This window comes from Ziziphus jujuba, chromosome 12 (genome assembly GCF_031755915.1).
Source record: "Ziziphus jujuba cultivar Dongzao chromosome 12, ASM3175591v1".
Classification (NCBI taxonomy): domain Eukaryota; kingdom Viridiplantae; phylum Streptophyta; class Magnoliopsida; order Rosales; family Rhamnaceae; genus Ziziphus; species Ziziphus jujuba.
Genome location: NC_083390.1, coordinates 6,199,906 through 6,320,984, shown reverse-complemented (window position 1 = coordinate 6,320,984; position 121,079 = coordinate 6,199,906). Strand labels below are relative to the sequence as shown.

Genomic DNA, 121,079 nt, shown 5'->3' with positions numbered 1-121,079 from the left:
TAATTCCATATACAAGAGAAATGCAAAAATTTTAAAAATGTTAGGGACATTGATATCAAAATCCTAATAAAATAAATAAGGTAAATTTCAAATTAACCCCTATATTTGTATTTTTTTAAAAATAAAAATGCATCTTTATTTTAACTAATTGCAATATCAATATTTTGCAAAATTGCACTGTTACCTTTATTTATTTGTTTTTTTTTAATTTTTGTTTCGCTTTAACCTTTATGTTTGTCAATATGTTAGTAAATATATATATATATATATATATATATGTTCTCAAAATGATCTTCAAATTTATTCGTGTATATATATATATATATGTAAACTTTTTAATATTTTATATTTTTATTTTATCTTGTGCATTGTTTTAAACAACAATTTTTCTTTTTATTTAATCCATGTATACCACCAAGCAAGGCAGGAATCTTTTATTTTCTTGGAAACCAGTGTAAATAAATTTGATAATAGAATAATATAGGTTAACTAATATTTTCATTAATGAATTGGCTAAACTGAAACAGAAATAAAATATAAAGGGCTGTATTATAATTTTATAAAATAAAGATGCATTTCTACAAGAAAACGAAAAGAGCTTAAATTGAAAACAGAAATAATTACCAAAAAAAGAAAACAGAAATAGAAAAGGAAAAAAAGGTTATATTTTAATTTGTTAATAAAGGTCTTTTTGTTAAAATAAAAGAGAAATAACATAACAGAATGAGCTAATCTGAATATTATCCATAAAATAAAAATAAATATTATAAGAATAATAAAATAATATATATACACACAAACACATATAGTTTATCAAAAAAAGAAAAAAAGAAAAAACAATTAACGAGAGTTACGACTAACTAAAAATAAAAAAAGCAAATAATAAAAATGAAAAAACAACTCGAGGTAGTTATTACCAAAATTACCTATTTTATTAGTAAAAATAATTTTAAATTAGTATATTGTTCTCTTATTTTATTTATTTTGTGATTGGAGATTCAATAGCTTCTCATGTATCCTCTTTTTTTCTTTCTTTCTTTTTTTTTTTATCAATTTCTTATATATCTTAAATCACAAATTTGTTTCAAAACCAAAATTAAATAAAAGAATTCAAACAAAACATTATATTGTTTGTTTGATTGTTTTTTTTTTTAAGTGAAGTCAATTAATACGAGGACCTTCTAAAGAGAAAAACAAAAATGCCATTTTCCAATTTAGTTATGACGTGTCAATTGACCAGTGGTTGAGTGATGGTAACAGAAGTGATAACATCCACACAATCATATGCAACGTGTTTGGCGGAAAAAAGCACCAAAAAAAAAAAAAAAAAAACAAAATAAAAAGCAAAAAACAAAAGAGAATACAAAAGCCAAAGAAGATAAGCCGTTAAGGGACAGTTGGTCGGAAACAATGTATGCCACTCCCACTCTCACTGTCTACCCCAAGCTCACTGCCTTTCACTCTCTCTCTTCCACACCTTCTCTTGGATTTTCCTTCACTTTCCGGGAAAATACCAGCAAGATTTTCTCACCCACTGGCTTCTCATCGCGCAGAGTTGGGTGGTTTTCTTCGCTTCCTTCTTTAAGAATCTCTGCTACTTCCCAAGCTTCCCCTACTTCCACTGAAGCATCGAAAATCTCATCTTTGCCTTCTGAAATGAAGGCATGGGTTTATGGTGAATATGGGGGTGTTGATGTTTTGAAGTTCGATACCAATGTTTCTGTACCCGAAGTGAAGGAAGACCAGGTTCTGATTAAGGTCGTCGCTGCGGCTCTTAACCCAGTTGATTCCAAGAGGAGGCAGGGCAAGTTCAAGAACACCGATTCTCCACTTCCGGTAAAAATTCTTGATTTGAACTCGGATTTTTTGTCAGAATTATTGCAATTAGAATGTGTGTTTGGATTAGTTTCGAGGGTATAGTTTACAATTGTAGTACTGAAATGGAAAATGATGAAATTTCTTTTGTATGTTATCCGTCTGTTAAAATGACATTTTGGGGGTTTAAGGTTTTTTCTTGTATGAAAGAAATTAAATGAAGGGTTTATTTTTTAAATTTTTAATTTTTTTGCATTCTCTGAAGACTGTTCCAGGATATGATGTTGCTGGTGTGGTAGTAAAGGTTGGGAGCCAAGTAAAGGAGTTTAAAGAAGGGGATGAAGTATATGGGGATATACATGAGAAAGCTCTTGAAGGTCCCAAGCAATCTGGCTCTATTGCAGAGTACACTGCCGTGGAAGAGAAACTATTGGCTCTAAAGCCTAAGAATCTTAGCTTTGCTGAGGCTGCTTCACTTCCTCTTGCTATTGAAACTGCCTATGAGGGTCTTGAAAAAACTGGGTTTTCTGCTGGTAAATCTATTCTTGTTTTGAATGGTGCTGGTGGGGTTGGAAGTCTGGTCATTCAGGTACTTTATGTTGTACCATATCATTTTCTCCGGCATCGCCGCACACTATAGTAGAGACTAACTAAACAGAAAGAAGAAGGAAAAAAAAAATAATAATAATAAGAATAATAAAAAACAATGGCAAATATAAATAAATGCCTTTCTTTTGGTGAATATATGTTTCTTTGTTAGCTTCAGATATCAAACTCAATGGAGAGTGCCATTTACCTGTTTAAAGTACATATAAACAACTAGAGCATTCCAGTATTTCATATCAGTGATCTTTTTGACTGTCACTGGAATCTATTGAGAACTACTCTATAAATTGCCAGTTCTCTATGCATGAGATGAGACACACATTATTCGGTCCTTAATTTTTCATCTAGGGTAAAATTTTAATGTTTATTTTCTTGGTTGATAAAGCTAGCAAAACAAGTATTTGGTGCTTCCAGAGTTGCAGCCACTTCAAGCACAGGAAAATTGGATTTCTTGAAGAGCCTGGGTGCTGATTTGGCCATTGACTACACTAAGGAGAATTTTGAAGATTTGCCAGAAAAATTTGATGTGGTTTATGATGCTATAGGTAAGATTTCTTTTCTAACTGACTATTAGGAGCTTAACAAGGTTTTCTTAACTGTAAACTGATGTCAGGCCGAGACTTATTAGTATGAATATGGAAGATTTGAGATTCTTGCTTGTAGCAGAAATGAGAAAGATTCAGAAAAATTGATATAGAATAAAGAGCATCATTTAACATCAAAACATGATCTACTGTTAATAATTGCTGAATGAGAGTACTGCTTAGTCCTTATTAGCTAAAAATGCTTTTTGCATCTTCAATAAGGAAGCAAATAAGTTAAAAGCAAGCAACTTTCTGTTTTCTCAATCAAGTTGAATTTTCTCGCCTGCAGAATTTACTAATTTTGATTACTAGACTTGTTTGATTATACATTGAATCTTTTTTATTTCATTTGCAGGACAATGTGATAGAGCAGTGAAAGCAGTGAAAGAAGGAGGTAGTGTGGTGGCACTAACAGGTGCTGTTACACCTCCTGGATTCAGATTTGTGGTCACTTCCAATGGAGAAGTTTTAAAGAAGCTAAATCCATATTTAGAAAGTGGGAAGGTGAAGGCAGTGATTGACCCCAAAGGGCCGTTCCCATTTTCTCAGGTTGTTGAGGCTTTCTCCTACCTTGAAACAAACCGAGCCAAGGGAAAGGTTGTTATACATCCAATTCCCTGAAAAAAATAAAAAATAAAAAATACTAAGCAATTTTGGCATGGCTCGTATGATGAAATACTCGCATATATGTGATGTATAAAACAGTGGAAAATATGTGTTTTAGCATATCCTTCTTGTTCTTTTTCCTTTACTTTCCAGGAAAAGAGTTACTGGTTCTGATTGATTATGACTTTGAAAATAGAGAATTCGGTCATGGCTTTTTGCAGTAGAGCGTAGTTTTTACTTTTTTTGGGTCGCTAGGTTGGTTCCTGTAGGAAGAGGTGTCTTGTAGAAATTCGGCTTCAATTCTAAGTAGGGGCCTAAAATCTGAATATTAGGCCCATTAGGCCTCTAAGCCTACTATGATCCCGCCTGCAAATTAACAAACAAACCAGTATGCGTTGCAACTGGGCTCGTCTTCCATGAACAAATGATGATCCGGTATGGGAAAGCTGCATTGCCGTACAGTGCCCAAGCAAAAAAAATATACCTATTATTTTTCTTTTTAAATATTCTTATAGTTTTCATACACAAAAATTAAAAATATTATTGTTAAAAAAAAGAAAAAAATTATCTATATCTATATAATATATAAAAGAAGAATTATATGTGCCATGTGTCGTGTCAACATATCTTTTTTTTAAATTTCCTCCAAAAACATATTTTTAATTTTTATTTTATTTATTTATTATCTTATTTTTTATGTATATATCAAACTATATATATAAAATTAATTTTTTTGTATAATTATCCATAACTATCAAAATATTGATAAAATTATATATGGTAAAAAATTAAAATAATTTAAAATAAATAAAATATTTTATTTTATTTTATTTACCAAATAAGTTAAATATGTAAAATGTATTTGTATATATATAGTTTTTTTAATTAAATATATTTTAATCATTTTTACATATACAAATATGGTTATATAGAAATTAACATAGATATCTTTTTATTTGAATATAAAATATAATAATAATAATAATAATATTATTATTATATTATATAATATAATATTACATGTTACCACATATCTATATCTATATAATTTATAAAAATAAAATAGTGAGTATAAAAAAATTGTCATGTGTCATCACAGTATTCGTTTAAATTCTCTCCAAAATCGTTAAAAAATATATATATATATATATATATATATATATATATATATTTTTCTCTTTATTATTTATAACCTTATCAAAATATCAATCAGTATTAAAAATAATCACTATTTAAGAGGATAAGATTTTTTGTTTTTGATTGATACTATCCAAAAATATGTATTTTTATTATTATAATATTATATACTATATAAGTGCATCTACATATATATGGTTCCGAATTGAAATAATAAATTGAAAGGGTATGAGATTTTTTACTTTTTATTGTTTGTACCCAAAATTATATATTTTTATTATTATAATATTATATATGACTTTTGATTAAGAAAACCTTAATTGGGACAAAAATGTTAAAATGTATAATTATAACAAAAATATAATATTATATTTATAAAATAATAAATTAAAATGTATCTACATATATAACATGTATTATATATGTAACGTGTATTAAAATCTTCATATATAATGTGTATTAAAGTCTCCATGTCCCATATATAACATGGATTAAAGTCTCCATATAATATTAAAGTGTATTAAATACTTTTTAATATATAAATATGATTAGATGGAAAATAATAACAATATTTTCTATTTTGACATTAAAAATTACATAAATAATAAAATTTATTTTATTAGTAGAAAAAAATTGAGATATATTTTCAAAATATAATTGTTAAACATGATAAAATAAGATTTATATTCAAAACAAATTTTTTGATTTTTTATTTACCAAATAAGTCAAATATATTTGGTTATAAATTATTGGTAATTGAAAGTAGAATAGTCAGTATAAAAAAATTGTCATGTGTCATTACAATATTCATTTAAATTTCCTCCAAAATCATTAAAAAAAATCTCTTTTTCTCTTTATTATTTATAACCTTATCAAAATATCAATTAGTATTAAATGTAACTACTATTTAAAAGTATGAGATTTTTTGCTTTTAATTGATTGTATTCAAAAATATATATTTTTATTGTCATAATATTATATATTACATAAGTGCATCTACATATATATGGTTCCGAATTGAAATAATTAATTAAAATAATATGAATTTTTTTATCTTTTATTCGTTATATCTTAAAATATATATTTTTATTATGATAATAGTTTATATGACAATTGATTAAGAAAACCAATTAAAATGTATCTACATATATAACATATATTAAATATATCACGTATATTAAAGTCTTTATATATAACGTGCATTAAAATCTCCATATAATATTACAGTATATTAAATATTTTTTTATATACAAATGTGATTATATAGAAAATAATAAAGATATTTCCTTATTGTACATTAAAAAATTACATAAATATTATAATTTTATTTTATTAGTGGAAAAAATTTGAGATATCATTTTCAAAATATAATTGTTAAATATGGTAAAATAGAATTTATATTCAAAACAAATTTTTTAATTTTATTTTATTTATCAAATATGTCAAATATATTTGGTTATAAATTAGTAAATGAAAGTAAAAAAGTCAGTATAAAAAAAATACAATATAAAAAAATGGCCACGTTTCATCATAGTATTCATCTAAATTCCCTCCGAAATAATTAAAAAAATAATTTTTTTCTCTTTATTGTTTATAACTCTATCAAAATATCAATCAGTACTAAATGTAACTACTATTTAAGAATATGAGATTTTTTGCTTTTCATTGGTTGTATCCAAAAATATATATTTTTATTATTATAATATTATATACTACATAAGTGCATCTACATATATATGATTTCGAATTGAAATAATTAATTGAAAGAGTATGAAATTTTTTACCTTTTATTGGTTATATTCAAAAATATATATTTTTATTATTATAATATTATATATAACATTTGACTAAGAAAGCCTTAATTGGGACAAAAATGTTAAAACGTATAATTATGACAAAAATATAATACTATATTTATAAAATAATAAATTAAAATGTATCTACATATATAACATGTATTAAATATATAACGTGTATTAAAATCTCCATATATAATATGTATTAAAATTTTAATGTCTCCATATATGTCGTGCATTAAAGTCTCTATATAATATTAAAGTGTATTAAATATTTCTTAATATATAAATGTGATTTTATGGAAAATAATAAAGATATTTTCTTATTTGGACATTAACAAATTACATAAATAATATACTTTTATTCTATTAGTGGAAAAATATGGAATATATTTTTCAAAATATAATTGTTAACCATGGTAAAATTGGATTTATATTCGAAACAAATTTTTTAATTGTATTTTATTTACCAAATAAGTCAAATAAAATTGGTTATAAATTAGTAAATTACAGCTTTTGGTCGTTTAAAATTTCAATATTCAATATTTTAGTGTTTTTTATTTTTTATATTTTTGTTTTGGTTATTAGAGTTTTTTATTTTTAATTGTTTAATTTTATTTTATTTTTCAATAGATCGTAATCATGATCATATAAATAATGAGAATCGAGGTGAAAAGGATGGTAATCGTACATGGTTATTTTTCAAATTAATTTAAATAATAAAGGAAGAGCATTTAGTTTGAAACAATGGCTTAATGTTAGGAATTGAAAAAAAATTACATTTCTCATTCCAAAAAATATTGTATCCTTATTAAGTTTTAAAAATAAGTGATTTTTTAACTTTTAATCAATAAAATATATAACTATTAAATAATATTTCTTTATTAATTTCAAATTTTTGTTATATTATTTTTAAATTCTCTAAAAATTTATTATTATTTTTAAAAATTATTGTAATTATATATACTATGCATTGTACGTGATCAATACTAATATAAGAAAGAGAACATAAGTTTTTAATTCTTTTAAATATTATTATTATTAGAAAACCGTATACTTGCACCGAAAAGAAAAAAAAGTTACAAAGAGCTTAATTTATTCAAGGCTCATACGTGGAACACATGAAAATTAGAGTTGGAACAATTCTCTTTTTATCATTTCACCTGTGACTGTAAAACATTGTGATGGTCCCGAATGTACAACATCAAAATGAAAAAATTATTGGCACCTTTTATGATAGGTAAGTGATAAAGTTATCGTTATTTATCCCAAAAAAAAAAAAAAGAAAAAAAAGAAAAGAAAAAGTGATAAAGTTACTGGTTTTTTGGAAGTCAAATTTTCATAGCTCAAAAAATAAAATTAAAATGATAATAAAGCAAAATTTGCCCAAAAGTAAATTTTTACAATTGAAATGTTAAAAACTTTGATGTAATTGGCCTGATGAAAAGGACGAGAAATAGACGTGATTTTTGTTCTAAGATAATTGGAATAAAAGTAAAAGCCATTTTAGCTGAGCTGCCAAGTGACCACTTGAGCTGACAGTCATATTACGTCACTGAGTCAACGTACACATAGCCCCAATTATAGATATTTCATCAAATGGTTCATAAACAAAAACATACAACTGGACCCCACTTATGCTGCTACATCATGCATTGCCCTCTGATTTAGGAACTCTTGCATCTCAAACAAAAAAATGAAGGAAAAAAAAAATTAAATAAATAAATTTGATTATGCATTCAAAGTGCTATACCCAAGAAATTAGAGAAGTCTTCTTTTTTTTTTTTTTTTTTTTTTGGGATGGGAAGAGACATGCCTTGTGGCATTGTAACTCAAGGCACCTGATATGACACCAAATCATCACTTATAGAACTCCTTTTTTTTCTTTGTTCTTTTTTTTTTTTTCACTAAATATGCAACTGTAGCTTTCACTAATTTTGACACCAAAAAATAATAATAATAATAATATATTGAATAAGGAAGTATGTATAAATCCAAATGGTGCTTTTAATCTGAGGACCTGAAGGAAGTACATGGAGATTTATTTTATTTATTTATTTGTTTACTTTAGTTTTTTCATTTGGCCTGGTTAGCATGGGCACGAGTGGGAAATCATTAACTAATTGTTTATTTATTATATTATTGTCGGCAAACTGGAGAAGGACATATAGTCAGAGATGTTAAACTGAGGAACAGGGAAAGACAGGATTTAATTTCCAATAAAACCAGGATTCTTTTATTTTTTTGGGTCAATTTCACAATTGCTACTTTATATATTATTTAGTTTACACTTTTAATATAAGTAGAAATATTTTAAAATATTAAATAAAAAAGAAGATAATTTAAAATGACACTTGTAAATAAAAGATATATATATAATATACACACACTAAACGGAAATATATATAGTCACATAGATAACCCTTTCTTCTTCAATTTTGTTGTAGAAAGTTATATTTATATGTAATTAACTCCTTTTATTAATAAGCTAAAAAATATTCTTAAAAAAAAGCTTAATTTTTTTTTCCCCTTTATGTACTGCAGGGAAAAGTTACGGTTTTTACAGTATATATATATATATATATATATAAATAAGCTCTTTTATATTTGTGATAATTATTTGAGACATATTCCATAAGCTTCTTGAAAGACAAGCTAGCCAGTTTCTGTATGCTTGGAAAACTTTGTAGAGGAAGCAAAACAACGTTTTCAATATTAATTATAGCTTTTCCATACACTTAGTAATTAAAATGAATAAATTAATAAGAAGATAAAGATTTGAAAAAGAAACAAAAGATTAAAACTAGTATTATTTGTTGTGGCTAAAAGAGAAACTACGTGCTAAGAATTGTCAACCAAAACAAATAAATATATAGATGTTAGGAGCATGGAGTTTTTTGTACAAATTAATTACTGTTTTTTATTTTTTTTTATTATTATTATTTTTTTTGTGGGTAAGATTCGATTGGTTGAAAAGTAATTGTCACTATAATAAATATCGACGACGTTGAATATTTTGGATCACCATATACATTGTACAATCTTTTTTTGTCCGGGCATATATACGGGTTACAATCTTCAAATTTGGACCAACACCGTTATTAAATAGCATGCTTTTTAATTAATGATCAACAATATTTCCAAAGAACGTGGTACTTCTCCTCGTACAGCTAATAATGAGATTTTTACGTGAAACCTTTTTTTAAATTTTTTTTTTTTTAATAATTACACATAGAAGAATCTTTCATTTACACAGTTTTTCAAATTTGGATAAATATTAAAAAAAAAGTATTTAGTTTTTAACAATATTATTTATAAGTTTAAATTATCTTTATAATTTTCTTATTAAGGATATCAAATTTTTTAAAATATTTTTAATTAATTTTTATTTAAATTATGTGATAATATTTTCTTTAAAAAGAATATATAATTTTATAATATATTTTTAGTTGAATATATTTAGCAAATTATAATACTATATTTGGCAAATTATCATTTGATTAAAAAAACTTATTTGATTAAAATCAACACAAATTTTCTTTTTTTCAAATCAAAAAAATTTCAGTTAGGTTAAATAACATTAATTAAATATAGAGTAATAGAACTTTGAAGTCTTCAAATTAGTTACTACCCAAAAAAAAAAAAAAAAAAAAAGAAGGAATTTTGATAGTAATTTAACCTTAGAAAAGATATAAAGATAATTAAACTCCTCCAAAAGGTATGGATGATATTATTAGAAACTTAAAGAATGCTTTTGTATTTACCTTACACCTTAGGGGTATAAATGAAGTATTTCCTATATATAATGAGCCGGTTGGAAATTTTTTTATGCAAAATTTACGTTCCACTATATTTTAGAATCATTTTTTTTAATTCTTTGATTTATTTAAGTGTTAGAAATTAAAAATTAACTAATGGTCTAATAATAATATGGATTTACTGACATATTAAAATTATATTTAAAAAAAAAAAAAATTATGACAGTGTGATTATAAATGTATTTTTAAATTTCTATTTTTGAAGCAATTGAATTGCTAATAAAGAAAAATTTGATTAGAAAACATAGGTCCATATAAGTATTGTTGTATATATGATAAGAGAATAAAATACTTCCATTGAATCTAAGGACAAAAAGGATGTGTAATGTATGTTTAAACTATATTTATGGCTTTTTATCAAGTAAATTTGATTTAATTGGTAAATCATTTATACCTATATTTAGGAAGTGATAGGTTTGAGACACCAGATAAGGGAGAAAATTATTGTAAATAATAAACAAAACCCAATAGTTATGGTTTTTCTTTATACATATTTATGGTTAAAAACGTTTGCTACAACTATTAAGGTCAGCAAGGAATTTTTTTTTTCTCAAGAAATGAAAACTTAAAACTTTTGGTATAAACATTAAAAAAAAAAAAATTTAATACCATATGATATTATTGAAATAAATTTACTATATAAAACATCTCCTTTGAGGACAGCCTAGGTATATGACAATAATTTCTAGTGTTTTAACTCACTTAGAGTTCCATAAGGTTCATGGTTAAAAATTGCTATATTTCAATTTAATATATGTAATATCACTAGCACAACATAATATTCATCAAATTTATGTATGAAAGAATATGTGTTAAAATATAATTGATTGATATATTTATATAAAAATAAATAAGTCTGAGAAAAAATAATTGGATTAAAAAATAAAGTAATTAAATATTATAAAATTTGATAAATATTTTAATAACATTAACATTGTTGTAAATTAATTTCTCTTATTACTACTGATTGTTGGACTTATTTAATTAGGTATTATAACTATTTTTTTAAAATTAAATTTAAAAAGTCAATCTTAAAAATTTATATAGTATAATATTATCATATCCATCTAATAAAAGATTTGTTCGTATATAAATACACACACAATGTTATTAACGTATACACACACAATGTTATTAACATTTATTTTTATGTAATTAAGCAAAAAGTAATATATATAGAGAGAGAAAAATAAATTATAAGGAACTTTCGGCGAACAAACGACACGTGATGGTGTTGGAACAATTCAATGCATGGTGCACGCTAGCAGTGAACCGTATTTGTTTGTAGCCATTGTTTATGGGTGCCCACAAACCCATGCCACAACTGTTTGATGGTATTCTTCAACAAAATAAACCAGTATCAAATCTCGTTTTTACCCTTCTATCAATAAAATAAAATCGCTCTTTACCATTTTACCCAGAACCACACTACAATACAAACCACACTTCACTTTCCAACGAAAGAATAATAATAACAATAATAAATAAATATACAATCATACAAACCACACCCACACTCCAATGTATAAAATAAATTAGCCAGCCATATAAGTCACACCCCCCCAGATACCCACCAAGCCCCTGCTATAACAATAAGATTGCAGACCAAGTCTCTCTCTCTCTCTTCCCCTGACTCCTTTGATAAGAGAATGGAGGGTGAAAATCAGTACAAGAAGGGGCTGTGGACGGAGGAGGAGGACAAGGTTTTGCTAGATTACATACGGGTACATGGCAAAGGCCAATGGAACCGGATTCCCAAGGCCACGGGTAAGAGATATTATAGACTACAGCTTCTTCTTCTTCTTCTTTTTTTTTTTTTTTTTTTTTTTTTTTTTTTTCCCTCTCTCTTTTGGGGGGTTATATGGAACAAATTAAGCTGGGGGTTTGGGGTAGTATTTTGGTTAATTTATGTACTTCTCTTGGCAGGTTTAAAGAGGTGTGGGAAAAGCTGCAGGTTGAGGTGGCTTAATTATCTAAGCCCCACTGTCAAACGTGGTGGTTTTTCTGAGGAAGAAGATGACCTCATTATCAGACTCCATAATCTCCTTGGAAACAGGTCTTCTTTTCTTCTTCTTCTTCTTCTTCTTCTGCATCCTATAGTTTCAAAAAAGTTTAAATTCTTGGTAAACCATATAGTTGCTGTTTTCCAATATATGTGGATATGAAGCAAACTCTACTCGGAGACAATTCTCTCTATTTGGGGTCTTTTCTTGGTTCCATGTTCAAACTTGTTTTTTCATTTGGGTTTTGGCACAAAGTTTAAACGATTTTGCTTAATTGGCTTTGTGTACCTTTTTTATTATTTTTTATTTTTTGCCTCCCCTTCAAAGCTAGCTAATCAATTTTCAAATTACATTAGCGAGCAGTACGCATTATTTCAATCAACAAAAACTTACCTCACCATACTATACTTGTCTAAATTCACACACACACACACACACACGCACACACACACACACATATATAGGCTCATCATTTTTTTATTATTATTGCTATTATTATTATTATTATTATTATTTTATTATTATTTTTTAGCAGGCTAACTATTTAACTTTTAGAGTCTTGGAATTATTTAGCATCTCTCACATTATCTATGAGAGAGAGTGTAAATAAGTAATAAATGCCGATAATGATTGAGTTTTTTTTTTTTTTTTTTTAATTGTAGGTGGTCACTGATAGCAGGTAGAGTACCGGGTAGAACTGACAACCAAGTAAAGAACCATTGGAACACCCATCTCTGCAAGAAGCTAGGAATCGTCAAGAAACAACCAACAAGAAAAATTGCTAAAATCCCACAAGTAATAGATGATGATGATGATGAGAACCAACCAGCAAGATTTCCCATTGATAATTCCAATTCCAAGCTTTCTCCGAATATTTCCACTAATTCTTCTTTTAATAAATCCGTGGGAGCTATGGAGAAGAAAGCAAAGCCTTTGGATGATGGAGTAGGTAAAGCATCAAATAATTATGAAGATCATGAGCAAGTTCCATGGATGGTGAACAAGCATTTGTGCGAATCAATATTATTTTCTAATGATGATTTGATGTTAATCAATAACCCTGGCTTTGTTGATTTTCTTGATGCTTATTATCTTGACCTAACGTCACATTGTCTATAAATCATTATTAATTTACTGATTAAGCCCTTCTTTGTCATTTTTCTGATAAATCAATCATATCATCATCCAATTATATATGACCTGTGTGTTTACAGCTATTTTTCTAGTTCTATATATTTAATTATTGTGGATTTAAATTAAATATAGGTTTGGTTGATAAACTGTCATTTCATTTTATGAATATTTGGATTTTTTTCTCCAAAAAAAAAAAAAAAAACAAAGAAAATAGAAATTTGTTTACTAGCTAGATAGCTAGCTACTAGAGTTATAACTCCAAAATGGTAGGTCCGCTTAAATCTTGCATGCTTCTAAATGCATGAAAAAAAAGCTTTAGATCTAATGCATCACCTTTTTTTATTTTTTTCCTTGGCAAGAAAATTAAAAAGCTTCCATGCTTTTAAATGCATGAAAAGTCCTTGTACACATACGGATATAATTGGGATAGATATATTTGCATTAAACTCACATAACACTTTTTTTTTTTTTAACCTTTTTTAAGACTTTTTTTTTCCCCCCTCTTCAAAACTTTCAGTTTCTCTTTTGGAGTAATAAAAATTGGGCTCATCACTGCAAAGTGATTAAAATAGGAAAGATGTTAGTGCAAAATTAGTTTCCAAAACAGGAAAAAAATAATAATAATAAATAATGAAAGGTGTTCTTTTTATGTATAGAAATTAAAAAGTTCTGACCTCTTTTTTTCTGTTTTCTCAAATTAAAAAGTATTGACTTGAATACAGTGGTGGATGGGATATACATATTCTCGTTCTTAAACAGTGACGACAGCATCAGTTTTCACCAAGCCGAAACCGAAGGGCAAACTGCCTTTTTATGAGAGAGTGAAAAAAAAAAAATTTTGATATTTTATGTTACAACAACGACTTTTTTTTTTTTCAGTAAAAAAACATGTCCTCGGTAATATCATAGGGATGGGATATTATGTTCTGCATCAAGCGGCATAGAGGCATGGAACCTTCCAATTCAAAACTATGCTAAGATTCAAACTATAAGTTTCAAATTCGCAACTATAATGATTGAGTGGCTTTATCACTGCCCTTGGTAGCGATTTTTCATTTTCTTCTCCTATTTTGCAACTTCTTCCTCCCATTATGTGTATATGTGAGTTTTTTTTTTTTTTTGTTTTTCGATTTCTCATTTTCACTTTCCCCTCATCCTTAGAGTTAGTTTATTGTTTTTGTTGGTCCTAAACTATGTTTATTGTTAAAACCCTTTTAGAATTTCCTATTGGAATTTTAGGGTAGCTCCGATAATGGAAAATTCCGTAGAAAATTGTACAAAAAACTTGAAAGCATCTTCTCTAAAAATAGACTTTCTTCAAAAATTCCTTACACAGAAAATACATTTCAAAATATACAATCGCATTATTCTTTCTCTTTACTATAAAATTTTCACAAAATTGAAGCACTTCAGAAATTTAAAAAAAAAAAAAACACAGCACATAAATAAATAATTAAATAACTAAAATAGTTTTATATAAAATACTTCCATAATTTAATATCATAGCAGTCTAGAATTTATTTAATGAAACACAAATATTATGGAGACGGAAGAAATAAAAATAACAATATAGAGAGGATGGAAAAAGGAACTCTACTAGAATGCAGCAACAGTGGTGAGGTAGCCAGAAGAACTCGTAGCCTAGTGATCAATCCGTTAGTTACCTGAATCTAGGGGAATAGGTTGAAAAAAAAAATTAGAAAATCTAATAAGATGTAATCATCCTAATGAATGACATCCATCTAATTAATAACAATAATATTAACATTAAAGATAATACTAATAATAAGAAAATTAAATAGATAATTTAGAAGAAAAATTTCTCTCAGAACCTTAACTAATTCATTCAATTTGAAAAGTTTCTCTATTTAAAAATTATTTTCACAAAACCTATAATTTTGTATTCCAAAATATTTAAATATTATAATGGGAAGTGAGAAAATAATATAAAATGAAATGAAATACATTAAATAAAATAAAATAAAATATTATTTAGAAAATATTTCAAAAATATTTTTTTAAAGTAAATTAATTAATTAATTAAGGTGAAAATAATATAATATAATAAATATTATATTTAAAACAATTAAATAAATTAGTAAATAATTAATTAAACATTTTAAAATTGCAAATTAAATAAATATATATGTTGAAAATATTTTTGAAATCGTATATTATGTGTATATGGTGCATCATGTTATATACACAGTGATGTCAGGAGAGTTAGGTATCTCAAATACCCCCTAACAAAAAGAGATAGGGAGAGATATTCGAAATTGGACATCATGGCGTCCCAAAACACTGATGCTCACAACCAGCCATCATATTGTTAAGGAGAAGGTAGCTAATGTTCATAATGCAAAATAGCTAATAATTCTCTATCACTTAGCTCCTATAGAATGGTTAAATAATACTTGCATGCTAATCAATAACAATAATAGTACAAAATAATAATACTACATGATACATCTAAAACAACATAAACATACAGATTTATCAAAATACCATTTTATAAGTTTTTACCGGATTATTACAATCTATCAAATCCATATAAATTATTTAATTAATTTAAATCGTATCTACAAAAATTACGAGCTTTATTAAAAATACATTACCACAAATACATATAGTTTTCCATCAAATTGTACTTCACAATTTCAACCAATATTTTTATGGAAATAATCATAAAACATGTTTACCACATTTACATAAAACAACAATTTTCTTTAATTAATTAGCACGATATTTAGCAAAAAATTTATAATAGCATAAAATAAATTAATTCCCAAAAATATATTTAAGAAAATATATCACTCAACTAAAAAATGCAAATCACTTTAGATCCTCCATATGATCTGTTTCTCGATTCACGCAGGTGTCTAAAATATTAACAAAATATAATATCTATTAAAATATTATTTTTCCTATCACTTATGTACCACAAAATTTTCTAGGGTTTTAAACACATACATCAACCAAAACTAGCAACTTATATACCAAAATGATGTTTAGGGTATGAGGGTCACAAATCAGGTCTTACCTGTTGGAGATTCGACTGGTGATGGTCAGAATCTCACCATAAAGACCTGACCAATTTAATGTTCCCATACATCACAAACTAGCTTGAATTAAGCTAAACAGACCCAAAATTTGGGTTTATAACGGTCAAAAATGGTGAATGGGGTGGCAAATTGGTTGGAAACTCGCCAAAGTTGAAGATCGATGAACCGTTGCCGTCATCGGTTCCGGTGCGTTAGTAGTCCCCCAATCGTGAAATTTTGGGATTTGACCTATTTTTGGGTGGGTAAGATAGTAGTGTGGTAGTGAGGCAAGATGGTGACTGGAAAGCGAAAGCGGGTGAAATTGGCTAGGAATTTGCTACCACTACTGCCAAAGAAATGTTACGATCCATGCTCATTGCCGGTCGGCTTGCCGTGAAATTTGGCAGGTTAGTGAATCATCAAGTGGATAATCCATTGAGGTGGTGCATGTAGTTGAAGGGTGGCCAGATGTGGGTGCTTTGACTAGAAAAAGGGCTGCCCTCTCTTTCGCCTCTTTCTCTCTCTTCCCTTTTGGGCCAAATGGCCCAATTATAGCCACCCTTGGTGCCATTTTGCGCTCACAAGAGTAGCTCTCATGCTAACATGTGGCACATGTCAAATAGTTGGTGCATTTAATCCCACGTGTTATTCGTGTTGTCTAAAAATTATCTAGTAAAATTAATCTAAAAAAAAAATTATATTTTACAGATTCATAAATTTTTAACTATAACTCAAAATTAAACATGTTATTATTCTACAGACTCGTATCGACAAGCATTATACAATGATAAATAAGTAAAAGCCAAAATCATTAAAATATATATATATATATATCAACCTCGGGCTCGTTCGATAAGTCTAATTTTGATGTGCTACTTGTCACACACTTGTGATTTCATATACTTCGTAATGGTGCATTTGTCGCAACAAAACATCCAATTACATTTTGATATAGGGTGTTACATTTATAGTTATATTTTGATCCTTAAAACTTTTGTTTGAAATGTTAATTTTTAAACTTCACTTTTTGATACACTTAATTTGATCCTTAAAACCATTTTTTATGATGAAATTACAACTTTAAAAGACTTCTACATATTGCATTAAGTACACTGCACATTTCAAAATTGTTTAAAAAGTTGAAAAAAAAAATTGTATGAGAATCAAAATGCACAAAAAGCTAAAGTTTTAAGGACTAATGTTTAAAAAGAAAATTCAAGGATCAAATATGGATATAATTTAGGAACCAACAAAGGTGATGAATGTTAAAATCTATATATATATATATATATAGCAGCTTTTTTATCGGCAATATGATCAAATTATGCTGGATGTCAACGAGTTATTGCTTGATAAAATTTTCACTGCATGATATCCAACAATGTCAAGTAGAATAAAATTATATATATATATATATGTGTGTGTGTGTGTGTGTGTGTGTGTGTGAAATTTATCTTATTCTTCATTTTCCACAATGGAAAATTAAATTTTCAATGGCTGAATTCGACATTGAACAAGTTAATACAAGCTGAACTCAATTCAGTTCAAATAACTCTTTAAGTAATTAATGACGAATTTTATGTAGCTAATAGAATCCAACAACAAATTTAAGTCTGTAAGTTTTTAGTTAGCATTTGCAGAAAACAACAAACGGAAAAAAGTACCAAATTTCAGCCCGTGAAGATGTTCTAATCCAGCAACAACATTACGAAACTAGTTGTTAAACTAAAAGGAACATTAATATTGCCATATCTATATATATCTATCCCAATTTGGATACATTGGACAAAAAAGTTTACAAACAAAAACATTATTCAAGCAACTAGAAGCCAGAAAGAGTTACAAAGAAGGATGCTTATTTGTCGTTCCAAGTGACCGAACACATGGACATGTACAGAAAAACGAAACCATTAAGGAAATTTACCATGTAAGAAAATGAAAGAAAAAATAACTAACCTATGCAGACAAAGATGGTGCAATTTTGAAATCAAGATCCCAAAGCTCGAAAGTCCCATTTACAAAATTGTAGTGTGCACCCTTTAAAGCCAGAGTTTTCTTCACCAACCCTTCTCTAACGAATGGGTATGTCAATAAGTTTCCCAAGGACACATTCACAGCCTCCTGCAAAATTTTGGGGTCCCAAAAACCACGAAAACACTTTTTTAGACAACACAATAAATAATCCCTGCAAACCATTCCAAACCCATCTAACTACTTTTGAATATATATATATATATATATATTTAGAAAATACTTAAATATTTGGTACAACTAAAAGGTACAGTTTGCTTTTTGGCTCTGAAATCATGGTCTATTGCTACAACACAGGACGTACATCTACAGCTGACAATTAAAAAAAATAAAAGAAAGAAAAAAAAAAAAAAAAAAACAAAAAAAACAACAACAACTACTAAAACAATAACCATACCTTCTCGCAGTTGGTGCACTGCTCAGAGAAACTCAAGTCACTATATTCTGTTTTCACCTTGTTTTTGGCTGGTGAACATATTTGGACCCACTGCTCTATGAAATCACTGATATTCCAATCATCCATATTAGAAATGTAGAATTACTACGACTAAGTACATAAATCGGTCTACTGTTTCCTGTATTTGTGTGCCATTTGTATATCAGTTGTGGAGTAATGCTACAAGTTTCATTTGTAATACTCTTATGTGTGTACGGATTAAATTTCATTTATTGAATGCATGAAGGAATATGTATCAATATGTTAAGAACACAAATCTATAATATATGTAATAAAATGTTTTACATTCTTCAGATTGATAACAGAAATCTAGAAAATTATTGTTCAAAAAGTTACTAACAATTTCTAATCAAAGAAAAGCATCTATAGCATTTTGATTACGATTACCATAAAGAAAACGACTTCAATTACAATTCACAAGTTTCCTCTTCAAACTTTTATGGATTCCTCCCCAAAAAAAAAAAAAAAAAAAAAGAATGGTACAACTAGAATAAAAGTCTTTCCAATTTTATTCATTATGCGTTTGAACTTCAAAAGCAGCTTTGGCTCGAATCTATGTATATTATATTTAGAAGGAGTTAGGTTAGCAATGCCTTCACGTGGAAGGAAAAATTTAGGTTATACATAAATCAAAACAACTACTTTGAAACTGAAAAATCCAACGTAATACAACCAAATTTTCGATTAAAATATGTTTAAAGATTCTAAATCCTAATGTGTACTTTGGATAATTTAATAACTTTTTTAACCTAAAAAAGAAAGGGAATCAAGGAAAAAAAGAGTTTGAAGCAGCATCATTTTGTTATATTAACATGAAGCCTGCAGAATTTTTTAAGTACTTACCTAGAAGTTGCACCATCATCTGGGATAGACATAAGCCCCTTTATGCCCCCACAGCAGCTGTGTCCAATCACCACAATATGCTCCACCTGAAATTATGCAGTCTTGTTTTAGCTCAAATTCCTCGAGGAAATTCTATTCTTTCTACCAATCCAAGGCAAGAAAGAAAGTGTTAAGGTCGATTACCATAAACTGCTAAGGATACTTTAACGTAGAGAGTAACCAGAAAAAAAATATGGGCTGATCTTCATACATGATATATATGACTTTAAGAATAAAAATATTGTTTTGTACATGGTCCTTATCTGTTGAAAATAAGCTAGACGAATATATTTGGATTTACTGTTTATCAATTTAAGTTTTTGAAATAAATGATGAATGAATATGGTATCACAACCTATAATAACAATAAAATATGTTTTTTTCCTTTTGTTAATAGGCATACACATAAGAAATAATATTGAAAAATAAATTTGATATGCATTGTTACATCTAATTTATTATATCACTTAGAATATATAATAATTTAATAAAATTAAAATTCTTGTTTAAAATGTGTTTCAGACAATAATTACAAGCTTCCAAACCCCAACCCCAATAATAGAAGTGTCTCATATTAGGTGGACCTAGTATACAAGTCCTAAGCATAATTAAACAAAACGGGATTAAGTATAAAAATCAGCTAAAGTACAAGTAATCAATAAAAGAAATATGTGTGTGTAATTATATATTTATCCTTAATGGATAGGATGATTCGAGAAGGCAGGAGCATAGCCAAGAGGGTCTGGTACGCACATGGCATTTTCTATGATAGGGGGGCAATACTGAAAAGACATGATTAGATATGGATAACATCCAATAACAAAACGACACCATGTTGTTTCCCCCCAAATAGTCTTCGTTTCACATCCCACCAAAGACTAAAGCCACCATCCATAGTTGAACAAAGAACCAAATGATGTGTAAAAATAAAAAGTGGTAGAAATAAAAAGTAGATAGGAGGCTATATATATCATATAATATTCACCTTCAGATGCAATACCGCATATTCAATGGCCGCACCCACTCCTGAGTATTTTGTCTGCATTAATCGTACCAAAACCAAGGTCAAACCAATTTAACATATAAAATCAATACCCAATGATAATAAATAAAATTATATTACTATTTAGTAATAAGGTAAATGTGGGTCGTTTTTGGTGGCCATCACGGTAAGAATAGCTATATTGACCAACTGATTTATTTACATAAAACTATACAAGGATAATAATTTCATATTCAAATTTCCACATTTTCAATAAAAAAGAATTAAAATAAATGCCATAAGTTGTTGTAATATTAACCCGATCATATGGTGGGACCATGTTGGCTATGTTTCGAACGGAGAAGGCCTCTCCAGGTTGGAAATCCAGGATATGAGAGGGGCAAACTCGGGAATCAGAGCAAGCAAATACCAAAAACTGCATGTATTCATTCATTTAAGTTAGCTCTCAAATTGTATGTATAGATATATATATATATATATATATATATATATATATATATATATAAAATTGTTCTACAATATGGACTGATTCACATTCGGACTATATTTAAATCAATATTTTTTTTATTTTTTTTTTTGCTGTTGTGTACATTCTATATACATACACAATAAAAATCAACAGTTTTTTAATTATATATGTTCGCATGCAAATCAATCTATACTATAAAATTTCCTATATTTATATATTTTAATATTGTAAATAAAATAACACTTGAGACTTAATAATTATCCAAAGAAAGTTCAGTAGTACACGGGACTTGGAAGTGGACCCAAAACTGTGCGTACTGGTAATGCCGTAAATCCGGACAATTTGCCAAAAAAAGGGCATGGTTAAGCACGAATTTTGCCATACAGACATGTTTCTTCGGCTTTTAACATAAAATTCTTATTAAAGTTTTCTCTTTAATGAATCCGTGGAAAAGCACACCAAGTAAGACGACGCGGTTCCGTTCCCTAATTGTAAACGACAATTTGGCAAAACTATGAAACGAAAGCCACCGACACCGATTGCAACAAAATGATTAAAAGATAACTCGGACTGACCGACCTTGGGGCTTTGGCCTTGGGCAAGTGCTCCGTACAAATCGGGATTCTTCCTGCAAAAGTTATTGCCCACCAAACCAAAACAAAATCCCTTGTTAATAATATATTAATATATAAAAATTTCTGGGACGAAATTGTAAATGCAACTCCACCGTACTGTCTGATGCTAATACCTAAAAAGACATTCAATTTTTTTATAAGCAGCAAAAGCTAATATGTGAAAAAAATTTGCCTTGTTTTCTGCTACCGTAATAACTTTTTATCAATAACTTTATGAGCCTCCAACAATTCGTGAAACTGGTACTTTCTTTTTCATTCTTTTTTTAGTTTTCTATTTCATCATTTTTAAGGTCAATGATTAAGAATTAATTTGATTGCAAGAAATACTGGAAAAAAAAAATTTCAATATATAATTTGGAAGCAACAAAACTATATTATTAATATAAAAATTAATAGAAAAGGTCAACGTATTGGCAACTGATTATTGCTTTTTCTGGTTTGAGTGAGACAGGTCGATTAAAAAAAGTTAATTAAAAGGGTAATTATCAGAATTTGGGATCGGAAAGATAGGAATCAAGCAAACAGCATATTCGATCAAGTATGATAAAAAAACAAATAAATAAATTTTATCTACCGGCATTTTGGGAACCACTTACTCATATTTCTGAGTCTTAAAGTGATTGAACCCGGTTTTAATCCTCTCGACCGGGTCAAAATGTTTGGAACCGGCCGATTCCAACTCGGCCGTTATCTGCTTGATCTTTGCGGCGGCGACTTCCTCGAGGTGTTCTTTCTCGCTGTAACCGAAATAAATGCAAAAACCGTCAGATAACCAGACTCCGTAAACTGTTCAAAAGTGGGACCCAAATATGACGAACGTGATGATCTGGCCGTCATAAATCGGGTCCACACTTGCTAACAACACCAACAACAGCCTGATAAGCGCCTGTGATTATGACCGATTTAAGAATACAAACAAATGGAAAATGGAGATGAAATTACGGATAAGGACAGGACGTTTATCTCTAATTACTACTCTAAGAAAGTAAAAACAGACACGTTTAAGGACAGATTTGGTTATGGTGGTGGAAGAAAAAGACAAAAGACAAATAACAGAAAGGACAGAAAGAAGGAAACCTGAGAAGCTTTGCGAGTCCGGCAATGGCTTCCTCGTACGAATCCCTCGCCATGTCTTCTTCCTTCTGTTGAATTTTTCCAACAATAATTCGGTTATTTAATTTTTCCGAACAATTCGCAATCGAATCGGATTTACAGGGATTCGCCGATTTTCATTTCGCAATCCAGACAACAAAAAATAAGGAATTATATTAACGATCGAAATCTTCAGACAACGTAAAACATCACAAAATTCATCTCAAAAATCCAAGTCAAACAAACATATTCGAAAAAACAAATCGCAACGATCACCAAAAAAAAAAAAATGCTCATAGAATTGCCAAATGAAAGTAGAGAAACCGAATGAAAAATCGAATTGAAATGAGTCTAGCTGATCGGGACTGGAGATCGAACGGTTTAAATTTCTGAGAAAATAAGAATTTTGGTGTACGAACCTTTTCGGAGTGAGATATGGAAAATTTTGCAGGTTGTTCAGAGAGAGAGAGACAGAGACAGAGAGAATTAAGAAGCAAAATCAGGGAGTAATAATAGCTCTTTTTTTCTTCTTTTGCGACCTCGCTCACCACCAGCTTCCCACACCACTCACGTCCAGTGTGACCCGAACGCCAAAAATTTATACTATATATATATATATATATTATTAAATTAATATTACCGAAAATTAAAGCTTGCTTATTAAAGCAATAAAAAAAAATTTAATTAAAAAAATTAAAGGGGTCCACGTCTATCTGTATTTATAACCGGTTATTTTGTTGACCTTTTTTTTTTTTTTTTTTTTTTCTAATCTCCATTGCGTACTAAAATATGAAAATCATAATAAATAATGATGAAGGAAGGCTTTAGACTAGAGACAATCAACACCGTTGACCGCTTTTAATGAGCAAGAAGGATGACGAATAAAAAAACAAAGTAGAAAAAATTGAACGGTGGGGATATGGCTAGCGGGTGGACCTTGTGGGGCAAAGTGAAAAAAAGGAAAACCAAATGTGACTGCCACGTGGTGGGAAGTGGGTGTTGACGACAGCCATAAATGACTACAATAAATACGACAGTCGTTGGACTAACGTCATTATTTTTAAGCAATTCATTTAGGTTAATACAGAAGCATAATAATCACAACACTTAATAATTTTAGTATGTAAAATTATTAATTGACTTTTTTTTTTTTGGGTCCATTTAATTGTTTGTACATTTTAATATTACAATTATTTATTGTATTTAGATTTTAGACCTCTTATTTTTCCTAAAAAAATATAGTTTAATTGAGCGTGATATATCTGATGAGTTGGTCACCAATTAAAAAATTATTCAATAAATACATAAATTAAATTCACCTAAAAGATGCCTTTGCTCTTAATTTGATAAGAAGAAATGAGTATGGTCACGTTTGATTCGTATAGAACTCTCAATATAGTTTAGTTTTTTTAAAACAACAATAAATATGCAAATTTAAATTAAAGACTAAAATAATGGTTCTCAAATTCAAATATGAAAGCAACTCTTCAAATTATTATTCTGAAATTCATAATTGAAAGCTACCAGTCTAATTAAAGAGATGAAGAAGAAGAAAAAGGGAAAGAAGGGAAAAAGGTTCTTTGCAACTTGGTTTTGTTTTATTTTAATATTCCCAATCCATCAATGATGACATGGACTTCTCGTTTTGGTTTTCCCCACCAATTGCAAAAGTGGAATACGTGGTAAAATTAGATTAGTGGCATGTTCTAGAAATTGGCACTTTTAAAGTCTCGATTTTGAGTCATATCCCTTATCCATTGTATTAGAATGTTACTGTATAAAAACAAATAAATAAGTTAGGACATTACAACAGTAATGCCAATAGATTATTGATGTTTACAATCATGGAAGAAAATCAAATACAATGTCAACTCATTGTATATCAAATATTGGATTAGCGTAAAATTACTCACAATGTAATTGTTTACGTAGAGACATTTTAATAACAAAATTAAACAGAGTTAATTTAGCTAACAAATTATTTATTTGAGAGAAATCATAAATTTTAAATGTCAAAAATGAGAAAAAAAATATTATAAATAATTAAAAAATAAAATTTGCTTTCTCATAATCATTCCAAAATTCAAATCCTATATAATATATTTATATATATATACAACAACAATAATAATAATAATAATAATAGTGTACTAGTGGCCCTTAATGTAGTGTGAGCCGCATGAATATGTGTGGTAAGGAAGAGGAGAATTAAGGGACACACACAAAGTTCTTGGTCCAAATCGATGTGCCTTTTGCTTCCGAGGACAAAAAGCCTTCGGATTCGATCACCCCCACAAAAAGAAGAAAAAAAGAAAAAAAAAAAAAAAGACATTTTGAAAAGATTTAAAAAAAAAAACACAAAAAAAAAAGAAGCAATCGATTGAGGATTGAGAAAGAAATATTAAATTGTAAATTGGTTATCGAAGTCCCCAATAATTTCCAATAGTGGTAGCTTTTTGATTCGATGATGGGGATCGTTGTCGATACGGCGTTCGGTTGTTACTGATCAGGATTAGGCCTACGAAGAACACGGTTAGCTAAGTACAGCTAGCTTTAACTTTTATTTATTAGCTTATTGAAAAATTGTCATTATGTGTTCTTTGTTAAATTTGTACAGTGGATTGACTCGTTTTCTCCTGTATTGATTTCTCGGTCCGCGCCATGCGGTATAAGGTTAGTTTTGTAAATGCAATCATGTATATTTTATGGCTCAGCATTATGACTTTTTATTTATTTATTTTCCAAACTTTCTGATATGGGTTCCAACTTTCTATATTAATTCAAAATGGAAAAAATTCATCACTAATATTGCAAAGTTTTGATCTATTTTCATTGTTATACTATTATTGTATACAATGCAAATCATGAATGAACAAGTGAAAATTTGAGATAAAAGGAAAGTAAATTTCTTACATTTTCTCTTTTATCTCTGTTTCACAATGTTAGCAATGTAGCTCATTAAATCAAAATCCATTGTCTGCTTTCTAAATATCTTATATGTTATTCTTTTTATTAATTTGTTTTTCGTTTTTGGATAAATTATTAGTCTGTTTAAGATTTATTTAACTAGTTTTTTTCTTCTGTTTGTTGAAACATTTAACTAGTTATCATGTTATATTAATTTGACAACCAAATATTCAAAATATTGATAAATAAGTCATTGTCAAACTTTGATTTTGATTTTGATTTTTTAGACTTATTTAATTACTTTTCTGGAAATAGTTTTTGTAGAGCTTAATGGTGAAATTGTCATACAATTGACAACAATAGAAACCAAATAATGGGGCACGAGATGTGGAACTGAATTTGACCCCTATGGTTACCCTAAATTATAGGCTATAGGCTTTGATTGTGTAATTAAATAAGAAACTGAAAGTAAAAGGTCTTGTCTATCAAGTTGAGTACTAAACAAGAAAAACAAAAACTCAAAAGGATCAATTTTAAATTTTTATTCTTATCCGAGTAGGATACCATTACCATCATTTTAGTTGCTTTTTTAATTGCAAATAAATAAATAAATAATAATAAAATAAAAAGTGAATAGACTTGTTACTTACCGAAACCTTTGCAGAGCAACATAGGAGCATGCATTTTCTAATTGTCCCTGCCATGTGCTATAATACTCCCTGAGTCCCTCTAGGTGTGTCCCTTTTTCCACCACCCTTTCAATCACAAAATCATCATCTCAGACTCTGTCTATAACAGGAAAACCAATATCTGACTTTTGCTTAAAAAAAAAAAAATTGAACAGATTGATTATTTTTTTCTTAAAAAAATTATTTTTGTTTGGTCAAATAATAAGATAATAATTATTAATCTCTCCTACCATGCACGCCTGAAGATGAATTATTGATTTGTATTATCAGTTTGACATTGCAGAAGCTGACTACTTTTATTTTAAATTATTTATAAGTGTTAAGACGCAATATAGCTCCACGAGGAGAAATGAACTCAATTTAAAGTTCATGGAAAAAAAAAAAAAAGAATTAATGGAGTTCAAACTTGGAAAATCAAATTGAAGAGAAAACCCATGACTGAAATTAGCATTTAAAGTTTGATTTAGGTTTAAAATGAAGTTTAGTTTGGTTGGAGAGTTGGAGAAGGATTAAGAGAAAAATACCAGAGAAAGAGGAGGTTTTTTGTTGTACGGCTATGGAGTCCTTGGAAAGGGCAAGTGTTGCCCTGTTTACTGAGAATGGTGGAAGAAAGAGAGAGAGAGAGAGAGAGAGAGAGAGAGAGAGAGAGAGAGAGAGAGTGGGGAATTGGTTATGTTATGTTAGCCAGAACAAATAAAAAGCAAAGGATGGTCATTGGTGGGTTGTGAATATATTTGAATTTGAGGACAAAATGAAAGAATTTAGGAGGGCAAAAAGGATAAAGAAAGCGATACGTTGGTTAACTAGGAACTTCTATATTTCCTGTGGATCATAATCTCATATTGCATAGTACTTCTTTATCCCAATCCGGCCCACTTCCACACAATCTTCACGCCCAATTCCAACTATCACTCATCACTCACTACTTTCAAATTTTTTTTTTCTTTTATTAATTTGAATAGTAAATGATGGTTTCTTAATTTATTCAAAAAAAAAAAGAGTGATAGTTTCTTTAAAAAAAAAAAGGAAAAAGAAAAACGAAATAAAAAACAATCTTTTTATTTACATAATTTATTCTTGGTACTAATTTTGTGATGAAATATTGATCATCTGTAATCATCGGCTATTGTCAATTGACTCAATCGTTAATACAACGATTTAATTGACATTTGACTGGTGTTATAAGCTCACCTTTTCATTTACATTTTTAGTTTTAAAGAAATCAAATTTTTATTATATTTATAGAAGTTACCAATTCTAATGGTAAATCCATTACTATGTTGAATTTTTTTTTTTTTTGGTCATAACAAAAAGAGATGATTATTATTATTCGAATTGTTAGGGACCATGTATGTTGTTTTATGCCACTTATGTCGAGAGGCTTCATAAGAACTATATATGATAAAGCTTTGAATAATTGTCTTAAAAAGTATATATATATATATATATATAAAAAGGCCGCTATAGGCCGTGTACTATTCATCATAACATTATTTACAAAGGGGAATTTGGCCCAATACCCCCATAAGACCGAGCTTCATGAATTTTGACCCCTCAATTCATTTCTTTTTTTATCTACCCTTTAATATCTTTTATAACCCTCAAACAAAAAATAATTACTTACATATCCTTTTATTTATTTTAAAATATAAAAAAAAACACTTGGTGAGCGCAAAAACCCATGGCGTGAGAACCAGAGGCCGTATCATCGAGACCATTTTGTGGAGATCGCGGCTTTTCAGTCAGCCGCCGGCGCGGTACTGTGTGATCTAGCGCAAAGAAAGTTGAAGATTGAAGAAGATGGCATGGAGGCAAATGCTCTTCAAGGGGAGCCCAATTTCTCAACCCCTTTCACCAACTGGGTTCGCTAGATTCTTCTCCAAGCCATCCCCTTATGCAGGTTAGTGATTTTTTTGTCCTGGGTTTAGTAACCCATAAAAAGATTTTCTTACTTTCTGTTCGGTTCCCAGAGCAAGAAAAGAGAATTGATAAAGAAGAAAATTTTTCTGGGTTCTTGTGAATTTTGTGATTTGAACTTTGTAAAAAAATTGTCGATAGAAAGAGAGATCCAAGTAGCTGTTTTTGGCTGCTGAGTTAGAATCGAAATGGGTAAAATTGAATTTTATGTGTAAATCCAGGATTTACAGAGTGAGAAACTTGGCTGGTATTGAAGTTAATAGATTCACAGATAGGAAACATAGAGGAAAAAATGATGAATAAGGTTGATTATGCTTAGTTTCCCGCATTGTTTGGTTGGTGAGAAAGATGGGGAATAAAGGAAAAGGAAATATTGGTTTATAATTTATTTATCATTATTTGAGAAACTTATCTATACCAAGCTGATTACTGAATGCTGAATAACTCTTTAAGTTGGAAAAAGAAACATGGTTTTTGTTTCAACGTTATTATAGCATTGAAAAACCGTGTTCACTCTTGTCTGGTTGCTAAATGACTGATAAAGATGAAGAAAAGCAGAATTTGATGTTCTCTGTTTTGGTGATTTTACTTTTAGTGACTGGGAATTAATCCTACAAATCATGTTTTATGTTGGCTCAAGTGAGCAAGATTCATGCTTCCTGATGAGTGATGTACTTGAGCATGAAAGTTTATATGAAATAAAATTTGTTAGAATTAGATTAGATTACTGTGAAAGTGTTATAGTCAGTAGGAGATCTAAAGTTGTTGCTTTTGTTGCAGTGAAAGTTGGAATTCCAGAATTTTTAAATGGAATAGGCAAAGGGGTGGAATCCCATGCGGCTAAGCTTGAAACCGAGGTGGGCGACTTCCAGAAACTGCTTGTCACTCGGACGCTCAGGCTGAAGAAACTTGGCATCCCTTGCAAACAGGTATTTCCTAAATCTTTATCTACTATATATGCACATACTTGAAGCCCTCTGCCTTTTGGGTATATTATAATTCTTTCAGTATATCCGTCAATACATCTGATAGTATTGCAGATCAGAAAATTTGGTTATAGATTGCTTGCTTAAATCTAAGTGAAAGATTTCATGAAAAGTAGGGTGATTAATTTATGTTTATGTTTTCTTAAACTCTTCTAACGAAGAAAGTTTAGGGATGCTTAAAGGAAACTCTGACTATCCGGGAATGGTTAATTTATCTTTTAGTTTGGCAATGGTACTGCAACTTGAAATCACCCTAGTTCTGGAGTTTTGTTCTTTGTTCTGTTCCAATGGTTGCAAATATTTTTGTTTTACTGGGCAAAAGTGAAAATGTTTCAGGAAGACAACATGCAGAATTGCTTTGAGAGCTGTCATTTATATCATACTGGTAGAAAGAAAAGATGTTATTTAACGAAAATGTTTACCAAAATTGAAATGCAATGCCGGAGTATGTGTTGCTTTATATTTGGTAATGATATAAACTTTCTAAATACTGACTCAAATGAGTTTAGGCTTCTTCCCTAAGTGATGTAATATTTTCTTGTCTTGTTGTACTGACTTTTGCTTCTGAAATACTATAGGCCTTGTCTTCTTCTTCATTTCTCTATCTAAGAAGAAAGAGTTAAAAGTAGTGCATATATTTTTTGTTCTGCTACTTGTTAAATTTGTTGGTGAAAGGCGTAATGAAAGTTGCGGTTTTCTTTAGGATTAAGTTCTTTAGGACTTAGCTTCATTTGATGGTTTGAAGAGATTAGATTACTTATATCTGAATATGATTTTTGTTTTTCAGAGGAAGCTGATATTGACACACGCCCACAAGTATAGGCTGGGACTATGGAGGCCTCGAGCGGTACCAATGAAATCCTAACTAGTTTAGGACTAGCTTGCTTATTGAGAATGTATCAAATGTCACATTACAGGTGGAACTATGCAGGTTTTACTTTTGTTTCTTAGTAAAGATGTCATTGCGGAGTGATGTAGGAAACATGCAGAATTTGATGTCATCTGGTGTTCAACGTTCACAATGCCTTGATAAGCCCATTATCATTGTGAAGTTTCGAATTATTTTGATATCCTTCTGGTTCAAATTAATTTGTTTAATTATCAGCTTTATCCCGGATAACCAAATAATAGGATAAATGAGTTTTAATTAGTTCAACTTAGTTTAAAAAACAAGTAAGAAGTTGAATTAGTAATGAATATTCATCCAGCAATAATGTTTACAGTAGTAGCAGAGGCATAGACTATGCAATAGAATTCTCCGTTATTGTATTCTGCTGTTTCTGCTACATGAAGAAATAGCTCTTTAAAAACTCGTTACAACCTCAAACTTGGTACTCTGTTCTGTAAGCCAAATTCAGCTCTCTCTGTTTGTGTCTCGAAACATAATACTCATCTAAATGGTAGTCGAACTCGAGACCTTATGTCTAAGATAAATGGAAGAATTCAGAGCTCCTTATCATGCTCAAAGCCAAACAAGTTGCTTTCATCTATAAAATAAAAGCGAAAATCATATAGTAAACTAAGAAGCAACATAGGCATAGTATCTTCAAACTTAATCGGCCTCAAACTCCAACTGAATGGAGTTGGCTGAATACACAATTGGTTTTAAAGACTGCCATAATGCCAGTGACAACTGATGTACATGCTTGGAGTCTTAGGCACTTCAACATTCTCATCATATCTTCTGATGTATACAAATTCTACAATGGACCCAATAGAGGTACCTATAAGATAAAACATAAGGTAACTTCTGGTTAGAACTCACAAAATCCATGTTAGCAATAGCTGCAGATAGTTTATATGAGAACTCGACCGGTATAGAGAAAACATATGTGGGTAGAGAGGAGCAAGGTCCAGATGGGTTGTTATGGGTACAAAACTTGCTTCATGCCATCGAAAACCACTACATTGCTCCCTGGTTTGTAGTTCGTTTACACTGCAATCACATCTGGAGCAAGTTCCCGAATTCATAAAAAGCCTATTACAATGTATCGTGTAGTCACAAAGATTATAACATGAAAACTATTCTCAAGCTTGCGAACAAAAAACATAGGAGAAAGTACTTGAAACAGGTCATACTCATGAACAGATACACAAAAGGATGACAGAACATTTGGTTGCTAATTCATGCCTGCCAGTGCTACGTGTGGTGACAATATGTATGAGATTGGTTCCCCATACAGCCTGATCGAAAGATGAATTCATATTGCCCACTGGAGTAATTATAAAAGAATACAACAAAAATAAAGGAAAAAGATCGATGGGCAAATCGTACATGAATCCATATGGTTTTACAATTTTGAAGATGAACACAGGAAACTGCATCACATCATACACGAGAACCCAAGATACCTGAAAGTTAGAAAACAAATATACCAATACAGTTATCTTCACCTTGTAAAGTTACCCTAAAACAAGAGACATAACCCCAATAAGCAGAGGTATCTTTACCTTGTAAAATTATCACAAAGCAGAAGATAATGGTAACAGCCATCGCAATCAGGTTGATATTGGGTGATGATATACGTCACCTCCAATTGTAGCACCAATAGTTGGCGCTAAAGATGTTAGAGCTAAAGATGCGTCCAAAGCTGGGGAGCATTCTAGTGGCCCTCCAGATTCTAATTTCAGGGTATGCAATTGTTACTTGCACGCAAATTTGTATTTCATATGTTGTACTAATATATGTTGACTTATGTTTTGGATATTGATATTGATTAGCTTGCTTGCTTGAAGGCAAAAGTTGATGAATTAAATAAAGAGATGGCAGCGTTAAGGAAGATGCTTAGTTCTGTTATTGACCAACAAAAGCATCAGGTATCATTTAGACAACTTAGTATACTTTACTTTAGTGCTTCAGCATTATTAAATTACATATTGTAATTCAGCAATTACAATTTTTCCAGAGGGCATTTGTAGTTTCCCGACAGTTTCGTCGGTAATTTCCCGAGGGTGAACAGTCATCAATTTTTTGCAAACTTTGATACAGTTTTATGAAATTTTTTTATTTTCTCTCCTTAGTACAATTATAGAATCCATGTTTAGCATGTTTTTTCATTCAACACACCTTAGGGGCCTTGTGGGGTAAAAAAAATTGGCAAAACAATACGTACTGTACATCCTCGGGAAATTACTGACGAAACTGTCGGTAATTTTTCCAGGGGGCATTTGTAGTTTCCCGACGGTTTCGTCGGTAATTTCCCGAGGGTGAACAGTTAGCTTATTTTTTGCAAACTTTGATACACTTTTATGAAATTTTTTTATTTTCTCTCCTTAGTACAATTATAGAATCCATGTTTAGCATGTTTTTTCATTCAGCACACCTTAGGGGCCTTGTGGGGTAAAAAAAATTGGCAAAACAATACGTTCTGTACATCCTCAGGAAATTACCGATGAAACTGTCGGTAATTTTTCCAGAGGGCATTTGTAGCTTCCCGACGGTTTCGTCGGTAATTTCCCGAGGGTGAACAGTCATCAATTTTTTGCAAACTTTGATACACTTTTACGAAATTTTTTGATTTTCTCTCCTTAGTACAATTATAGAATCCATGTTTTGCATGTTTTTTCATTCAACACACCTGAGGGGCCTTGTGGGGTAAAAAAAATTGGCAAAACAATACGTACTGTACATCCTCGGGAAATTACCGACGAAACTGTCGGTAATTTTTCCAGGGGGCATTTGTAGTTTCCCAACAGTTTCGTCGATAATTTCCCGAGGGTGAATAGTTAGCTTATTTTTTGCAAACTTTGATACACTTTTATGAAATTTTTTTATTTTCTCTCTTTAGTACAATTATAGAATCCATGTTTAGCATGTTTTTTCATTCAGCACACCTTAGGGGCCTTGTGGGGTAAAACAAATTGGCAAAACAATACGTTCTGTACATCCTCGGGAAATTACCGATGAAACTGTCGGTAATTTTTCCAGGGGGCATTTGTAGTTTCCCGACGGTTTCGTCGGTAATTTCCCGATGGTGAACAGTCATCAATTTTTTGCAAACTTTGATATACTTTTACGAAATTTTTTGATTTTCTCTCCTTAGTACAATTATAGAATCCATGTTTTGCATGTTTTTTCATTCAACACACCTGAGGGGCCTTGTGGGGTAAAAAAAATTGGCAAAACAATACGTACTGTACATCCTCGGGAAATTACCGACGAAACTGTCGGTAATTTTTCCAGGGGGCATTTGTAGTTTCCCGACAGTTTCGTCGATAATTTCCCGAGGGTGAACAGTTAGCTTATTTTTTACAAACTTTGATACACTTTTATGAAATTTTTTGATTTTCTCTCCTTAGTACAATTATAGAATCCATGTTTAGCATGTTTTTTCATTCAGCACACCTTAGGGGCCTTGTGGGGTAAAAAAAATTGGCAAAACAATACGTACTGTACATCCTCGGGAAATTACCGACGAAACTGTCGGTAATTTTTCCAGGGGGCATTTGTAATTTCCCGACAGTTTCGTCGATAATTTCCCGAGGGTGAACAGTTAGCTTATTTTTTGCAAACTTTGATACACTTTTATGAAATTTTTTGATTTTCTCTCCTTAGTACAATTATAGAATCCATGTTTTGCATGTTTTTTCATTCAACACACCTTAGGGGCCTTGTGGGGTAAAAAAAATTGGCAAAACAATACGTACTGTACATCCTTGGGAAATTACCGACGAAACTGTCGGTACTTTTTCCAGGGGGCATTTGTAGTTTCCCGACAGTTTCGTCGGTAATTTCCCGAGGGTGAACAGTTAGCTTATTTTTTGCAAACTTTGACACACTTTTATGAAATTTTTTTATTTTCTCTCCTTAGTACAATTATAGAATCCATGTTTTGCATGTTTTTTCATTCAACACACCTTAGGGGCCTTGTGGGGTAAAACAAATTGGCAAAACAATACGTACTGTACGTCCTCGGGAAATTACCGACGAAACTGTTGGTAATTTTTCCAGGGGGCATTTGTAGTTTCCCGACAGTTTCGTCGGTAATTTCCCGAGGGTGAACAGTTAGCTTATTTTTTGCAAACTTTGATACACTTTTATGAAATTTTTTGATTTTCTCTCCTTAGTACAATTATAGAATCCATGTTTTGCATGTTTTTTCATTCAACACACCTTAGGGGCCTTGTGGGGTAAAAAAAATTGGCAAAATAATACGTACTGTACACCCTCGGGAAATTACCGACGAAACTGTCGGTAATTTTTCCAGAGGGCATTTGTAGTTGCCCGACAGTTTCGTCGGTAATTTACCGAGGGTGAACAGTTAGCTTATTTTTTGCAAACTTTGATACACTTTTATCAAATTTTCGGATTTTCTCTCCTTAGTACAATTATAGAATCCATGTTTTGCATGTTTTTTCATTCAACACACATTAGGGGCCTTGTGGGGTCCAAAAAATTGACAAAATATGCCATACTGTACACCATCGGGAATTACCGACGAAACTGTCGGTAATTTTTCCAGAGGGTATTTGTAGTTTATCGAAGATTTCCTCGGGAATTACCCATGGTGAACAGTTATTGACAAGAGAATCATGTACAAAAACTAAAAACAAAATCTGAATATGGAAGAAATTGGATCCTTTCACAAATATGGAAGTTTCCTTTTTTTTTTTTTCTTTTTTGTTTATTACATTTTGGTATCTTTTTTTCTACAAAAATCCAGCTGAACACAACTCTATAATTCCTATGTTCCAAGATTATGTATAAGATTCGAAACATATTGGATACAAAGTCCTACAAGGTAGCAGACATGGCAAGACTTTGCTGGCATACCTCATGCTGAACCAGAATCCTGATATCCCAAACAAAAATATATAAAAGAAAGAAAAAATTTGTGAAAAATTAAGTGAAAATTCAAACTCCAATGCCTGTTATCAACTGGCCCAGCGTGAAGGATTCTTTTCACATATACCAGGTTAGGCCATCTGCCTCTGTGCTAATAAGCCTTTGCAATTCAAATTTTTTTATGATGCTGAAGAATGACGCCTAAAATTCACACAGCAGCATGCATCTCTAGCCGTCTTCGTGCTAAGATTTTCAAATTTGTTCAGAATGCTTTGAAGCAACCTGTGTGTCCACCGTTCTTGTGTCATGCTTTCTCTTGCTTCGTCTCTTTGATCTAGATGTGCGGGTCTTTGTAGGATGCTTTACAGCATGCTCTTGGATGCCCAACACTACATTTTCATTGGTAGGGAGTTCAGGAGGGGCATCAGGCCATGGTGTGCGTTTTGATGGTACATTGACCTCCAGAGGAGGATCAATTATCCATCTGTAAAGAGACCACACTAATGTCAAATGCATGTGCATAGGAAGAGATTCTGCTAAATGAATTTTAATTAAATAGGCAATTGACTGTCATGATTTTTGTGTGTCAATGATATATATTGAAATTTAGATGGCTTGATGAGGGGTGGGGGGAAAAAAAGCATTTCCATATGACAAAATTATTGACTAAAGGTAAAGATTTGCTGAACCAAAGTAAAATAAAAAGAAGCATGCTACATAAAATCATAGTACAATTATATAAGTCAATTGTTTAAAGGATTGTAGTCAAATTGCAAGTAAGAAAGCCCTTGGGAATGAGGTCAGAGGACTGAACAGAAATACATTGAAATGCCACACCAATACCACTTGACCACTTGAAACAATGCAATGACATTCACTTGAAAAAAGAAGTTGAGCATCATTGTCACATTCACAGGTAGGTTACTAATTTTAAGTTCAACCCATGTGTGATATTCAAAATCACAATTTCACAGCCACAATTTTATGCTTTGAAAATAAATTAGAGACGCATAGTACTTAGAAATTGAAGGATATAACAGCAGAAAGTTTAACATGACAAGATTATTACAAAACATTTCTACCAATTGTATATGATCATTGGCACTGTTGACTCCATCTATGCTTCAAATTTTTTAAACAACCATGACAGCTTTCAGAATGCAAAAACCATATGCACTATAAAATGGAAAATGGATTGGAGACACAATAGGAAAGAAGATATGGTACCTGTAGGGCCAAACCATAACCGCCATTCACATCTTGCTCGAAATAAAGTAACTGGAAAATAAAGCAATTAGATTATAAATTTAATGTCACACCAGCAACACAAAAGAAAATGCAGATGCAGAGAGAGAGAGAGAGAGAGTTCATAGTCATCAAACATGGTATATAAACAATTTAAATGCAAAAATATGAAATATACATACCTTAAATTTGCTTTGTGCATTTGAAGTAACTCTTTCTACAATACCACACTCGGCTTGTTGCTCGTTGATCGTAACACCAAAGAAATGAGCATTTTGCTTATCCACCTGCAACAAAACAAAATCAACCAAACGGAAAATTCCAGAAAGAATGAAAGTCCATGATAACAAACATGAAAGCACCTTTCCACTAACTGATGACAGAATGGAATGTATCCCTACTTGGCTGTACTCCATCCAGCATCATATCATCATACATATCTCTCAGCAAGAAATGCCTACCACCACTGTTATTTAAAAAAAAAAAAAAAAAAACCAGAACACAACTTTCACAATTTCTCTTTCACAATTTCTCCCAAAAAAAAAAATTCCCAACACCACTAACAGAAAATCAAAATTAGAGCTGTTGCCTACCTGTTGCTTCTGCTTCTGCTCCTAGGGCTCTCTAAAATCCTGCAGTTTTCTCTCTGAGTCGCCTCTCCACCATCTCCTTCAAAACGCGCAGTCTCCACGCTTACAATCCGGCCGATTCATGAAAGGAAACAGAGGGCTCCTAAGGTCTGGTTATGGATAAAGAGATGGAGGGGAAAAGTCGAAAAAAGGAAAGAAAAAAACATATTAAAAAAAAAAACACATAAGGGTATTTTGGGATTTTAAAAGATTGGAGGGGTAGATCAAAAAAGAAATGAATTGAGGGGGCAAAATTCATGAAGCTTGGTCCTAAGGGGGTATTGGGCCAAATTCCCCTATTTACAAATTGTTTGCCTGAAAAATGGAAAGCCCATAGATTTTCATAGTGCTATGTCCTTTTGACCCAATGGCCTCTAAACCAGCAGACCTCCCCTAGATAATTTCTTAAATTCCACAAAGATCAAACACGGTCAATAAAAATATTGTTAACATGGGACAAATTGTGGCTGCGATTGAAATTTTTTTTTTCCTTTATCCAGTATTGACTGATGATTAATGGAAGGCAAATCTGTTGAGTCATCATAAGAATTTCAACAACCAACCCCTATTAAAGGGTAGATTAGTCCACAATGTATTGTAACCAGAAATTATCTTCCGAGTGTTTGTAGTAATTTTCTTTAGTGTGTTTAGAACTATAGATTCATGCTTCTCTGTTTTTATGTTGGATGGACTTCCCTAAATAGTTGCCAAGGGGGTCTTTGGGCCCCATTCATCTTTCACACTCATACAGCATTATGGGCCTGGCCCTAGATAGTTGTCAAAATGGTATTGGTCCTTTCAAATTTTACAAAAATATGAGATCTGATATGATCAGCATGCAGCCACGAAAAAACGAAAAATAGAAAACAACCATAAACATCAATTTAAAAATTATTTCAAACTCTTTTTTAATTTAGTATTTTTAGTTAATTGAAATGCTTAATCAACTATAACTAATATTAATAAATAATTAAAAATAACCGTATTATACAAAATTAAATAGAAAAAAAAATCAACTTGTTAGCAACACCTAAATAAAACAACTTTCTTTTTATTTACCCAAAAAAATAAAAAAAAAATAAAAAGGAACAATTTTTTATTTTATTTTATGGATAATAATGCAAATAGGGAAGAAAGTCTGTACGGAAGATGACGTGTCGCCATGGTGGCAGCATGCGAGGTGACGTAAAGCACTAAATTGGTAAATAATTTGCCGTGAGAACCATCACAATTGAATGAATGAAAGAAAGAAAGAAAGAAAGAAAACTTTGAGAAAGTGGAAGCAGACCACAATTTCTGAAGGAAAAATGGTTTGCCAATAAAGTTGAGCTTTGTACCAGTAAGGTATGTAATTTAAGCAACAAAAAATGGAAACTTAAATTTCATCGGATGAGAGAGAGCATGAGAAAGGAAAAAGAGCTCACGGTCGATCCTCGCTGCTCTACTATTACCGATATGCCAATTGCCATTCACTTCCTAAGCCAGGTTCTTTCTTTCTTCTACTATTTTATTATTATGAATCCATGATCATCCTCTAATTTAAAATCTAAACACTTTTTTTGTGCTAAACCCATTAATCTTCAATTCACCTACACAAAGAAATGCTTTGCTTTTTATTTAAGGCTGAATTGTATGGTGAGGAAGGTAACATAGTTGAGCTATACAGCCCACCTGACAGAACCTGCAGGTACAAAGTACAACTCTTATTTACTTCTCCTTCTGTGAGTTTATTTTCCTTATTCTGTCATAAATATTTAGTGGGTAAACAATGATTTCTGATTTTGAAAATGAACTTTACAACTAACTCAAACATCTGATTTTTTTTTTCTTTTTTGCCCTTTCTGGGTCTGATTTATTTTGACTGTTATTTGCCAATTATGCCCCTGCGTTGAGTTTGGAATTTCTAAATAAATGTTGTTCTTCAATAAGCTTTCATGTTTCAATAGCTAACAAAAGGTTTACAATTAGATATCATTACAACTATAGTTCCTTATACAGGTTACTAATTGTGCTATAATTGTTCCAACTTGTGTAAGGAAATATGTCCAACTTCATGGATCGCAATTACATATTTTACCTTTTCTAAGAGAGCTTTTCTCATTTAGTGTATGATATCAATTTAATTGGCATTTAGTGTATGATATCAATTTAATTGGTGCATACAGCTTGAGGATCATGGATAGGGAGAAAGCTGCATTGGCTTCTTTTAGTTCAACGGATTTTGCCACTAGTTTCTCTGGATATGAAGATAAATCTAATTATCAGCAATTCTCACTTCATACTGTTACTCAATTCTCTCCTTCTCCTGTAATATCTGGGATAGAAAATGTATCCCAAGATGCTCATATTTCGCTTATTGAAGTAGGCAATCCAGAAGATGGACATTCAAAATCATACAAAGAGGCATCATCATCTAATACCCTGCAAGATGTACATATTGTGAGAACTTTTGAAACTTGTATATCTACAAATTGCGGTTTTCTAGTTGCTCGTCTTTCTTTCAATGACTAGATTGATCTAGGGCAATAGCTTATATGTGTTTGTTTTTGTGACTTTAACGTTCAAAATGGATCAAATTGTTGCAACAATAATGGATCTCAGTCATCACGACTAATGGAGGATTTCCTTGAGCTTGCTAAGGAAAACACAGAGAAGGATCTGGAAACGTGTGGGATTCTTGGTGCTTTTCTTGTAAGATTCATGATTTCCATAAGTCCAGCACTAGAAGTCTAGAATGTGTTACCTTATTTATGCAATATATAATTATAAGAATGCTAAACAAGCGACATGACATGTTATATTAGAACATTGTTGAAGATTTGCGGCTGGCCACCGGACACGGTGGAAAACTCATTGGAAAAATGGCCACTCTTAATCCTTCAGTTTGATTATTCTTAGGGAAAATTTCGTTTCATATGATTATATATTTAATTGCAGATAACACAAATATGTTTCATCTGTGTGTATAGAAAAGGGGAACCTTGTATGTGACCACTCTAATCATACCCAAACAGGAATCAACTTCAAGTACAGTAAGTATCCGCGTGCATTTTTAAATTTTAGATTGTGGCTTTGCCTTTTATGAGGTTGATTTGGTCTCACCACTGCTTGTTGCTGACCGCATAATACTAAATGGCAGTGTCTGGCTATAAACGATGAGGAAATTTTCGCCATACAAAATGAACGGTCCCTTATTCCTGTTGGATGGATTCATGTAGGGTCTAGCTGACCGATGTGGATTTAGCAGTTCTTCTTCAGTATACCACCTAACTTTGTTTATATTTTCAGACACATCCTTCTCAAAGTTGTTTTCTGTCATCAGTTGATTTGCATACTCAATATTCATATCAGGTATCCTTATCATTGCCAAGAAAACTTCTATTTATTTCTTTCTGAAATTACATATGATAGAACTGTGTCAGACTTTTTTAACTCCCTGTAAAAAATTGTACACGGCTTTGGCTTCTTGCTTCTTTGACTTGAAACATTAAAATTTCCTATTTCAAAGTGCAGTAGGCATTTTTATTTTATTTTGTTTTATTCATTTCATCTATTATTGTACCTTAGTACTCATGGATATAATCATAATTTTGCCATTCTGGCTGTGCTATATTTTGGGATAAAATCTGGCACTTTCCTTTTTCATTTTTAATTTTCAGGTAATGGTACCAGAAGCTTTTGCCATTGTCATGGCTCCAACTGATACCTCAAGGTGTGCAAACCATTACACTTGAGTTCACTCATAATGCTAGAAATATTGTGAATTACATGACAATTGGTTCTCCCACAGTATTAGGCTCAGAAACATGTATATTCCATCTCCTTTCGTCTCCATTGTTGGGACACATTTTTCTTCTTCTCTGGACTCTGCAATTAAAATCTTTAATGCATGGCCAAAATGTATTTGCTGATTTTGCTTTCCTCATTGGAAACTTTATAAATTACTTAGTTGGGAATCCACAGGAGCAATGGAATATTTCGGCTATCGGACCCCGGTGGGATGAGTGTTCTAAGAGAGTGCCAAGAGCAGGGATTTCATTCTCACAAAGAAACAGCAAATGGAAGTCCAATTTACGAGCATTGCTCCAATGTTTACAAAAATTCAAATCTCAGGTTTGAAATCTTTGACTTGCGCTGACACTTCACTTTCGGTTGATGGACCAGCAGGACTTTTGATCAGTAGGGTGATGACCTAGTCAAACATTGTCTGATGTTTATAGTTATACAGTAATAATGCAGATGTGTGCAATTTGACCATTTTAGTCCTCTCTAGTCAACCATATCAGTCTCTGGCAAAAGTTCAGAGTTGGAATCCCGCATCCTTAATGTAGAACGACCACCCCCTATCTCCTATTAGTTTATACTTCTATGTTCATCTTTTTTGGTTGTTGTATATTGGTCTTAATGTTAAAAAAAAAAAAATAATTAAAAATTAAAAAAAAAAAAAAAAAAAAAAACATGTGCATTGTTGTATGGAGAAAAGGAATCAATATTTAATCTTTGAAGAACACTTGGGAAGTGATACTTTTTTTTTTTTTTTTTTGGAAGATGAGCAAGCAATATTGTTGTTGTTTGCCTACCTCTTCTTGAATCTGTGATTTGGTGGTGGTAAATCACTTATATAATTTATTTTAAATTCAAACATTGTTGTTGTTTGCCTACCTCTTCTTGAACCTGTGATCTGGTGGTGATAAATCACTGACTTGAACACACAGTATTAGATGGTTGTGGGCGAGCAACATAACATTGACATGTACGCCGATGCTGTACAAGTATTTAAAAATTGCAGTTGCTGCTGCTGCTGGCTAATAATGGTAGTCAACATGGTGGTCGGTCCTCTTTAAGTTAAAGGAGTTTGTCTTCTGCCAAGTTGCAACCTTTTGTATTAATAGTCACAGCAAGGCAATATAAATTGTCTGGTAAAGAGATAGGATTCACATTTCTTCTTTTTCCCATCTCCACAACTCAAAACTTTTCAAATTGTGCGGCGGTTTTCACTCTCTACTGTCCTCTTACCACCTGGCAGCTTTTGATTGGTGTCAGTTCTCACAGCTAAACGGCACAATTTCTTGTGTTTTTCCCAACAATTTACATATAATAATGGTTATGTATTTCGTACAACATAATTCACAATGCGTAAGACTTTGTCATGCATGATGTCAAAATCAACCGGAAAAATCTACAATACTCCGGAATACGTGTTCTACACGCACATATCGAATTCACATGTGGGTTACTGGGAGAATATATTCTATAAATATTGTAGATTTTTTCAAATGAAACGTATAGGTCTTAAAAATCATTTTAGATATATATATATATATATATTTTTTTTTTTTTTGAAATAAGTCATATATGTTTCTCGTTAACTGGGGTGTTTTTAGTTCATGATATATATATATATATATGGTTTTCCATAAAAATAAGTAAATTAACAAATTTCTCATCTGGAAAAATGGAAAAAAAAAAAAAGAAATTCCCCACTTCCCAAACATTTGGAAAGCAATTTGCAAGTTCATGAATGTCTAATTCACCAAATATTAAAGAAAAATAAAAGTAATTGAAGAAAAATAAAAACTATTAATACGGCCCTTAAATAGAATAAGATCTGATCATTCATGCAGATTCTGTAAAAATTCCATATCAAAAAGAAAAAGTTAAAAAAAAAAGGGAATTTTTAAGAAATTAAATGCAGTTATTTAATAACGAGTTTCATTCTCTCAATTTTACGTAAAAATTCCATATAAAAAAGAAAAAAGAAAAAAAAAAAAGGAATTTTTAAGAAATTGGATGCACGATCTGACATGTATATAATGAAAATTTTCATTCTCAATTTTATGAGAATTTTTATGAAAATCTTTCATCAGTATTTCTTCAAATATGCTAATTTTTTATCTTTGCCATATTGCTTTCATGGAGAGAAAAACCTATGATTTACTTTTGGAACTTGTTCAAAGAAGCAAAATGGAACTAATAATATTTGATTTACTAAAATATGTCCATCCTACTATGAAGCAACTCTACATTGGAAGAAAGTCCAATTTACGAGAATCCTAGAATAAAAAACCAAAGATTACTACCCCCAAACCATTTACATAAATTAACGAACCAACCAATATAATTCCCAAAAAAAAAAATAATAATAATGATAATAATAATAATAAAGTGGATTTCTTGAAAAAAAAAAAAAAATTAAAATAGCAACGTCCGTTTAGAATGGATGGACATTTCTACTCATGCCGTTCACGTTGGTGAAGAATCCAACCAGATCTTGCCGGTACGGCAAGTACGACCTCCGTTTATCTCCCTCTTTCTTCGCTCTATTTCTAACGTAATGCTTCTCGTGCACCGACGACGCCGTTTTGCTTTTATTGGCCTTGCTTTTCACCGTCGTCGTTTTGCTGGAGGCGGAGGAGCTGCTCTTCCTCTCCTTCTCCTCCATTTCCATTTTCTTAACCGATTCGTTGCTTTGCCTTGAACGCGTAGCAGAGTTAGTATTCAAGAACACGAACGCGTCCTTGCCGTCGCTGTTGCTTCGGTGTACCAAATCTCGTAACCTCCAGATCTTCGAGAATCCTGTGGAATTGCTCTTCTTGCACGCGGTTTTCCCCGACCACTCGCAGTACGTTCCCTGGGGAATTCCTTCCAGCTCCTCGGACTCGGAAGCTGAAGACGACGGATTATTATTATTATTATTAAACTCTTCTTCGACGAAAAGCTTCTTCAATGGAGACCATAGAGCCGCCGACTCTTTACCTGTGGAACTTTCGCCGTCGTAAGAGTCGGCGAAAAGGAGATCTCTGTTGAAAATCGGAAACACCGGCCGAATCTCTCCGTTTTGAAACAAATCGGCGGCGGAAGTAGGCGATCCTTCCGGATTCGTACAAGCAAAAGAGAATTCTTCTTCTTCTTCTTCTTCTTCTTCTTCTTGTACTACTACTTGTTCAATATCCTCTACCTCATTCTCATCGTCCTCATTCCTTTCATGGCTTTCTTTCTTCTTCTGGGAATCTATTTGTTCCGAATCCACAAATCCGCCGTTAGAATCTCCTTCAATTTTGAGCTTGGAGCTGAAATCTTCACAAAATTTAGCAGAAATTTCTACGTATTCGTTCGGAGATTCGTAGCGACCGAACGATGGAGACAAAGAAACAATCGGAATCGCTTGCATTCTCAGAAAATCCGTTTACTATAATTTATTTATTTTGTTTTGTTTTTTCAGTGTACAAGAAAAATGGGAAAGAGGGTTTGCCTAAATATATAAACGCGTGGAGGGTGTTGTAGAAATAGGCTTTAGTTTTGGGGGAAATTTAATAGAAGTTGGTTGGTTGAGGTTTTTGGGGTGTAGAGGAGGAGAAAAAGTACCGAGTTAAAAAGTTTGAATCACAAATCTATTTATTTGGTAAAATAGAAAGGCGCGTAGATTGATAGTTGGCACGTGGGCCCCCAAGCCCAAATATGAGTGATGATGGGAATACGGCTGGGGACTTTGAAGGCCGTTGGATTTGGGGGTAAGCTTTGGTTCACACGGTCCACGTGTTCATACTTAAAACGCGGGGCCTTTTTCAAGCTGACACGTATTTGGATTGGGATGGTATGGGAACGTGTAGGTTGGACATCTGGTTGATTTTGACTTTGGGATTTGGGGATTTTAGGGAGAGATAAAGTTTTTTCAAAGTCTAAGCGGGTGTATGTTTAAATATCCTTTCTGCCCAATCACCTTTCAGAAAGTTTAGATGGAACACCTCATCACTGATGCAATCTCATGCCATTCCGGTGTTTCTTTTGTACTTGTATTTTTATTTTTTATTGGCTTTTTTGACTTTTTATTTTTCTTCGTCATTGACTTGCCTAGCAAGTTTTATTGTCGTCGTAATTTTCTTTTCTTATTTTTGGTTATGTCAACGTTTTTAATCATACCTCATTTAGTTGGTAAATTATTTATATTTATAATTAAAAATTTAATTAAATATATTATTTATATTTATAATTAAGACATTATTAATTTTAAATATAAATGATTAATATTGAAAATGATAAAAAAAAAATATGATGTTGATTATATTTTATTTAAATTTAAAATATGTATAAGAAAATAAATATATAATATGAGCATGTTAACGTTCATTGATAGTGGATTTATTAATTGTAACAAATAACAATATTATTGTTGTTGTTGATTTATTTTTTTAAATGATTTGTTAAAAAAATATTGAATTTTCTTTTTTCTCAACCCTTCCAAATGACATGATCACTCGTTCTCTTGTTTTTTGTATTTTGTATTTTTTTTTTTGGATAAATATTTTGTATTTTGTATTTAGTTACCATGCAATAAATTGGAACAGTATAATTTATGACGATCAGGCATAAAAGTAATTAGTGAAGTTCTAATATACAATTGACGAATATTGTTATGAAAGTCATCTAAATTCCAATAAGTATATATATATATATATATATATATATTTGTTGACAAAACCCTAATAACCAATTTAATAGTGTTATGTTTGTTATGATAGAGAAAACCATCAAAAAGTTGCAAACCCATTGCACGTGAAGCATATAATTTGGAAAGTTAATTAGAAAAGGAGCATTGGATGGGGAACAAGGCAACTTTGGTCGTTTTCTTGCAATTTATGTCGTATTATAAAGGGACACGGCCACCTTTCATATATATTTAAACCATAAATAAATAAACAAATAAATATAAGAATTATTGGTTGTAATATACAACGCAATCAGAATTTAATAATCCTTCAAAAAGAAAAAAAAAAAAAAACTACTTTTCTTATTTTGCAAGAAAGCGTTTTCCAAACCATGCAAAAATTAATTATAAAAACTAGTTATTGCTTCGTGAATGTCTCTGTGAAGATTACTTATTTTAAAATTTGAATTTCTTGTCATCTAGAAGACTTAGCCACTTGCTAACCATGCTTGTCAAAGTTCCTTATGAATTAAGAATTCTGTCAATGAAATTAACCTCACGTGCAATGCATACTAGCACAAAAACCTTGTCTCCAAGATTTGAAATTTCTAATCTCTGATACAGACCGAGTCAAAATTGTCGATGTGGGAAATAATATTCTTTGACAAATCGAATAAAGCCTAACCCCGCTGACAAATCCAACAATTTGGTGATAGAACCGATTATTGCTTGCTGGGCAATCAGCAATATACAATGACCAAAGAAATTAGGTTCTTCCTGTTTCCTTTTTTAGGTCCAATTTTGGAGCATATGTATTATATAACAAGGTCAAAAATAGTATGTATGGATTTTTGAGGGAAAAAAGAAGCTTCTAAATTAGTGGTATAACCAACTCCTAGCCCTCAAATATTGAAGCATCAATACGATACGTTTTATTCTACAACCTCATACCGTTTCTCTTACTTGGTCTGGTCTTAACACTTTGTTTTCATAGGAAAAAATTGAAAATAATAATAATAAATAACGTTGTTAATTTGTTGGTTTTTCTTCTTACAATTTTTTTATTTGTCTTGTATTCTTTGTTCAACCTTACAGCTGTCTTTCAAAATAAAATACAAATATCCAAATTTAATCTATGTCATTTACTTGCAAGTTAATTTATTTCTCTATCAATGGTTTGTGGTCAAGTTTTAAGGAGAGGCTAACTTACAACCAACTTACAAGTGGTCTGGTTGAAAGGTTTGAGTTTTCCGTACTTGTGCTGATCTGCCATCGGCTCAAAACATATGCCATCATATTAAAAATTAAAAAACCAAAACAAAGCTTATTAATATAATAACAATAAGAGTATTGTTGTATATGATCATTTAATAAACCTTCATCATTTTTTTTTTTTTTGTGGGACTCTTGATATAGAATCCTCTATCAATAATTTCAATTTTATCATCAATAATAACAAATAACATTTCGACTATATACATATATTCATATAATTATGTTTATATCAAAATAATCTGATAGTTTTAATATTAATTTTTTATTAGTTATTAAATCGCATTAAAAATTAAAAAAAATATAATTTAAATTTGGTGATATATTAAAATTTTATTTAGAAATAATAAATCCTATTGAAACTGTTGATTAATAAATATTATTTTAAATCCAACATTTAATATGATTAAATGTAGAAAAAAAAGTTTTAAAATTAATTATGATATTAAGTATTTGATTTAATCATGTATGTGTATATTTTTAATAATATATATTTTATTACTATCAATCACTAGTTTATGAACTTCTCTATTGGGTTTGTCCTCCTTTCAAGTTCGAATTTAACTACTTAATCATTACCGCTAGAACTAATCACCGGTGGGGATTAGAGTCAATGTATTGATAGTCTTTCTTTTCCCCCCCTTTTTTTTTTTTTTGGTGGAAAAATGTAATGATAGTTAATTGGATTTTTGTTTAAAATTATATGTATGAGAAAAATTGAACCCATACTAACAAGTAGCTACCAATTCAATTAGAATTTTACTATTTGTTGATATTGATACTGAGTTGGCAAGTATTAATTGAATGCGTGTGTATTATATTTTTATACTAAAACCCTGATATTGAAAAAATAATTTTTTTAAAAATAATTATTTAAATTGTCACATAATATAATGAGTTTAACTAATACTTTATCACAAAATAGTGTCAAATTCAATAAATTGTCACAGCTATGAAATGGATTTGATAAGTAATGGATCAATGAGAAATATCAATTTTTTGTATTTCCTAATAACAGAATGCACAAGGAGACCACTAATTTCGGCTGATCGCAGCCTAAATGAAGGTGGGAAATGGGTCCATCAATCACAAATGGATAATGAAATGGGGACACAAGAAAACATTACAGAATTTATCAAAAAATACATGTGAAAACATTGTAGCATTTGTCAAAATGGGGAAAAAAATTGGCTTGGATAATGTGCTTCGCTTTTCTTCTGGATTATGCATTAGATGAAGGGTGGGCCTGTGAAAATAATGCTTCAGATTGTACAATTGGTTAGTAGGCCACCGGTAATGCAAATTACCAAAATGCTTTTTGGTGTACTGTGGAAATGTATCTTACAAACTGTCTCTTTCATTTTCAGCTGGTATCAAATTCTTTTCCGTCTTCCACACGCAACAAACTTCAATAACTCCACAAAATCCAAATTCAATACTCAAATCTCAGAGAAAAACATTTGGGTTTTTATTTCTTTTAGCAATTTTAAATTCTTTTGGTGGAAATTTTATCTGATTTGGATAGAATCAAGTTATGGATGAGGTTGATAGAGAATATATACATTGGGCTTGCATTTTTGGGTCTTATTGTGGGCTTAGAACTTAACCCATTTTTTTGGGTCTTACTATGACCTCCCACATCAAGTCACATGGCCCATAAAGAAATTCTATTTGAGCTGAAAAAGCCCTTAAGGAGACATTGCACGTTATTACCATTATTTTCAGAAAAGACATAGCTGCTATGTTATTGGTTTTTTTGGTAAAAGACATAGCATGTTATTATGTTGTGCTTGAAATGGTAGTGCTTTATGGAATAAGATAACCAACCCATTTAAATAACTTTTCAAAAGTTTAATCCATGTTTTGGCTGCTACAAATGTTTTGTTATTGTCTAATAGAATTGAATTCAATAAACCCAAGAAAAAAATTTGGAAAAACACAAGAGACAGGCCTGGAAAGCAGTAGTACCAATTTTAGATGGAAACCCGACCTTAAAGACAATTTTTTTTTTTTTGTTTCCCAATCATTTCATTACTTTAAGTTATCGAAATATATTTGGCAAATAAATTAAAAAAATATGGTTGTGGGTTAATTAGACAAGCTTTACCAAAAGCTTGTGAAACTTCTTCATGAGAAAAGGCTATAATTTGGTTTATGTTTGGCAATGGATGGTTTAATAACAGTACTGCGCTTACCGTTTTTTTTTTTTTTTTTTTTTTTTGGGTTTTTTGATAAAAGTACGGCACTTAGGTTAATTTTTATTTTTGTTTTTTTATTAATATTTATTATTGTTTTTTTTTAGCCGCTTTACATCTTTACTGAGCAAAAAGAATTTGTCATGCATGCCATATAAATATCCTTTTAATATTGAAAAAATTATGCTATAGTATATAATTCAAAATAGAATGTTTTTTAAAATTTACTAGTTTTTTTCAATATTCAACTGATTAATTATTTTTTTATAACATATTTTATTTTTCTTTGACAAATAAAACAGCAGCCGTGGCCATTTTCAAAATTTGACTTAGAACTCTACAAGATAAATAGAAAAATAGCCTTTTCGTGAAAAATAGTTTCTATATCTCATTAATCTCATTAATGAGGCTGCTTGTCTGAAATTTAAAAGATCCTCCTTTTTTTTTTAATTTTTTTTTATATTATATATATATATATAATATTCTAGATTATATGTATTGATCAATATGGTAAAAGAAATATGTAGTGAAATAATTTCGTATACACTTTATATTATACGTAATTAATATAATTTATAAGGATTATAATCATAAAGTTAACAGATCATATATGATAATTTACTTTATTTAATTTGCGTCGCAAAAAAAACCGATTATAATTACTATTAACAAAAATTGACATATCATTAAGAAATTAATAAATGAATAGCTTTTCCAGCTCTGAATAGCTCGAAAGCTCGAAAGACTAGCTTTTCTTTTATTAGCATCAAAAGGGTAAAACTGTTGATTATGTTATGTTTAGGATATGCCAACGTAAACTAAATTAACGTGAAAGGTAAATTCATTCAATTTATTTTTATTTTATTAAATTATCCAAAAAAAAAAAGTAGAAAAATTTGGTAAAAGGGTTCGAATGATTGTTCAAACTCAATGAACGAAGCAGTTAAAACTGTCGGGGGATTAACCGTTCGCCACCTGGAGGGACAGAGATTGCAGAAGAAGGCGGTGCTTATGTTTATGGTGATTCCTTTTTCAATGGCGGACTTGTCGTAATACGTCATCGTTTTGATCACATTCTCTCCTCCTCCTCTTTTCCAAGTTTAGGGCTTTTTCTTCTCCTTCTTCTTCATCCTCAGGATATCAAAAAGCAAAAAAGACCACCCAACCTTGTTCTATCCTCAAAGCCATCTCTCCTCCTCTCTGTTACCCAAATCCTCTTTAGGTACGTATAATATTGCTATAATGATTAGTACCCATTTGTTTTTTTTTTTTTTGGTTTTTTTTTTGAATTAGTTTTTTACTGAAAATAGTGATTTCAATTTGTTTCTTATGGTGGGGTTGTTATGGAGTAAACACTCTGATAGAAATGCATGTGTGTCACAGTAGCTTAATTTTCTTTACAATATGTAAATAACATCCATGAAACATGTTCGATTATTTATAGCAGGTTGATTTCGTCTTGGAAGGTGATCAAACGCAAATAAACTCTATGTTATGTATTTATATATGTATATTGTTTTATGTTATTTATTCTGTAATTTATAGAATCAATGGAGGGTGTTGACCAAGTATTTTAGGGAATCAATCACCATGGCAAATATATCACAAAAGAAATTCCCACTTAATTCGGATGATTACAAGTTGTATGAAGAAGTTGGCCAAGGTGTGAGTGCAACTGTTTACAGAGCTCTCTGCATCCCATTTAATGAGGTTGTTTCCATCAAAATTTTGGACTTGGAGAAGTATGATAATGACTTGGTATGTGATTCCGTACGCGCGTTTCAATTTTCTATTGCAAGTCGTTTTTTGAGATGAGAATTATCATTTGCAGCTTGAGGCTGATGCAAACACTAGCCAATTTCAGAATCTTAGTTACTCTTCTAATTGATGGAACTTCATAATCAGTTTTTTCAAACGAACTTTTCTCATTCATTTAGTTTACAAGCTATGTTTGGAGCCTGGAAACTACTAGGAGAAAACCAAAAAAAGTGCCATGAACTAATTTAGTTTCCATTGTTTGATTAAGATAAAATCATGGAGGACGAAATATGCGTAATGTAGAAAAGAGAATAAGAGGCGTGCATTCTAAAAATTTTGAATTTTCACAAAACATTCAAGTCTTTTTCATATTTTTTCCTTTCCCTAGTAGAAGCCAGGCTTCAAATATAATCTTAGTGATGATGATTTACATTTACTTGTCTTTGGGTGTCATTTATGCAGGATGTTATCCGACGAGAAGTACAAACTATGAGCTTACTTGGTCATCCAAATCTACTTAAGGCACACTGCTCTTTCACATCTGGCAAGCGCCTTTGGATTGTGATGCCTTACATGGCTGGTGGGTCATGTCTTCACATAATGAAATCTGATCATCCAGATGGTTTTGAACAGCCTGTTATTGCTACATTGTTGCATGGTGTTCTTAAAGCTCTTGTTCATCTACATTCCAATGGGTTCATTCATAGAGATGTTAAGGTATTTCATTATGTCAATATCACCCAATGTGCCATGTGAATATTTGTAGCCATCATCTATTCCTATTCTACCTGTTATAATGTTAATAAAGATGAAATAAAAAGCTGTGATGGCTCTTTTCTTTATTACTTTTGCAACAAGTTGGTGCTTGTTGGTGCTTCTAATTTGCTTGCATCAATAATCATGTAATAATTTTTGTATTTTTCAATCTAATATCTATAGGCTGGGAACATATTGCTTGATGCAAATGGTGAAGTTAAGTTAGCAGATTTTGGTGTTTCAGCAAGCTTGTTTGATACTGGTGAAAGAAGACATAAAAGAAATACATTCGTTGGAACTCCATGCTGGTGTGGCAATACTTTTCAATCTCTTTGGTGGCTTTTTAATTAATATTATTCTTTGTAGGAGTCTGTCATGGAGCATGTATATGTGTGTGTGTGTGTGTGTGTGTGCGTTCGTCCTTGCTGTTTCTCATTTTTATGGAAAATCTTTTACTTTTTGTTACAGGATGGCTCCTGAAGTTATGCAGCAACTACATGGATATGACTTCAAGTGAGTGGGGTGCTATTTCTGATCATTCAACAATTAGCAATTATTCGTATGATTATGTGGGATCATCTTACATTAGTTTTTGAAAGTTAGTATAAGTGGTACCTTTTGAAAATTTAAACTCCAATCTGTATTCTAAACACTGGTCTTGAATTGTACTTTTGATTAGGATGCTCTGACTTTTTATATAGCATTAAATTGGCAGCATTTATTCTGCATATGAGATAACTAACTATAATCAAGTTTCATGTGAACAGAGCAGATATTTGGTCATTTGGAATAACGGCTCTTGAACTAGCTCATGGTCATGCTCCATTTTCCAACTATCCGCCAATGAAGGTATATCTCTATATATGAACGACAAAAGATGATGCTATGCTGTAAAACTGCATTTGTATGTGTACATGATTGGATTTTTATCTTCCTTTCCTTTTTTTTTGTTTTGTTTTTTTTTTTTAATAAAAAAAAAGAAAGAAAAAGAAAAAAAATTAAATTGAAAGTTATTCTATTATTGGATTATTTGTAAACTTTCAGTCTAATTGGATTATTCATATGTTTTTTTATTGGTCCTCTCTGCGCCTATACCTTAATAAAAAGCATGTACATGCCATGTTATACATCGATTCACATGGTTATGGCTGGAAGCAGATTTCTGCTGCTTGGTTCAGCAACTCTGCTTTTTCTTTGGTGAAAATTACTATTTACTGACCTATCACGTGCTATTTTAATTTCTCATTCCAGGTTTTACTTATGACCTTACAAAATGCACCACCTGGTCTTGACTATGAGAGAGACAAGAAATTTTCAAAGGTTAGCTTTATCTGATTATAACTTTTGGAGAATACCAAAAGGCGGATATTGCTCTGAAATTAATTATCATTTGCAGTCATTTAAAGAGATAGTAGCTGCTTGCTTAGTAAAGGATCCAAAGAAACGTCCCACCGCAGAAAAACTTTTGAAGCATCGTTTCTTTAAACATGCACGTTCAGCAGACTATGTTGTCCGCACCATTCTTGATGGCCTTCCTCCTCTTGGTGATCGTTTTAGGATACTTAAGGTATCCTGTCCAGTTGTCATAACACTTCTGATAATTTGCTTTACTTATACCATGCTTGTTTTTCACATGCCTCATGGTCCAGGAAAAAGAGGCTAACCTTCTTGGGCAAAATAAGGCTATGATTGGCGACAAAGAGCAATTATCACAGGTCGTACAGTAAAACTAATATTTGTGTTGAAGAAAATTATTCTCTAATTGTTGTAATCATTAGTGCATGAAATCATAAACACGTCTATTCAATTCAAGCTCTTTTTACTTGCAGCAAGAGTATATGAGAGGGATAAGTGCCTGGAACTTTGATCTAGATGATTTGAAAAAACAAGCTGCTCTTGTAAGTAGGTGTAGGTCATTTCCTATATTTCATATTTTCCTATTGATCAATTTCTGAGAGTGGTTTGAATGTTAACATGTTATATGATGACCATACTCAAATGAAAATTATGATTCGTTTTCAGCTCCAAGATGATGATAACATCATCAGTACAGAAAATGTAGATTGGAATGAGAAAAAGAATGGTGGAAGTGGTAAATTAGCTGTTCAAGAAGAGAAGCAGTTAGTGGAAAGGTTTAATAATTCTGAGTCTGCAAAAGCTGCGCCATCTAAGGAGGTAACAATTCTTCTCTGATTCAGAATGCAACTTACCCTTGTAGTTTCATTTCTTGAGCTCTATGAATATGATGGCATTCCCTGTAATGTTTAACCTATCTTCCATTTGTTTTGGAATGCGTGTCATAATCTTCAGAGTCTTGATGATCCACCAGCTTCATTTCCTAGTCAATCCTTTCAGGCCTTTGAGTATGTAAACCTTTTGTCTATACATTTCATTTACATACAAAATCATTCTTGTTAATTTGGTTGGCTATTTACCACATCCCAATGTTTGGAAGGTAGAAATTATATGCATAGTGGTTCTTGAGCAGATGTGGGCTGCATATTCATTGCGTTTTGGCATTCTTTTAGTGGCATGCATATGTAAGTCAGTGTCCCATATTAAATTAATGTGGTATATAGATACTTTCATTTATGCCATCAATTTAATTAGTGCAGAGGTCTAACTAATATTGGTGAAGATGATGTCGTTGGTAGTAGCTCAACTTGGAAAGATTCTGGGCGCTCAAAGTTTGAAGAGCCCCTTGATTCAACACTGTTGGAGGATGACAAAATGATTGGCTATTTCAATGGTGATAATTTGGTGCGAAGTTTCACTTTAACGAAGGATATCATTTCCGAACATCCAATAGTCTTAAAAAGTTCGTGTTCTTTAAAGAATATTGCTTCCCCCTCTAGCAAGGCCATTTCTGAACGTCCAATAGTCTTGAGAAGCTCGCGTTCTTTAAAGAATGTTGCTTCCCTCTCCAGCAAGGCCAATGGCGAGAAGGACAGTCAAGTTCAGAACTCTGGTAGATACCTGTAAGAATACATATATTTTTAATCATTATCCCTACCTTCTTTTATTTTTATTTTTTTATCTTGTATGTATGTCTCTGTTTTACAACGGGAAATTGGAGAATGTAACTCCTAGTGCATAACTAGTGCATTTTTTACATTTTCCCTATTTTTATTCTTTAAAAGGACTTCCTATCAATTGATTTATCTGTGATTATTTGAAGGAGAGTATATACCATAAGTTTACCAAAGTAATTATGTACTGACAATTAAATTTTGGTGGGAATATTCTGTAACAAAAGGCAATATAGTCGAGACCCTCTTTGAGTATGATATAATTGATGCAAGATTAATTTTTGTTGCATTAATGCCGCTGTCAACTATTTTTAAGCTAATTTTCATAAACAATGTGGTTATTTTCATAGGTTCTTTGCTCGTTCTTAGGTGGGTATAACTTGTTTTATTCAATTTTAAGGCTGGGAACTAGGCACATCATCATTATTTTTTCTTTATTTTACAAGGATTATGTGCTATTATTGATGTTATCTGAATATATCCTTAATGTTTATGCTACTTTACCTCCGTTATATTCTCCTGTATGGGACTAACTGATTCGGACTTGAAATCTGAAGAGATCTTAAATGCTGTAAAGGACACACTATAATACTATGATATTTAAAATGTGATAGCATGAAATTCCTGAAATATGTTTCTCTATTTATGCAGTGGTCAGTTGCGACATCATTGGAGGAGAGAACACAGTAGATTTCTATCTGGCGTATTCATCATTAACATTTCTTTTTAGTAATGTTTCGTAATCATGACTTATGAATAATGCATGTAACCCTATGCAGCGCGAAGTGCTTCAGGTGAACTGTCCTACCAACACAAGGATCAGTTCAATGTTAGAATGCAAGACTCCAGCCCTAAGGTATGTCCTTTAGATCCACTACCAGGTCCGTTGCATATTGAATAAATAAATAAAATACTTGGGAGGCTTTGTGACCACTTTCAATTATGTTTTTGATTTAGGATTTTATGAATGACTCTACAAACACATATTTTGGACCTAAAGTAACTTCAATATCTGGAGTCTCAGCAGTTCTTCCCTCCTTATGGTATCTCTTGCAGCAAAATTCCATGCAACGGGTATGCATTGAAGTACTTTCACTGTCCATTAAGAAACAGTTGCTTTAACATTTATAATCGTTCTTTATTCTTCTGACAGGATCAGATAATGAGATTTATTAGACATGTAGAACAATTCACTGGTAATATCTTTTTTAATCTCTTAGTTACCTTTTAGGCTTTATTTGGCTTAGAATCCGTTGAGGAAAAAGAAAAAAAGAAAAAAAAAAAAAAAGAATATAGAAAATTTTAGTGTCCATCGTTTTGGTTAAAAGAAAATGACATAGAAATGTAAACAAAATGTGGACATTCTAGAAACCTTGATTTTCATGAAAAATGTTTCGAGTATTTTTGTTTTTTTTCCTTCTATTTTATATTTTTCTTGTGGATTCCATGTTCCAGACAGTTAAGCATTTACTTACCAAGTTTCATGTCATCAATATGTTTAATGTTGTTAACTCATTTTCCAATTTTGCTTAATAAAACGCAACCCTACAGAGTCTATGCTGCCAGTAGGCAATGACGTACACGAGCAGGTAGATAGCCATTCAGTTTGATTTCTGAAACTCAATAATTTTGTCTCTATCTGAAATTGAAATGCAATGAATTCAAATTTGGGTTTGAAAATTAGGTATTAATAAAACTACAGGATGAGAACCAATCAAATTTTGATGCTTTGCAGGTTCTTAAAGCTCCTCTCAGGGAGAGAATTCTTGAATCCCATGTGATGCGTATGGAACAACAGTATGTAGAAATATATATATATATATATATATTTTTTTTTTTTTCAAAATACAATTTCCATCTGTTTTTTCCATATCCATTTTGACTTTTTCACTTCTGTTTGTGATCAGCGTTGAGAAACTGGTTGAAGATTTGCAGATACAAAAGATGGAAAATGCAAAGGTCTGTAAGCTATTGGTCTTTTTCCCGTTAAACTTCAAGGGGTTTGTCACTATGCTTTCTCATCTAAAGCCCATTAGTGTTAGGCTTAATGAGACCCTGGTTTTTATTTTATTTTTTCTCATTTTTGGAAATATAGGCAGATTTAATTTAAGATGATTTTGTTTCTGTTTTTATTTTTATTTTTTTGGTTAAAATTGTTTCTTGTTTTATGTGGCTTAGCTGGAAAGGCAAATTAATGCTTTGAATGGGAAGGAATAGGAGCTGGCATATGCTATCCATAGATTGACAAGACCAGAGGTATAAAGTTTTGTATTATAGAAAAGTTTCTGTACTATATTTGCAAATGGCAATTCGCTTTTTTTGCACGTAAGTTATATAGTTGGTCATAACATTAACAAGGTGGGCATAGCCTTTGATTTCGCTTTGTAGATGTGATTGTTTATAGATACCTCTTGTAATTAAGTGGCTAAAATCGCACTTTAAGTTTTCTATCAATCCCTCCTGGGGAACAGCCTAGTGCTAACTGCTAAAGCGATTGTGTCCTCATCAATAATATATGTATAATATTTTAAAATTCGAATCTTTATATTCCAATATTAAAATATATATATATATATATCCATCTTTTTGTAAAAGCAACAATGCCCATAATTTTTGTTTTTTCCAAATTAAATGCAAACATATGTACAAGCTAGGAGAGAAAAAGACTTTCTTATATGCTTATTCTATCAAAAGAACCTTTGGGAAAAAGGATAAGAAAAGAAAAACAACTGAAATTTTTTTATTCAATTTGATTTCTTAGAAGTAAATATCTTTTAGTGAAATTGAAACGGAAATAAACCAAAGTTTATATGAGACCAGAGGAATTATCTTAATCATAACGCAAAGAAACGTCACTTTTCAGGCATTTATGCTTCGTTACCTGTTTTCCAAAGAAAGCCCAAACTTGGACAAATTTCATTACGTTGAGACTTTCTAAATAGTCCTGGCATAGAACTGTAATTGTATTGCCTACGTATGATGCACGTAGGACGGTAGGAAAAGTCAAATAGAAGTAGCATTTAGAGGCAAATTGTTCACATTTTTTATTCACGAAAATAGATATAAGAATTTTCGCCAAAAGACTTCCTGAAACTATTACTAACCAAAAAAAAAAAAAAAAAAATCCTTGCCAGAAGTAGAGGACAAAAAATCAAAGCAAATTTCTTGCCAGACAAGTAAATTTTGATAGGCGCGTGACATCATAAAGTCAGGCTTTAAAAAAAGTATCAGGCTATTGAAATTAAAATATTGTGTAGTACCGACTGAAAAAACTAGTACCTTTTGGAAGTATACTGTTGTGCTGAATCAACTAAGAAATTTCAAAGAAGCAACATTTTTTGTAATCAAGCAACTGTGTTTAATTTTTGTATTTCTTTCAATAACCCCCTGTTTTTGTTACAGAGCAGCGAAGATTGTGAAATTCCAATTTGATATGAAGGAAAGCCCCATTGGACTAACCTTTCACATTCTTTGTAATTTTTTTTTTTTTCCCCAGTATCACAAGTCCATCAAGTATAAATCTAAAAACTAAAAGCTAATCTATATGAAAGAATTACCCAAAGGAAAAAAAAAAAAAAAAAAAGAAAAAAAAAAAAAAAGAAAGGAATCTACCTCCTAATGAAAATCCCCACCAACCCAAAACTAGCTGTTGTCAACTTGATCACGCTTTGTTTCTATAGGATTTAATTACAGCAACTAACAACTTGTCTCCAGCTATGGTCCTCACTTTCTGAATTAGCTGTGGCCTCCTAATCTTATTTGCCTGCACACAAATTACACAAAACCAAAATCAGAACAAGGAAAATTGGTGTGTATTACTTTATAAAAAAAAAAAAAAACTTGTAATCAAAAGGAAAAATTGAATTACCCGGAAATCATTGTGGCATTTGACAATCTGGGTCATTTTTGTAGGATGCAAAAACTTTGAGAGTATGGAAATCAAAGTTGGGAAACTCATCCATGGAGATGAGGGTTTTAATATATTTGCCGCCTGCTTTCTTTGAAACTCTGGAAAGATTTAAAAATGTCAAACCCAAAAAAGTTCCCAACATTATTTTTTTTTATTTTTTACTTTTTTGCTTAACCCCAACATTATTACTAAGAAATATGAAAGATAAATTAAAAATATAATAAAAAGCAATTTCATAATTGTCTTAACTTACCCTTTAAGCAAGGCGATTTGAAACTTATGACAAATTCAGGGAAAATATGAGAATTCATGAAAGCATTCCATATGATATATTTCCTAGGGGACAAGAGATTGTCAACACCAGAGTCGAACTCATTGGAACTTGGATGAAATTGCTTTGAACCTGGATGAATAACTTCCGATTTCCCCATTATGACACGGCATAGTAATATATGCCTCACCCCACTTTCATCGGCAACAGAGGACAATGCACTGCTAAAAAAAAAAAGGGAACAAATTCAAAATATCAGAAACTAATGAAACAACTTCAAAGAGTCAGAATTTACACCCCCCCCAAAAAAAAAAAAAAATAATAAAAAATAAAAAAATAAAAATATCAGAAACATAATGGATATTAACATTTTACATATTTGGTTTTACCGCTATGTCAATTGTTTGCTAGAAAAGCTGAGAAAAACGCTAGTGGGGATCTCAAATTGAGAAGCTTTGAACCCTATCCGTTTCCCGGAGTTTCAGCAATTAATCAAACATAACATATGCATAGTTCAAACTTACCCATCGATGGAAAACTTAGCCGGAAACAATTCGACACCGACACCATGCGAATCCTGTTTTCCAGGTCTTCCACACGAACTAAACCCATGTGATACAATCCCAAAAATCTCATCCCTCGAAGCACCATACCAAGCATGCTTGATATTCGCATCCCCTCCACATTTTTCAGCAACCGCCTGCGAGAAAATCCGAAACGATTTGGCCTTGGCTTGCCTAGTTAAACCAGAATTCAGATTGATCTTATTAATATCCACAATATTGGTGTCCTTGGAAGCCAATCCCATACCATAAAGAAAGCTTCTCTTAACTACTTCATGCTCCATACTCCCTTCTTCTACGCTAACCATACCATACCGAGCAAAAACCCCATTCCGATCCGACCCATTGGAGTTAACCTCATCGTTTTCAGACCCAGAATGCAAAATTTCGTCATCATCAACGATAATGGATATTTGGTCTTCTCTGTAATCAATCTGGTCCATCTGTTTCTTTTCCCACCAATTAAATTCCCCAAACCTCAAAACCCAATTTGTTTGTTTACAAATTACCTTTATACAAATTCAGAAAGAGCAAAAAGAAAGGTTAGAAAAAAGATTTGAGGGGTCTAAGAACCTGTTGAAGATGGTGGGTGGGAGGTCTCTCGTCCTAAATCACGATTGGTGAAGAAAAAGAGGAACCGAAGAAGACAAGGAATTAAACAGGTCTAGTATATATATATATATATAAGGTATTCCCTATAATGGATCTACAAGTAGAAGAAGGAAAATTAAAAAGCCTTCAACTACAAGTTTTTTATTTATTTTTTATTTTTTTATTTAAATCTTTGGCGGTTTTGGAGAGGATCAAATTCCGTGCCGTCGTCTCCTAAAAGTTAGAGAAAGGAGTCGCAGGCGGTGCGCTTCCCTTGTCCACATTGAATTTGATTTTTAACTATTCAATGTACAGAAATACCCCTAATAGGATGCTGTGGAATCTAGGAAACGGTCAAATACTGTGAGTATTTTGGGAATTTCAGAAACAATTTAAGAAAATTGTTTATTAAATATTTTGGGCAGTTGGTTATTTGGGAATTAAATTATGGTCAAGAGGACGTGGGTTGCATATGCTTGCTTACATAGCAAGTAATTTGTAGTATGTATCTTTAGACCCTAGCCATACAAATCGGATGCAATTGTGGGACCCACTTTTTATATTTATTACTTTTCATCATTATTCTACTCTATTTTATGATTTTTGTCTTCCATTTTGCGCAAGTCTTTTTTTCTTTTTTTTTTGTCCTTCTTTTTCTTTTTCTTTACACTTTTGTTTCCCTTTTCAATTACTTAGAGGAGGAGTCAATATATGAAATAAATTGTCATACCATATTTCTGAGAGATTTTATCAAATATATTGTATTCATGAAACTTAAACACATGATGTGCATGAATACAAGTAAAAGGAGCCTGAAAGATTTACATGGATAAAATGAATTCATATAGAAACTTTAAAAGAACAACATTTGAATGAACAAATTTCAAAGTTCAATAAGATGGTTCGGAACATATACAAGTTGGCTTGAATCATATTGGTTCATACAAGACAATTTTATTAGGACAAATCCATTAAGATCACACCTAGAATGGAATAAAGTTACATTGTAGTTATCATCCAGCAATATTGTTGAAGGGTAGCTGGTGGTCACATGTACCTATCCATATATATATATATATATATATATATAGAAGCAGTGACACGTACATCTTGTGTTGATTGCATGAAGTAGTGGTTCAACTTAGTTATGTTTAGTTTAGCTTCTATTTCTGCTTTTCTAAAAGAGCTTTTTGAAAATCTATTCTTTTTTTTTTTATATATTTTTTTTTTGTTTTTTATTTTTTATCTTTATTAAAAGCTTTTATGATGAAGGCTCGAAGTATCTACAAAAAATTACCAAATATTTATAAAAATAGTATTAAGCCCTAAAAACTAGAAATAGCTTCTTAGAAGCTATATATGAGAACACTAGTATTTATGGACCCATCCTCATCCTTACTAGGAGAAGTCCTAATGTAATTTATTCTTTGTTGTAAGAATCTGGAACAAAATGCAATCCAAGTTTGAAATATAAATCATAAATTTTGTTTCAATTTCATATACAATAATTTATATAAACAGAGTGTCTCAAAATGCTACCATGATAGTATCCTAAAATCTTCAATGTGATTTGCTATTTTGCAAGATTTTTGAAATTGTTGGTATGGAAAACAGTATTATAGGATATTAATGATAATTGATTTTCAATATCAACAATATTTATATTCGTGTATATTATCTAGAAAGTTGAGAACTATTTATGGTTTTCTTCTTTTTTGAGTAATATCAATTAATAGTATAATTGTATATTTTGAACTAGGGTTTTGTTTTTAATGAATTTTTAGAATGCAATTTTTTCTTTTTGCTTTTTCTGATTTTGTTTTCTAAAAGGTTCTAGAGTTGATGGTAAAATAGAAAATGGAATATGAGGGAAAAGTAAACTTTGATTCTGGTTGAAATGGTGAATATAATTAAATTACTTTTGAATTTATGATAAGGATATTTTTACTTTAATTATTTGATTGGAAAAAGGAATATCAGATTGTAATGTTCTTAACAGTTAATTGTTTTTAAAACAAATTGATTAATTCACCCAAAAAAATATTAATTAAAAATATTTTTTTTTTTAATAAATGATTTATGAAAGGCTTTATTCTTAGTAGTCTTCCATTTCCGTAGCCATATTCCCATTACCATTAAAGAAATAGTTTTCTCCAAAATTGTTTTTCTAAAACGAAAAATATGGGGGGAAAAAAAAAAAAGAGCGTCTGTAATACCAAAATTAGCAGGATCTCTTCCACATGATAATATGCTAATTTTGATTGTTTCTAAGGTCTAAATTATCTTAAAAAAGGATATATTTGGAAAATTAAAACTATGTATTTTATTTTAGAAAGGAAAAGGACAAATTTTTATTAAAAAAGAGAAAAGGAAAAGGATGAATTTTTTTGTTTGGTCAAAAATGAAATTGACAGATTGAGAAATGCAGGAAAATCGAACCGTTGTAATTTTTTGAAATCTTCCGGTTTAATCACCATTGATCTAACAAGGAAATTAATCTTTGAGAGTTTCAAACTTTATAATTCAAATTCTGTCCAATATTTAAGAGCTTTATCACGATCCACGCAAGTCTTTTTTAATTATAGAGCTTTTATTTTTTATTTTTTATTTTTGCTTTTCATTATATCCGCTTGTCTAACTTTCAATTAAGCATGTATTGATATTTTTCTTTGACGAATAATCAAGTCATAACTTATATATTATAAAAAATTCTTCATGATGAATAAAAAATATAAATAAAAAATAAAGAATAACAAGAATATCATCAAATCTTTTTATTCTTTTTATTTTTGTTCTTACTTCATAGTCTATTGCTTTGGTCCCAAGTAGATTAAAAGTTGTATTCTTGAAGACTCTTACGTATATTTGTATTATTGGATGGTACATAACAAATAAAGAATAAATATTACTCTTATTTGTACATATATTTAATAGTTTAGACTTTCTTTGGAAAAAAAAAATGAGACTTTCTTTATATAATCAATTAAATATACTTTGATATTTCATCTGGTCTCACCTATATTTAGAGCATCTTCGTTATTGTAATGAGGCTTTTTTTTCTGGCAATTGTGTTACATGTAGTGATAAAAATATCGGTATTGATGGAAATATCGAAGGTATAATTTTATGAAAATATCGATAGAAATGTTGATAAAATTATAGAAACTATAAATATTTAATTTAAAATATAAATTTTTATATATGAGATAATTAATATAGTAAAATAATATAAAAATACAATAATTAGAATAAAATGATAATAAAATAGTTCATAAATATTAAAAATTATTGCAAGTGAAGAAAATATAATGTTTGTTAGCACCAAAATATAGAAAATTTAATAGATAATACTAAGATTCATGAAATTCTCAAATATAATTCATAATATATTATCAATACTAAAATAAACTTTTTGGTGCTTCAAATTGATGATCATAACTCGATGTTTGCAAGTATAACAATAGATATTCCAACTCATCATATTAAAGAAATTTTCCATGTAATTGTGGATATGCCAAGTATATCTCTATCTATCAATTCCAACCAACTGTCCAAGTCGAGGGTAATGTGGATTTATCTAAGGAGGAGTATAACATTCATTTTGAGATATGGGATGATTAAAGATATCAATATCGTAATCATTGTGAGGATTATGTGATCTCATTTGACCAATTGGATACACAATTGGAATCTCAGAATTTTCATATTGAAAACTAACTAATGTACTTAAACTCATTACATCGAAAAAGTTAGAAAGGTAATCTTCATTAAGCTGATTTATCATGGAAATTTCATAGTGCCTTCTTGAACCAGTGCCTGCTGTTGGAGCCTTATGATCAAAATCCTGTTTTGCATGTGTTTATTGATCTTCACCAGTAAATGGGTTTAATAGTTGTTCGCTTGGTTCTCGATAATATGTCTCACCTCCACCTCCACCTATATTATATCTTCCTCTTCCATCGCCACCATAACTATTACCTCAATAATTATCATTATCATTATCATCAAGATCAACGACATCATCATCATCATCATCTTCATCCTCATACTCATTTGGTTGAGCATAACCATCATTAAATGTTTCTAAATTAGGACTAAATCGCCTAGTTGAAGGCCTTGTCACTACTTCAAATGAATTATTACTTCCACTATCATTGCTCATAACTTCTTCAAAAATAACATTGTCAATATTTATCTTTAATTGTGAAGCATGCATTGCGACTCGAGGATCTGGATTGCCTTCATCATCATTTAAGTGTGAATTCTTAACCCATTGGAGAATAAGATTATCTTCATCTTCATCAGGGTCAACTCCAATTTCAAGAAGATCCAAATAATTTGAACTTAATTACGGTTGATTTATTAATTCCATATCACGAATCGGGATTTCCATCTAAAGAGATGAGAAAGAGCGGGCCGAGATTTCCATCGAGGATTTCAATGACGACCGGCATCTCCATTTTGTTTCCACATTTATCCACCGGAAACCCAAAAATTTCATCGATTTCAGATAATATTGGTGACATTTTTCAACAATGGTGACATTTCTTGGGCACCTTTTATAGAAATCTCTTCTCTCCCCTGTCAGTGTCATCGGTAGCCGAAACACAATACTATCGCCGCCAGGTTGAGGGTTTCGTCGATTTTTTTCTTCCATGGTTACACGTTTTAAAAATTTCAAAAACTAAATATTTTTTAAAAAGTCAATTCTGTAAAATAAATAAATAAATAAACCAATAAATATTTAGTTAATTAATAATCACAAATAATTAATCTTTTTACACATTTTTCCAAAAATTTTATAATTATCTATATATTATACTATTTAGATTTAAAATAGTATCAATTTTTACTCCACATATAAAATAATTTACATTGACCATTGAAGATTGAACATGGTCTGTATATAATTGAATATTAAATTATCAAATATCAACTGAAGTTATGCTCACCAAATATAGCTGCCTCAGTAACAAGTTAACAACCATCTAACCTAACAACCATCTAAACTAACAAAGCAAGGCAGTTTAGGTGAACCTTCTGTAAAACAACAACATAATTTTAATAGAAAAAATAACAAAGCAAACAAATTTAAGTTATGAAATTAGTTTCCAAAATAGATGAGATTTAGTAACGAAAAAAAAAAAAAAAAAAAAAGATTCAGTGAATCTTACTGGATGACGTGGCAAAAACAAAATGGGACAGTGAGCAGTAGTGAATGGTATGGACTGGACTCCAAAATTAGAAGGCCCAATGGGCCAAAACCCAGACCCGCATAGGCTGCGCGGTAACCCGAAATTCAAGAATAGCAAAACCATTGAAAGACAGTTGGGATTCTAACAAACCCAAAAACGAATCGTGCGTCAAAGTTATTACAGAATCAGACCTTGTAGGAGGTGGTCGTGATCTGTAATTTTTTTATTCTTCCTTTTCTTACGCGTTTCATGCAAATCCAGCCAATTTCTGCTCCAATCCTTTTTTTTTTTTTTTGCTATGCAAACGAAGCATTTTGTTTAATTCTTCTTATCATTTTCGGTTAAAAAAAAAAAAAAAAAACTGTGTGAGAGAGAGAGAGAGAGGGAGAGAGAAGGCACTGATTTGAACAAACTATGGGCATGAAGATTTTGAAGAGAAAATAATTTGAAAAAGAAAAAAAGAAGAAAGAAAAAAAGTGACAAAGAAATTGAAAAGGTAGAGCAAGAGAGAGAGAGAGAGAGAGAGAGAGAGGAGGAGAGGGGAAGGGGAAGGAGAGAGAATGTCGGATTCAGATGATGAAAATTTGATTCCTCCATCCCAACAACAAGATTCTTCTGATTCCGAGACCACACCGCCTTCTTCTGAAGATTCTTCTGGTTCTCCTCCTCCGCCTGAGGACACTGCAGATCAATCTTCATTATCTTCTTCTTCTCCTCCACCTGATTCTTCTTCTTCTTCGCCTGCTCCACCCGACAACGAGTCGTCCTCTTCTTCTTCGCCACCTCCACCTGTAGATGAAAATGCCTCCTCCTCTCCGCCACCTCCATCGAAGTCGGGCTCTCCATCGAAGTTAGCCTCTCCACCTCCATCAGCAGGCTCACCACCACCACCACCACCACCTGAAACTACCACTTCTTCACCACCACCACCACCAATTCTATCTCCACCACTTACGTCTCCACCGCCCAAATCATCATCATCATCATCAGCTTCTCCTCCTCCACCTTCTCCTACGCCATCCACCACACCGCCGCCATCATCAACTTCTCCTCCTCCTCCAATATTAACAACAACGTCCGTTAATCCTGAGAATCCTCCGCCGCCATTTCAGCCTCCGCCTCCGCCTCTAGACCCCACAGCCCCACCAACCACCCCTGTTTCTCCTCCGGCAGTTCCTGCGGCAACACCTCCGGCCACCGTCACACCCTCTCCGCCTATCGAGCTCTCCCCTCCAAGCTCGGGTGCCGCTGCTGCTGCTACTCGTTCTCCTCCTCCATCCAATCACACACCAACAAGCTCCTCCAATCCAACCAACTCCCTTTCCAAAACAGATTCATCATCAAAATCATCATCAGGTTCAGGTGGTTCGAGTTCCAACACCGGTGCTATCGTTGGTGGAACTGTAGCTGGAATCGTCGTCATTGCCTTGATAGCCGCCATTTTCTTGACCACCAGAAGGAAGAAAAGAAAAGGAAATAAGGAAGTCTATACGACAGGCCATTATGCTCCACCCGGTAACTTTTCAATGGAATCAGGTATTTAAGAGTAACGACCACAAAAAAAAGAAAAAAAAAGAAAAAAAGAAATTCTTTTATCCAGAGATTTAAATTTCTTTTTTTTAATTATTATCCAGAATTGTCTGGAACAACGTCACAACAGTGTTACTTTTTGTATAAACTGCCACATCAATTTTGTATGAGAATGACAACAAAAATTCTCTTTTATGTAGAAATTTTTTACATCCAGATTTGTCCAGGACAACGTCTCACAATAGTCGTGCATCACTGCAGAACTGATGTAACGTTGTTCCCAATAATTCCAGACAAAAATGTTAATAAGTAAATTAGCCTAATAATATATATATATATATATACACATGTATGCATGTAGACATAATCTTGAAGAAAAAGAGAAAGAAAAGGTTGGTACATTTGATGATTTTGATAAATCATGTTTTTTTATTTTTTTTATTTTTTTTGGTTTGGGGTAGATAATCATGGATATTATAGTGGACAGCATCCGCAGCAGCAGCAGCAGCAACAATTCAGTTACGCTTATTCTGGTCCGGCAGATCAAACCCATTTTGCATCACAAGTGCTTCCACCGCCGGCACATTCTTCAATTGGAATCGGCTATGGAAGTCAGAGAGGGAATGGTTACTACCACGGTGGAGGTGGACATGAGTCAGATGTCATAAGTGGTACTTGTTCCCATTTCACCTATGAAGAGTTGATGGAGATAACACATGGATTCGATAGGAAAAACATCATCGGCGAAGGCGGATTTGGAAGTGTCTATAAAGGTTGGCTACCAGATGGGAAAGTGGTTGCTGTGAAGCAGCTCAAGGCTGGTAGTGGACAGGGTGAGAGGGAATTCAGGGCTGAAGTGGAGATTATAAGCAGAGTACATCATAGACATTTGGTCTCTTTGGTTGGATATTGTATCTCTGACCAACAGAGATTGCTAATCTATGAATTTCTTCCCAATAAAACTTTAGAGCATCATCTGCATAGTAAGCTCAAATAATGTACCGTTTATTTTTTATTATCTGATTATCATGTTTGACAGCTTAATCTGTTCAGTTTTTTGTGCTCTTTTCAGACGATCGATTGCCAGTTTTGGAATGGACAAAAAGGTTAAAGATTGCTTTAGGGTCTGCAAAGGGTTTGGCATATTTACATGAGGACTGTATGTATTTGCTTCCTGCATATTCTCATCACTTTGCACTTCTGCCCTATAATCAAATTAGTGAATTTTTTTTTCTTTCTTTTTTTTTTTTTTTAATTTTTTAACTCCCATCTTGCAATTTTTGTTATCTGTTAAGGAAATTTTCTTTACCTAATGTTGTTTCATGACCATATTTTACTAGGCCATCCAAAAATTATTCACAGAGACATTAAAACGTCAAACATTCTGTTGGATGATGCTTTTGAGGCTCAGGCATGTATATACATACCTGCTTCTTTGTTCAGTTTCTTTCTTCAGATGCTGCTGAAGAATGTTGTTTGGTTTTATTTATTTATTTATTTTTAACTGTGAAGTCCTCGATTTTATTAATTTAAAGAATTTCTTCAAGTGCAGGTCTCAGATTTTGGACTTGCCAAACTATCAAACGACACTAATACTCATGTATCAACACGAGTTATGGGGACATTTGGGTATGTTTATTACTTTCTAGAAATTGTGAAATTGAACATAAGAAGTTAGTATCTTGTGCTAAAAGCATAGAATGGATAATCAATTACATAACACTCCTGCTTGTAATGATGCCATTTAGGAAGCTTGGGTTAAAAGTCAATTGATAATTCAAATTTGGGGTTTGCAGGTACATGGCACCAGAGTATGCAACAAGTGGAAAACTAACAGACAGATCAGATGTATTCTCATTTGGAGTAGTGCTACTAGAGCTTATAACTGGGCGCAAACCAGTCGACCCTACTCAGCCGTTGGGGGATGAAAGTTTGGTTGAATGGGTGTGGAAAACGTTATCCTCTGTTATTTTTTGTAGTTAATTTGTCTATTCCAAATGTCTCCTCAGCAAATCTTAAGCAGCATTGCCATGCACTTGAATTTTGAGCCTCAATCCCACTGTTTTATTCTTTGTTTAAACAGTAATGGGGGGTTTTAGTTGTAGAATTTGTATCTTTGCTTTGAATTTTCTTTTGCCATTGAGCATTTTGTTGCCAAAATTTTGCCAGGCTCGTCCACACCTTCTTCATGCACTTGAAACTGGTGATCTGAGTGAATTAGTGGATCCACGGTTGGGAAAGCAATATGTGCAGAGTGAAATGTTCAGGATGGTTGAGGCTGCTGCTGCATGTGTTCGTCATTCAGCTCCCAAACGGCCTCGAATGGTTCAGGTCATACTAATAACCATCACTTGCTTTAACTTTCCTTTATTCAACCAGACTCAGATTGCTTGGAACTATCTTATTCTTGGACCTTCTTCCCTTGGAAGTCACTTTCATATTTGGAAAATCTTATAGATTTTGTCTCTCTTTTCGTGGTTTCTATGTTTTTCAGGTGGTAAGAGCATTGGATTGTGAAGGAGAAGCTTCTGATCTATCTAATGGGGTGAAATATGGGCAAAGCACAGTGTATGACTCTGGGCAGTACAGTGAAGACATTATGAGATTCAGGAGAATGGCACTGGGCAGCATAGAGAGCTTGGAATATGACATGTACAGTGGAGAATTCAACTCTACAGTAATATCTGGTCCACAAAACGAATGGAAGATTGATTCCAGTGGTGAATCAGAAACTCTATCCTTTACCGGAGGCAATGGTGAACGGAGAATCAGCAATTCCCAAAGCAATGTTGGCAGCCGCCGGCTCTAAAGATATTGTGAACCATTTGACATGTCCATACTATTGTATTTCTTTCTTCAAATTGTTTTTGCCAACATTGCACCAGAGAAAAGAACATATCTGCAAGAACTGCCTTTGCTGTGCTAAACTGAAATATTAAATTGTATAAAGATTTTTTCTTCTCTATTTTTGTGTTTCCTTCTCTCTTTTGAAATATTGATATACTCTTTACTTCCCTCTCAAATTATTAGCAGAGTTGGCGGAAGCTTGTAAAGTGCCACTTTCACTCTTAAGGTATATGTTTTTTAGACAATTATATAAACAAAATACCCTAGCGATATTAGAAGAACACAGTTTCAGTTGTTTTAACAAGTGCTATAATTCTCTTACTGATATTGTGATTGTGCAGCAACAAGAAATGCTTAGACGATATAAAAACTGTACATTGACAATTAAAATTTGACCATCTTTGGAGTTTCAGACATTAGCAGTGAAGTCTGTATAGTAATGACAAAATGAAAAATTACATTAGTAACTATCAATGTTTCGCAGCAGCAATGACTACATTTCTTCAAAACTTAAAAAGAGATATGGTGCGAGTCTTCTATGCAGGCCAATCAAGATATTTGACTGAGCAGGAGGGAGGAAAAAAAAAAAAAAAAAAAAAAAACAACCAAGAGATGCATTAAAACCGGATTGCATGCTGCCACAAATATCTATTGGATATCAAAACTCTTTCTCAGTTAAACCTTTGCTCTCCAACTTCTTCCCTTTACTGACTCTTATCAACTCTCTAATATGGTCTAACCTGTTAGCTTGATCAATGAGTCCTTCAAATTATTTGCCTGAATGTCCTTATTTGCCTACGGAACAGATACAATTAAAAAATAAGAAGATAAAGAAATGAAATTATAACGCCATAATATGGCTCTGTAATTGCAATGTCGAAAGAAACAAATTTCAATAATTTTTTCCTTTTTTAGGTGAAAGTTCCTACAATAAATCCCGACTTAATCCTTGAAATATTACCTCAACCTCAAGAATGTTTTGGACTGCACCGTTGAATGTGGTAACATTGGCATTAACTACTTGAAGCCCTAACGAATCGATAGCCTCAATCAATCGCACAAAGCCCCCTTTCTTCTCCTTGCAGAAGAGTTTAATGTAACAATCCTTTTTGCCAATCTGGTTAACCTCCACCTGCATTTACAAAATGGTTCAATCACACACGAGGGAAAAAGGTCAAACAAACAAAAACAGAACAAGTAGTTGTAATGAGAGAGCCTGCTGAAGCAGAGGTATATAAGCTAGTTGCTGGTACCTCTGTTCGAATATCTGGGCAAAATGTAGAGGAGCCAGGCAAGCAACTGCTGCACCCAATATCACTTTTTGACGGTGAAATCTTAATGTCGGCTTTGCTCTTTTGACAATCCTCTTCTTCCAGTATTCTGAGCTCTTCTAGGAGTTCCTTTTCCTTTTTCTGCAGCTCTTCTATAAACTCAACAGCATCTCCAAGAATTGAAGCTCTATCCATCTACAAAAATTCATTATATGAAAAAACTTAAATTGAATAAGACCAGTAGGAGGAAAGTAAATAACAGTTTTTTCCTCTCCAACCTTAGTTATTTTTGGGACTAAGGAACGCAGGGCGAAGAGCCCATCTTTAATCCTGTTCCTCCTGTTTCTCTCTGTAACAAGATTCTTCGAATGGTAATTTTCTCTTTCTTTCCTCTTTAGAACTTTGCCATTATGGTTCTGTGCTACAATGCCACACTCTGAAACCAAAACATTCTGTTTCTTTACCAAAATTTCATTGTACTCAGGGTTTTTGGAACCAGAAGATTTCTCAGACTGTTTGGAAGGCAAATGACAATTTGAATTAAAATTTAGATGTTCATTTGAAGGATTTGAGCTACTGGAAGATCCCTCAGTGCTAGCATAGGACCCAGGTTGGTTTAATGAAGGAAAAACTTGATTGAAAGTTAGCAAATGCAAGGAACGTGAGCACTTCTGTATATACTCTTCGGACAGTTTATCAAGTAGCTCATTACGACTCACATCAGTACAGCTGTGTGCACTCATCATTTCTCGTTCCAAAGAGAGATTATACTGATACAAAATCAACTCTAAGGTTTTCTGATCTTTTGGTATCTGGAAAAAATGAATACAAGTTTATCCACCCTGAAACAATATATATGTTGTTGATAAGTAGGAAAGAGCTAAAACAGAATCTTACATGCTTTATAGCATAGAGCTCAATAAGACCACCCATAATTGGGATGAACACTCGGGTTCCTACGGAGTCCTATAAAAATAATAGCAACTTCAAAAGTTAAACAGATTGTCCAATTGGATGAAGACACATAGATCTTAAAGCCATCAACCTGTGATAAACTAACAGTGATCATGATCATGTATTATTCTAGTACACTTGACCATCTCCTGGGATATTTCAAGTGAAAAAGTGGGTGCTAGTGTCGATCTTCCTGGTTTCTAGGAAGCTGGCTTTCTCTTTCTCAGTGGTTCTGATTGATCTCAACCAGCGGAAAGATAAAATTGGTCCAATTCAGTGGTTTTATATAAGATATATCAGTCGTTGTTCCTGTAATAAATTGATGACTGCAGCCCACTTCTCAAGTGCGCATAAAAAAATAAAAAAAATAAAAAACTAAATGAAAAAAACCACCTCCTGATCACTCAGAAAATCTTGGAATACAAGAAAAAAGAGCATTACATTTTAAGGCTTTAGTGAATCCATTGTTGAAGATCAATTTTTTTATGCTTTTTTTAATCATCTTTTTTTAGGTTGGGAAATTGAATTTAGTATAAACAATATGGTTTATCAATTTCATTTAAAGTTTAACCATCGTGATATTTCCTATTTCCACGTTAAAAAGAATATATTTTGTTTGTCTCCTGTCTGTAGACCCAAAAAGAATAGAAAAAGTAATAGCACCCCCAAAAAGTAACAGGGACTACCCTATTTTATCTATTCTTTCCTCCACCTCATCAGTTTTCTCAGCAATCCAACAGGGTTTCCATTCAGAAACAGACTGAGAGAGAAAAAGAGGGAGAAAGAGATTGAATACCATATTTGAAGCATTTGAATCCATGGCATCAATTTGGCTAATCCAACTGGGTTCGGTCGATATCACCACCTCCGTATGAATCCTGGATTTCGAGGCCACAAACACCATAAAGTTCTAGCTGTTCCTAGACCCAAAATCAGACACAGAGAATGCAGAATACAGAGAGGTTGAAAGTGAGAAGAAGAGGGAAGGATCATACCCAGAGTATAGGGGCATGAAAAGGGGAAGCTGAGAAAGAGCCTCACAAGCTTTGGTCCTCACACGGTGCTTCAAGCAAGAATCTCTGCAAAGCGGAGTGAGCTCGTCAATCTCCTCTTTGACATTTGAAATCTCATATCCACCACCACAACAGCAATCCAACCATTCAATATACCTACAAAACATGGAAACCCAAAAAGACCAAGTTGGTAAAAAGAAGAAAATTAAAAATCTGGGATGTGGGTATTACTTAAAATGGTCGGAAATTCGAAATTGTACCTGGAAGGATCATCACCCAATTTCCAAACGACACAGTAATCCCATTTTTGAACTCGGACAATGGGTCTAAGCCACTCTACTGCTAGCTCCAAAGCTTTCATTGTCTTTTGTCTCCTCCTTTTGGAACAGTTTTTGTGTGTGTGTGTGTGTGTGTGTGTGTGTTTTCGTTCTTGATTGTTATTTATTACAACGACATTGACACTCTCTATTGGTCTCCTTTCATAAAGACTCATGAACAAAAATTCAAGCACATAGTAGGTACACGACAAGGCTAACCACCTTTCTTTCTTTTAAAAACTGGAAAATTACTACCAAATCTTGACAGTGAGAATCGGATACCAGTATGAGAGAGAAAGAGTGAGTGGCAGCAGGGACAGTTTTTGACTGACTCTTTCTCGCTCTGTCTCAGTCTCAGTCACAGAGCAATATGGTACAAATTAAAGCTCTTCGTGAAAGCTACTCATAACCGTATTAGAATCATCGATGTCCATTTTTTTTTTTTTGGTTAATAAAAAATGTCTTTTTTTTCTTTTTTTTTTTGGTTAAGAAATACAATGCTTGATCACCACATTTTTTTAAAGCGAAATTCTAAAAATTAATTACTCAAATCAAATATAGACATTGTAATAATAATAATACTAAGACTAATAACAACCATTCACATATAATAATAACATATATATATATATATATATATAGCAAAAACATGTTTTTGTTTTTGTGAGAAAATAGTAAAACGCGTGTTAGGTTGCGTTATGTTCACCTTCCATAACTAGTGCGGAAATTGAAATTACTTTTAACCGGAGGAAGAAAATTAAAAAGGTTTTTTTTTTCCTTAAAAAAAGAAATTTTTATCTGAAAATGGAATATGAGAGATTTTGGGTAATATATGATTTATTCACTCTATTAACTGTTTAATGAAAATTGCTGGTCGCTATGTGTCAAAAAAGAATAATTACATGGACTGTTTGGATTGCAGTGGTTGTCCAGAGGAAGATATTTCACACAGCGCTTTGAGATTTTTCTTCACACCCAAAAGCAAATAAAAAGTTTGGCAGTCTCTGGCTTTTTTTATTGGTTTGTCTGTTTTAAATGGGAAAAAGAAAAAAAGCTTAATAGAACTAAATTAGTCCATAATTTGGAAGGAAATGTAATTTTTTGTGAGCCTTAGATACAGAAAAAAAATTTGGGCTTGTACAATGTCTGTTTTTATTCAAACCAAACAAAAATAAGTTCTTTTCTTAACATTTTAGAGATGTTTTACTAGATGCTGCTATGCTGCTTGTACTAGAAGAAAAAAAAGAGGAGTTTTGAGTTTTATAGGAAACCTAATATCACAGTGAGGCCACCATGCAGCCTCCTTTGAAAATTTTCCATTAAGTTTACTTGCATTCAATATATATTGTGATTTTTTTTTTTTATCTGTTTATTCGAATTCACTGCAAGTGGATCCAACTCCTTTTTTTTTTTTTTTTTCCTTGTTATATACAATTCTTCACATGTGTAATTAGAGAATTGATTTTCAGAGTTCAAATTCATATCATTAAAATAGAAAAACCCAAAAAAAAAAAAAACTAAAAAAACATTTGATAATTAATTCCCTTGGGAGGTAATTAATTTGGGCTGCTAATCGTTGATTGATAATACTATCCTATCATGAAGATATGATGAGATATCATATATATATATATATATAAAATACATGCATGAGGCAATAAAACATAATAATTACACAATAGGTCAAATTGAAATGGGTAATTTAGAGAAACCAAAAAACTAAAAATAAAACAGAAGCATCTTTTAATTAAAGCTAAAAAAATGACTAAAAAAATAAAAAATAAAAGATGTTAAAGTAATAATTTCTGCCACTGTGTCTGTTTATCATGCACTGGCTCTAAGTCCTCCTTCATCAACATAGCCATGTTTCATATCCACTTTCATATCACCACCACCTCCATTAATTATTCCATGGTCACCACCATGTCCTCTACTCCCTGATCTGAAACCATTACCAGCATGACCATGTCCTCTGCTATCCGATCTAAATCCATTGGGCTTACTTCTCATATCGAGCCCAAATTCAAGATCTCCTTCTTTCTGCCGAAAGCCGTTAGTCCCACTCCCAAATTCACTTCCTGGTCTTTCTTTTGGTCGAATCTTGTTGTGGTGGTTGTTCTTCCCATTCCCACCTTCACTTCCTCCTTCTTTTGCACGAGAGCTCTGTTTCGGCGGCTTCGGGTTCGAATTGTGAGCTCGACGATTGCAGAGCCTACCAAGAAAGCAAGCAATGGCTGATATTACAACTATGATGGCCAAGACAATGAAAACCGTTCCAAATGATCCATTTGAATGGTGGGAATTTGGTGGCTGTTTGGTAACAGTGTTTGGATAAACCAGAACTGGTTGCTGCTGTTGCTGTGGCTGTGGTTGTGATTGTTGCTCTGGCTGTTGCTGTGGTTGAATTGTAGACATGGTTTTTTTGGAAGGATTAATTTGGATATATGGTAGAAAGAGAATTATTGGAGAGTAAGGGGTTACAGGAGGAGTATGTGGGGGTTTTGTTATAATAGGGGGTATGAAATTCTGGTTCTTTGAGTGTGAACAAAGGGAGAGAGTAGGAGGTTTTCTCAAGAAACAAGCAAGATCATTGTTTGTGAGAATGGGTTATGTATAATTAGGGGCTTCAATTATAAATCATCTTCTTGAGGGTTTTTTGAATTCAAAAAGGAACAACTTTTTCTTTAATAAAGAGACAACCAATTAAAGATATTCCTTCCTATTCTTTACTGCTGAAGAAGGAGCTACTTAGAAGGAGCTATTTGGATTGCTTTGTATGGAGAGAAAGTAAGATTTTGGAGCCTTTGGACAAGCACATTAATTTCTCAAAAGCCCATAAAAGAGCTCTCTCTATAATTTGTTTATTGTTCCAATCACTTTTTCATTTCAAAAATGGGAGATGACCCCATTTCCCATACTTTATTGCAATCTTTATATGATTCTCTTCTGTTTTCTGCACTTTTAATTTTTCTGGGGCTAAGTGCTTGTCTTTAGCCAAGTTTAACCTTGATAAAATCTCACTGATAAGAGAGAGTTGGATCCATTTATTCATTTAATTGCCCTTTTTCTGTTTCGTATGATTTATTGGCATTGGGTTTGGTTGGAACTATTGGAATTAGTAATATCTTAAAGAGGCAGATATTATTGGGGATCAACATAGGGATTTGGGTAACAATATACAATTGTCATTTAGTATTTTCAAGGCAATTTCCTTATTATAGTTTATATAATGGGGTCAGTCTTTTAATTGATCTTTATTCCTTTATCTTTATAAAAAGAAGGACATATTCTGCAAGAGTGGACTGAGCTTGATTTTGATGACTTTTTTATGATTATAGCAATCATACAAGAGAAAAATCATTTGAAGAGAACAGGTTGGCAATGGTACTTCCGGATAAGTACATATCCTTAGGGAACCACACAACATTATAAGGCAGGTCAGGAAAAAAAAAATTATATGTTTTGGGGTTCTCTTGCCAACTTTATGGTTGTGCATAAGATGCTCGCTAGATAACAGTTTCATTTGTTCTAATAAAGGTGGCAAGATATTTTCTCTTATCAGTAAAAATCCAAAGTACACTACCATGTATATTTTGTTTTATACAATCTTTTAATCCACTATTTTCTTTTTATTACAAAATCCGCTGGTTCATTAGTGGTAATAAAGCAAAATTAATATATTGTTGCTGCCAATCTCCACCGAGAATTTGTTCAATATATTGTCTACACTTACGCCAAAAAGATATTGTGTATACATTAGGCTCCACCATAATGAAACATTTTATTGGTGATGCTTTGCAGTTTAATATTGGCAAGTAAATCTGTAACTAGCAACCAGTCCGGCGCAAAATATTTCCTATTAAAAAAATGTTAATCTTTTTTTTTTTTTGGGTAATAAAAGAAAATTATTAATCTTTAGTTATATTAACAAGTAACAATAAATCACATTTAGAAGTAAAGAATCTGCTGCTTTCCTAAAGAAAAACAGAAAGAAAGTGTATTCATGCTTCCCTGGTTAAAATGCACTCCCAAAGTAACTTATCCAAAACAACAAGCCCACCAGACATGAATCTTGTCAGTCAGTGTGGGCTGCAAGAAAGTACCTCTGGTCAAACAACAAGGCCCAAGAGGGCCCACATGATCACCATCCCTTGGTTTCTTCCTTTATTTCGGTTTTAAACCCATCCCAATTCCCAAAGCGTTTTGCTATTTCTCATTTCACATTTGCCCATTGGTTCCCTTTAATTATATTTTGACTTTTTAATCTATAAAGCCTTACAATATGCATTCAGTATATTAGAACATATGAGGCGGTTCCCATTTTGAGCTTTTGAAAAAAAGTGGTGTCTTGTTGTGGTTTAAAGTAAATTTTTGTTTATAGCGAATTAAATTGTGGTATGTGGGCAAATTGGCACCTATCTCCTCGATCAATTTCGTAATATAAAATATAATCCCCCACAAAAAAAAAAAAAAAAAAGAGAAAAAAGAAATTCTTACGTTTAGGATTGATTTTAAACTCTTTAGAATCAATTCTCCCATAATTTAAAAGACTTTCATGTCTGATAAAACTGATTTTGACTTGAGTATTAAATAATTTTGACAATTACAAAGTTAATTTAATAATATGGTTGCTTTTTAAATTCTAATTTTTTTATAATAAGGATAAATAATTTTAAATTTTCAGAACACATTTTAATAGGAAAGCTGAAAATGCATAATAAACACACTCAAACTGCTCCAAACCAAATTCAAACCAAAAACAAAACCATAACGTGAGAAAGCCAAATATATATCCCAATCTCAATTACAACGAAATATCTTCTTAATCTTCTCTGTCTATATTCTAGACTAAATACGATGACGAAGACATTTCAGCTCCTTCTCAACCTGCTATTGCTTGTCCCACTATCAGGTCCCACTCAAGCTTAATTTGCTTTTGGATGTCTCTGATTTTGTTACAATTATCTTCATCATCAAAAATCTTTTTAATTTAATTTATTTTTCAAAAACACATTTTCTTTTTGCAGTTTCTGCACCGGTTGGAATCTGCTACGGCAGAGTAGCAAACAACCTCCCCCCACCCTCCGACGTCGTCAACATCCTCAAATTCAATAACATATCATCCCTCCGTCTCTTCAACACCGAACCCACGACACTCCGTTCATTCTCCGGCACCGGAATCGATCTCCTCGTCGGCGCCCTAACGAAGTCCTTCCCTTGCTTGACTCACCCTCCGCTTCCCTCGACTGGCTCCAATCCAACATCTTCGTCCACGTCCCTGCCGATCAAGTCCGGTACATCGCCGTCGGCAACGAGGTCTTCCTCAAGGACCCTTTCTACACTCCTCACGTGGTTCCTGCCGTTCTCAACCTCCACCAGGCTCTGCAAAACCTCGGCTTCTCCGATTCCATCAAGCTCTCGTCGCCGCAAGCCGCGTCTGTTCTAGCCAATTCTTATCCTCCATCTTCGGCCTCTTTCGATCCTCGTCTTCAGTCCTTCATGATTCCATATCTACAGTTTCTGCGAGAAACTCGGTCGCCGTTCATGGTTAATGTGTATCCCTACTTGAGCTACATAAGCAATATGCAGGATATTTCTTTGGATTACGCTTTGTTTGGTGGAGCTGACGATCACTATAGTTTGACGTATAGTAATCTGTTTGATGCGAGTTTGGATTCATTTGTGTATGCAATGGAGAAGGAAGGGTTTGATGGAATTCCTGTGGTGGTGACGGAGACCGGGTGGCCGACGAGCGGTGGCGAGGCCGCGAGCTCTGCCAATGCTTTGGTGTATAATGGGAACGTGGTTAGACGGGCGGTGAGAGATGTAGGAACGCCATTGAGACAAGGAGTGGGAGTTGAGGTTTACCTGTTTGACCTCTTTGATGAGAATGAAAAAGTTGGAGAAGAGTATGAGAGGCATTTTGGGATTTTTGGACTTGATGGGGTCAAAGCTTATGACCTGAATCTCAACTAAAAAAGAAGTCTCTTGGCATGCCATTTTATATATTTTCTTTCTATTTTATTCTTTATTATTATTATTATTATTATTATTATTTGTTTAAGAGAGTATAATAGGTTATATAGCATTAGAGTAAAAGGAGTGCTTAAGTATAATAATGTTTTAACAAAAAAAATAAAAATTTAAAGTATACTTTTGTTTTTAATTCTTTTTAAAAAATATTTGTTAGACAATATTAAGTCCTAAACACATAGGTTTTAATAAGATAAATATGTAAAAACATATATAGTTTTGATCTCCTTGTAACTATAAGACGATAGTTTTAATGAATTTTATAACCATAATAAGCACATATGTAACGATAAAAAAAAAAGGCATACACGTAAAGAGTATTTTTGGTTTTTTTTTTTTTTTAATGCAAATATAACCTTCCTTTTAATCGAACAATAGAAAAATTGCAGATTACATCGTATTTTGAAGTAAAAGTGGCCAACAAATTAGCTGGTCCTTCCTCAATCTGTACATATTCATTTCCACATAAATGAAAGCAAAACGTGCAACTCACGTGCGGCCATCCTTGTTGTACAATCTTTTATTCTACATCCTTCTAAATTAATGTGCTACTTTATTTATTTATTTTTTAAAAAGTGTTTCGGCCTTGCCCCAATGTGCTTTTGGGCTCAATATATGAATCGACCTTAATTTGGTACGTCTTAGTTGAACTTGTGGCTGCTTGATCTTCATTCGTATCTTTGCTTTTTACTTCATATTTTACTTCATCCATGAGTGCACAAAGATGATGAAGAGCAATTTTGCATTCCTCACAGTAATGCATATCCTTAAAATTTGTGTGGCTTCGTTTGTGGCTTCTCTATGGTAATCCATATCATTCAATCATAAAATTTGTGTTTGTTTCGACGCTAGTAATTGTTCACTACTAGTTGCGTGAACTTTTAAAGTTAGATTTGAGTTAGCTAACATGACAAAGTTCAATTGCTTACAAAATCTTTATCATATATCAAAATCAAGAATTTATGTTACTGTAAAATCATCATTATTCTTCATAGATTAAGGAATCTCTATCATCCCATTCCTATAAGCCAAGAGGGAACAATAGAGTTTGTGCTTGGCATTGCGCTTAATTTCTCAATCTTAGCATGCTATCCGAGCTAGGGATTCCTAAATTAAATTAGAAGAACTAGGATTTTTCAATGTTTGGTTTGCTCATAAGAACTAAGACTGCTCAACGTGTGGTTTGCTTAGTGCTTAAATTAAATTATACATATATATATATATATATATATATGTCAAGATTGGCAATATTCGTACCTTAAATATATGAGATTTTAAGTTTAAATTAGTCAATGATTAAAAAAATAATTTAGATATGGTTGATCCTACATGTTGTGCGTCTGCAACTTTGTGAAAATGGAATGCTTAAAAGATAAAATGAAAATAAATTTAATGTTTAATAAATAAATAAAGAAGGAAGTGAAACATAGTGAAACATATGGAATCCATGAGGAATATCTAATAAAGTAACTTATAAGAAAACACAAGAGCATGAGGTTGGAAAAAAAAAAAATTATTATACTGGGTAAAAAATATTTGAATTTCACCCAAAAAAAAAAATTGTTTAAAAAATATAGATTTTTCCAAAAAAGAAAAAAAAAGAAAAAGGAAAAAAATCTATAAACGACTAAATCAGGTGTTTTTTTTTTTCAATGACAATGAGCCAGAATTTGAACGTGCACTTGGGGCAATGGTGGGTCCCGACTTGGCCGAACTCCAGCATGGACAAAACAAGGAACTGAATAGTTGGTGGTCTTCTTCGTCGTCTTTGCTCGTCGTTTTGCAGCTTTTCCTACACAAGTGCTGTTTTATTTTTATTTTGTTACTTTATTCACATCTTAACAATAAGAAATCTAACAATGAAAAAGCAACAACAAATTGCGAAGTGGTAAGGTTTTTGTTGATCTTGAGAACCTTTGTTTTGCTTCCCTCCCAAAGGACATTTTGGATGTTCTTTAGCGACAGAGAAGCTTGGCCCTTGTCTAGGCTTGTAGCTTCTCTGTGGTGTCGTTTTTTGTTTTTTTTTTTTTTTGGTCTTTTAATAATATTTCCTTTTACCAAAAAACAGCAAATTGCGAACAATTCTACATCCTTCTAAAATAATGTGCCACTTGAATTTTTTTTTTAATTTATTTTTTAAAGTGTTTTTGCCTCGCCCCAATATGTGAATCGACCTTAATTTGGTGCGACTTAGTTGAAGTAGTGGTTGCTTGATCTTCATTCTTATTTTTGCTTTTTACTTCATCTATGAAAGCACAAGGATGGTGAAGAGCAATATTGAATTCCTCACGGTAATGCATTTCCTTAAAATTTGTGTGGCCTCGTATGTGGCTTATCTATGGCAATCCATATCCTTCAATTATAAAAGTTTGTGTTTGCTCCATAAGTAATTTTCTAACCGTTTGAGTGAATTTTTTTTTAAATTTTTTATTTTACCATTATATCAGCTAACATGATAAAGTGCATCTTCATAAATTGCTTATAAAAATTTTATCATATCAAAATAAAAAATTTAAGTTATCGTAAAATCACTATTTTCATAGATTAAAGAATCTCTACCGGTTTAGCCTATAAGCCAAAAGGGACAATAGAGCTTGTGCTTGGCGTTGCACTTAATTTCTTAATGTCAGAGAGCTATCCAAGTTAGGATTCCAAAATTAAATTAGAAGAATTAGGATCTTTCAATATTTGATTTGTTTAGAAAAACTAGGATTTTTTAAAATTTGATTTGCTTAATGCCTAAATTAATTTATACATATGTCTATACGCCAGGATAGTTTAATGGTAATATTCACATCTTCCATATACGAAATATCAAGTTCAAATCAATGATTAAAAATTTAATTTACATATGGTTGATATCACATGTTATACGCATGAAACTTTATGAAAAAAAGTATATTTAAAAGATACAATAAAAGACTAATTTAATGTTTAATAAATAAATAAATAAATAAAGAAGGAAGTGAGACCTTGAATCCAGACGAATATCTAATAAAGTAACTTACTTTCTAAAGTAAATTTTTTTTTTTCCTTGCTTACTCGTTAAGAAAACACAAGAGTACGAGGTTGAAAAAAAAAAAAAAACTCCAATATAAACGACTAAAATTAAGTAGCAAAAATAATTTGCTTGATTTTTTTCTATAAAAAGAAAAAAAAACTATTATATTGGGCAAAAAATATTTGAATTTCACCAAAAGAAAAGTTTAAAAGATATAGATTTTTCCCAAAAAAGAAAAAAAATGGAAAAAAATTTATAAACGACTAAATCAGGTATTTTTTTTGGATGAAAATAAGCCAGAATTTGAACGTGCATTTGGTCTTTTACAACACGGCAATGGTGGGTCCCGAATTAGCCGAACTCTAGCGTGGACAAATCAATGAACTGAATAGTTTGGTGGTCTTCTTCGTCGTCTTTCGTTGTCGTTTTGCAGCTTTTCCACCTACACAAGTACATTTTTATTTTTATTTTGTTATTTTATTCACATCCTATTAATAAGAAATCAAACAATGAAAAAGAACAGAGTGATTTGTGAAACCTCGTTAGCTCAAATCAAAGAAATCAGCAGCAACCAAAAAAAAAAAAAAAAAAAAAAAAGAAAAAAAGAAAAAACAGAGCAAAGCTCAGAGACTAATAAATCAGTGAAATTCCATGGCTAACGGAGTCACTCACGACCTCTTACATCTTCTCTGCACGAAAGAAAGGGACTTTCTCATCCGCAATAATGGGGACCAGGTATGATTATGAATTATAAAACTAAGTAATACCCATTTTCATTTTTATCTTGTTATTTTCTGTTCAAACAAACTGGTAAAAAAATCAATAAATAATGGTAGAAGAACCCTTTTGAGTGATTTACATTTGCGTTTATTCCCCTTTTTATTCAATGTTCAAATGGTCTAATAAAGTTTGATTTTTGACAATTTTTGTTGAGTTGGATTTTGTTGGTGTTTGATAATTTTATAGGTAAAAGTTGCTAGTTTGGTGGGAAAAATTGTGGGTTTGTATTTTTCTGGGTCATGGTTTGAATCATGTCGCTATTTCACTCCAATGCTAGTGGAACTCTACAAAGAAATCGCATCGAAAGGCAATTTCGAAGTGGTTTTTATCTCCTCGGATAAAGATGATGAATCATTCAAAGACTTCTTCTCTGAAATGCAATGGCTTGCCATTCCATATTCTGATTCGGATACCCAGAAACGCCTTGGTGATTTGTTCAATGTCAAGGTGATTCCTAGCCTTGTGATTGTTGATGAAAATGGGCACGCTTCGACTGAGCAAGGTACCAAAATTGTTGCCGAATATGGTGTAGATGGATATCCTTTCACCCCGGAAAGGATGAAATTCTTGAAAGAGGAAGAAGAGGCAGCTAAGCAGAACCAATCTTTGAGTTCTGTCTTGGTTTCTAATTCCACCGATTATTTGATTTCAAATAATGGGGATCGGGTAATTTTTCCTACTGAACATGCTATGCTTGCTAGCTCTATATTTTTGCAATCTTTAATGTGTACTAATTGACAGGTTCTTGTTTCTGAGCTCGAAGGCAAAATGGTTGGCCTCTATTTCTCAATGAATTCTTTCAGTCCAAGCCTTGAATTTACTCCAATGCTTGTGGAGTTTTACAAGAAACTCAAGGAAAAAGGACATGATTTTGAGATTGTCTTAATTTCTTTAGACCATGATGAAGAACAGTTTAAGCAGGGGTTCGAAACAATGCCATGGTTGGCATTGCCGTTCAATGTCATGAACAGTCAAAAAATTGCACGTTACTTTGATCTTGGAACCCTTCCTACTCTGGTTATAATAGGGCAAGATGGGAAGACTTTGAAGCGAAATGTGGCTGAACTCATTGAAGAACATGGTGTTTTAGCCTATCCATTTAGTCCTGAAAAGCTTGTTGAGCTTGCTGAGATTGAGAAAGCGAATATCGAAGCACAGACATTAGAGTCCCTTTTGGTTTCTGGAGATAAAGATTTTGTTATTGAAAAAAGTGGTTCCAAGGTACTATTCTTCATTATTGCAGTTCTAAATCTGTTAATCTTTCAAAACCTCAGCCAATCGATTCTGCAGTTAATCACGTTTGCCATCTGTGTTTGGTTAGGTACCGGTGTCTGAACTTGTTGGAAAGACCATTTTGCTGTATTTCTCAGCTCACTGGTGCCCTCCATGTCATGCATTCATGCCTAAGCTTGTTAAAGTATATCATGACATTAAGGCAAAAGACAAAGCATTCGAAGTGATTTTCATCTCAAGTGATCATGATCAGTCTGCCTTTGATGAATTCTTTTCGAGCATGCCTTGGTTAGCCCTTCCATTTGGCGATAAGAGGAAGAGATCTCTGCAGCGCAGATTCAAAACACGAGGCATTCCTACAGTCATAGCCATTGGTCCCTCTGGCAAGACACTGACCACAAACGCCCGAAACATCATTGGTGCTCATGGGGTGGATGCTTACCCATTTACCAAAGAGCGATTGGAGGAATTGGAGATAAAGGAGGATGAAATGGCTAAAGCTTGGCCTGAGAAAGTGAAGCATAAGTCCCATACTGAACATGAGCTTGTACTTACTCGCCGAAGTGGATATGGTTGCGATGGTTGTGGTGAGCCAGGATATCACTGGTCTTTCTATTGCATAAAGTGTGACTTTGATCTTCATCCAAAGTGTGCTTTGATGAACAATGAAGCAACAAAGGATAAGCCTAAATCAAAGGAGGGATATGTTTGTCATGGTGATTTGTGCTGTAAAGTCTGATAAAGCATATATGTAAATTATGCTCTATGATTCTTGTTAGGTGTTTAGTTGTTGAAAAAGCTCGTAAAGTTTTGCATATCTCGTTGACTTTTTGGGTGAGATTGCATATTTCTGTTATGCTAGTATATCTAACGCGGTGTATGAGTGCAGTGTGACAGATAAAAAATTAAAAAAAAAAAGTGTATGGTTTTCTGTCATGGGGGTGAGGACGAAGTGTGAAATATTCTGCTAGCCTATCTTCTTTCTGTTTCTTATTATTAACAAAGACATAGTTTCTTAGATTTTTCTCCACCCAAGTTTGCAAGTTTGAGGTGGTTCTAGCTTAATGTTAAGAACTGCTTTTGTTTTGGTTTTTTTAAGCCAACAATAGAATTGTACATACAAATTTGATGGTGAAATTTCTTAGCTTTCACTTCCATGGACTCTAGGAATCTACTCAAAGATCTTCAATCCTGTTCAGATGTAAATGAGGAAAAGGAATAAGCAAATTAAGGATGAGGAGACCAAAAGGTAAGATAATATTGGGGAATAAGCAAATTCTTTTTTATTTTTTATTGATTTGTTTATCAATTATTATATTGAAAATGTGGAGCATTTAAACTTAAAATTATTTGAGAAACTAGGGACAAACACATTGGGTTGTCCCGTAGAGATTGTGACATATTTACGCCAATTTATAGCTAATTTATTTTCGAAGTTAAGCTGAATTACACCGGGGGAGTAGCCCGTATAAACTTTATATTGTATTGTATTAATAATGCAATTCTACATTTGGCTGACGAAGCACATACCCCGATGCTTATAAAATATTGTGGATCACATCTTTTTATCCACTCTGTGTTGTACTATATAAATCGAAGGGAAGCATGGGTTTAACTTGCATTGTATTGTATTATACTTATAATTGGAGCAATTTATTTATTTATGTATTTTCTCAAATGCAGCTGCAGTTATTTTACCCAGACTAAGGCAGAAGCTTCCTTATCTAAGAGATCTGATTGAGGATAAAGGAAAAGTGGAAAAAAATAAAAAATAAAAAAATAAAGAAACCAAACATATCAGTGCCATTAGCAATCTATGGGATGAGTGCAAACATAAATTGGTTCTTTTATGTTTCCTTTTTTTTTCCTTTGAAATCAAACAGATAAAATGAAGAAATTGAAATGAAAAAAGAGAAATTGAAAAAATACAATGATTATCATTGATTCTCTGTTTAATCTCCAATTAAATGCAAGAATATAAAAAATAAAATAAAATAAAAAATAAAAATTGAATAGACTTCCACATAATAGAAAGTAAGAATGTTCTTTGCTCTGTTTTCCACCATTATAGACTCAAGCAAAGAAAATGTTTTTAAGTTTCAATATGAAATTACCTAATTTTTTGTGCGATCCTCCTCCAAAGTTTATGGACACGGTTTTCATATCCCTCTGGTCCTCCAGGAACTTGCTTACCTCCATGGATGCGGTTCCTCACATCGTGCCTCTTGGCCCTTACAGATAGGTTTTTTATAAGGTGCTGTAAAAAATTACTTGTAACAAAGGGTGTTGTAAAAAATTATTTTTCTTGTAACGAAAGAAATATCTGAACCTACGAAACAGGCCCAACTTTTCATATGTAAATGCAAGTTCTAGTATTTATGACTTGGTTCATTGCAGAGAATCCATCTTCTTCAATTACCTTCAACAGCGAACCTCAGGCTTAGTCAACCATCTTAGTTTTTCAGCAGCACTGCCTCTGAAATGAAAACCAATGTCCAGCCTAAATATCTAGATATGAAAGTATCTGCTGATACGTTGCATATCACACTTTGACACGTTTCAAACAGTTTCCAACAAACTTCAAGAACATGTTCTGCTGACTTTTTTACCATCTTATTGGAAAAGTAACATCCTTGAACTCTTCCAAATATAATTCAGGCATACATGTGATGTATGAGAGGATCAGGTAATTGCAATATTCGGTTATTTCCATAAACTTGGGTCCATCACCTCCCTCTCCTTGTCCGGCTCTGCTTTACTTTCTTTTCTTCCTAGCCGTAATCAAATATGAAGCCCTGAGAGAAATTGTGTTTCTTTTGTTCTGTACCAGAATATGTATGGCTCATCTACACTACACTCATGTATTAATACTTATTATGGTGTCAATAAATAACTTACAAAGAGCATAAACTACACTAATTAACTTATAAATTAACTACAAGTCTAAATTTCTATTAAAATTTTGATTGAATTTAATGCTCTTCTTTCTTTAAATTTAGATTGAATTTTAAATTATGCCATGGACATCTGTTCTAAGCTACCTGGTCATCTACTAAAAAGAATAAACTTTATTTCCTTTAAAGTTCCGTTGAAACAAATCCATAATGTGATCAAGCTCAAAGACATGGAACCAAATCCATTTGAAAGATTTTCAGTTGGCTCTAGATATATAAAATGGATATTACATGGAAACAACATCCACATTATTAACTATGAAGCTGTGATAATTGACAAGTAGCTAGTGCTCAATGGTCAAGGGGTAGGTTCTTAAACGCTGTCGTTTAGGCAAAAAGACTTCATCAATGGAGCTTATATGTGCATCACCATCCTGTAGCGACCATTGAGAATTTCTATGATAACAATGACAAAACTGCTCTTCTATTTCAAAAGTCTCCAAAGAAGGTGCACACCAAAGAAAAGATTGCCTCAATTCTGAATCTCTCTCTAATTCATGATAAAATTTCAACTTCAAATGCTTTAGAATAGGCAATGGAAGGCAGCTAATATTTCTTACTTCCTCCGGAATGATAAGATTCTACAAAACAAAACCACAAGAAATCTTAAAACTTGGATTAATTTCAGACAAATAACCAAAACAAAAAACAAACTCTGAATGTGTAAATGCCTCTTCCTTTATACAACAGGGAAAACACAGCACCATCTTCTTCAAGAATTTAAAGCATGAAAGAAAATCTATGAGATATTCTTGAAAGAACCACATCTTACTCAAATACATACCATGAACAATCAAATTGGCTCCTAACAGATTGGGAGCGTCAACCAAAACAGTTTTCTTCAATGAACCATGAAATACAAAGGAATCTAGATCTGGTGTTGTAAATTTAGCACCAGCATGAGAAAAACATCCGCCATTATACATTAAAGATTTGAGGCTACGACTTTGGATGCTAATATATATATATATATATATTTTTTTTTTTTCTCGGAAGAGCAGCATAAACTCAATTTATTAAGAAGAGGAAGAGCACTAACCGTGGCTTGTAAATGCTCCTGATTAGTAAACAGGATAAACCATAACTAGAGATTTATTAAATTACCACGGATCCAAAAGTTTAAACGGGGTTTGTTATATATATATTAAGCTTTTTGTGTCTAACAAGATTTCAAGATTTCTAAGTGTTCCAGTAATTGCAAGGTCTTTCTGGAGATGTAAAGACGTAAAACACAAGTCCTCAAGTATAGGCATCCAGAAATTAAATTTTGAAGAGCCTCGATTCATCAAACTCCACTCTGTCCAAGCAGAGTTAGGAAAAGTGTGCTTTTAACTTCACATCCTTCAACTTGAGGATAACTAACGTTCTCGAATCAACAACTGTCCGAGGTAAACTGTAATGCCACGTAGCAATATTTCTAGGTTGGAGTGTAAGAGCAATTGGTTTGATACAGAGAACTAATTCCTTCACATTACCTTCTTCAACAGCATTACTTGGCCACTCATCTAATTTTTTCTTCATCTGGTCCAGCATCATATCGCATGTCTAACTTAAAATTAGTTATGGATGTTGCATCTGCAGAACATTGCAGAGTGTGCCGGTAGTTCAAATAGTTTCTCACGAACTCCAAGAACTCGTTTTCTTTAAGTTTTGCCATCTCTTGGAAAAGTACATCTTCCTTCAACTGTTTGAAATATAGCACAGGAATATAAATCCACATGCGTCTCCAGCGCTTGCAAAGAATGCTCATCCGAACAGCATCAAAGGGGGGAAGGAATGAGAGGATCAGGTGATTCGAAATTCGATCTACATCCATGTTGACGGCTTTCTTTCCTTCCCTTCTTCTGCATTGCTTCTTCACTTCATTCGTTGCCATAACTAAGAGCTGCGAAGAAGGACTATTTTTCAGAAAATAGGCTTAATATGAAAATCTCAACACTCTTCTTTATCAAAATATATAAAAACATATAGTTCCGCAGAGTACACTAACAGATGTTGAGGAGTATATAGATCATAGTTTGTAAAGAGTCCACTACGGCCAGTCCTATAGAATTACTAATAGGAATATTTTCTTTCAAAATTTAGGAGAAAATTAATATGTATCCTCTGTTTTTTTTTTTTTTTTTTTTTTTTATATATATATATATATATATGTATATGGTACCTAGAAGGTATTTTGGACAGGTGCAAGTCAAGAAACAAAGTAATTGTACAGTGAAACATTCAAATAGTTTTTTTAATTTTTTTTAATTTTTAAATTTTTTTTTTTTTGGGGTGGAACATAAACAAAATGGAAACAAAAGCGAAAAACCTTTTTGCAAAACTTACAGTTTGGCTATCATTCAAGTCGTGTAGATTTCAAAACTTGGTTTGGCAATATATTATTTATTTATTCTTTTAATACTCTTTTAAGTATGCTTCTAAACTTTCAAAACTCACTTCAAGTAATAATGGATGAATTACATTAACCAATCTTTAAGTTTGATAAAAACTCTCAGGTATAAGATTTCGGAATTTAAGAGAAAAACCCAACAACAGATAACCTTATTTTATCATTGTTGGTTGGAAACAATTTTACTAGCAAATAATTTTTTTAATTTTTTTTAAACTAAAAATTGATACAGAAAATATTTCTAAACAATAACGCAAAATTTCTGTTTTTTAAAATTTTATTTATTTGTATTTTTTACTTTTTCTTTTTCTTTTCCAACAAACATCTTTTAAGTTAAAAAAAATGATAAAAGAGAATTATGAGGTAAAATGTAAATAAATAAAAGAAACGAGACTATAAATTAGATGAAGAAGGAAAATGCCCAGAAGAAGTAGAGAAGCTCACAGTTTTGGGTTACGACCTTGAAATGAAAATGGGGAAACTGGAAATTTCTAGAGAAGAGAATGAGAAATAAAAACCCACTGAAAAGTCGCTCCAGAGATTGGTTTTGATGACAAGAAGCCCACTGCGATGACCCATGCTTTACACTGTTTTTGGATTGAAGAGAGAAAAAGGAAAGAGATTATTAGTTCAACAAGGAAAGAGAAAGGAACAAAAATATTTATTGATAATAATTATTTGGATTATCAGTAAATGAAAAGAAAAGAAAGAAGAAAATATTTATAATAAATGTTATTTAATAAAAAAAAAAGAAAAAATAATTAATGCCATTTAACATTTTTATAAAAATATTTTATATATAAAATATCTTATTTAATTAGTTTTTAATTGATAAAGATAATTTTAAAATATTAAAAATTTTTATTAACTTTTTTACTTTTCTTTTATTTCCTGTTAAATTTAAGTGGAAAGCAGATTCATTAAAATAGATATAATCTATTTTTTTATTTTTTTTTATCCGTGCTTTTTCACTAATTTTAGTAATCCAAACAAATGAATTGATTTTTTTTTTTTCATATTTTATCAATCCAAATATAATGTAAAAAAGTGCATAATAAACAAATTGAAAATTTGAGAGATTCCGTTATATTTTATTTTATTTTATCTTTGAGTGAATGACACCATTTTTCTTTTAATTTTTGATAAATAGTTAGTGACTCTACTGTATAGAATTCTTTAGTTTATAACAATAATAGTTTCTTTCGCCCTGTTACCTTTGAAATTTTATCATTTTCGCAATTAGGCCTAACCTTTTTATTCACCACCTTTACCCCTTTTTTTTTTTTTTTTTTTTTGTTTTGGATGAAAAATAGTTTATAAACCAAAAGAAACCAACTAGCCAAAACATGAGAGCTTGCCAACGGCTTAGGAGCTGACAAAGAGATCTTTCTTCTAGTCCATAATAGTTACAAAATTATTATACAACAAAACAGGGGTTGGAAAACACTCGCAAGAGATTTTAAGATCCCATTTACATGCCAAATAAGCAAGTCTATTACATGACCTAGGAATCCAAACAAAGGAAACACAAATAAAGAAGTCATAAAGAACAGAGACTTTTTTTCAAGAATGGTAACCTTAGCTCGTTGTGATAGTCACAATGGACCAGAAAGGGGGTCGGATGGATTGTAAATGCCACGTGCAGTGCACGTCACCTATTCTTTGACCGTTAATTTTGGTGCGTTAAAAGCCACGTGCAGTGCACGTTACCTTAGTTCAATGTGAATTTTAATATGCATTTATCGTTTTTGAAAGCAAGTCCATCAACTTATATAGCTCATAGACGAAAAGAAAAAACAAAAAACAAGCACAAACATTTAACCTTGGAATTCACAAAGTAAGGACTAAAGTAGTAATAATCTTAGATTAGTCATGATTAAGTACCAAAACAAAACAGTAACATCAAGAATAATGGTTGGCAACTCTTGATTAAACTCTTAAGTTTAATAAACCACAATTATTCAATTCAAAGTTTTCCAAAATCCATGATACATTTTTTTGGTTAATTGTGAAATATATTGATGTTCTAAAATAAAAAAAAAAATAGATGCATGCCATCATTAACTTAGCAAAAATCATACTTAATTAGATAGATGCATGCCATCATTAACTTAGCAAAAATCATGCTTAATTAGCCACCTACATATGGCAAAAATCATATGTCATCCCTTCATCATTTCCTTATTCTCTTTGTTCAAACGCTTCATTCTCTTAATGCGAATGTAGCCTCGAGATGAACCCTAATTATCAACCTCCTAGCTTCTATGTGGTCGCTGTCTAACCTGAAAATCCAATAGTACTTATCAAAGAACTTTTTGGACATAAAAGTCTTACATATGACAAACTATCAAATATTTGCGAAGCTTTAGTTAATATGGATGTTAAAGTTGGTGATCTAAATTCTTATTGATTCGATTTGAAAAGCTCGCGGTGTGACTTATTTGATGAAATTTAATTTTTGGGGGGTTTATGGTGGTAGTGGAAGTCTTGAGCCAATAAGTCTAAGATCGTAGCCCACCATTGAGCCCAATGAAAGTGTGGGAGCAGCGCCCCTGCGAATACAGACCAGTTCAGTTTTTAGATTTATTCCATACAATATATTTATGCTTTTGGGGGTTTTTCGACTATATTGAGTATTTAGCCTTTTTATTCGCTCAACTTTTGTATCAATTTTTTTAATAAAATTTTTGCCTCTCTTTGTCCATGATTTTTTTCCTGTCAGGGTTTTTCTACGTAAATCTATATATATTTATTTATTTATTTTGTTCTTCTATTTCTATTATTCTTGTTATATTTTCATAACAATGGATATTTAAGTCACAGTACAAGGAACCAATTTCTTACAACTTCCCAACTCACTAAACCTGAGTTGGCTATCAAAGATCCATCTACTAGAATATTTTCTTTAGCCACCATTTGCAAAATGCTTGATATTATTAGTCTCTATCATATTGTCTATCCTACTCCCAGTCCCATAGTACTCTCTCTCTAGATTCTATTATTATATTATCATATTTTCTATGGTATATCTATGGCATTTCTTATAATATCATCATAATAATATCATATTAATCGAAGCTTCTATCAAAAGATTTAATAAACCGATCAAACATATACTTAAGTTGATTAGCATACTTATCCGATTCAGTGAATGTTTTTATAACCAGTACCACTACCATAGCTATCAGAATCAAGCAAAGATACAGAATCCTTAGACGGAATTTGGGGCACTTGATACTGAACTTGAATAATTTGTACAAGACTCTCTTAGAGTGTGCTTATACAAGAGGCGTTGGAAAAGTGCCCCAAGCGTTTAAAAATATGCGCCCTCCACAGTCGACAAAAGTTGATCACCATGTCATCATCTAAATGATAAGAAACTCACATTTGAAAATGCTTGCAGGCCCAGCCCATCTTAATCAAACTAAAGTAGTAAAATAAAGGATTTTTTTGAAAACTAGCCACCGTATAAATTCATTTTTGAAAAATAGCAAAGAAATTTTTTTTTAAAAAAACTAGCCAACTTTTAACGCATTCAGACCAAAATATCTTTTTTTTATTTTTAAATTTTTTTAATCTTTTTTACGTTTTTTCACTATCAAAACGTAGGTTTTTTTTTTTTTTCTTTTTTTTTTGTCTCTTCTTTCCCTTTTGAACGAAACCTATGGCTTTCCCTTCCACTTTCCTTCCAAAAAACACCATCTTATTCATCAAAAAAATCGTCCTGTTCACTGGCATTTTTGATAGATCGCTTTCGAATTTGCCTCTGTCCTGCTGATCTGCTACGGTTAGAAGACCCAAAGTCGTACATACGGCATACAAGGCTTTTTATTCACCCCATTTTACACCCTTCACTGGCTTTGATACCTCTAGGGACATCCAAACATTTTTTGCCACCATCAGTGTTCTTGCCACCATTGGGCTTTAAGGTAAACATACATCTCTCTCTCTCTCTCTCTCTCTCTCTCTGCTTTCCTTTTCAATAGGGTTTCGATTCTATTTGATGAAATTATGTTATTTCAATAGGCTTTCCTTGTTGTTTAGTTTTTCCTCTCTGTTCATGTGTGACTTTTGCTAATCTTGTTAAAAGAAATGTATTTAGAACACGCACTTTTGACTGGCTATTGACTAGGCAGAACTCAGAAAATATGTAGCAGTAGTACTAGTTTGATTAGATTTACGAGATATACTTGAGCTAGCTTGCCGTATACGTCCCCAGAAGGAATAAATAAATTCCTTGTAGCTATCAGCAGACGAAATTAGACAAATTAATATGACAAGCAATGGAATATATATAAAATAAGATATTATATACATAGGAAGAAGTAAGAACTATCATCATCTTAAATTCTTTATCCTAGTTTGGAAAACCAATACGAAAACTTGAAAGAGCTAGCCACAACCCATTATCAAAAAAAAAAAAAAAAAAAAAAAAAACCACGGCAATCCCTATTTGATCGTCTCGTAAATGCCATTTGTAAATAATTCACCTTTATTTTATTCATGTTATTGGGGATGATGATGGTCAGCTTGCAATCCTTAATTTATATTTATTAATATAATAAGGAGGCGGATTGTCAAGTCCAAAGCAGCATAATTAAAATATTGCAAATGATTTTTTTAATGCTATGCTAGTAAGTGAATGTCATTATCGCTGCATAAAAAAAAAAAAAAAAGAAAGAAATAGAGAGAAATGGCACTGCGGATTGGTGTTATGGTTTAATATTCCTACTTCTTGACCCAAGAAACAAAACAGAGCCTTTTATATTGCCCCTTGAAATATATAAAAAGTGAGGAAATTCGGGAATTTTATGCAATGATTTTGTCCTTAATTTTTTTTTTTATTATTTGTATATTTTTGTAGTTATTTAGCTGTTAGTAGTTCTTGTGGTTTATTTCTGTTGGTGCAAAATTTCCAAATTTCTCATATGCTCTGGTTCATTTGAATAGAAATCAAAGAAAAAATATACAAGGAGACATTTACCTATTTGAACCTCCAGGCTCCATCTTATCATTAGCTAGGTAAGCAATATTCTGTGGCCTCTCCTATGCACATCTTATACATATAATATGCTAAGTTTGATTGTTGCATGGTTAAAATAGTCACACTCTTTTTTTTTTTTTTTCAAAATATGAAAAAAGTCATTGTTGTTACTCCTCTTTGGGGGGAAAAAAATTAATAAATACGAATTAGGAATAGCTCTGCGTTGTGGATTTGCTTGGCACTAAAATTTCCTTTCTCAATTAAAGTAGAGTTAAATTCAATTCAAAGGGCAGAGGTCTTATGGTAGGTTATTGTGGTTATGAAACTAGGCAAATGGTGGATGTGATGAATTAATTTAATTTATTCTAGCCGTCTTGCCTTTTTTTATTTTATTTTATTTTTTCTATCATATTCTAGCATATCATTGTTGGGTTTTATGTTACTTTCAAAATTTCCATTCTTAGCTATGAAAAACATTTATTAGGATTTACACCGTAAGAATCTACTCCAGCTGTTTGGGATAGAGTTTGTTTACATCATTAATATGTGTGAATAAAATATTAATATATAACAAGGAATATTTACAATGTATTATACGTTGATAACAAAGGGATTATTAGTATAACATATATATATATATATATATATTTATAACTTTGATCATGTTGTAGAATTCCAACTGGCATAAAGAAAAGCAATGATGTTTGAACACAAAATAAAAACTAAATAATAATAGAAAATGCAGGGCCTGTAGAAACTAGCTAGGAAAATATAAATATTAGTATGAAAATGTGTTTATAGTTTGTGAATACTGTTACTAAATTATATTTTTCAGTTGAATATTTTAAAAAATTCTTCTTTCACATTTTTCGTTTTTCTTCTCCCTTTCATATATATATATATATATATATAAGCTTTAAAATACTCACAAACAAATGTCTTAAATCATAATATGCTTTCCATTACATGGTTAATTTTTTTAAAACCAAAGCCTCTTACCAGATAGCACACTGAAGACAGCAAGCATATACTTTATGAACTTAATTAAGATTATCTTTTAATAGAAAATTTTACTGTGTCTGGGATAGGGGAAACATACAACAGAGAAAATATTGGTCTGTGGCTTAGACACTAATCAGTCTGCATAGTAGATGTTTTTTGTATTATAACGTTTAACTAGTGTCTTTCAATTCTTTTTCTTGTTTATGCATACTTTTCTGTCAAATTTTTGGTTTTTTTTTTTTTTCCCACTAAAAATCATTATGTTTAACAGAAAACAACTAAGGAATCACTAAGTTGAGTTATTTTGATTTTGATGTTTATATGTTATCTATTTTGTTCTTGGTCAATCGTGGTTGCATTATAAGAATCATCTTATTTCGGTAAACTATTAATAATAAAACAACATATATATTATGACAATGCATGGCGGAAACTTTCATCATAATTTTCATATTTAGATATCCGTTAATTAATTTGGTGGTATTTCACTTTCAGTCTTGTAATATTTAATTTTTATTTTTTGAACATACTCATACTTTTTTTCCCCCTAGCATTTGAGGAGCAAGTGAGGGAATGAGTAGAAAAACGAAGCATAAAATTTGAGGTCGTAGAGTTACAAGTGAATACTTAAAAAATTACAACTCCAAACTTTTGAAGCTCTCACAAACACACACACAGATAGATAGAGAAGCGTTGGTGGTGGTTTGCCCCCCATTAATGTAAGTTGTTTGTTCGAACAAAATAGAAAATATTATGCAAGTTGATTTATTGTTGGTGAAAATATAATGTCAAGAATTTATCATTGAACCTTTATTTGTGCTGTATTGTATGGATTTTCAGCATTGTTGATAATTTTAACTATTGAATATGGTTGTAATTATGTATTTGTTTTGTTGCAGTGGTGACTGTGATATTTTTGTGCTCAAGTCGGAGTTTTTATATGCTAGATTACCATTGAGTTTCACACAAAATAACATAGAGTTCTTCAGGAGGAAGTATGCGCATGAGGCTTACAACAAAAAACTAAGCATATGAGCTGCGTGGTGATGCATTTTTCTTTACTTTTGTCATGTTTATAGATGCATATTCTTTATTATGTTAGACTTTTAATTGTAAAGATAAAGGTGACTTATAATGTTTATTTAACGAAGATAACGATGTGTTATTGATGTGAGGATAACTAATTGACCTTATAGAAAATGTGCCATTTTATTTATTAGAATTTCATTATGCACAAACATATTATGAACTCAATTGCAGTTCTGTAAAATTTTCCACTTGTTGGAAAAATTTTCCTCTAGGCGGAAAATTTTTTCTCCTGGAGTAAACATTTTTCTCCAGTCGCAAATCCCATATGGAGACCAATTGAAGCTTCTGGATAATTTTTCGCCAGACGGAAAATTTTTTCTCCAAGCAGAAATCGTTTTCCTCCTGTTGGAAAATTTTTCCTTCAAGTAGAAATCATTTTCCTCTTGTTGCAAAAAAATTTCTCCAAGCGGAAATTGTTGAATAATATTTATTCCACTTGGTAAATCAATTTCTAATAGATTATTTAAGTTAATAGTGGGATAAAAAAATTGAGAGTGGAGACAAATATTATATAAGATGAAGATGGATTTAACAAAAAATGTATTGATATTTAAAATCAATAACCATTTTAAAGAAAAGAAAAAATGACATATATTTGTTTTTTTCAAAATCATTTGGACATTTCATAAAATAAGATGTAAACTAAAGATTTAAAATCAACTCCAGAAAGTTTATTTTCATTTGGGATTAAATTCTAAAAAAAAAAAAAATTGCTAATAAATCTTTCACCGTTGAGTAGAAAATATAATATCCAAGATTATTTTAAAGCCATGCTTATTCCAATCAACATGAATTCGACATTTTCAATATAAATAATTATTAAAATAACAAACATATACATTTTTCAAACTACCACAATAAAATAATAATATTTTATGTAAAAATGGCATCTTTCAGAATATTACACCATAATTCACAAATGAGGTATCTATAGAAAGCTAAGGAGACGAGAAATATGTTACCAACTTTTTTTGGACTCAACTCGACCAGCGGTGACGGGCAAAATGGACGGGAAGTTTTTGGCCAAAGTTCAACTTCTCATATCTCTCAAACGACAGGGAATCAAGCTGAATGGATCTCAAAATTAAGCTCAGGAGGTCCAAAATTAGTGGAAAGGAGTATCAATTTGGTCGGGTAGTGGCCGGATTGCCGGAAAACCCATCTTGCCGTCGTCGCGACGGAGACAAATATTTGTTTTTAATAGATTATTTAAATTAATATTGGGGTAAAAAAATTGGGAGTGGAGACAAATATTATATAAGATGAAGATGGATTTAACAAAAAATGTATTGCTTTTTAAAATTAGTAACCAATTAAAAGAAAAGAAAAAAATGATATATATTTATTTTTCTTTTCAAACTCATTTGGACATTTTATTCTGTAAGTCACATTTGCTGCGAAATATCTGTCCAACTATAATGCTCTCACAGTTAGTGAACTTTGATGGCCATAGAACCACTTTTGTTACTCGATGATAAGTGGTCACTTGTAGCACGATGAACCATAATATCATCAACTCGTTCATTGTTCATTTTTGGATGCATATCATTATTATTGTCGGGCAACTCATGTTCGAAATCTATATCATTACGATCAACATCATCCGACTGAATGCTAACATCATCCCTTGTTGCATTGTAATTCTCATATTGATTAATATTATTCAACTTTTCATACTCCTCTTGGTTAGAAAACCGTTCTGCACAGTCATCTCTAACATCAACTCTTTTATGGATGTTAAATGATGTCCAAGACCTACGGACATTAATTTCATCGTGATCTCTAACCTGAGTTTCATGAACTACAATGTTATGAAATGTAGCCTCAATGGGTTTAGGATCGGGAACTTATGGTAGAAGAACAACAATTGAAGGATGAGCAAAAGAATGCTGATTACTCCCATTATCTGAAACAAAGGCTGTTTGATGAATATTTCTAGATACATGTTCAACTTTCAAAATTACCTCAACATGCAATGAAGATTGCATCATTGTCATCCCTCCATTCCTCATTTCTTGAAGAAAGCATTTCACAACCCTATCCTTGCATATTGCTAGAGAATCCAACTTTTCTGCACATCGTCCATATATCCATTTTAGATTTAGCTAATATTCATTTTGGTCTATCTTAATAAAATTGAAAATCTCATTCTCTAACTCTAATTTTGTGCATTTTTTGCCTACAGAAACCATTATAGTTTTACCATTTTGATATCCCCAATGGCCACCATCACTTTGTACTAATGTTCAATTGTATAAAATGGCAATTACAATATCATCGTTTTCATTTTACTACAAAATTAAATTAATAACATTAAAATAAATTAATAAATATATAAAAATATGAATAATACTTAATAAACATATTATTTGTCCCAAAAAATCGCTTTTGTTTTTATTTCCGCCAAATATAACATTTTCCTACTGGCGGAAAATTAGTGAAAAACTGGAGGAAAATTAGCAGAAAACTGACAAATTGGCGAAAAATGGCTGAAGTTCATCTTTTTCGTCAATTTTCCTCCATTTTACTGGTTTTCATGATTTTTCATTTTTACATCATTTTTCTTCCATTTTCACACAGTTTACATCATTTAGCACCAATATTTCATCTAATAACAAAAAAAAGAAACTTTTTACCTAAGTTTAGTGTATAAAATATCCAGTCCCAATGAATTTTTGGGCAAATCAAAATTTTATGAGAGACCTTAAATCCATAGACTAGTGCAAGCAAGCTGCTGTCATATTGAAGTCTTCTCAACTTTGACCATTTGGACTCTATTGGGTTGTAAGATTCCCGAAAATACAAGAAAAAGGATTAAGAGAAGATGAGATGCAAGAAATTTTTTTTTTAGGGTGCACAAGTGTTTTGACAAAGGAGGAAAAAGAAAAAAGGTAAGAGAAAAGCTATTTTATAATTTTCCGTTTATCTAAGGGTATTTCAGTCCACAATTGGTTAGATTTTATAAAAAAAAATTTTTTTGCTATTTTTCAAATTTGCATTTTTTCGGTGGTTAGTTTTCGAAAAAGCCCTAAAATAAACCCCGCCAAAATAATTTTTTCCAAATCAACTCCATTTCTTATTAAAATATGAGTTTCTTTTTTTATTTTTCCCGGGGCTAAAAAAGTTTCTAGGAAATTTAATGAAAATAAACCAATAATATATATAATAGTATTTTAAAGTACATCATTTTAACCTTTATTTATCTTTTAAAAATAAAAATTTAAAAATTCATAGAAAATCATTTGTTTCAAATGTATTAATTCTAATCATATTGAATATAATTAGTCTTTTATATTTTATTTTTCATACTTAAAAAGCGAGATGAAACCTCTCAGAATGGCATTAAGACAATGCTTGATTGCATGGGTAAATTGGGTGAACCCAAAATATGTTTTTCAAAAGTAATAGGTGCAGAAAAAGTCAGAGCCCCAAAAAAACTAAATTGTCTGTGCAAATTAGCTATAAGATCTGTACGATCTCTTCATTTTCTTTTTTACTGTCACTGATGCAGCAACACGTTCTTCTTCTCAGGTTCCTTCTCATGCAGGAATTTGGTCTTCTCAAGTTCCTTCTCATGCAGTCTATAGCAATGGAACACAATATTATACCCTAATTCCTCAAAATTGCTTTTGATACACCTAGCTATATCGATCTATGTTATTCTATCCAGAAGACCAGCAGCATAAATATACATATATACAAATGAGAGTAGGTTTAAAACAAGCCAAACCCTTTGAATGGTCTTTTGGTTGGCATTGTGTCCTACCGACTTAAAACTGGCATAAATATAATTTAATAAGTGAATTATTTTTATTTATATCTAATGGCCTGGGTACGTAAAATTTTGTTACAAGGAAAGTTGGTGACTTTTATATAATAATGACCAAGTATTATTATGATAGATCCGCTAAAGAAAAACAAATATATATAATTCTACTTTATTTCCTTTTTAAATTTTGGTTAATTAAATAATTTATTTTAAGAGATAAATACTTTAAATTTTTATAGAAAAAAAATTAAAGGGAACAAGTATTTAATTTTTGGGTAAATTTTTTTTCAAAATAATAAAACATGGTTTTGAAAAACAATAAATATTATAAACGAGTATTCATAAATAACATGGGCAGGCTGAGAAGATAGGCTTAATCCGGCTTGGACTCGTGTAAGGTTTGGAGCCAATTGCATTGAATTTTATCGCCTTGCTTACCCTTTTGAAATATAGGATGATCCAATTCTGAGTTTTGCTATTTTTTATTTTAAAAGAATAAATAAAAAAATGGTTCGATTCCCTACATTATGACATTGACTAGTATTAGCAAGTCGTCGTCAGTCGTCGTTTTCTGGTTTTTCTTCTTAACCAAGTTTTCTCTTTTTTTATTTTTTTTATTTTTTATTTCTTTAATAAAAAGAAATACCAAACGCAGAACTCAACAAACAAAAAAAGCACAATCAAAGGTATTGGAACATATTACAGAGCACAGCCCAGAAAGAAAACTAGAATCATGGATAACGGTGTTGGTCACGACCTGTCACAGCTTCTCTCCTCAGAGGAAAGGGACTTCCTCATCCGCAAAAACGGTGATGAGGTACGGTTACTATAATAAAACCTTTAATCTTGCTCCTAGAAGTACTTTTCTTTTTCTTAACCACAAAATTCAAGTGGTGTAAGAAAGTTTGGATTCTGATATAGTTTTGTTTTCTGGGTCTTTGTTGATCTTTGATATATTTTATTAATTTTATAGGTTAAAGTGAGTAGTTTGGCGGGGAAAATTGTGGGTTTGTATTTTTCTGCATCATGGTGTGGTCCATGTCGCCGTTTCACTCCAAAACTGATAGAACTCTACGAAGAAGTAGCTTCAAAAGGCAATTTTGAAGTGGTTTTCATCTCCTCGGACAGAGATGATGAATCATTCAAAAACTACTTGTCTGAAATGCCATGGCTAGCCATCCCATTTTCTGATTTGGACACCCGGAAACGCCTGAAGGAGTTGTTCAAGGTCAGGGGGATTCCTAATCTTGTGATTTTTGATGAGAATGGGCACGTTTCGACTGAGAAAGGTACCAGAATTGTGACAGAATATGGGGTAGATGCCTACCCTTTTACCCCGGAAAGGATCAATTTCCTTAAAGAACAAGAAGAGGCAGCCAAGCAGAATCAAACTTTGAGCTCTATCTTGGTTTCTAGCTCCCGGGACTATTTGATTTCAAATGATGGGAAACAGGTATGTTTTGCTATTGCATATGCTGCTGTGATAGTTAAGATCTATTTTGGTGATGCATTTTAATGCATTTGATTTCAGGTTCCTGTGTCTGAGCTCGAGGGCAAATTGGTTGGCCTCTATTTCTCAATGAATTCTCATGGTGGATGCATTGAATTTACTCCAAAACTTGTAGAGGCTTACAAGAAACTCAAGGAGACAGGACAGGGACAGGATTTTGAGATTGTCTTAATATCTCTAGACCATAAAGATGAACAGTTTAAAGAAGGATTTGAGAAGATGCCATGGTTGGCATTGCCATTTAACGACAAGAGCATCGAAAGACTTGTACGTTACTTTGAGCTTCAGAACCTTCCTACACTAGTTATAATAGGACCGGATGGGAAGACTTTGAACCCTGATGTGTCTGAACTCATTGAAGAGCATGGCGTTGGTGCCTATCCATTTAGTCCTGAGAAGCTTGCTGAGCTTGCTGAGATAGAGAAAGCAAAACTTGAAGCACAGACATTGGAGTCCCTTTTGGTTTTTGAGGATAAAGATTACGTAATCGAGAAAAATGGTTCCAAGGTATGATTAGTCATTATTGTTAGTCTCTGTGAATTCATCCTTTTTGGATCCTGTCAATTCTATAGCAATGACATGTGCATATGTGTTTGATCAGGTACCGGTATCTGAACTTGTTGGAAAGACCATTTTGCTGTATTTCTCAGCTCACTGGTGCCCTCCATGTCGTGCATTCCTGCCTAAGCTTATTACAACATATCATGATATCAAGGCCAAAGACAAAGCATTCGAAGTTATTTTCATCTCAAGTGATCGTGATCAGTCTGCCTTTGATGAATTCTTTTCCAGCATGCCTTGGTTAGCCCTTCCGTTTGGTGATGTGAGGAAGAAATCCCTACAGCGCACATTCAAAGTCCAAGGCATTCCTGCAGCAATAGCCATTGGCCCCTCAGGCCGGACACTGACCTCGAATGCCCGAAAGCTCATAGGTGCTTACGGGGAGGATGCTTACCCATTCACTGAAGAACATTTGAAGCATTTGGAGAAAAAGGTGGAGGAAATGGCGAAGGGGTGGCCTGAGAAAGTGAAACATGAGTCCCATGTTGAACATGAGCTTGTTCTAACTCGCCGCCCTGCATATGGTTGCAACGGGTGTAGGGAGCCAGGTTATGATTGGTCTTTCTATTGTAAGGAGTGTGACTTTGATCTCCACCCAAAGTGTGCTTTGAAGAACAATGAAGAAGCCAAGAATGAGCCAAAAGCAAATGATGGATATGTTTGTGATGGTTATGTTTGCCGTAAAGCTTGATAAAGCCTTTAAATTATGCTGTGAATCTAGTTAGGAGTTTTTACGTGTCCTAAAGTGTGTTGTTTGTGGTTGTGATGCTAAGAATAAAACAATTTGTGTGTATGGGATGTTAGCAGTTCATGGTTGTGTTTTGTATCTAAGTATTATGCTAAATACGCTGGATGAATCTGAAGAGATAGATAGCTACTATCTATCTTTGTTCTGTTTATTATGAGCAATAAGATATGGTTTCTTGGATTTCCACCCATAATTGCAAGTTTAAGATTGTGCTCAGAGTGTAAGGTTAGGGAGTGCACTTTTGAGTTATTTTTTTCCTCATTTGTTAAGTCATCTAACAGAATATGCATTAAAACCAATGGTGAAATTGGTAGCTTTGACTTCCTGGTATTAGGTAAAACGGGGATGTTGTAACATTCTTCTGTGTATTTATATTCTAAACAATGATTCTTCAATGCCATGAAGATGTGAAAAGACGAAATTCTTTTGATTAAAATGTTAAGAGGAACTAGAAGCAAAATGGAGCTTGACCAAGATCATTTAACACAAGGATGAGTCTGAAATGATTAGACAAAAAGAAAATTTCTGAAACAGGGTTTCACAACAGTAACAGAGCCATAGAAAAGGAAGAAATTTAAGTCAGGTAGTGCAAACACTGAAAATAAAGTTTGATTATTGTGGTGGGGGGGCGCGCGGGGGTTGGGTGTGGGGGCGAAGAAGCAAAAACAAAAAACAAAAACGCAATTGGCAAAAGTCCTTCCTCTTATTTATTTATTTATTTATTTTGGGAAAGATGAAAAATATGATATTTATGGATCTTATAATTACTTTTATAAGAATTTTACCATTTTTCTAAAGATTTTCAAATTTTTTTTTTATTGGTTGTCTATGACTATAAGTTTTACATTTACGAGTGAGACTTTCTTATTCGCCACAATGGTGATCATGCATGTTTTCAACTCCTTGATATTTTCGCTTCAACTTCTCTCTGTTTATTTTCTCGGAAAATTTGGGGTTTTGGGTTGGATTGAGTAGTTTGTGAAGTAAAAAGTTTTTTGTCCGGCTTCAAAAAGGGTTTGACTTTTGTTAAATGGAATAGGAAAAAGAAAAAAAGAAACAAAGAAAAAAGCAACACTAGGAAACTCTTTTAGTGCTATGGCTTAATACGGAAGAAAATTTTCCTGGGATTATCCTTCTTTTTATAACTGGGTACTCATAATTTGCTTTACTCATTTCAAAGGTGGAGCTTTCAAGCAAGGAATATGTGAATCTAGGCTTAATGCAGGAATTAGGATCATGAATACAGAAGGAAGCCCTTTTACATAGGAAAAGAGGAAGTAGTGTTACTTATGTATGTAATATATATATATATATATATATATTGTACACATTTAAATCGAACATATTTTTGTAATTATAACGTCAAATACTTAATTTAACATTCACCGTACTTTTTTAATCCACAATCATAACTTAACCTTTTAATAAAACTGTTTTTGTCTTTTGAAAATGATAGAAGTAGAATTTCATCAGCTGTACCAAACATATCCTTATTACTTTAAGAAAATGCAAGAAATGCTACAGTGTTGTGCACGACCCGAAGTCTTCGTCCATTCGCTTTCACAGGCTCTTTACCATTAAAAAGCTATGGAAACGGAAAGCAAAAGAATTGTGGTTGCTGAAGATAACATTGCTCAGATGACCGAGACTATAACCGACTTCTCGTTCTCTCTCCTCTTTTCTACAGAGAGAGACTTTCTAGTTCGCAACAACAATGATCTGGTAAAAGTTTTGAACTTTTTTCTTCTTTCTTTTTCTTTTTTGTTTATTATTATCTCGTTGCTTCAATTTCTATTTGGTTATTGTCTCTGGAAATTTTGGGTTATGGGTGATTGAGTTGTTTGAGGAAAGTGAATTTTTTTTTTTTTTTTTTTCTCGTTTCTTTGGTTGTGAAAATGAAGTGGTTAAAAAATTGGGCTTTAATTTAGTTGTCTGATTTTTAGAAGATTTTGAAAAGGAAAAAAGATGAGGTTTATTGAAGGAAAACGAAATCAAAGTAACACTTGAGGTTATATAGGCTGATTGATGGGATTTGCTTTATATTTTTGAGGAATAGATTATTGATACAGTTCAGTAGAGAAGATAAATGTCCTGGGATTATACTTCTTTCAATGTACTTTTAATTTGCTTTAATCATTTCAATGGTGAAGCTTTTAAGCAAGATGTAAATTTAGGCTTAACAAGCTGATATATAATATGTTGGATAATTTAATTGGGGCATGTAAGCGGGGATGAAAGCCCTCCACGTCATCATGAACACTGCTATACATGACAAGGCATCTGCAGTTTTTTCTTAATCATAACTGATTATAAAAGCAATGGTCATCACAGAAATTAGGATCATGAATACGGAAGCCCCTTCTTTTGTAGGGGGAAAAAAATGACACTGTAGATTTCTATCAACATGATTTAGAATTGAGAAATGAATACTTGTTAAATTCTTAATTTACAGGTTAAGATAGACAGCTTGAAGGGGAAGAAGGTTGGATTGTATTTTTCAGCATCATGGCGTAGACCATGTCGTCGATTCACCCCAAACTTAGTGGAGGTGTACAATGAAGTTGTCTCAAAAGGTGATTTTGAGGTTGTCTTTGTCTCTACTGATAAAGACGAGGAGTCATTCGATGGGTATTTTTCCGAGATGCCATGGCTTGCACTCCCAATTTCTGATTCAGAGACACGTGATCAGTTGGATGAACTGTTCAAGGTCAGTGGGATACCATACCTTGTGATCATTGATGAAAATGGGAAAGTCTTGACTGACAGTGGTGTTGAAATTATTCGGGAATATGGAGTTGAAGGATATCCTTTCACCACAGAAAGGATAAAAGAACTAAAAGAACTAAAAGACCAAGAAGAAGCAGCTAAACGGGAACAGTACTTGAAATCAATCTTGGTCTCACCTTCCCATGACTTTCTAATCTCACCCGATGGAAGGAAGGTAATTTTCTGTTGCATTGTGTTATTTGAGATTTTTGTGTAGTTGAGTCTCAAATTTCTTGAACTTATATATTGGATTGGACCAGCAAATATGTAAACCTGAATTTTCTTCTTAATGTTGGATAAATTAATTGGGACATGAAAATGCCCTAAGTGATCGTGAACTCTGCTATTCATGACAAGGCAGCTGCAGTTTTTTCTTAATCATAACTGATAATGAAAGCAATGGTCATTACCAGGAACTAGGATCACGAATACAGAAGTTCATTTCTTTTTTTTATTTTATTTTTTTTTTAAATTTTTTTACAGGAAATGAAAATGACATTGTAGATTTCTATCAACATGATTGAGAACTGAGAAATGAATACTTGTTAAATTCTTAATTTACAGGTTAACATAGACAGCTTGAAGGGGAAGAAGGTTGGGTTGTATTTTTCAGCATCATGGTGTGGACCATGTCGTCGATTCACCCCAAACTTAGTGGAGGTGTACAATGAAGTTGCCTCAAAAGGTGATTTTGAGGTTGTCTTTGTCTCTGCTGATAAAGACGAGGAATCATTCAATGGGTATTTTTCCGAGATGCCATGGCTTGCAATCCCATTTTCTGATTCGGAGACACGTTATAAGTTAGATGTAATGTTCAGGGTCAGTGAAATACCATACCTTGTGATCATTGGTGAAAATAGGAAACTAAATGACAGTGGAGTTGAAATTATTGAGGAGTATGGAATTCAAGGATATCCTTTTACGGAAGAAAGAGTAAAAGAACTAGAAGACCAAGAAGATGCAGCTAAACGGGAACAGACCTTGAGATCAATCTTAGTCTCACATTCCCGTGACTTTGTAATCTCACCCGATGGGAATAAGGTAATTTTCTGTTGCATGTTGTTATTTGGGTTTTTTTTGTATTTATATCTCCAATTTTCTGAACTTATATATCCGACCAGAAAATATATAAAAACCTGAGTATTTTTCTTAATGTGCATAGGTAGCTGTCTCAGAACTTGAAGGGAAAACAATTGGTCTGTATTTCTCAGATTCTTCATACAAGTCGTGTGTTGAATTTACGCCAAAACTAGTGGAGGTTTATGAGGAACTCAAAGCTAAGGGAGAGAACTTTGAGATTATGTTGATTCCACTTGATGATGATGAAGAATCATTTGAGCAGGATTTTAAAAGTATGCCTTGGTTTGCATTGCCAATCAAGGACAAGAGCTGTGAAAAGCTTGACAGTTATTTTGAGATCTCAGTCCTTCCCACTTTGGTTATTATTGGCCCAGATGGTAAAACTCTCACTAAAAATGGTGTTCCAGCGGTTGCTAGTTATGAAGTTCTGGCATACCCATTCACCCCAGAGAAGTTCAAAGAGCTTCTTGAGATTGAGAAGGCAAATGAGGAAGCTCAAACCCTTGAGTCAATATTGGTTCTTGGAGCTCTAAATTTTGTAATTCGAAGTGATGGGACCGAGGTAAAAAACAAAAGCAACTATTCAATGAAGACTCTCTTGCTTGAGTCTAATTTATTTATTTATTTTTTAGTCTTTTAATGACTATTATTTTGTGAACCACATGTGGATAGGTACCGGTATCAGAACTTGTTGGAAAGAATATTCTACTTTATTTCTCAGCTCATTGGTCTCGCCCATGTCGTTCATTCCTTCCTAAGCTTATTAAAACATACCATGACATCAAGGAAAAAGACAATTCATTCGAAGTGATCTTCATTTCAGGTGATCGTGATCAGCTCTCCTTCGACGAATTCTTTTCAAGCATGCCTTGGTTAGCCCTTCCTTTCAGTGATGAGAGGAAGAAAAACCTTAAAAAAATATTAAAAATCGAAGGCATCCATGCAGCCATAGCCATTGGCCCCTCTGGCCGGACAGTGAACATGAAAGTAGGACGGTTGATAGCCATCTATGGGGCTGATGCCTATCCATTCACAGAAGAGAGGTTGAAGCATTTGGACGAAGAGTTGGAGGAAATGGCAAAGCAGTGGCCTAAGAAAGTGAAGCATAAGTTGCATGCTGAACATGAGCTTTTGCTCACTCATTGCGATGGATACAACTGTGATGGGTGTGAGGAGACGGGATATACTTGGTCCTATTGCTGTGAGTTTTGTAACTTTGATCTCCATCCAAAGTGTGCCTTGAAGAACGATGAAGAAACAGACAATGATCCAACAGAAAATCATGAATTCATCTGTGATGGTGATGGGTGCCGTAGAGTTTAAGGAACTTGTAAATTATGCAATATATCTATATGGTTTATGAGCATGGTTTTGCAGTTATATCTCAAGTGCCTGTAACTATGTTTTCTATGTGAGTGGATAGTGGTATAAGCACAGAGTTGCTATGGATATAAGATACTGTGCCATGCGGTTGAGATTGAAATAAGAAGAAAATGCATTTCTTCTATTTTGTTAATTTTACACTTTTATAACTACTAGCTCTTTGATATCTTACACTTAAAACAAGCCAATATAAAACCATTTAAAGATAAATAAGAATTCACCAAAGCCAAAAATGGTTTATTATGCAACATTTCACTCTTTTATTAAATTTTCTTCTTGCATTTTCGTTCCATGTTTTATTCACTTTTAGCTAATTTGAAGTCAGAGCTATGGTCTAGAGAATTTATAACGAAAAGAAAGATTTTTTTTTTTAAATTTATTTTTTTGGAGATAATTTTCAATTTGATTAAAGATGTAATTATAATAAAAAAAAAATATCACACTAAACATAAGGCATACTTTTATTGTTTATTATTTATTATTTATTATTATTATTGTCGTGGATAATGAAATCTAAGTCCATAATCTTCAACCAAATACCCGGTTTCAACCCATACTGTTTTCATTAGAAGACGATGAGGCCCAAAGACAAGTTTGTCGTTTGTCGTCATAAAGTGATGTGGTAATCTAAGGGCACATGGGGTCCACTGACTCATGCATAATGGTTACCGTCAGTTATTTGGATTGGGCACTGTTTTTGTAATTTTGATCGCCACCCAAATAGTGTGTTTTGAATGCGGATGAAGAAACAAACAAATCCAAATTCCAAAGGCAAAGGCAAAAGAGCATTTGGAGGAACATGTGGAAGAAATAACAAAAGGGTGGCTTAAGAAAGTGACGCACCACACTGAACCTGATGAGCTGATATAACAAAACTGGTTGTAACAGTAAAATCCTTAGAAATGAATAATTTTATTATTTAAATAAAATTTATTAGGTCCCAAATTGAATCGATGTGACGTACCAAATGAATAAATTTGTTAAATAAATAATTTTTTTTTTCAAAAATCCTTTTAATTGATTAAACTTATAAAAAAATAAATAATATATATATAAATATTTATCATACATAAGAAGATTTTACACATTAGCTTTTATTCCTTCTATTAATCGACTTTTCTGGATGATGAAATTTTTTATTAATTTTTTTATTTGTTAATTGAGCTGTGATTGATCCGTGATTGTAGATTTGATTAAGTCTAAATGACATTTTGCATTATTAGTATATGTTATATAGTTAGTAAAATTATTTTTAAAAAATAATATATATTATTTTAAATTATTAAATATTCATTTATTTATAAATTCATAAATAAACAATCTTTTTAAATAAATAATTTTTTATAGTCTCATAAATAGGTTTTACTGTAATTGTTTGTAAAGATATTGGGAGACTCAAGATAACGAATAATGGATTTCCAATGGTATACTTGAATTTATATCAGCCAAAGGTACGTACTTGCCGAAGAAGGCATATAGATTTAAAGAAAAGGTACTTTTTCACTTTTCGGTAAATAATTTAGCATTATGAACTTTAATTCAAATAGAGAAGATCGTGGAAGTTAAATTTGTATTGTGGAAAAAACATAAAAGAAAAACACAATCGGCAAAGGTACGTACTTCCTTTCTTATTTTTTTTTTTTTTAAGACAACATGAAATATGTGATATTTATGGATATTATAATTACTTTTATATGATTTTTCCCATTGTTCTCAAGTTTTTTTTTTTTTTTGTTTCTTCTTTTTAATTTTATGATCATAGTTTTTATTTTATCAATATTTTTTAATTTCTTCTATTACCGCATTCTAATGGTTCGACCAATTAATATAAATTAAAATAAGGTAGTTTTATAGCCATTGCCTTTCAACAACAAGAAAGAAGATTTCTTTTTCTTATTCCCTAAGAAAAATGCAAGAAATTAACGAAGGACTACATGTTGGAAATTTTAAATTATATTAATTAATTTTTCAAAATTGATGGAAATATAAAAAGATGCCTTTTCGCATGATTTCACAAACATTGCTACCGTTTTTACAAGATACTAATTTGCCATGGATGCTACCTTTAGAAAAATATCACTTCATTTTTTAAAAATATTTTTATATATAAAAAGATATCTTTATATTTAAATGCATCTTTATGAATAGATGCATCTTTGGTTACATATCCTTTCAAACTATATAAATAGAGATATTTTATTTCAATTATTATTTAATTTTTAAATTCAATACAATTTATATATCCATAATATTTAGAGAGTTAAGTGCTGTATATATGAGGGAATTCAAATCAAATTTGATATGCTGATCTTTAGGATTCGAAGTGCTACTATCAGCAAAAGAGATCGTGTTGCATCTTGAAAGATAATTGTCATTAAATCATAAACATCTGAGTCGTCTTAAAGACATAGAGTTCAACTCTAGTCTCGATCTAAATTTGTTTTTCTATAAACTCTACTTATTATTATATGCTATTATTTTACTTGCATGCTTCTTGAACGAAAGTTTAATCACATTTATGTTTAAATAATATTTAATTTAATACTTAGTTTTATATACACTAATTAGTTTTATATACACTAATTTTTCCCAACAATCTTAAAATGATTTTTTTGCTTTCTATAACCTAGCATGATTGCGGACTATGCATATTTGATTAGTGTGTTTACATGATTATTCTATTCGAGTGTTTATTCTTACAGTGTTATAGATATTTGATTTCTCAATATTATTTTTTGAATTCTTTTTATGCTGCATTAAAACATTCCATCTAGCATGTTTATGGAATTTCTGCATATTGTCCATTTTATATGATAAGTAGTCGATTTGAAAATTTTTGCTAATGATGATCGATTCCTGAATATTATCCAAAATAAAGTTCTACATCGTAGTCTTTATAATTTTGGTCACTTGTGTAGAGAATATGACATGCCTTTAGAACTATAATTGTATCAATTTCTGAATTATGTTTCAATATGTGCGAATATAATTTACGTATTTGGAATTGAAATATGATACTTTTTCAACGGCTTATTTGGCTTAAAGTGGACAATATAAAAAGAATAATAATAAGAAATTGACTTATTTGGCTTAAAGTGGAAAATATAAAAAAATAAAAAATAAATAAAAATAAATTGAGAACATGTATCTCGAATGATATTCAGACATTATGGAATTTATATATAAATGTATTTTGACCAAAATAATTGCATGGGCTTCGTTATATGAGAAATAGAGGAAAAATAGATTTAAGAGTTTATGTGAATTGTATGAGCGTAAAGATATATATTGTTTGATAGAGTCCAAAATCTGTGGTGCTACAACTTTGGATTGTTGATTGCTGTATCCTGAGAAATAGACACTTGAAAAAACTTCAAATACTGAAAAGGAGTAAAATCTGTCTTAAAAACATTGTTACAAGCGAGCCTCAATGAGATCAGCTTATCTTTCTTAAATTTACATCTTTCTATCTATATGTTCATATATGAATATTTGTTTGTTTAATTTATATTTCAATCTATTCGAAAATCCTATTTGTTTTCGTTGCCATATTGATTATTGATTCAATTGTTCCAACAATCTTAAGATAGATGTCAAATGGAACAATATGTAAATTCGCAATGCCAAAAAGCCAGATAAAGGGCTTCTTTAAGGCACTGCATTAAAATCCTGTGAGAAAATAAGATCAAAGGATATTTGTGCTGTATGTATTGCAGGTTTCTATCGTTGATTGAGGGCCTATGCCTATTTCTCTCCCGGTTATACACTCGCCGAAATTTTTGAACGTATATATGCTTTTGGGACTTAGGAATTGATCTTGAATGTTTTTGATTGAATGATGAATAAGTATTTGATAAAATAAAGGTCTTAGATGATGCAATTAAATAAATATTGTGAACTGGGATATATAAAACCGGGGGTTTTAAACCCATGACTTTGGCTTGCAAGTGGCTGTTTGTGTTTGGATTATATGGTATAATGTTTTGTTGAATATATATCATATAAATGGTCGTTGATGTATTTGTTTTTTGGATCATTGCATGTTTGACTACTTTTCAGAATTTTGATAAATGCCAATAAGCAGGTGTCATGATACTAGATAATTGATCTTGAAAATTCAAACTGGAATTTTATAACAATTGGCATCTTATCATCTAATTATTTTCATAGAAAAGTGTCCATGTGGGAAAAGTGTTAGGGAAAGGCACTCTCTGTTCATGCTTTTTCTGTAAGAAAGAAGAAGTATAACGAAACATTTTGTGAATTTGAAGTATGAATGGGTGCAAGTGGAAGTAGGGAAATTCTGATACCAGTAGTGTGAAATCACTAGTGTCTATTCCTAATTATGTTGTCAAGAAAAATAAGCATGACAACTCTCTAAGACAAAGCAAATTATCTATTTCAGATGTTCTTGTTCTTTAGAACAAAATATACTCTCTAAATAAGCAAGAATTAATAGGGTTGCGCTTAGACTTGTTTGTGAGAAATCACAAGACAGGGTCAAAGAGAATTAGAGAGTGGAGTTCAATAGTTTTGGATTCTATAGCTTGATTGTGGACAATCTGTATCTTACTATGTTGATTATTGCAAGTTGAAAACTTACAAGAAAATTGCATCTTGAAGATGAACAAGTGAGAAAATCATGGTTTTTTTTTTTTTTAATTGAAAAATCAAATTTCTGTATCTGTTGGTATGATGGAGTGTTGGAATGATATAGCGGAAGCTAAGAATCACACAGTTGAATATAATATATGATAGATGTATTTTCATCATCCATTACAAACCTGTAGTAGTGCAGAAAATATTTTCTTGAATCCACGACCTTCCAAACTATTGAAATGAAACCTCATAGTTTCTGTTTTTCTCTCAAGGTGTTTGATTTTCTACTAAGATTCTCAATCTCTAGAAAATAATACGTAAAACTTTATGTAACTGCTAACCCTAATCCTCCTAGGGTTTTATAACATCTTGGGCTCAATTAATTGGCTCCTTCTTGTATCTTACTAACCAATTAAATAGACTCTGTCATTTAATAGGCTAGTTTGGGGATCCTACAGTCCATTATTTATCAAGACTCCTGATTAATGAATTAGCTTGCTCCAAAAGCATAAATCCAACAATCTCCCACTTGCTCTGAGCAAGCTTGGGACACTGATCTAATCCTGTGCTCCTCTACTAAAAGCCCATATTTGAACTCCAAGATTAATAATGTTAATTTTAAATGTATTTTTTCTTTGTAAAATATCAATAATTAGTTAATAATAATTTCTGTCAATCAATTAATTATTTATTCTCTTGATTGGTAGTTTTTCTACCAGATCCAATGCACTGGCTAGTGACTTTTAATATCCGAGTACTGAGACATGTCAAGAGAATATATCATACAAATTCCATTTTGTATAATTCATAAATACTTGATAATCAAAAGACTATAATTCCCAAATCATCAAGATATTGGCCATTCATAATAGACCTTACTTATTGATAACTCAAAGAACCATAGTTACTTAATTACCTATTTATAATATACTCAGGATTAAGGAAAAATAACATATCCAATGTAACCTGAGATTTAATTCATTTCATAGAAATTTATTCTTAATTAAATCTTTTTCGATCCTTTCAGAATGACTATAATTTATTTCAATATTTTATAATAACAAAGACAGATTATTTCATAAAATATTACAATCTAAATAAAGTGTCTAACTTTATTTAACAACTGTGAGACAATTCATTAATTATGAGAACCTATAATCATATCTTCTACGGACTCATCTATATGATCATACTATATAATTAATGTGGACCTTAAATATAATGTGCAAAAACATTTAAAAATAGCTTTATAATATTGAATCAGAAAATGAAATTACAAATTATCTTGCTCCTAGAGCACAAATGTAATTCAATCTCATTCACTCTAAAGTAAGTCTAGGACCCTTTTTCAGATCTATGCTATCTACATGCTTCTCAAATATTTGCTGAGGTAGAGTTTTAGTAAAAAGGTCTGCCTAATTTTCCTCAGAAGCTTTCTTAGTAACCACTGTGTCTCCTCTCTGTATGAAATCATAGATCAAGTGGTACTTCCTTTCTATGTGTTTCTATCTCTTATGATACCTAAGCTCTTTAGACTGTGCTACAGCCCCACTATTGTCACAGTAAAGACTTATGGGCTGATCTGCACATGGTACCACTTGAAGATTCGTAAGGAATTTCTTAAGCTACACAGCTTTCTTTGCAGCCACATATTAGCTTCAGTGGTGGAGTCAACAACATAAGTTTGTTTAATGCTTCTCCAACTAATGGCTCCTTCATTTAAGGCAAACACATAGCCTGATGTTGATTTACTAGAGTCAATATCTCCTTGGAAATCTGAGTCTATATAACCAAGGGTTTTCAAACTCCCATTAGAATATACAAACATATAATCCCTCGTTCTCCTTAGATACTTGAGTATATGCTTTACTACAACCAAGTGTTCAACTCCAGGATTTGATTGGAAATAACTCACTACTCCCATTGCAAAAAGGATATTTGGCTTAATACACACAATGGCATACATGAGACTACCTACTGCCGAAGTATAAGATTTCTTACTCATTAATTCTTTCTCCTTAAGAGTTATTGGTGATTGCTCTTTACAAAGATGTATTCCATGTTTGAAGAGTAAAAATCCCCTCTTTGAAGTTTTCAAGCCGTACTTAGCCATTATTTTGTCAATATAGGAAGCTTGAGATAAAGCCAATATCTTATTCTTCCGGTCTCGTTAAAGTTTGATCCCTAGAATATAGTTAGCTTCACCCAAGTTCATAATATGAAATTATTCTTTCAAGTAACTTTTTACACCTGATAGCACCTTCACATCTTTTCCGATTAGAAGGATATCATCTACATAAAGAACTAGAAAGACTATTATTGAATTTTGAATCTTTTTGTACATACATAGTTTATCAAGACTTTTGAATCTTTTTGTACATACATAGTTTATCAAGACTTTTCTTAAAACCGAACATTTGTATGGTTTGATCAAATATGATGTTCCATGACCTGGATGCTTGCTTAAGTCCATAAATTGACCTATGCAACTTGCATATCATATGTTCTTAGCCTTTTGCTACAAACCCTTCTGGTCACTGTATATAGATGTCCTCTTCCAGCTCACCATTTAGGAAAGTAGTCTTGACATTCATTTGCCAAATCACATCATCGAGAGCTACTGATATAGCTAAGAGAATTTGGATGGATTTAAGCATGACTACTAGCGAAAATGTTTCATCATAATCTATACCCTCTTTCTAGGTATAACATTTTACCACCAATATAGCTTTGAAGGTTTCTATCTCCCCATTTGGTCCTCTCTTTATCTTGTAGATCCACTTGCACCCAATGGGTTTTAGCCCTTTAGGTGCCTTCTATAAGAAACCAAACTAGTTAGAATCCATAGATTCCATTTCACAGTCCATGGCTTTTTTCCACTCTTGCATATCAACATCCTCCAATGATTCCTTGTAAATGGTAAGGTCATCATTTGGATTATCCATAATGACTTGAGACGTCTCACCTAACAAGGCATACCTTGAAGGTTTATGTATCACTCCCCACTACGAATTTGCTGCACTGGCTGTTGCACATGTACAGGAGGATCCAAATTATGTGGTTGCGGTGGTGGATCACCAATTTCTTCATAATCCTCTTCTTGTTCTTGAGTTTGGTCCTGAACTGGTTCCTGTGTTTGTTCACCTTCGGGTACTTCTTGTACATTTTCCTCTCTTTGAACATGCATAAGAAATAGGAGTGGAGGCCCAGGAGTTTTAGGTGTTCTTAAGTTTAAAATTCATCATATAATCCTCTTATAAAAAAGTAGCATGAGTACTCACAATCACTCTCTTTTCCTTTGAATTATAAAAATTTCACCGTTCGTTCTCTTAGGATAGCCTATAAACATACACACTTCTGTACGAGATTCTAATTTTTGAGATTTTTGTGCTAACATATATGCCGGGGCACCCCAAATCTGAATATGGGTTAAACTAAGTTTGTGCCCTTTCCATAATTCTGTGGATATCTTTGAAACAAATTTAAACGAAACCAAGTTCAGTAGGTATAAACCTGTTTCTAAAGCATATTCCCCGAACGATTCAGGCAAAGATGAATGATTAAGCATCAACCTCACCATATAAAAAATAGTCCTATTTCTTCTTTTAGTAACTCTATTTTGCTAGGGTGTTCCAGGGGATGAAAATTGAGAAATTATCCCCTTTTGAGCCAAGAAATACTTGAACTCACTGGACATATATACACCGCCTTGGTCGGACCGAAGCTGTTTTATATGGAACCCTAATTGCTATTCAACCTCAGCCTTATACTCTCAAAATTTTTCAAAAGTAAAAGTGATAAAGTGATAAAGTACTCAAACCCGCCTCTAACTTGAGTAGTCATCAGTAAAAGTGATATCTTGAGTAGTCATCAGTAAAAATAATAAAGTACTCAAACCCGCCCTTAACTTCAATACTTATTGATTTGCATACATCGGTATGCACCAATTCCAGCTGTACAGTGGTGCAATTTCCTTTGGCTTTGAAGGGCCTCTTTATCATTTTACCTTTCAAACAAGATTCACATATTGGTATAGGTTCAGAGACCAAGGAATTTAAAATTCCACTTTTAACCAAATCATGAATCTTGTTGGAGTTAATATGACCTAATCGAAAAGGCCAAAGATAAGTTTCATTCAACATTCTTCTTTTCTTAGATAAAGGAAGTTGCTCATCATTTATATTTTCAATGTCATTAATACTATAGGAAAATGAGTTAAAAAATAAGGACCATTCATCAATTCTCCAAAACAAATAAAAGTACCATTACTCTTAGTTGAAATTGAGGAATCAAACTGTAATGTCAAACCATGTTTAAATAAATAACTAATAGAAACCAAAATCCTCTTAAAATCCGGAACAAATAAACAGTTTACCAAACATAAAGTTTCAGTTTTAAAAGATAATTCCACTAGTCTTATTGCCATTATGGAGAGATGTTCTCCATTTTCCAACTTCAAGCTTCTTTGTTTTTCACTGAACGGGCTACTTTGTTTGAATCACTGCAAAGAGTAACAAACATGGTTAGTGGCTCCTGAATCAATGATCCATTTATCATTGTAATTCTCCAATAAACAAGCCTTAACTACATGTAAATTACTCATACCTAATTTAGGGAAATGCTTTTTCCAGTGACCTTTTTAATCCCACTTTAAGCACTTACCTTTCGGTTTCTTCACTGCAGTTGGATTGACAACTGGAACTGCTTCTTTTTGCTTTTTGTTCTTCTTTCCATCTTTAGGTTGCCCCTTAGATTTAGAAGAACCTTTAGCATGATACGCACTCGCTGGCTTCACGAGAGTCTTTTCAGCACTCTCAAGCTGGTGCATAAGATCAATAGGAGAAAACTTCATATTATGCATACTATAGTTAAGTTTGAATTGATTGAAACTATCATGTAGAGATTCCAAGATCAGATTGATTTGAACTTCATCATCCAACTTAGCCCTCATCACCTCTGCACGACTAAAATGCCCTATCATCATGAGACAATGATCCCGAACACTCCCTCTAGTCATATGAGAGTACATCAATGCCCTTATTGCTACTTGTTTAACAGTACTGTTTCTGATGCATCTTTTAGATTGGTTATTTGCTTCTGTAGATGATTGGAAACTCTGGCAAGAATATAACAGTGAATTGTAGTATTTTTCCATTGCCAATTTGCATATCTTGTCTTAGTTTCCTTAGATGCAGGTTCTTGGGATTTTGAAGTTGTTAAGACAAACTTGATTCTCTCAAACTCAAGGATAATAAATAGATTGGTTCTCCATTTCTCATAATCATTTCCATCTATAGGATTTTGACTTAAAATCATATCTAGACTTAGGTTTGACATTTTCTGAAAATAAAAAAAATGCACATATATTAACATGTAATTTTCACAACAAACAGATAAATATGCAAATCCCTCAACTACTTATTTCTTATGTTTATTGTAATAATAATTTAGTTTTCATTACAAATACTTACATTGGGTAAGACATTTGTAGGACGCACCTCATCTTATCTGGAAGCTGACTTGGTAGGATACTATATATATCATGTTCAAAATGGTAGATTTTGCTAAAATCAATTTTGAGTAGTAGGTGTTAGTGCTATCTAAGAAGACTTTGTCTAAGGAGATAGATTTTTAAGGAGTCTAAGATCCACCTACCTCCTTAGACAGAGCTTTCTTAGATAACACTAAAATAGACCACTAAAAAATAACTTTAGAAAAATCAACCAATGTTCTTATATTCTTTGGGCTTTTAATAATATTGATAGAGTCTCACTGGGAGGATTATTAATATTATTAAAATTAAATGTATTAACCATTAATTTAATTTTAAAATTCTCTTAATATCTAAACATTGTCGACATTGGGCCGTAGAATCTAATTAAGATTTTGAAATTAATTTAGGTCCAATCCAGTAGAACCTAGTTATGCTTATCCGTTGGGACATCACATAACCATTTTATTATTGGACCTTTAATGGAGCCCTAGGTTTCAAATTAATTAAATTAATTTTAACCTTTCCCCATTCAATATTTTATAATCATATTAATTTAGGGATTTTTCATAATAATATAATCTAAAACTTATATTATTATGCACATGTATATATCATATGATGCAATAATATGCAATAATATGGCACCACCTATTTTATGTGGCATAAAAACACATACAAACATATTGTATCCATATAATTTAAATAATTATAAAAAACTGAATAATAAATAGGTCTTTAATCCATGGTTTCCTAGAAAGAAAAATTACAACAAAGCCCAAACTGGATTTCTTGGTCCATTTATCTTCCTTTCTCCAGATTTTGCAAGTCCATAGGGTATGGGCCAAGCTAAAACTGATTTTCTAAGGTTTCCTAGTTTAAGCCTAAAACCACAAAACCTAGCTTGTCCCTTTGTTGAACCCGAGCACTGAAACATCACTAGCAGCGATAGGAAACTTCGATTATCATGAAATTTTACAGCTACATAGACCATCAGTATAGAAATCTACCCACCAAAATTTAGACAAATTGGACTTCACACGCACTCTCATGAGCTCGAGGAAGCAAGGAGAGTGAGATTCACTTGCATCCACTTGCAGTGGTGTGTGCAGGCGTGTCCAGCAGCTTCTGAAGGCATTTTGGTGCCCATTTGCTTTATCTCTTTGAGGACTATCTGTCCCTGGTGAGTATGTCCTAAACCCATCTCCATATGGCCTTGAAAATTGATGAATAGTGATGATTGTGCGTTTTCTTTTGGGTTTTTTACATATATTTTTCCCAAACTCCGACTTTATTAGAAAATAAGTAAAAAAATTGCTAGAAAAATAAATAAATAAATAAATAAATCAAGGAGGAAACCTAATCTTTTGATTAGCCTCCTTGTTACATCCCAAAAAAAATACAAGCAAAAATCTATCATGGATTAAGGCTAAAAACCAATCATTTATTCATAATACCAAAATTATAAATAACGTGAATATTAGAACCCTAGGTGCTATATATATCTAATAAACATCATATATACATGAAATAAAAATATGGATTCAATTTATCACACACCGATTTAACCAGTGCTATGATACTAATTGGTGGAATCATACAATGGAAGCCAAGAATTGCACAATTGAATATAATATATGATAGATGTATCTTCATCATCCATTATTAACCTGGAGTAGTGCAGAAAATATCTTCTTGAATCCACAAGACCTTCCAACTATTCTCTACGTGATAGATTTACCTGTGGGCACACCTGATCTCAAAAGAAATAAGAAGGTTAATTTGAAAAACATTCTGAAACCTTACAGTTTTTGTTTTTCTCTCAAGGTGTTTGATTTTCTACTGAGATTCTCAATCTCTAGAAAATAACTCGTAAAACTTTATGTGATTGGAGGCTAGTAAGCAGTGTATTTATAGACAGCTAACCCTAATTCTCCTAGGGCTTCATATCATCTTGGGCCCAATTAATGAGCTCCTTCCTGTATCTTAATAACCAATTAAATGAGCTCTGTCATTTAATGAGCCAGTTTAGAGATCCTACAACCCATTATTAATCAAGGCTCTCGATCAATGGATTAGCTTGCTCCAAGAGCATAAATCCAACATGGAGTTGTGACACCAATTGATGTCAGAACACACTCATCGTATTCATAGTAAATGTACATATTGAAGGTACTTTATTTATACTTTTCATAAAACACCAAAAATTACAATCTTAGAATTGATGGGTGAATTAATTTGAGACAAGGGCAATCTAGTTGCTGATCTATGAATGGATTCGAGACTCTAAAACAGATTACTGTGGCTTGCAAAACTATGAGAAATAGTAAAAATTTTGATCAAGCCGAACAAAAGTTTTCTTTGGTGTTGATGTTAGACATGTTTTCTACCAAATTGACATCGGGAGTCTTCGAAAACGAAGAGATGATAAAAACTAAGAACCCAACAAATGACATAAAAAATGGTTGCCAAAATGAGAAGATTTGATCGGGTCAAATCACGGGTTGCATGACCCATGAACTGTAATTAGGTCAATCCGC

At 32.0% G+C, this 121,079-nt stretch overlaps 15 protein-coding genes and 1 pseudogene across 45 annotated transcripts; 10 read left to right on the top strand and 6 right to left on the bottom strand.

The window, feature by feature from the left end:
- Positions 1-1,364: 1,364 nt before the first annotated feature.
- LOC125420016 (2-methylene-furan-3-one reductase) lies at positions 1,365-3,756 on the top strand. The gene is made up of 4 exons (XM_048466574.2): positions 1,365-1,836; positions 2,081-2,404; positions 2,807-2,966; positions 3,361-3,756. Exons 1-4 carry the CDS (start codon positions 1,411-1,413, stop codon positions 3,624-3,626), a joined length of 1,176 nt encoding a protein of 391 aa, XP_048322531.1. The 5' UTR covers positions 1,365-1,410; the 3' UTR covers positions 3,627-3,756.
- An 8,147-nt stretch (positions 3,757-11,903) lies between these two features.
- LOC125420013 (transcription factor WER) lies at positions 11,904-13,521 on the top strand. Its single transcript, XM_048466561.2, has 3 exons — positions 11,904-12,129; positions 12,289-12,418; positions 13,028-13,521. The coding sequence occupies exons 1-3, from the start codon at positions 12,012-12,014 to the stop codon at positions 13,482-13,484; spliced, it is 705 nt and encodes a 234-aa protein (XP_048322518.2). The 5' UTR covers positions 11,904-12,011; the 3' UTR covers positions 13,485-13,521.
- A 1,420-nt stretch (positions 13,522-14,941) lies between these two features.
- Positions 14,942-27,313, bottom strand: LOC107428679 (carbonic anhydrase 2). Of its 2 annotated transcripts, XM_048466899.2 has the most exons (11): positions 27,230-27,313; positions 26,667-26,771; positions 23,095-23,159; positions 22,614-22,754; positions 21,962-22,010; positions 21,212-21,328; positions 20,896-20,949; positions 19,872-19,957; positions 18,969-19,074; positions 18,497-18,661; positions 14,942-15,169 (listed from the first exon to the last, which is right to left on the bottom strand). In XM_048466899.2, exons 2-10 carry the CDS (start codon positions 26,718-26,720, stop codon positions 18,497-18,499), a joined length of 837 nt encoding a protein of 278 aa, XP_048322856.2. In that variant the 5' UTR covers positions 26,721-26,771; positions 27,230-27,313; the 3' UTR covers positions 14,942-15,169. The 2 variants fall into 2 exon arrangements, with proteins under 2 accessions (XP_048322856.2, XP_048322857.2); XM_048466900.2 differs by lacking the exons at positions 14,942-15,169; positions 26,667-26,771; positions 27,230-27,313 and adding an exon at positions 23,529-23,710 and having other exon boundaries at positions 18,258-18,661.
- Positions 27,314-28,401: 1,088 nt separating this feature from the next.
- On the top strand, positions 28,402-30,678 carry LOC125423031 (uncharacterized). The gene is made up of 3 exons (XM_048476076.2): positions 28,402-28,605; positions 29,403-29,551; positions 30,396-30,678. The coding sequence occupies exons 1-3, from the start codon at positions 28,506-28,508 to the stop codon at positions 30,471-30,473; spliced, it is 327 nt and encodes a 108-aa protein (XP_048332033.2). The 5' UTR covers positions 28,402-28,505; the 3' UTR covers positions 30,474-30,678.
- Positions 30,679-35,365: 4,687 nt separating this feature from the next.
- Positions 35,366-37,444, bottom strand: LOC107408100 (chaperone protein dnaJ 15-like). 5 transcript variants are annotated; one of them, XR_009635283.1, is made up of 5 exons: positions 37,232-37,444; positions 37,001-37,104; positions 36,821-36,925; positions 36,621-36,671; positions 35,366-35,877 (listed from the first exon to the last, which is right to left on the bottom strand). XR_009635283.1 is itself a non-coding variant. In XM_060813643.1 (4 exons), exons 2-4 carry the CDS (start codon positions 37,052-37,054, stop codon positions 35,866-35,868), a joined length of 297 nt encoding a protein of 98 aa, XP_060669626.1. In that variant the 5' UTR covers positions 37,055-37,104; positions 37,232-37,444; the 3' UTR covers positions 35,366-35,865. The 5 variants fall into 5 exon arrangements, 2 of the variants coding, with proteins under 2 accessions (XP_060669626.1, XP_060669627.1); XR_009635284.1 differs by having other exon boundaries at positions 37,001-37,095; XR_009635285.1 differs by lacking the exon at positions 37,001-37,104.
- Positions 37,445-38,491: 1,047 nt separating this feature from the next.
- LOC125418327 (AMSH-like ubiquitin thioesterase 2) lies at positions 38,492-43,407 on the top strand. 7 transcript variants are annotated; one of them, XM_048466875.2, is made up of 9 exons: positions 38,492-38,752; positions 38,890-38,954; positions 39,433-39,706; positions 39,869-39,958; positions 40,237-40,299; positions 40,407-40,481; positions 40,556-40,618; positions 40,927-40,979; positions 41,217-43,407. In XM_048466875.2, the coding sequence occupies exons 1-9, from the start codon at positions 38,657-38,659 to the stop codon at positions 41,269-41,271; spliced, it is 834 nt and encodes a 277-aa protein (XP_048322832.2). In that variant the 5' UTR covers positions 38,492-38,656; the 3' UTR covers positions 41,272-43,407. The 7 variants fall into 7 exon arrangements, 6 of the variants coding, with proteins under 6 accessions (XP_048322832.2, XP_048322833.2, XP_048322830.2 ...); XR_007238772.2 differs by having other exon boundaries at positions 38,493-38,752; positions 40,927-41,075; positions 41,231-41,371; XM_048466876.2 differs by having other exon boundaries at positions 38,494-38,752; positions 38,934-38,954; positions 41,231-43,407.
- LOC107428719 (uncharacterized) lies at positions 43,233-44,632 on the bottom strand. Its single transcript, XM_048466871.2, has one exon. The coding sequence runs from the start codon at positions 44,436-44,438 to the stop codon at positions 43,479-43,481; it is 960 nt and encodes a 319-aa protein (XP_048322828.1). The 5' UTR covers positions 44,439-44,632; the 3' UTR covers positions 43,233-43,478.
- Positions 44,633-49,928: 5,296 nt separating this feature from the next.
- On the top strand, positions 49,929-58,305 carry LOC107428669 (uncharacterized). Of its 19 annotated transcripts, none has more exons than XM_060813414.1 (21): positions 49,930-50,381; positions 50,737-50,917; positions 51,380-51,634; positions 51,857-51,981; positions 52,142-52,186; positions 52,441-52,522; positions 52,925-52,993; positions 53,070-53,240; positions 53,323-53,388; positions 53,503-53,571; positions 53,696-53,848; positions 53,984-54,036; positions 54,289-54,651; positions 55,354-55,388; positions 55,482-55,558; positions 55,660-55,776; positions 55,856-55,898; positions 56,254-56,291; positions 56,438-56,499; positions 56,610-56,661; positions 56,881-58,305. In XM_060813414.1, the coding sequence occupies exons 2-21, from the start codon at positions 50,750-50,752 to the stop codon at positions 56,917-56,919; spliced, it is 2,082 nt and encodes a 693-aa protein (XP_060669397.1). In that variant the 5' UTR covers positions 49,930-50,381; positions 50,737-50,749; the 3' UTR covers positions 56,920-58,305. The 19 variants fall into 19 exon arrangements, 11 of the variants coding, with proteins under 11 accessions (XP_060669399.1, XP_060669400.1, XP_060669397.1 ...); XM_016039234.4 differs by having other exon boundaries at positions 49,932-50,381; positions 50,705-50,917; XM_060813416.1 differs by lacking the exon at positions 50,737-50,917 and having other exon boundaries at positions 49,929-50,381.
- On the bottom strand, positions 58,037-60,263 carry LOC107428663 (probable inactive poly [ADP-ribose] polymerase SRO2). 2 transcript variants are annotated; one of them, XM_016039226.4, is made up of 4 exons: positions 59,408-60,263; positions 58,866-59,107; positions 58,571-58,710; positions 58,037-58,465 (listed from the first exon to the last, which is right to left on the bottom strand). In XM_016039226.4, exons 1-4 carry the CDS (start codon positions 59,887-59,889, stop codon positions 58,364-58,366), a joined length of 966 nt encoding a protein of 321 aa, XP_015894712.3. In that variant the 5' UTR covers positions 59,890-60,263; the 3' UTR covers positions 58,037-58,363. The 2 variants fall into 2 exon arrangements, with proteins under 2 accessions (XP_015894712.3, XP_015894713.3); XM_016039227.4 differs by having other exon boundaries at positions 58,866-59,104; positions 59,408-60,253.
- A 5,118-nt stretch (positions 60,264-65,381) lies between these two features.
- On the top strand, positions 65,382-69,725 carry LOC107428660 (proline-rich receptor-like protein kinase PERK13). The gene is made up of 8 exons (XM_048466841.2): positions 65,382-66,768; positions 67,224-67,745; positions 67,835-67,921; positions 68,103-68,173; positions 68,315-68,391; positions 68,559-68,706; positions 68,932-69,093; positions 69,257-69,725. Exons 1-8 carry the CDS (start codon positions 65,793-65,795, stop codon positions 69,569-69,571), a joined length of 2,358 nt encoding a protein of 785 aa, XP_048322798.2. The 5' UTR covers positions 65,382-65,792; the 3' UTR covers positions 69,572-69,725.
- Positions 69,726-70,032: 307 nt separating this feature from the next.
- Positions 70,033-73,508, bottom strand: LOC107428684 (transcription factor bHLH90). The gene is made up of 8 exons (XM_016039252.4): positions 73,108-73,508; positions 72,830-73,003; positions 72,631-72,712; positions 71,778-71,846; positions 71,159-71,692; positions 70,863-71,075; positions 70,571-70,741; positions 70,033-70,404 (listed from the first exon to the last, which is right to left on the bottom strand). Exons 1-8 carry the CDS (start codon positions 73,338-73,340, stop codon positions 70,345-70,347), a joined length of 1,536 nt encoding a protein of 511 aa, XP_015894738.3. The 5' UTR covers positions 73,341-73,508; the 3' UTR covers positions 70,033-70,344.
- Positions 73,509-74,761: 1,253 nt separating this feature from the next.
- Positions 74,762-76,288, bottom strand: LOC107428674 (uncharacterized). Its single transcript, XM_016039243.4, has one exon. It carries the CDS (start codon positions 75,577-75,579, stop codon positions 74,989-74,991), a length of 591 nt encoding a protein of 196 aa, XP_015894729.3. The 5' UTR covers positions 75,580-76,288; the 3' UTR covers positions 74,762-74,988.
- A 1,617-nt stretch (positions 76,289-77,905) lies between these two features.
- LOC107428659 (glucan endo-1,3-beta-glucosidase, acidic-like) lies at positions 77,906-79,290 on the top strand (annotated as a pseudogene).
- Positions 79,291-82,725: 3,435 nt separating this feature from the next.
- On the top strand, positions 82,726-85,241 carry LOC107428715 (probable nucleoredoxin 1). The gene is made up of 4 exons (XM_016039295.4): positions 82,726-82,933; positions 83,165-83,644; positions 83,720-84,199; positions 84,300-85,241. The coding sequence occupies exons 1-4, from the start codon at positions 82,850-82,852 to the stop codon at positions 84,948-84,950; spliced, it is 1,695 nt and encodes a 564-aa protein (XP_015894781.2). The 5' UTR covers positions 82,726-82,849; the 3' UTR covers positions 84,951-85,241.
- A 15,214-nt stretch (positions 85,242-100,455) lies between these two features.
- On the top strand, positions 100,456-103,406 carry LOC125420317 (probable nucleoredoxin 1). Its single transcript, XM_048466888.2, has 5 exons — positions 100,456-100,464; positions 100,949-101,218; positions 101,375-101,854; positions 101,933-102,418; positions 102,513-103,406. The coding sequence occupies exons 1-5, from the start codon at positions 100,456-100,458 to the stop codon at positions 103,161-103,163; spliced, it is 1,896 nt and encodes a 631-aa protein (XP_048322845.2). The 3' UTR covers positions 103,164-103,406.
- A 1,264-nt stretch (positions 103,407-104,670) lies between these two features.
- On the top strand, positions 104,671-108,573 carry LOC107428661 (probable nucleoredoxin 1). Its single transcript, XM_048466488.2, has 5 exons — positions 104,671-104,942; positions 105,673-106,161; positions 106,551-107,027; positions 107,149-107,628; positions 107,739-108,573. The coding sequence occupies exons 1-5, from the start codon at positions 104,808-104,810 to the stop codon at positions 108,387-108,389; spliced, it is 2,232 nt and encodes a 743-aa protein (XP_048322445.2). The 5' UTR covers positions 104,671-104,807; the 3' UTR covers positions 108,390-108,573.
- Positions 108,574-121,079: the final 12,506 nt, after the last annotated feature.

Excerpts from the sequence above, each read along its gene's own strand:
- LOC125420016 (XM_048466574.2), top strand. The coding sequence starts at position 1,411 with ATGTATGCCACTCCCACTCTCACTGTCTACCCCAAGCTCACTGCCTTT. Across the intron at positions 2,405-2,806 it reads TTGGAAGTCTGGTCATTCAG|CTAGCAAAACAAGTATTTGG; the intron begins GTACTTTATGTT and ends TGGTTGATAAAG. Across the intron at positions 2,967-3,360 it reads TGTGGTTTATGATGCTATAG|GACAATGTGATAGAGCAGTG; the intron begins GTAAGATTTCTT and ends TTTCATTTGCAG.
- LOC125420013 (XM_048466561.2), top strand. The coding sequence starts at position 12,012 with ATGGAGGGTGAAAATCAGTACAAGAAGGGGCTGTGGACGGAGGAGGAG. Across the intron at positions 12,130-12,288 it reads CCGGATTCCCAAGGCCACGG|GTTTAAAGAGGTGTGGGAAA; the intron begins GTAAGAGATATT and ends TTCTCTTGGCAG. Across the intron at positions 12,419-13,027 it reads CATAATCTCCTTGGAAACAG|GTGGTCACTGATAGCAGGTA; the intron begins GTCTTCTTTTCT and ends TTTTAATTGTAG.
- LOC107428679 (XM_048466899.2), bottom strand. The coding sequence starts at position 26,720 with ATGGCAGGGACAATTAGAAAATGCATGCTCCTATGTTGCTCTGCAAAG. Across the intron at positions 22,755-23,094 it reads GGACTCGCAAAGCTTCTCAG|CGAGAAAGAACACCTCGAGG; the intron begins GTTTCCTTCTTT and ends TTTCGGTTACAG. Across the intron at positions 20,950-21,211 it reads TGGTCCCACCATATGATCGG|ACAAAATACTCAGGAGTGGG; the intron begins GTTAATATTACA and ends CGATTAATGCAG.
- LOC125423031 (XM_048476076.2), top strand. The coding sequence starts at position 28,506 with ATGGCATGGAGGCAAATGCTCTTCAAGGGGAGCCCAATTTCTCAACCC. Across the intron at positions 28,606-29,402 it reads CAAGCCATCCCCTTATGCAG|TGAAAGTTGGAATTCCAGAA; the intron begins GTTAGTGATTTT and ends CTTTTGTTGCAG. Across the intron at positions 29,552-30,395 it reads TTGGCATCCCTTGCAAACAG|AGGAAGCTGATATTGACACA; the intron begins GTATTTCCTAAA and ends TTTGTTTTTCAG.
- LOC107408100 (XM_060813643.1), bottom strand. The coding sequence starts at position 37,054 with ATGGAGTACAGCCAAGTAGGGATACATTCCATTCTGTCATCAGTTAGT. Across the intron at positions 36,672-36,820 it reads ATGCACAAAGCAAATTTAAG|TTACTTTATTTCGAGCAAGA; the intron begins GTATGTATATTT and ends TTTATTTTCCAG.
- LOC125418327 (XM_048466872.2), top strand. The coding sequence starts at position 38,657 with ATGAGAGAGAGCATGAGAAAGGAAAAAGAGCTCACGGTCGATCCTCGC. Across the intron at positions 38,753-38,889 it reads CCATTCACTTCCTAAGCCAG|GCTGAATTGTATGGTGAGGA; the intron begins GTTCTTTCTTTC and ends TTTTTATTTAAG. Across the intron at positions 40,300-40,406 it reads AGGAATCAACTTCAAGTACA|TGTCTGGCTATAAACGATGA; the intron begins GTAAGTATCCGC and ends ACTAAATGGCAG.
- LOC107428719 (XM_048466871.2), bottom strand. The coding sequence starts at position 44,438 with ATGCAAGCGATTCCGATTGTTTCTTTGTCTCCATCGTTCGGTCGCTAC.
- LOC107428669 (XM_060813414.1), top strand. The coding sequence starts at position 50,750 with ATGGCAAATATATCACAAAAGAAATTCCCACTTAATTCGGATGATTAC. Across the intron at positions 53,241-53,322 it reads ATCGTTTTAGGATACTTAAG|GAAAAAGAGGCTAACCTTCT; the intron begins GTATCCTGTCCA and ends CTCATGGTCCAG. Across the intron at positions 56,500-56,609 it reads GTGATGCGTATGGAACAACA|CGTTGAGAAACTGGTTGAAG; the intron begins GTATGTAGAAAT and ends GTTTGTGATCAG.
- LOC107428663 (XM_016039226.4), bottom strand. The coding sequence starts at position 59,889 with ATGGACCAGATTGATTACAGAGAAGACCAAATATCCATTATCGTTGAT. Across the intron at positions 59,108-59,407 it reads GCTAAGTTTTCCATCGATGG|CAGTGCATTGTCCTCTGTTG; the intron begins GTAAGTTTGAAC and ends TTTTTTTTTTAG. Across the intron at positions 58,466-58,570 it reads AATGCCACAATGATTTCCGG|GCAAATAAGATTAGGAGGCC; the intron begins GTAATTCAATTT and ends ATTTGTGTGCAG.
- LOC107428660 (XM_048466841.2), top strand. The coding sequence starts at position 65,793 with ATGTCGGATTCAGATGATGAAAATTTGATTCCTCCATCCCAACAACAA. Across the intron at positions 67,922-68,102 it reads GGCATATTTACATGAGGACT|GCCATCCAAAAATTATTCAC; the intron begins GTATGTATTTGC and ends ATATTTTACTAG. Across the intron at positions 68,392-68,558 it reads CGAGTTATGGGGACATTTGG|GTACATGGCACCAGAGTATG; the intron begins GTATGTTTATTA and ends TGGGGTTTGCAG.
- LOC107428684 (XM_016039252.4), bottom strand. The coding sequence starts at position 73,340 with ATGAGTCTTTATGAAAGGAGACCAATAGAGAGTGTCAATGTCGTTGTA. Across the intron at positions 71,693-71,777 it reads AGCTCTATGCTATAAAGCAT|ATACCAAAAGATCAGAAAAC; the intron begins GTAAGATTCTGT and ends CATTTTTTCCAG. Across the intron at positions 71,076-71,158 it reads TAGTCCCAAAAATAACTAAG|ATGGATAGAGCTTCAATTCT; the intron begins GTTGGAGAGGAA and ends GAATTTTTGTAG.
- LOC107428674 (XM_016039243.4), bottom strand. The coding sequence starts at position 75,579 with ATGTCTACAATTCAACCACAGCAACAGCCAGAGCAACAATCACAACCA.
- LOC107428715 (XM_016039295.4), top strand. The coding sequence starts at position 82,850 with ATGGCTAACGGAGTCACTCACGACCTCTTACATCTTCTCTGCACGAAA. Across the intron at positions 82,934-83,164 it reads TCCGCAATAATGGGGACCAG|GTAAAAGTTGCTAGTTTGGT; the intron begins GTATGATTATGA and ends ATAATTTTATAG. Across the intron at positions 84,200-84,299 it reads TTGAAAAAAGTGGTTCCAAG|GTACCGGTGTCTGAACTTGT; the intron begins GTACTATTCTTC and ends GTGTTTGGTTAG.
- LOC125420317 (XM_048466888.2), top strand. Across the intron at positions 101,219-101,374 it reads TCCGCAAAAACGGTGATGAG|GTTAAAGTGAGTAGTTTGGC; the intron begins GTACGGTTACTA and ends TTAATTTTATAG. Across the intron at positions 102,419-102,512 it reads TCGAGAAAAATGGTTCCAAG|GTACCGGTATCTGAACTTGT; the intron begins GTATGATTAGTC and ends GTGTTTGATCAG.
- LOC107428661 (XM_048466488.2), top strand. The coding sequence starts at position 104,808 with ATGGAAACGGAAAGCAAAAGAATTGTGGTTGCTGAAGATAACATTGCT. Across the intron at positions 106,162-106,550 it reads TCTCACCCGATGGAAGGAAG|GTTAACATAGACAGCTTGAA; the intron begins GTAATTTTCTGT and ends CTTAATTTACAG. Across the intron at positions 107,629-107,738 it reads TTCGAAGTGATGGGACCGAG|GTACCGGTATCAGAACTTGT; the intron begins GTAAAAAACAAA and ends ACATGTGGATAG.